Below are 144179 nucleotides of genomic sequence, written 5' to 3' on the forward strand. Positions count from 1 at the left end.
TGGTCATTATCTCTCATTAATGCTATTGTCGAATTGTCCAAGTCGTTATGTGCTGGAAACAACTTACTTAGCTGTAACCAATACCAAATCTGTGATAATTTCTATGGGCCAAAAACAAAACCAGAACTCGTGAGTTTTATGAGCCCTTGGAAAGGAAAACCACTCATAGGACTAAAACCGGGGGTCAATGCCAATTTATTGCAATTTGTATGCACTATATTGCATCGAATCAGATAAGTTCAAATCCTCTTCTTCTTTTAAATTATTATTATTTTTTGTCTGTCTTAACTAAATAGGAGTCTTTTTTTGCCATCTTAGATCCTCACTTCCCTCCTCTTTCTAAATGCATCCAATTGCCAAACATAAAATATATGTGCATGCCCACTTTTTTGCCATTTCAATAATGGAAAATGTAGCCAATGTTGCCTTCTCTCTCTTGATATTATGTAATATAAAATTGTATTATTCTATGCAAATGAATTGGACAAATTTTTTCATTGGCATTTATACAAGAAGAAAAAAAAAGTAATGAATTGAACTCTTTTTTCTAAGTTAAAATTGACTTATATAGTAGCTTTTATTAAAATTGTCTCATCCAATTTTTTTAAAAAGTAACATTTATAAGTTAATTTAAACTTGTAAAAAACTTAATTTAAACTAAGATTTAAAAAACTTATTTCTTTTTGTGTTTGTGGTGGTGAAGACTAGAATCAGAAATTGAGTTTTCGTTTATGGTGAAAATATGAGATTCACTTGCAGTTGATATTTTTTACATGACATCATTTTTTTCTGTCAGAGTAGCAATCCTTTCAGAATCTAGCTTCAATCTGATATTTTGTAGATTTTTGGGATTCTTTTTTTGTTTTTTGTTCATATCCTATTTGTAGCATTTTCTTCAGTGTTCTATTTGGATCATGTACAGACTAAATTTAGAAGAAATGGAAAAAACAGCCAAAAAAGAAAAATAGACAGGATTTTTAGTGAGACAATTACATCCTTTCATTATTTCCACTTCCATTTTCAAACCTTCTCTCTCTGAATTCCACTGCACAAAAAGTTGGATGAAGAATTTTCCTTGAGAAATCGACCACCCCATGTCCTTATCACCTTTGGTAAATAAATTTCCTTTTGAAAAGTTCTTATTTCTTAACTTTTTTCTACATTCCATGTGATGAAGAATTTGACAGTCTGTTTCTTCGGATGGGGACCATTTCACAAAACTCCAAGCTTTCCACAAGAATACAGAAAACCACCGCATAATTTGTTTTCATAATTATAGGACCTTATGATATTAGTGAATGACTATTTGATATATTTTTTTCGTACCTCTGACGTCTCTGACTATAATAAAAAATTAGTACCAAACTTAATTCTTTTATGTCTGAAGAGACCTCAACCAACCCTACAAACACAAGATAGTGTTCCACTACACACTACATTCAAAGACTATCCACAACTGGAATTCATATGAGGCTGCAAACTAGATTTAGAAACTTACATTTAGTGCAACCTGACTTGCAAGGTCATCATAGCTAGGATTTCTATTACCAGGTCGAAATAATATATATTCTCGTGGGACAGGATAAGGCACCAAGTTTATGGCAGCTTCCAAGAAAATGCAATAGCCTGTTACTCCAGGAGGGTTATTGTCATTAGAAACAAAATCCTTGTAGCTTACTCGGTTAGGAACTGCTATTATCAGTGGCTTTCCATTGTTGGGGAACACCCAACCTCTTGGTTTAGCTGCAGTTTCTCCAGGCCATATAACACCATACAGTTGCTGGCTGCTTGTTGAAGTGTTAACTGGTTTCTTATACAAAATTTCTGGAGTCACAACTGAGAGACCTGAGTAATTAGACCAATAACCAATTTTGCGCATTCCAGATCTTCCAATATTCAACATATCATATGCTGGATGATTTCTATTCCTTTCAATATCAAAGTGAGCTGTTCCAGTTAGACTAGAGAAATTGGTGCTCAAAATTGTCTCAAGAAACAAAGGGCCATCATCAAAAACACGAAGCAAATGTAAATGCAACATGCTTCCATTTGTTTCGAGCAACTTAGGGTCAAAGGAGAAAGACACAACACCACCTTTTTTGACAAAAGCATCAAGAGCCCGGGCTACTAACCAAACAGTTTCATATGCATACAATGCATAGGAATTGAAGCTTGGAGTCTCCTTGGTTTTTAGTCTCTGCATCCTTGAGAGAAAACTCTTCTTTTCATTAAGATAATTATCATAAAAAATAATAAATTTATCATGGTTAATAACATGTTATTAGATAATACAATTAAAAATCTGTTCATAGTGTATTCTAATAAAATTTATAAAGATAGAGTAAAAAAAATATTTATTCTAAGTAAACGTAGACACCAAAGAACAACTGATAAAAGAGGGGAGATAAATTACTCATAAATATGTACTAGTATAATATAGTATAAGAATGTGACAAATTAAATAAAAAATATTAGGTGGTTATATCGCAATTTGGAATATAAAGATATCAACATTCAACACTCAATCATAAAGTCTTTCATCTTTCATTTTCCAACTTTACTGTCAAAGATTGCTAGCCCTACAAAAGAAATATAAAAATTCAAAGAAAATAATGTTTTCAATGGACTAGGGATATCAATCATTCTAGGCTTACACAGAGAGACGCGGCTTACACATTATTTTCTTGGCTATCTCAACGCCCTAAAAAATAGAGATTAAAATGTGGGGACTGGAGGTAGAAAGTTGGCTACCCTTAAATCACTACAACCTTTCTTTACCTAATGAAGCTTGGCAAATATTTTGGCTGTTGAAGACATCAATAGATTAGACAAAGACATTGAATAGTTTGCTAATTTATTTCTATCCATCATTTGAATAGTTTGCATTTGAAATCATATACAAGATCAACATTGAAAAGTAAACGTAATTTCTTTCCATTTTAAAATATATTTAAATTATCCTTATTTTACTTACAATGAACCTTGTCGCAACCTACCCTTCGGCGGGAGGGCGACGCATGACTCGCGGGTGCGTGTTCCAAGAAAGGAATACGCGCGGAGTCGCCACCAACGTTTATTTGAGGAAAACGTCAAAAAAACTGGAAAAGACGTGGTCTACAAATTTTAGGTGAGAGGTTCGGGAGTTGTATTTACACACGGGGAAGGTTTTAGCACCCCACACATCCATCACAAGGGACGGTAGCCTTTAATCAAATGAGCAAATATGACTTCAATTTATGTTTTTCCCCTTTTTATGTTCTTATGTCTTTTTATGCCTTTTTATATTTTTATCTTTTTGTGGTCGACAAGGGTGTTTCCCTTTGCTCCTACGTATTCCTCAATTGCGATGAGAAAATCAGACTTACGTAGTTCTTTTGTGAACAAAGCGTTTTGGTTAAGTTATTTTTTATCCTTTTTTTGCAAGATATGTTTTTATTGAATGAAAAGGTCATTTAAGGCGTTGGACCATTAGATAATCTTTCGATTCTTTTGAAAAGTGAGAAAACATTTAGGCATTGGACCATTAATGATTTCTTTATTTCTGAAAGAGGTAACAAAGTTACATATTGGTTTTAGGCATTTTAGAAATCTATACTTAACCAATAAAAGCGGAAAAGGCCATTTCAAGGCGTTGGACCTTTGAAAATGACTTTTTTTAGGCGATGACAAAAGTTTGGTTTATGAATTGATTTTAGCCTTAGCTTCACTTTGGTTATTAGTCGATTCGATTAGGAAAGTGAAATCCCAAAGAAAAAACGTCCGATTGATTTTTTTGATTTATTTTACTAAAAGATATTTTTGATTATTATATTATTATTTTACCTCTTTTTGGTTTCCAACGTGGTTACGGCATGACCAAACGGTTAGATTTCATTTTAACGGAAATTTATTTTATTTTTTGATTAGGCGAGAAAATGACTTAAGTAAATGACTAAAGCACGTCAAAAGGGGGTACGGAAAGTAAATGAAATGAAAATAAAAGTACGCGAAAACAAATGAGGACCACTAAGGGTACATAGAATAAATTGAAAAGTTCGATTTCGAGAACTTACTGGTTGAAGACCGAAGAACGACGAAGAACGAACGAAGAACGGTTGAAAATCTTCGCGAAATCACCCACAGAAACGTTATGGAAACGTTACGGAAGCGCCTCGACATGGATTTTCTTCACGGAAACAATTTTTTTCACTAATTTCAAGTGATCTCGAATTACCAGGAGGGCTGAACATTTTTCCCTTCACCTCTCCCCTTATTTATAGGAAAATAGGGGAGAAGCTTGCCACCCAGCTCGCCCAGGCGAGCTAGGTTGCTTCCTCCAGAAGCAACCGCCTTCTGGAGGAATATTCTGGAAGGCCCAAGTGGGCCTGGTTGCTATTTGCACCCCCATTTTTACTAAATACACCCCCTTGCTATTTTTTGGTGATTTTTTTCGTAACGTTATGAAACTTTACGAATTTCGTAACGATGCTTGTTTTCTTTTCGTAATGTTACGAAACCTTACGGATTACTTAATCATCCCTTTTTTTGCCTTCCGGAACGTTACGGAACTTTACGGATTGCGCACTAACACTTCCTTTTAATTTCCGGCATGTCACGGAACTTCACGGATTGTGCTACAATGCTTTTTTTTTTACTTCTGGCATGTCACAGAACTTCATGAATTGCCTAACGATGGGTGCCAAGTACCTCGAAGTGGCCAAACGAGGGTCGCATCCCAACAACGGATGGTCCCCGGACGAAATTAGGGTATGAAAGTTGCCCCTATTTACTTGCCTTTTACTGGAGATAAAAGGGAAGTAAAGATAAGACACTAATTTCGTTCGAGCGAAACACCATTCGGCCAGTGAACCTCCCTGCCAGCGGAACCTGCAAAAATTTGAAAATGATCAGTACCGACACATCATCCTGATACTGTCGAATTTGTTCCTCTCGGTTGATACAAGACGTAGAACGACCATAATTTGTCTCTGCGTTTTGTTGGAAACGATCGAGCCTGGGCGGCGAGATACAAAATGACCATAATTTGTCTCTGCGTGCCGCCGGACACGATCACCTCTGGATGGCGAAAAGGTGCGCGGAATAACCGTAATTTGTCTCCGCCCACCTCTTGACTTACTATTTTTGAATGACAAAGGGCGCAAGATTTGTCTCTGGGTGTTTATCACCCAACTTGCGAAATCTGAATGACAAAGGGCACAAAATTTGTCTTTGCGCGTTTATCACCCGCCTCGCTGCTCCTGAATGATAAAGGGCGCAGAATCTCTCTCTGCGCGTTTACCCACTCAGCTTATTGTTCCTGAATGATAAAGGGCGCAAAATCTGTCTCTGCGCGTTTCTCTGCGTGTTTACCCACTTAGCTTGTCGTTCCTGAATGATAAAGGGCGCATAATCTGTCTCTGCGCGTTTACCCACTCAGCTTGTTGTTCCTGAATGATAAAGGGCGCAGAATCTGTCTCTGTGCGTTTACCCACTCAGCTTGTAATTCCTGAATGATAAAGGGTGCAGAATTTATCTCTGCGCGTTTACCCACTCAGCTTGCTGTTCCTGAATGATAAAAGGCGCAGAATCTGTCTCTACGCGTTTACCCACTCAGCTTGTCATTCATGAATGATAAAGGGTGCAGAATTCGTCTATGCGCGTTTACCACCCAACTTGCTATCATGCTTTGAGTGTTATAGATAGCAAAGGAAAGTTTTAATCGGATAACCACTCGGGTATCTCAGCATGTCACGTGACTCCAGTGTCAGTATGACAGAAATTGTCTGCGCGGAAGATGACATAAATCTCCGCGTGTCAATGGGCTTGTTGGCCACGATTGACAAAGGGTGCAGAAGACGACGTTAGTCTCTGCGTGCTATCATTCTTTGAGTCTTAGAGATAGCAAAATAAAGTTTAAACGGATAACCACTCGGGTATCTCTGCATGTCACGTGACTCCAGTGTCAGTATGACAGAAATTGTCTGCGCGGAAGATGACGTAAATCTCCGCGTGTCAACAGGCTTATTGGCCGCGATTGACAACGGGTGTAGAAGACAACGTTAGTCTCTGCGTGCTATCATGCTTTGAGTCTTAGAGATAGCATAAGAAAGTTTAAACGGATAACCACTCGGGTATCTCCGCATGTCACGTGACTCGAGTGTCAGCATGACAGAAATTGTCTGTGCGGAAGATGACGTAAATCTCCACGTGTCAACGGGCTTGTTGGCCGCGATTGACAAATGGTGCAGAAGATGACGTTAGTCTCCGCGTGCTATCATGCTTTGAGTCTTAGAGATAGCAAAAGAAATTTTAAACGGATAACCACTCGGGTATCTCCGCGTGTCACGTGACTCCAGTGTCAGTATGACAGAAATTGTGGGGGCGGCCGACAAAAGTGAGGCTCTTGCTCCTACGTATCCTCTATGAGGAACTCAGACCTACGTAGTTCTGGATAACTTATGAGACTAAAAATAGTCTCGGTGTTTTCTTCACTAAAATGCGAACATGCTTTAGTAAAGAGACAAAACTTCCAACTAATTAGAGCAGCATATGCTTTTCGGATGAAAAACAATGTGTCTACCGGGGAAGGGGAGTATGCTGATGAAATTTTCTCATAACCATAAATGAGACTTTGGATGTTAGCATTTCGTTTCTAAATGACCATTTAGAGGAAACACTGGGTTCAACAAAAATAGTAGAAAATCACTCAAAGTGTATCAATCTCACACAGGTAAGTGTTTCGTCCTAATTCCGAACCATAGATATGTCATAACTTGATTTTGCAAATCATTTCCTATCAAATCAAAGATTACATGCGTGATCATGGATCAATAGGACTTTTTTGGGAATGGGTTCTTTTGGTGGGAAATTTGGCTCTAAATGTTTTTGGCCTTTTCCTTTTCTGTTTTTGTTTAGTGCGGGGCGAAAAAGTCGCTGACACACAGGATTTTGGTTGGCAATCAAAGGGAGAGGGCCACTTTAGGTCATGGTTTCCTTTCTTTTCATATTTACTTTGGTGATAACTCTGTATTTGTTCAGACATTGTCTGGTCCAAAGACCTTTCTGCATATTTCTTCTGTTTTCTTCCGATCCTTGGTCGGGAATTTTCTTTCTTTTTTGCTTTCTCCCACTTTTTGATTGGGAATTTTCTTTCTTTTTTGCTTTCTCCCACTCTTCGATTGGGAATTTTCTTCCTTTTTTGCTTTCTCCCTTTCTTTGATTGGGAATTTTCTTTTTTGTTTTCTTCCGAGGGCAAGGATTGACATTCTCACCCTGGGTCAAGGTTTATGGTAAGTTGGGATTTTGGCTCAAGGTGATGGAAGCTTGCTTGTGGAGCTTCTATGGAGGCTGGATCTTTGAGCTTCAATGAGGTCCTTTAATGGTGGTTTTCCACCATGGAGATGCAGCGGAAGACAAAGGAGAAGAGGGGAGAGGAGGCGCCATCCACTAGGGAATAAGCCATGGAAGAAGGAGCTTCACCACCAAGATGAGCCTTGGATAAGAAGCTTGGAAGGATGCTTCAATGGAGGAAAAGAAAGAGGGAGAGAAAGAGAGAGGGGGGAGCACGAAATTGAAGGAATAAAGGAGGGAGAGAAGTGGAACTTTGAAAGATGTCTCACAAGACTCTCATTCATCAAAGTTACAACAAGTGTTACACATGCTTCTATTTATAGACTAGGTAGCTTCCTTGAGAAGCTTTCTTGAGAAAACTTCCTTGAGAAGCTTCTTTGAGAAAACTTCCTTGAGAAGCTAGAGCTTAGCTACACACACCCCTCTCATAACTAAGCTCACCTCCTTGAGAAGCTTCCTTAAGAAGATTCGTAAAGAAGCTAGAGCTTAGCTACACATACCTCTCTAATAGCTAAGCTCACCTCCTTGAGATGAGAAGCTAGAGCTTAGCTACACACCCCCTATAATAGCTAAGCTCACCCCCATGACAAAAAACATGAAAATAAAAAAAAAAGTCCTTATTACAAAGACAACTCAAAATGCCCCGAAATACAAGGCTAAAACCCTATACTACAAGAATGGCCAAAATACAAGGCCTTGACGAAGGAAAAACCTATTCTAATATTTACAAAGATAAGCGGGCTCATACTTAGCCCATGGGCTCGAAATCTACCCTAAGGCTCATGAGAACCCTAGGGCCTTTCCTTGGATCTCTAGCCCAATCTACTTGGAGTCTTCTAACCAATGCCGTTGCGGGGTAGGATTGCATCACAAGGCTTGTAGAACGGCTGGACATGATATATGTCAGGGTTTGGCCAGCGATTCTGGGATAAAGGGGATGCCCCACATTATTTCCATGATACACATGCAACAATGATGATTTGGAAATTGTATGCAAAACTAGTCATGCATGCACCTATGCAGACACTCAAGTGTCAAACTTTTATGGTCATGTGATGCTAGGGCTCAGGATTCATTTCCTCTATTTTAGTCAACCCAGTGTTTCCAAAATACGTTCTTTTATCAACCTGTGCATTCATCCGAGTCTACTTTGGGTGTTCGAAAAAAAATTTCACAGCATTTCTCCTTCAGGTGTATACACATTTTTTCAAAAAATGGTTATGATAAGTGAATTCTTTCAAAGAAAAGTTGGAAGTTATCTCTTTTCAAAAGCATGTTGGTTTTTCAGCTAGACAACTTATTTTTCTTTTTTCTCTTTTCCTTTTTATCATGTGTTTATTTCTTTTCCTTGTTTGTTTTTTGTTTTTTTCTTTTCATGAGGTATTTTGCTACCTAAACATGTGTATATTTTTGTGAGGCATTTTTGCTATATACATGCATATCCAAGGTATCTTGCTACCTAAACATACATATATATGTTTTGTGAGGTATTTTTGCTATATACATGCATATCCAAGGTATCTTGCTACCTAAACATACATATATATATATATATTTTGTGAGATATCTTTGCTACATACATGCATATCCAAGGTATCTTGCTACCTAAACATACATATATATATTTTGTGAAGTATTTCTGCTACATACATGTATATCCAAGGTATCTTGCTACCTAAACATACATACATATATATATATATATATATATATATATATATATATATATATTATGAAGTATTTTTGCTACACACATGCATATCTAAGGTATTTTCACTACCTAAACATACATATATATATTTTGTGAGGTATGACTACCTTTCGAGCTGGTGCTTGTTTTATTTAAATTCCTAGGATCATGAGCAACTAGGTGTGTCCTACTATGATTTGAGAAACAAAAGTGATCAAATAACAAGCAGAGATTTAAAAGGTACTAGGTTGCCTCCTAGTAGCGCTACTGTGGTGTCTCGCCCTGCGCTTGCCTGGGGGTGCAGTACTTCTTGACGAAAGCTCGATTAGTAGGGGGGCCTGATGACCTTGCTGGGGGCGACAGGCACTCCGTAGAACTGATAGAGGCTCGTAATCAGAGGTGGCAACTCCAAGACCCTGTTGGACTTCTTCGGGTCCACTGGGTGTCTTGTGGGCACGATCCCTGCAAATAGTAAATGGCATTAGAAATCAGTTGAACCATATGCATACTTACCTATGTCGCGATGACATGACCTTGCTGGGGGGGAATGGGCACCTTGTAGGACTGATAGAGGCCCGTAACCAAAGCTGGAGACCCCAGGGTCCTGTTGGACTTCTCCGGGTCCACTGGGTGTCTTGTGGGCATGATCCCTGCAAATAGTAAATGGCATTAGAAATCAGTTGAACCATATGCATACTTACCTATGTCATGATGGCGTGATCTTGCTGGGAGGAACGGACATCCTGTAGGACTAACAGGGGCCCGTTGGACTTCTTTGGGTCAACTAGGTGTCTTGTGGGTGCGACCCCTACAAATAGTAGATGACATTAGAAATCAATTGGAAATAATGCATACCTACCTGTGTCGGGATGGCACAGACCAACTGATACTTCTGCAGGGAGAGATCGGCATTACGGTCGCTGGGCAGAACGTTGCTAAGTAGCAACGTCGTCCATATCTGTGTAATAGTGGTCATGTTGGTGCGCATGATCCGCACTCGTCTCTTTGCAGCGGCATGGGTGAAATCTTGCCCCGATATGAATAGTAGCTGCGTGATAGCCTCCCTCTCTAGTTATGCTTGCACAGTTGGTCGCCCTCCAATATCAGGGGGTGGCCCAGAAACTGATAAAAGGAAACTACTGGCCCCTTAACCGGGAACGCGAGTCTCGGTTAAGCATTTAAGGGCAGAGGACCTTAAATTATCTTAAGGTGTGGATATGGAGCCCACTGAAAGTGAGGACGCGTAGCCCTCTAAAGGCGGGGGCGTGCAGCCCTCTGAAGTTCAGGACGTGTTGCCTTTTGAAGGCGAGGGAGTGTATTCCTATGATGGCGAGGACGTGTAGTCCTCTAAAGGTGAGGGCGTGTTGCCCTCTAAGGGCGAGGGAGTGTAGCCCTTTGAAAAGGGGGACATGTAGTCCTCTGAAGCCGAAGGTATATGACTCTTTAAAGGCGAGGACGCGTAGTCCTCTGAAGGTAAGGACGTGTAGTCCTCTAAAGGTGAGGGCGTGAGACCCTCTGAAGGCAAGGACGTGTAGTCCTCTGAAGGCGAGGGTACATGACCCTTTGAAGGCGAGGACGTGTAGTCCTCTGAAGGCGAAGGTACATGACCCTTTGAAGGCGAGGACGTGTAGTCCTCTGAAGGTGAGGACGTGTAGTCCTCTGAAGGCGAGGGCCTGTGGCCCTCTGAAAACGAGGACGTGTAGTCCTCTGAAGGCGAGGACATGTAGTCCTCTGGAGGCGAGGATGTGTAGTCCTCCGAAGGCGAAGGTACATGACCCTTTGAAGGCGAGGATGTGTAGTCCTCTGTAGGCGAGGACGTGTAGTCCTCTGGAGGCGAGGACGTGTAGTCCTCTGGAGGCGAGGACGTGTAGTCCTCTGGAGGAGAGGACGTGTAGTCCTCTGAAGGTGAGGACATGTAGTCCTCTGAGGGTGAGGGCGTGTAGCCCTTTGAAGGCAAGGACGTGTAGTCCTCTGAAGGAGAGAACATGTAGTCCTCTGGAGGCGAGGGCATATAGCCCTTTAAAGGCGACGACGTGCAATCCTCTGATGGCGATACGTACTAGTACCCAAGGGTCCAACCTTATGAGAAAGCAAGAGATCGACTCATCAAGAGGGCCAGTCATCCCAAATTCACAAGATTTGGGCATTAGATGTAGGAAATCTATGCAGTTAACATGATTTTTAGGGATGCAGATGCATGCAACCTTTGTCGTGAAATTTGGTAAGTGCGGACTTCATATGAAACAATGCAATGTAATGGAAAGTTGTACAATGTTCATGACATTCTTTCCCTATTTTGTGATTTTGATTTTGATTTTTTTTTTGGAAAACATAGATTGATCGTCCTTTTGAAAGAGGTGATAATTCATGCAACCTTATCCTATCTTTTGTAAATCTTTCTGGGAACTCCTTCAGAGTGTATGTTCTGTTTGATTTAGTCACTTGACCATTTTGGAGTGACGACAATGGAGCCGTTTGATGTTTAACCAATCCATTGAAATTCTCGAGTTTGTCCCCCCCCATTTTTTTTTTTGTTTAAAAACATCGACGGGTGAGAACTTTTGATCTGCCCCTAGGTTCGCTCGAGGCTCATGCATGGTGCCCCTCATTGCCCCAGTGTAAGGCTTTGAGGTACCAATTGTTATCTTTCATCATGACCTTGTAGTTGGGAACCTATTGGGTGAGAACTTCTAATCAGCCCCTAGGTTCACTTGAGGCTTATGCACGATGCCCCTCACTGCCCCAGTATAAGGCTTTGAGGTACCAATCGTTGTCTTTCGTCATGACCTTGTAGCAGGGAACCTATTGGGTTAGGACTTCTAATCTACCTCAAGGTTCACTTAAGGTTTATACATGGTGCCTTTCATTGCCCCAGTGTAGGGTTCTGAGGTATCCATCGTTGTTTTGTTTTCACAACCTTGTAGGAAGGAAGAATGAAAAAGGCGATTGATTCTCGCAAAAAAATTTTCAAGGACGAGAAATAGTATGAAGGATTTTTTCAGTTGACGGGTTAAGTCAAATGGCTCCTATTCTTGATAACTCACTTCTCTCTAAAAAAGAAAAAATTTCTGGAATGATAAGATGGGGTCACATGAATGTCTATATTTTTACTTGAAAACACAATCAATCAAATGCTTTTTTCTTTTTGAACTTTTCGGCTTTACTCGTTGTTTACGGCACCCCACCAATGTGCAGGACGAGTAATCTCTGATTGAATGGTCTTGGAAGTCAACACTCAAGAGCGCAGGTCGCTTTGAGCAAACAAACTAATGGCTTACACTCACATTCCGGTGGAAGTCGAATAAGCAAAGATGTGTTTGTGAGAGGATGAGAGAGACAAGGATGTCAAATTCATCTATTTTATCATTGTAACTGTGGTTTATAAAACTTGAAAATCCTGATGAGTCATTTAGAGACATCTAACAGCAGCTTTCAAAATTGCCCCATGTGTGGTGTTTTTTTGTCAATGTTAGGATTCACAAGCGATTCTCCTCAAATTTCAGCCAGCTCGCATCAATTTAGACTTTGCACCTTACGCTTCAGGGTCATACAATGCTCAATGGAATGCTCTGGGGCTCCTCCATTATAAGCACACATTGCGTTCAAGTCGTATCCTCGGAAAAATGGAGGTTGAGGAAACCTAGCAGGGGTTATGGCTACCATTGCAGTATCAAGTAGATAATGGAGCAAGTTAGCATAGGACACTAGAATTGGGGTGAATTCTACAGGATTTTTGCTACAAAATTCCTTCCTTGGTTGGTGTTTTGGTTTGTGCTAAAGGTGGTGTTTAGCATTGGTTGTGTGGAAGGTGGGTTTTGTGGTTGATTTAGGGATGGCCTTTGTGGATAACTGGGTGGTAGATAAGGAGAGGGTTTGTTATTGGCTGAGTAATGACATTGTTGGGCTGGTGGGAAGTTTGGCCATGTACGAATGGCAGTTGCAACATGGGTTTCTCCTTCATTCTCACCCTCTTCATTTTCCCCAGTTTTCTCATTTGTTCAAGCAGGATGATTAAATTTTCCTCTTTTTAGACCCACTTCGATCCTTTCGCTGGCGAAGACCAAATCTGTAAAACTTGAAGGTGTGTAACCCACCATCTTTTCATGGTAGAACACTGGTAATGTGTCTACTATCACGGTTATCATCTCTTTTTCCATTATTGGGGTGACACTTGGGCTGCCAGGTCTCTCCACCTTTGGGCGTATTCTTTGAAAGATTTGTGCCCCTTTTTGCACATGTTTTATAGTTGCATCCTATCCGGAGCCATAACAGAATTGTATTGATACTGCCTAATGAAGGCAACCATTAGGTCCTTCCAAGAATGGACTCGGGAAGGTTCCAAGTTAGTGTACCAAGTAGCAGCTACCCCAGTAAGACTTTGTTGGAAGAAATGTATCAGCAGTTCCTCATCTTTTGCGTATGCCCCCATCTTCTGACAACAATCTTTAGATGGTTCTTGGGGCAAGTAGCCCCCTTGTACTCGTCAAAGTCTGGCACCTTGAACTTGGGAATGACCATGTTTGGGTATTAGGAACAACTCTTCTAGGTTATCAAAGGCATAATCTTCACCTCCTTCAATGGCCCTGAGCCTTTCCTTTAGATGATCCACCTTTCCCATTTCCGCCATAGCATGAGGGTTTTTAATCGTTGTGGAATGCAAGAAGTGTGGTTGTGGGTGATACTGAGGGCCCTCCAAAGTGTTTTGCAGGGGTATACCACCAACTGCTTGCCCTTCAGTGGCATATCCGAGGCAAGGCTCAAAGTCGGCTAGATTGTGGTGGGGCATTCCATGTGTCTCTCCCATGGGAGTGGAGTTATTGACATTCTCATTGGGAGTGTACGCCACATTGGGTGGTGTATAGTTGGAAGGCAAGCCATATGGCGTGAAGGCATGCTTGTTTTGAATTTGTACATAATGGGGGCCGCTCGTACTTCCCAAATCTTTGCCCACCATATCTGAGGTTGGATGATTCATTTGGTTGAGATCAAATGGGGGCATCAGGTTCACCCTAGCAACAGCGCTGGTAGCGGCAACTGCAACTGCATTGGCTTCCATTATCTTCTTCATGCTCATCATGGCCTCCATCATTGTGGCCATTTTTCCTTTCAAGGGCTCCGTGTCAGCCTTCATTTGCTCTTGCACCTCCTTTACTTCACCCATTACTCTAGCTCTAGCACAGGTTCGGTAAGGGTGCCACAAAGCGTGTTTTTTCGGTTTGATAATAATGATTAAGTTCATTTCTTTTCAAGGAAATAATGCAATGAGCAATGCAACCAATGAAAAGGATGGATGTATGCGAATGATGCACATTTGAAGTATTACAAATTTTTACGCAAGACATGGGGTTGAATCAATTTAGATCTTCAATATGGTCCATGACATCTTTGTCAAGGTGAAAATGGAAGTAACAAGGACATCAATAGTCCTAAATGTGTTTGGCAGTAGACGAAGTAGTGATGTAACCCGATCCATCTTTTGCCCCAATTTTTTTGCAAGATGGTTACTTCCATGCTTCAACTTGACTTGATGAACCTTTTTTCATAAAAGCATGAGCTTGGTTCAACCCCATAATCCAAGGAATGACAATTCTGATCGCCAATACTTCAACAACATTTCATAGGGATGAATGACTCGGGCATACTTTAAGCTATGCATGGAAAATGTAATTATGAAATTGAGATGCCCGAGGAAACATCATTTCCTAGTTAACCATGCATTAGGTACCATGTTCAATCATTTTGTTTTTAAGTGAAACGGGTTTATGATCCCAACATGGTTGGCTTATGGTACCGAACACATGCAACTAAGAATGCTTCATGAATTTTCATGCTTCCCCCCTCTTTTTTTGTAGAGGGAAATGCAAGGATCATGCATGAGCGAACATGAAAAGAAATGGTATGCAATTTGTAGATCAAAAAAGTTTGTTGAACGCATATGCATGATGATGTAATGACTCATGCAAAATGTGAGGCTAGAATATGATAACGGACAAATGCAGGAACGATATTATGATGCCATGAAGAGATGCTTATGCGATGCATGATATGAATGCATTTACGGACACGAGAGCCTGGAAAATTATCTCTTCTTACTTGCGCATTTGGGGGCACAATGCCCTATTTGTACAGTTCAGAAGGTGATATGGACCTTCCGACTTCACGTGACAAAGGACAAGACCAACATACAATGCATGCTAGAGATAAAATGCGGGAGTGACCTGATTCACACTGATCTTTGGAGTAAAAACATGGGATAAACTCATTTTATTCAGAAGGTTTATATCTAGTTAAGATCTGAGTGACAACACAAACTTCCAAGCGGTTTCTGATTATATGCGCCATTAAGTCTATCATATGTTGACAATAGCCGAGATGTCCGTGGATTTCCTCGGGGGCAGAGTAGGTGTCCGCCATTGCTTTGGCCTTGTCTACCAATCGGGGAAGTTCTTGACTCCCGTTCAAGGTATGAGCAAGTCAGTCCATCCACATTGTTGCCTCTTGATGTAGCGAGTCGATCACCCTTCCTCTAGCCTCCTTTTCCGCGTACACTTGGGCATACTCGTCCGCCACTCTATGTTCGTGGGCCGTGGCTAGATTTAGTTCTTCTTGGTATCTACTGACGATGGCTAGCATGTTGGTCTCTGTTTCGCATAACCGCTGAGACAAGTTTCTTTTGCTGCCCCACAGAGCCCCTCGGAATTTGTTCCGGCCGTGTTCTTCCCTACGAGCCCTTTTTGTCTCAAGGCCTTGGTGGTAGCTATATTTACATCTCTCAGTTCGGCATTCTCCTTTCGGATCTTCAGAGCTGCTGATTTGAACTTTTCTTTGATTGTTTGGGCTTGCTCAAGTTCTGCCTTAAGGGCCTGCACCTCTGCGTCTTCCTCCGATGCCTCAACTTCCTCTCTTTTAGCGGTTCTCAAACTTGGAAGCCAATCCAAACCTTGCACGTGGGCTTTTAACCACTTACGGTAGCCACCGATGGGCCCATTGTTACTGCCCCTGAGTTCTTCGTCCTTCTTTTGCACAACCTCCCATGCCTTGCGTACCTTCTGAAGTGTCTCCATGTTGGTCTTATTGAAACCTCGTGAAATGACAGGTGCGAGCTCTTCCTCTAGTGGTGCCCCTCTCATAGGGTAACCAAGTTGCCTTATAGCAAGAACGAGATTGTAACTGATGCAACCTCTCGTCCCCATCAAGGGAACATTCGGAAATCCTCCACACGAAATAAGAACTCTGGTTCTTCCTTCTTTCCATCGGGGGAACCAGTTGATAGACGCTCCTTCTTTGTTTGCTAAGAGTTGATCCCAATTTGCCCCTTCTTTCTCTGTGCATGAATGGTGGCTTTCTGGCGGGCAAGCATGCCTACCTCTTGGCGAAAAAGGTGTGAAACTAACCATACATAAAGAGCTGGAGTACAACAAACAATCCTTGTATTGCTCTTTTCACATCTTCGATCGAAGGTGTCATATAGGTTGGCTAGCATAGCGACAACCGGGATTTCCTTGTGGTTATGATAGGCAAGAAAAGCGTCGATCGCTGCTAGGTCCACCAACCCATCCACATTCGGAAAGAGGACTCCTCCGGAAATCAACAATGCGAGAATATCTATGAATGGGGCCCACTCGCCTTTACCTGCCAAGATTCTTGCTTTTGCCTCCAAATATTTTCTCGGTATTCCAACCACTCCATTTTCGACTTGCTTCCTGTGGTCTAATTCCTGCGCCGAGATTTGGACTATCTTGGAAATTCTAGCTAATGAGGGATAGAACCCTGAGAAGAGGTATGGTTTACTTCCCCCTAGAGGGCATCCTAGGATCTCTTCAAATTCTTCTACCATAGGTGATAGCTGGAAGTCCCCAAAGGTGAAGCACCTCAACGGCTGATCATAATACTGGGCAAGGGAGGCAATGGCCTCTGTGGAGACTTCTACCATGGCTAGGTCCCAGATTTTACCGTAATCTTTGAGAAAAGCTTGCTGCTGGAGCTGACCCATCAACTGCCCTAACTCTCTTAGACTGGTGATCCCTAGGCTCTTGACCTTGACTTGATAGAACCTCTTTTTAAGTGAAGGCATTTGACTTGATCCCATGTTTTACTAAAGTGAACAAAAATCGGTGCGAATTAAAACTCCGACATCTATCATGGGTGGAATGGATGAATGCATGAAAAAATGCATATAACACAGAGGCAATTTATGAATACGGGAGCCCGAGAAATTTTCTCCTTCTTAGATACAACGTCTTGGGGTAGCAAAGTGCCCGATGTATGTATTTAAGAAGGTGACACGGACCCTCCGTTGGTTTGACAACGAGAGGGGATCACAACAGAATCCGTGCATGATGCATATGCGAAAGGCACAACACGGGGATGTACATAGTACGACAATATTCACAAACAAATAAGCAAAAGGGTACGTGACACTTATTCATGGCAGTGTGAAAATGGCACGCAATGTGTCCGCTTCGTGCCCCTATTCAAGGGACCTATATGGGAGAGAGCTAAAAGGGTTTTTAGTGATAATCCGCAAGGTAGTCATATCTCTCTTGATGGTCTCTAGAGGTATCATCCTCTTCGAAGAATAGACTGCAGCAGTAGGGACTACTAACAACAATATGTTTTCAAAGAGAAAAACTCTAGATGAGGGTTCACTGTAATCAAGCAAGTCGGAGACCTAGCATGATCACAGATTCACCTCCACTCCTTATGTTCCCATGAACCCGGGTATAGGGCCCTTTTTCAACTCACCGTGTGTGCAAATAGTGTTGGTGTTTGTGTGCATCAAATGAATAAATATTTACCTCATGCATACATTTTAAAATGCACTAAAGGCATCAAAGAGTTATATAAACAAGAACATAAGAAAAATAAAGGGAAACCAACAAAGGAGGATGTCATGATAAAACATTGCACAAGATTAAATGGCCTAACTCTAAAAAAAATAGTCCCCAGTGGAGTCGCCAACTATCGCAACCTACCCTTCGGCGAGAAGGTGACGCGTGACTCGCGAGTGCGTGTTCTAACAAAGGAATACGCGCGGAGTCGTCACCAACATTTATTTGAGGAAAACGTTGGAAAAACCGGAAAAGACGTGGTCTACAAATTTTAAGTGAGAGGTTCGGGAGTTGTATTTACGCACGGGGAAGGTATTAGCACCCCACACATCCGTCACAAGGGACGGTAGCCTTTAATCAAATGTGCAAATATGACTTCAATTTATGTTTTTCCCCTTTTTATGTTCTTATGTCTTTTTATGCCTTTTTATGCCTTTTATATTTTTATCTTTTTGTGGTTGACAAGGGTGTTTCCCTTTGCTCCTACGTATTCCTCAATTGCGATGAGAAAATCAGACCTACGTAGTTCTTTTGTGAACAAAGCGTTTTGGCTAAGTTATTTTTTATCCTTTTTTTGCAAGATATATTTTTATTGAATGAAAAGATCATTTAAGGCGTTGGACCATTAGATAATCTTTCAATTTTTTTGAAAAGTGAGAAAACATTAAGGCATTGGACCATTAATGATTTCTTTATTTTTGAAAGAGGTAACAAAGTTACATATTGGTTTTTGGATTTTTAGAAATCTATACTTAACCAATAAAAGCGGAAAAGGCCATTTCATGGCGTTGGACCTTTGAAAATGGCTTTTTTTAGGCGATGACAAAAGTTTGGTTTATGAATTGATTTTAGCTTTAGTTTTACTTTGGTTATTAGTCGATTCGATTAAGAAAGAGAAATCCCAAAGAAAAAACGTACGATTGATTTTTTTGATTTATTTTACTAAAAGATATTTTTTATTATTATATTATTATTTTACCTCTTTTTGGTTTCTAACGTGGTTATGGCATGACCGAACGGTCGAATTTCATTTTAACACCCACTTTTACTAAATTCACACGGGATTCCACGTGCCGCATGCTACTCGGGTCAGAGCGTAAGCTAGTGATGCTTTCGACCTGGTTGCTATTTGCACCCCCATTTTTACTAAATACACCCCTTGCTCTTTTTTGGTGATTTTTTCCGTAACGTTACGAAACTTTACAAATTTCATAACGATGCTTGTTTTCTTTCTGTAATGTTACGAAACCTTACGGATTACGTAATCATCCCTTTTTTTGCCTTTCGGAATGTTACAGAACTTTACGGATTGCGCACTAACACTTCCTTTTAATTTCCGGCTTGTCACGGAACTTCACAGATTGTGCTACAATGCTTTCTTTTGATTTCCGGCATTTCATGGAACTTCACGAATTGCCTAACGATGGGTGCCAAGTACCTCGAAGTGGCCAAACGAGGGTCGCATCCCAACAACGGATGGTCCCCGGACGAAATTAGGGTATGACAAACCTCTTTACTGGTTGTACTATTTCAAAAACCTTAAACATGATGCATTGTTATTTGAGTATCATTGATCCAGCTGATAGTTTCCCCCATTGATGGTACAGATTATATGTCATCATCACGACATTTGTATTAGTGTGTCCCATGTAACTGCATCCCCGTACTCGTTGTCGTTTACACTGAGCATCTTTCGAGGTATGTCTCTATTTTTAAAAATATTGTGATTGTAACATGTCGTTGTTCAAATATCGGTATTGTTTCATGTTACTAGTTAGTTGCATTATGAGTGAACCTTAGTTGCCCGTTCGAGATTCGATACACCGATTAATACAGATGGTTTGAATTAATCGATGTATTGATTCTTAAATTGTCCGTTTGGACAGTTTGGGATGACATGTTTTTATAGTTGAATCATACGTAGAGGTAAATCATCTTTTGAATGATTTGAACAAATTTCGGTATACTGCATTTCACATTGTTCTTCGGGTGCATATTTGACTGCGGTGATTGTTCACACATTCACCGCTTTCATCTCGTGTACCTGAAGACCAATGCGAAATGCTGCCGAAATTTCATCAAATCACTCAAAAGAGATTTTACCTGTACGTTTGATTCAACTATAAAAAATGTCATCTTGAATGGGATAGGGCCACACCTTTAATGCAAAAAAGTGAGTTTAGCATGCATGACAAATAACTTATTGATTGTCATGAATAGAAAAGACGAAACATGGATCGAAGTTGGATGAAAGCAAAACGCATCAGTGACGAGTATGAGAACGGGGTGGAACAATTTCTACAATTTACTCAACTTAATGCTGAAAGTTTGAGGGGCAATTATTTTTGCCCATGTGTTAAATGTCTTAATGGTAGATGACAGTCAGTTGATGAAATCCGATCACATCTGATATGTTACGACATTATTCAAAATTACACAAAATGGATATGGCATGGGGAATTGGCCGACATTCCAACTGTTTCTCAGTATCAGCCGGTACACGAAGACAGCGGAGAGCGTATAGAGGAAATGATCCATGATCTTGGACAAGAGACTTTTGAGCAAGCGCATGCACCTCTGTATGATACAATAGAACGTTATTCCAAGATGCCATTGTATTCGGGGTGCACATCTTTTACGCGGTTGTCAGCAGTCTTAGCTTTGGTAAACTTGAAGGCAAGATTTGGGTGGAGTGATAAAAGCTTCACTGAATTGCTGGTGTTATTGAAGAACATGCTTCCTGAACATAACACTTTGCCGAAAAATCATTACAAGGCCAAAAAGATTTTGTGTCCAGTGGGAATGGAGTAGAAGAAGATTCATGCATGCCCTAATGATTGCATATTGTATAGAAATGAGTATGCAGAACTACGGCAATGCCCCACGTGTGGGGTATCACGATACAAAGTGCAGCATGACGAATTAACTGATGATGCAAGAACAAAAAATTGTCGTTCTGCCAAGGTGTGCTGGTATCTTCCAATAATACCAAGGTTTAAGCGATTGTTTGCTAATGCACATGATGCAAAAAGCCTTTCATGGCATTTAGTTGATAGAAAATGTGATGGATTACTGCGACATCCTGCTGATTCTCCACAGTGGAAGACAATTGATCGTTTGTATCCAGAGTTTGGGGACGAGCCAAGGAACCTAAGGCTTGCACTTGCTTCTAATGGAATGAATCCTTATGGTAGCTTAAGCAGCAACCACAGTTCGTGGCCTGTTTTACTAATGATTTACAACCTTCCCCCCTGGTTGTGCATTTTGCGTAAATACATTATCCTGTGTATGATGATCGTGGGTCCAAGGAAGCCAGCGAATGATATTGATGTGTATCTTGCGCCGTTAATTGAAGACTTGAAAAAATTATGGGAAGAAGGGGTAGATGTGTGGGATGCAACTCTGCAGCAGACATTCAGGTTACGCGCAATGGTGTTTGGTACAGTTAATGATTTTCCAGCATATGGAAATTTAAGTGGATACAGTGTGAAAGGGCATCATGCATGTCCTATCTGTGAGAAAAATACAAGCTTCATCCAACTTAAGCATGGAAAGAAGACAATATACACCAGACACCGAAGATTTCTGAAAGCTTTTTACCCTTATCGACGATTGAAAAAAGCTTTTAATGGAAGTTAGGAGAATGAAGGCCCCCCGGAACCATCAACTGGAAACCAAGTTCATGATAGGGTAAAGGACATTGTAACCGTGTTTAGGAAGTCCCAGAAGAAGACATCATCTCCCAACAACATCTGGAAGAAACGGTCAATATTCTTTGATCTTCCATATTGGTCTGATCTACATGTGCGTCACTGTCTAGATGTTATGCATGTGGAGAAAAATGTTTGTGATAGTTTAATTGGTACTCTTCTTAACATTAAAGGGAAGACAAATGATGGTTTGAAATATTGTCAAGACTTAGTTGACATGGGAATACGAGAGAAGTTGCATCCCATATCACAAGGTCAGCGAACATATTTGCCCGCAGCATGCCACACAATGTCAACAGCAGAAAAAATAAGTTTTTGTCAATGTCTGCGGAATCTCAAAGTTCCACAAGGATACTCTTCAAATATCAAGAGCCTTGTCGCCCTCAATGATCTTAAGTTGGTTGGCTTGAAGTCTCATGATTGCCATGTCTTAATGCAACAATTATTGCCTGTTGCGATTCGCGGCATCTTGCCTGACAAAGTTAGGGTTGCCATAACCCGTTTGTGCTTTCTTTTTAATGCCATATGTAGCAAAGTCATTAATCCTCAACAATTGGATGACTTAGAGAATGAGGCTGCCATTGTCATTTGCCAGTTGGAGATGTATTTCCCACAATCATTTTTTGACATCATGGTTCACCTAATTGTTCATCTTGTGAGGGAAATTCGGTTGTGTGGTCCGGTTTTTTTGCGGTGGATGTATCCAGTTGAACACTACATGAAAGTGTTGAAGGGATATACCAAAAATCAATACCGACCAGAAGCTTCCATTGTAGAAAGGTATGTTGCTGAAGAAGCTATTGAGTTTTGTTCGCAGTACATGGAAACAGTTGAAGCTGTGGGGGTACCGAAAAGTCATCATGACCGGACACGAGGAGGTCAAGGGACACGAGGCTTCAATGTTGTTACCATGAGTAGAAAAGATGTGTCACAAGCGCATTTATATATCTTGAATAACATACAGGAGGTCGTTCCATACATACAAACTCACAAACAATATCTGGCATCTATTAACCCAAAATTGAACATGATGAAATTGTTGCAAGAGCATAATAGAACTTTCATAAACTGGTTTAAAGAAACAATCATGAGTGATGACAATGCTTCCAAAACATTAAGATTGTTAGCTATTGGTCCGAATCTAAATGTCCCCACTTGGAAGGGGTATGACATAAACAATTATTCATTCTATACAAAGTCTCAAGATTATAAAAGTAGTGTGCAGAATAGTGGGGTGATTGTGGAGGCTCATTCTGAGCACTTTTCTAGAGCATCTGATAACAACCCAATTGAAGCCTCAATGCCTTACTTCGGAGTTATTGAAGAAATATGGGAGCTTGATTATAATCAATTCAGAGTGCTAGTATTTAAATGTAAATGGGTTAATGTAAATACCGGTGTTCATAGAGATGAAATGGGATTCACTTTAGTAGACCTTAACAAGGTAGGTTACAAGGAGGAACCATTCATTATGGCAGAACAAGCTAGGCAAGTGTTTTACATCCAAGATCCAAATGATTGTAGATTATCAGTGGTTCTACAAGGAAGGCCAATTGGTGTTAGGGAACAAATTCATGATGCATCCCTTGACATTTGTGAGACTCCTTATTTTTGCATAAAAATGCCTTCAATATGTGAACAAGTAGAGGTGGATGACGTACATGCGATTCGTCATGATCATGCTGAAGGTTTATGGGAGAACATTGCTCCTTAACTGCGTTGTATCAATGTAATGTTACAATATTATGTTATTTGTTATTGAGTTATATGTAACGTTCATATTTATTTTGTGTTGCATGCATGCTATTTTTAATCCTACCAAATTAATCAAATTTTTTTTCATTTGGACAACATCATGGTGACACCGCGAAGGTCCCCTCCACAGTCAGATGATAATACGAAGCCACAACCTAAGAAGACAAGACAGAGCACACGTCTTAGAAGGCTGACTTTAAGAAGTTTAGATCAGCCTAGACCAACAGTTACTGTGGATCCTACAACTGGAAGAGCATCAGGCCAAGAGAAGTAAAAGTTCCACAGATTTTTAGGGGTCGTAGCTCGAGAAAAGATCCCGATTGTCCACAGCAATTGGAAAAATGTGCCGAAAACTCTAAAGGACATGGTATGGGGGGAAATTTTGGTAAGTCAACTTAACAGTTTGATGTATTGAAACATTATGTTTATTTTCGAAAAAATGTTTACATGCACTAAAATTGACCTGATGAATATTTAATGCAGGCAAAATTTGATATCCCAGAAGCCGAAAAGGCCAAGAAAAAGGTAATGTCCACAGTGGGCACTAGATGGAGGAAATTTAAGTCTTCACTAACCACTAAATATGTCTATGCTGACACACAAGGCAAACAGATAGAAAATGCTTCAGTCAAATATGGTATGGATAAACAAACTTGGGATAAATTTGTTGCAAGTCGCAAGACCCCAGATTGGCAGGTTACATGATTGTTCAATGTAGTTTAAATATGTTTAGAAATGTACATTTATAACAATTAAATACATGCAAATAATATATGGTCAATGACAGGAAATTCAAAAAAAGGCACAGGACAGTAAAAAAAACAATGACTGCCCCCATGTACTATCTCAGGGGGGGGGGGGTATGACTTGCTTGAGAAAAAATTGTTAGATGAGAAAACAAAGCAAAAACAACTGGAGGCACTGTTGACTGAGAATCCATTGTTTGATCTCGAGGAGCCGCCATCTCCCATTAAAAGGCATGTGAAGTGGAAAATGGCTCGAACCAAACGATATGGCTAGATGACATCAAAGGCGACACGAGAAATTTCGGATAGAATTGTGAGTTGCAACATCATTATAATCAATTTGAAACAAATTTTTGTTTGCTTTATAATTACTACCTCATTAACTCTTTCAATATGTCGTGCTTCTTATAGGACTCGTTAGAAGAGCAGACGACACAGGGTAGTTTTGTTCCCCATGGTCGGGATGACATCTTGAATACGGCCATTGTCAAACCGGAACATCCAAGTCGAGTTCGTGCAGCGGGATCTGGTATGACCCTTACTCAATTTTATGGTAGGGCAACACGTACCTCAAGTAGTTCCTCAGCAACACTAATGCAGCAATAGTGGGTTGACATTATTGGAAACATAAAGGAACAAGTAAGGAATGAATATGAAGAACAACACAAGAGGAGTTTGGAGGAATTTAAGAAGGAGTTGTCCAGTCAGATCTTCATTTAGATGTGTCAGATGGGATCACAATACTCTCCCCTTATTGAGGTGGATTTCCAGGCATTGGCTGCACATCTTAGCACTAAAGGAAGTAATGTTGAAACTGCTGATGTTGACCCATTAGGCGACAAAAATGTGAGTTTAAAACCCACTATGGGGTTATACGTGCAATGACAACATACTACGGTGTTGGTGGCCTTGGGGAAAATATGTGAGGGGGGGTCTTCCATTCACAATGTCACTTATGCTGATGATGTTGTAAGGGTGAGTGTTGACAAAGTTATAGAAGGTGACGCTGAAGTGCCCTTCCCGACATCAGAGATTCAATATGTCAAGCAGGCTCTTCAAACATTCATTGCATGGCCAACAAATCTTGTGAAAAAAGTGTCACATGAGGTAAATTTGGTGTTATTATATTTGCAGCAATACATGTTGACATGAATATATGTTAGTTTGTGACATTATGTAAATTGTTGTTTACATTAAACATTTAGGAGTCCCATACTAGTCCAAAGAAACTTCCTGAAATAGATGAAAGGGGGACGAATGATTTTGAAGATGATCCATTGCGTCAACTGATTAAGAGCCTATATTACATGTACGACACACCCGTTGAGTTGAAGTGGGATGGCAGGAAATTTGGGCTTCCAAATGTTGATGTGTAACACCCGTTGAGTTGAAGCAGGATACAAATGTTTGAACATATCTATACTACAGTTATGGATGTTGTAAGTAAATTTACTATAATTCATTGATAAGTAGTATTTTGTATGGTATGCATGAGTATCAATTTTTATGTATTTTTTATCAAAGCAGGCTTTTGGATGAGTGGAGCTCAACTTTGGGTCATGCTTCCGTGTATGGATTCCTTGAGCCACAATCGATACACGATGCAAAGGACCGACGTGCTGAATGTGAGCATTACTTACAGGCATGGCTCAAGGAATCTCAACGAGAGGTGTACCTAGGAGCTTACTTAAATCAATAAGTAATATTAATTCAAATGGTTATAAATAATGTTAAAGTTCTATGTACCTAATACTTGTTTCTTGTAGGGGCCATTGGCAACTGGTAGTACTGTGTCCTGTGACCAATGTTGTTGCATGGTTTTGTTCGTTACGTAAGAAGCCTGATACTCATATCAAAACTGCAATTAACAAGTAAAGTTTTGTATTGTCCCTCATATCATGCAGTGTAATATTTTTTGTCAACCATTTCTTATCTTCGTATAGACGTTGATCATGCTATTATTATAAGCAGTGCAATGAAGACAACAAACACAACTGCGAATGGTACAAATAATCAACCAACTCCTAAGTGGATTGAAGTCAAGGTTAGTGATGCAATTAATGATTATTTTCCAGTATTGATCTTCAAATGATAACCTCAATACAATTGTTAGATCGAATTGTTATTGATATTGAATGTAGAGCCATGTTCAAAGTGGAGGGTATGAGTGTGGCTACTACGTGATGCATTGGATGTGGAACATCGTCAGTGGGGGTTTAAAGAATGATTGGAGCATGGTAAGTTCGGTTTAACAACTTTAAATTACTATTTCAGTAGTATTTTGATTGATTTTACATGTTCATTAAATACACCCTTTGTATTCTTAATATTTTGTAGTGGTTTCTTGATGGAACGGCGTTAGACAATGAAACAATTACAACGATTCGGCAGAAATGGGCAGCATATTTTCTTAAAGTTCAAAGCAATCAATGTACAAAGTCTTAGTTGACATAGGAAATTTTTTGGTTATTGTGAACATTACAGAGACAAATGTCACTATATTGGCCTGTATTTATTTGGAAATATATTTATCAAACTTTGTGTTTTGTTGTCTCTACAAAATTTTTGGGCTGAGAGAATGGAACTTGTTCTTTTAATTTCTTGTGATTAAGGGAAGATGGAAGGATATCACTTAATGTTAGACCCTTAGGTTTTCATCCGACCTTTTGAAGTAAATCAGAATTATATTATTGACAGCTCTATGGATGACCCTTAGGTTTTCATGAATTACATTTTTGCTATACCGCTGATTCTTTTTTTTTTAATCGGACAACAGACATAAAATTCACACATTTGTAACTCCTGTACATGCTTATTCTATTTTTATTGTAAAGAAGCAATGCATCTTATTGGCAATGAGATGTCTTTGCCTTTATCAGATTTAGAGTGAATCATGGGGAGGACAGCTACACAAGTCTTCCAAAACCAATTGACTCTGGTCAAGAGTTGAGAGTGGGGATGTTGTTTGAGTTGTACAAAAAGTTTTTAGCTATTGTAGGGGAAATAGATGTTGACTACTTGAATGTAAATTACAATTATGGGGTAGCACTGAAGATGCTTTTTAGTTGTCTTACTGAGCTCTTCTTGTTTTTGGTAACACGGTGACAGAGCATGTTGAGAGGAAACCAGATGTGGCCTTTGATGCGGTGAGCATTTCAACTTTTACAGATTGTGACTTGTTTAAACCACTAGTGACTTGTTTAATTACGTAGCAGAAGTTCATTTTTTTTGTATGACAAATTATATATATTCAGTTGGGCTAACGTTATAATTTACTATCATTCAGGTTTCAAGTTGGGGTGCCTATAAAAAATGTGACATATAAGCAGTGTCATTTGCAGCAACACATACACATGAAGCTCAAGTTCAATTTGCTCTTCAACGACGACTTCCTGCATTGGTAGGAGTTCTTGCCTCAATTAGGCTTCCTTACCCATCAAGATCCTTTGTGTGAATGTGTATGACTAGTACGAAGGAGCTCTATGCCAATGAATTCTTACCGTTGGGGGAGGAAAGTTACTAGCGGGAAGTTCTGATATTTGTTGTGATTATCTTATTGTCACTATCTTATTGCACCCTTTCTACTGGTTCCTATTCTCTTATAAATTTGATATTTGTTGTGATTATCTTATTGTACTTCAGGTTAGGATTCATAAGTTCCTGGAAAAGACTAGAAGTCACTAGAGTAAGAAAACAAACGCTGGTGGTGACGACAGTATGGATAATGATAAATAAAAAATAAGGAAACATGTAAATGGTTTGATTAGAAGAGGAAGACTGAAACATGTCCAGATGCTACTGAAAGAGGAAGAATCTGGCCCTTGGGGTCGTGATATCCAGGCTAAGGTTGGTGTTAATGTCTGAGTGTAATTATCTTTAACTTTATTTTTTAAACTGGAATCTAATGAGTGAACTCTATGAATCTATGCAGCTGGGAAGTCGATTAATAGAATTATTAATTGAAACAGCATTTGTACACTCAACAGCTAATCAGTTTGCTGATACTCCACCTCATATTCGACCTGCATTCAGTCATGCATTTAAAGCCATATCAAAGAACCCAGAGTGAGGCTTCACCTTTTTTTAAAAAAAATAAATGAATATTATGATTGGTTCAATAGTTTAGGCCTTGATCCTTAGCAACTAAATGGCACTATCAGATTAGAGAAAGTAGTTATTGACTGCTTATCTGAATATTATGATACTAGGAATCAATAATTATTATTTTAGGGACTGCCTTGATGTGATGCTTATTTATAATTCTGCCCCCCGAGCCACCCACACACATGCATTCTGACAGACAAACAGATGCCACATGCCTTCAAAGTTCAAATGAGAAAGGTAGGGTAATTACAGATGAGAATTGCTAAGTAAGGGTTTTGTTTGTTATTCTTTTAGATCACAAAATATGGATGTTTTTAGTTTCTCTCCCCCTCAAGTAATCAAATATGATTTTCCTCTCCAGCTGCCACCTTTTGCTAGGGGAAGTACAAACTGCTCATCAGTGTTTTAATAAGAGCATGGAATCAGGTAGTGTTGTTTGTTTGGATCGAAGGGTTATAGTTGAAGCAGTTGAAGCTTTACAGAAGGCTCAGGCATTTCAATGATTTTCTTTTATGTCGATGGCAAAATTTTGATTACTGAATTTTGATGCAGTTTATTTATATACTGTCAACTTGTGTGTCAATGACCGTTTTTTTTTTTAACTTGTATTAATATCATTATCAGTCTTATATTACTACTTTAGCTATTAGTCTGTCAGGGGGCAATTAATCTTCAATTTTGCTATTCTACCTTGCTTCACTTGTGATGTGTGCATGCTTTTATAAGATGTCTAATAAATATTACTATGTTTTAACACGAAGTGGTCAAGTGTATAAATAATGCTGCTGAGCTATTAAAAGAGAGGATTTCTGATGCAGCTATTAATGCTTTAGAACTAGTTTCTAAGGCATTGTCAATAAGTTTATACTCAGAAAATTGCTTCAAATGAAAGCAGAGGCTCTATGTTTGGTATTTTCTATTCCAATTATTTGCTCCACTCATCTTTATGCATTTTTATTAATTTTTGTTGTTGTTTTTTTGCTTAATTAATTTGGATTAGGGAGAATAAAAGGTGCGTTTTATTATTGTAATGTCTTACAGCTACAAAAGTATGATGCAGCAATTCACCTTTGTGAACAGAGTCAGCATCTTGCAGAAACAAATTTTGTCTTGGCAAGCAATACAGCGAATTCTGATAGTTCCTTATGTGATAGTTACTCAAGTGTAAAATTATGGAGGTGGTCATTGAAAGTAACATGTTACTTTCATTTAGGAAGGCTTGAAGCATCACTTAATGTTCTTGAGAAATTACAGCAAGTTGTGTCTGTCACTGACAGCTAATTCAATTGATTACTAAGCAAGGATAATTTTTCATTTTCCATTTCAATCAAGATACATTTTCTTTTTTCAACTGCTAGGGATGCCTTACGATCAATTCAATTATGTAGGTGTGTGGTTGATAACATTGAAGACTTGCTAACATTAGCTTCTACAATACGGGAACTTATGAAGAACAAGGTAATTTCAAAATGCCCTAACTAGAGCGAGAAGACATGTAAAATGGAAAAAATTAGAAGCTAACCAATATTTTATTTATATAATGATTTAATTTAAATTAACAATATAAAGATTTAATTTCTTATTGTACACATTTTCCTTCACTTTAAATGAGTTAAATTCCCAACTCATAATGCTTGGTCATGTTTTAGATGATCTTTCTTTTGCCTAATTTGTCACGACAATTATTCAATGGGACAAGTATATATAAGAAAAAAAAAAGGCACGTGCCTAGTGGCTGTGTCTCTCCAGTTTTGGGAAATGTTGTTATTGATTGGATTAGATTAGATAAGGGCCTTCATATAGGACTATGTCTTCCCATAACATGTTTAAGCAATTGAGTCTACACTTAGTTATTCAACTATGCTTATAGAGTAAGATCTTAAATCCAATATAATTTATATGACGTATTTGTGAAGGGTAATAATATAATCATTTGTGAATGATTTCAATTTCATCTGAGTTTGTTTTTTTTTTATGAGAACATTATGAAAAGAATTAATCAATGTAAGCCCAGTTGGAGATTTTTCTAACAGGATTCTCTTGTAGGCTTTCTTTTGTCTTTTAATGATTTCGAAACCCAGAGAAAGTAAGTACCACCCGCAACCTATTCCTCTGCTGCTTTCTGCTCTCACTGCAACTACCCTTGTTCCCACTCTTTGTTTTTTTTCCCTTTGCTTTTCCCTATATATATATAGTTACTGTTCTCACGGAACAACTTGGCAGAAACATTTTAACAACTTCATAACATATTTGGAAGATGGACTAATTATGATGACATATAGTCCTTTTATAAGTAATTTAAAATGATAATCCATCTATAGGTGATTTACTTGGTTTATGTAAATTATGTCTTGGAAAATTCTTGTTATTTTATCTTCATCACTAACTTTATACAATGTGAGAATTTAGGCAAATAATATAGCCGAGGCCTAAGGTCAAGCTTTATAATTAGTAGTGACCATACCCGAATATAGAGGTCAGTGAAATCTCACAAGTGCATATCTTTGTTCTCATGTGAAACACACTGTTTGGTCCTAGCTAGCTTTTCCCTTGCCATTTTCTACCTAGCCTTTCAGAGATCACATGTAGTGTTCCCTTCATTTCATTTGGAAGCAATTTGAAAGATATCACTCTTTGAAAATGAGGGTCCTCTGTTTTTTCACTTTTTGCTAACAATTAGCATACATACACGAGCTACAAGCTTAGTCAACTCAACTAAGATTACGCTATGCAAAAGCTGCAATGTGTCTAATGTCTATGCTCGAGCCAAAGCTTCTTATTAGAAACTTTTGTGAGGTTTATAGATACAATACAATTTACAAACGTTTGTATAGAATAAGTTACTTAAAGTACTGACACGTATCCTAATGTGATATCAATACTCCACCAATATGAATATGAGAAGTATCCAAGCCTTTAAAAAAAATAGAATCCTTGTGCTCCTTAGATAAGAGGCAAAGTGAACAGGATGAAGCATCTTGTATAGAACTTTTGGAGTGTGTTTCTAAATCAAAGAGACATTTAGATCGTGATCTTGATAATCCTAAACCATGCAAGTCTAGAAAGTCAATTAGTTCTAGTTCATTATTTTCTTGCAAGTACAGCAAGATCTCATTTTGTGGCATTGAAGACCATCTATCAGATGACTTTTATGATGCAGGACAAGATCGGCTGTTTATGCCTGTTGAGTGTTATGAGCAAAATCATTGTCTTGCTTCTCGTGAAGTCATCCTTTTGGACAGGTTTTTTTTTTACAATTATTACTCTTAGTAGTAGAGTAGCAGACTAGTAGTAATGGTAGCATATGATACACTAATTTTCTTCCTAATGTATTTAGATTGTTTGTTATCTTCTAGAAAAATTGATGAAGAGTTGGATGCTGTTATGCTAGCTGCTCAGGCATTGGTTTATAATTTGAAGAAGTTAAATGGTTTAAACAGATATGGGAACTAGGATGGGGTTGATAACTTGCAGATGGCATCACTGCTTGCACTCTTTGTATCTGATCATTTTGGTGGCAGTGATAGAAGTGGTATTGTAGAAAGGACACGAAAATCTGTGTCCGGTTCAAACTATAATAAGCCTTTTGTCTGTACATGCTCAGCTGGAAGCAGCACCAGTATAAGTTCTCCCACTGAACCAGTTGCAAACACCATAGAAGATATCACTCTTTCGAAGATGTCGGAAAAATCTCTTGACTCTATAAAAAAAGGCGAAATATGATCATAATTCCAATTGGCTCTGTGCAGTATGGCGTATGTAGACATAGAGCTCTGCTTTTTAAGGTGATCATTTTATTTTGGTGACTTTAAGGTGATCGGTTACTATGTTCATGCTAAGTTTTGTGTTGTAGCTTTTCATTTTTTGCGCCTTATGATCTAATGCTAGTTGATTTGTTTTACAGTATTTATGTGATCACATGGCGCCACCAGTTCCTTGTGAGCTTGTCAGGGGTTACCTAGATTTTTCACCACATGCCTAGAATATCATTCTGATTAAGAGGGGTGCTACATGGGTTTGAATGCTGATTGATGCTTGTTGACCTCTTGATATAAGAGAAGAGAAAGATCCTGAATATTTTTGCAGGTATGTACGTCCTGAGTCAAAAGTGGATGTGTAACACCTTTTTCTTTTTGCAAAACACAGTTTGGCTTGGTATTTGTCGCAACGTGCCCTTTTGCAGGCGAGCGAAGGCGAGGCTCACGGGTGCGCTTTCCAAAGGAGGAAAGATGCGCAGAGTCGCCACCAACGTTTATTTGTGGAAAACGTAGGAAAAACCGAAGGAAACCGGTCAAAATGAAAATTCTAAGTTCGGGAGTTGTATTTACGCTTGAGGAAGGTATTAGCACCTCTCACGTTTGTCTCAAAGGACAACAGCCTATTTTTTAGAATCGTGGAAATTGTATTACCTTAACTTTTATTTCTATTTATTTTTTGAGGTCGACAAAAGCGGGGCTTTTGCTCCTACGTACCCTCCATCGAAGAGGAAATCAGACCTACGTAGTTCTTTGTTAAGAGTGAATGAAGCGATTCTTTTTACTTGAAGGGCGATCATTTTAAGGCGTTGGACCTTAAAAAATGATCCATTTTACTTGGTAAGCAACTGAAATGATAAACGTTCAAAACCCTATTTTTTGTGGACGAGCTTGACTAGGCGAGTTGATTTTAGCCTTAGTTTCACTTTAGTTATTAGTCAATTCAATTAAGAATGAGAAATCCCAAAGAGAAAACATCCGATTGATTTTTCGCTTTATTTTACTAAAAGGTATTTTTTGATTATTATATTATTATTCTACCTCTTTTTTTTATTTCCAACGTGGTTACGGCACGACCGAAAGGTCGGAATTCATTTTAACCGAAATTAACGGATGATACAATTCAAACGATCGGTGGAAATTTATTTTATTTTTAGATTAGGCGAGAAATGACTTAAATAAATGACTTAAGCACGTCAAAAGGGGGTATAAAAAGCGAATGAAAACGAGAATAAAAATACATAAAACAAAATGTGGACCACCACGGGTACATAGAATGAATTGAAAAGCTCGGTTCGAGGTACTTACCCGTTGAAGACTGAAGAAAACGAAGAACGAATGATGAATGTTGAAGAACGGTCGAGAATCTTCGCGTAATTACTCACGGAAATGTTACGGAAGCGCCTCGGCTTGGATTTTCTTCACGAAAATAATTTTCCTCAGCAATTTCGAGAGAATGAGAAGTGCCAAGAAGGCTGAACCCCTTCTCCCTTCACTCCTCCCCCTATTTATAGCAAAATAGGGGATGAGCTTGCCACCCAGCTCGCCCAGGCGAGCAAGGTTGCTTCCTCCAGAAGCAACAGCCTTCTGGAGGAAGAATTTGGAAGGCCCAAGTGGGCCTGATTGCTATTTGTACCCCCCTTTTTACTAAATGCACCCCCTTCTACTTTTTTTTGGTAATTCTTTTCGGTAACGTTACGAAACTTTACGAATTTTGTAACGATACTTATTTTCCTTCCGCAAGGTTACGAATCCTTACGGATTATGTATTTACTCTTTTTTAGTTTTGAAGAAGTTACGCAAACTCACGGATTGCGAAAAACACCTCCTTTCGATTTCCGTCACATTACGGAATTTTCACGGATCGCGTAAGCCTACTTCCTTTTGATTTTTGGCACATCTCGGGACTTCACATATTGTGCAACAAAGGGTGCCAAATATCTCGAAGCGGCCAATCAAAGGTTGTGTATCATCAAATTATAATCCCCGGACGAAATTAGGGTATGACAGTTGCCCCTCTTTACTTACCTCTCATCGGAGATAAGAGGAAAGCAAAGATAAGACACTGATTTCGTCCATCTTGCCCTTTCCGTGATGACGATTCTCGTCTCTACTCTTTCTTTTTTGCTGTACAACACAAAACAAAATACAAACAACAACAAGAACAACGAATATAATATACATATACACATATACACATGTTTGGCGAAGGAACCGATCCGGAAAACAACAGAAGAACATATTTCCCAGTCACCAGAGCCTCCGCGCTTGATAATGGGGGACACATGAACAGTGCTAGGCAATGACATTCATGGGGCTCTGAAAAAGGTGGAGAATGGAGGATTGCCTTGAGGGTCCGCACTTAGGCATTCATGAAACATAGCTCCAAACTCGGAGGTGGAGGACACATGAACAGCGCTAGGCAATAACATTCATGGGGCTCTGAAAATGGGGGAGAATGGAGGATTGCCTTGAGGGTCCGCACTTAGGCAATCATGAAACATAGCTCCAAACTCGAAGGTGGAGGACACATGAACAGCGCTAGGCAATAACATTCATGGGGCTTCGAAAAAAGGGGGAGAATGGAGGATTGCCTTGAGGGTCCGCACTTAGGCAATCATGAAACATAGCTCCAAACTCGAAAGTGGAGGACACATGAGCAACGCTAGGCAATAACATTCATGGGGTTTCGAAAAAGGGGGAGAATGGAGGATTGCCTTGAGGATTCGCACTTAGGCAATCATGAAGCATAGCTCCAAACTCGAAGGTGGAGGACACAGGAACAGCGCTTGGCAATAACATTCATGGGGCTCTGAAAAAAGGGGGAGAATGGAAGATTGCCTTGAGGGTCCGCACTTAGGCAATCATGAAACATAGCTCCAAACTCGAAGGTGGAGGACACATGAACAGCGCTAGGCAATAACATTCATGGGGCTCCGAAAAAAGGGGGAGAATGGAGGATTGCCTTGAGGGTCCGCACTTAGGCAATCATGAAACATAGCTCCAAACTCGAAGGTGGAGGACACATGAACAGCGCTAGGCAATAACATTCATGGGACTCCGAAAAAGGGGGAGAATGGAGGATTGCCTTGAGGGTCCGCACTTAGGCAATCATGAAACATAGCTCCAAACTCGAAGGTGGAGGACACATGAACAGCGCTAGGCAATAACATTCATGGGGCTTCGAAAAAAGGGGGAGAATGGAGGATTGCCTTGAGGGTCCGCACTTAGGCAATCATGAAACATAGCTCCAAACTCGAAAGTGGAGGACACATGAGCAACGCTAGGCAATAACATTCATGGGGTTTCGAAAAAGGGGGAGAATGGAGGATTGCCTTGAGGATTCGCACTTAGGCAATCATGAAGCATAGCTCCAAACTCGAAGGTGGAGGACACAGGAACAGCGCTTGGCAATAACATTCATGGGGCTCTGAAAAAAGGGGGAGAATGGAAGATTGCCTTGAGGGTCCGCACTTAGGCAATCATGAAACATAGCTCCAAACTCGAAGGTGGAGGACACATGAACAGCGCTAGGCAATAACATTCATGGGGCTTCGAAAAAAGGGGGAGAATGGAGGATTGCCTTGAGGGTCCGCACTTAGGCAATCATGAAACATAGCTCCAAACTCGAAGGTGGAGGACACATGAACAACGCTAGGCAATAACATTCATGGGGCTCCGAAAAAAGGGGTTGGCAGGACCGAACGGTCCACCGGGTTTTTCCACCTGAAAGGCAAACATGCTTTTTGTAAAGAAAAATAAATCATTCGCAAGAGCACCATATCTTAGAGAAACAATATACTTGTGCCAAGGGTAATCTTCCTTGTAACCGAGAATGAAGGGCAGGTTGTCAACTTTTAGCTTTTAAATGAACATGTAGGGGAAACATCGGGCTAAACGGAAAATAAATCACTCATAGTGTATAAAACTCACACAGGCAAGTGTTTTATCCTATTCCCAAACCATAACTGCACCATGACTCTATTTTGCACACGACTTCCTATCGAATCAAAGATCAAACGTACGATCACGGACCAATAGGATTTTCTCGAGGGTGGTGTTTTTGGAGAGGAAGCTGGGTGTTTCGGTCTTTTCCTCTTTGTTCAGGTGGGGTGGAATATCGCCAGTCGAGAATGACTTTGAATGGCAATTCGAAAGGAAGAGACACCAAAAATGGGTTTTCCTTTGCCGACAGTCACTTATTTTTGCCGAAAATTTATCTAGTCTGAAGATTTTCCATTCCCTTTCTTTCATTGATCGAGAATTACTCTGTTTTCCTCCGATCTCTTCCATTTTCACTTCCTTTCGATCTTCGATTGAGAATCCTTCTTTTTCTTTCTTTTTTACTGTTCTTTTTCTTTCTTTTCTTTTCATTTCTTCCTTTTATTTCCACTTCCTCCTTTCCTTTCTTTGGGAAATCAGGTTTCAGCATTCTATTTGCTCTCCCTTGAGGAGATTCCACTGTCCTTTGCTTTGGGGGAAAGGATGAGGATTCTTTTGATAGGCCAAGGTTCAAAAAAACGTCTAAGGTTGTGTTTCAATGGGGTCTTTTATCGTGGGAACCCAATCTTGATATCTGGGGCAAAACAAATTTGGGTGTCAAGGTGTCGGTCTCAGGTCAAACTCCCATATTACTCCACAAGGCACGCGTGACAATGATGATTTGAAAACAACGTGCAAAATTAGTGATGGCTACAGCCAGGTGGGCACTCAAGCATCCCGTTTATGGCATTGTGATACTACGGTTGGGAATTTACACAAACAGACCCAACGTTTCCCAATTATGTTCTTTTATCAGTTCAATGAATTCATCCATCCTTATCTCGGTTATATTCCAGAAAATAAACTCTTAGCATCAGTCCCTTGTTTCCAGAAGATACGTTTGCTCTTTACGAATGATTTATACTTCTTAACTATAACATGTCGACCTTCGCGGTCTTTCTTTCTTTTTCCTTTTTGTTTCATTTTTATATTTTCACTAAATTATACACCCATGGCCCTCTACGAGGAAAAATTTTCTTTGTACATCTACATTCTTATACATGACAAAACTTTTTCTGTATACGCATGGGAACTCTTTCTCTTTACGTCACACGGTCTATATACAAACCCTATTTACATTCAAAGATCTTTTTCGTTTTTCTCCAACGCACACCTATGGCTCATACAAAAGTTTCTTTATATACATTCGTTGCTCACACACACAAGAATTTCTCTCCACGCATCACTTACACACACAAAAACCTTCTATACACATTTTCCTTTTACATACATGTATATATACAAAAACATTTTTTCTTTTCCTTTATATATGACTTTTATTCACAACGCTTCTTTCTTTTTATTGGGATTTTTGGTTCATTTTATTTTTAGGACGACGTTCCTAAATGAAAAATTCTACGCGATTCCGGAATTTCAACAGACACTATTGACAACAACGAAGTAAGCACTAACGCAATAGTCCAAACAAAATATATGCACAAAACAAATGACAATCGCGACATCAAAAAACAAATGTTAGTCCCTCAAGTCATGTAAATGATAAAGGATGAAACATAAAAGAACATGAATCTGGGGATCCCACGGTCATGTGGCTCCGCATGCCACCGGTCTCTTGGGACACGGTAACAAAAAGTGGGGTGGTCGACAAAAGCAGGGCTTTTGCTCCTACGTATCCTCAATTTGTGATGAGGAACTCAGACCTACGCAGTTCTTGACAACTGTGAGACTAAAAATAGTCTCGGTGTTTTCTTCACCAAAATGCGAACATGCTTTAGTAAAGAGACAAAACTTCCAACTTATCAGAGCAACATATGCTTTTTGGATGAAAAACAATGTGTCTATCGGGGAAGGAGAGTATGCTGATGAAATTTTCTCATAACCTTAAATGAGATTTTGGATGTTAGCATTTCATTTCTAAATGACCATTTAGAGGAAACACTGGGTCCAACAAAGATAGGAAAAAATCACTCAAAGTGTATCAATCTCACACAGGTAAGTGTTTTATCCTAATTCCGAACCATAGATATGTCATGACTTGATTTTGCAAATCATTTCCTATCAAATCAAAGATTAAATGCGTGATCATGGATCAATAGGACTTATTTTGGGAATTGGTTTTAGGTGGGGAATTTGGCTTTGAGTGTTTTTGCCTTTTCCTTTTCTGTTTTTGTTTAGTGCGTGGCGAGAAAGTCGCTAGCGCACAGGATTTTGGTTGGCAATCAAAGGGAGAGGGCCACTTTGGGTCGAGGTTTCCTTTCTTTTTTGTTTACTTGGTGAAATTCTGTATTGTTCAGATATTGTCTGGTTCGAAGACCTTTCTGCATATTTCTTCTGTTTTCTTCTGATCCTTGATCGAGAATTTTCCTTTCTTTTTTTTTTTTTTTGCTTTCTCCCACTCTTTCATTGGGAATTTTCTTTCTGTTTTGTGTCTTCTCCCTTCCTTGGATTGGGAATTTTCCTTCTCTTTGTGTTTTCTTCCGTGGGTAAGGATTATGGTGAGTTAGAATTTTGGCTCAAGGCTTGTAGAACGGCTGGTCATGATACATGTCAGGATTTGGCCAGCGGTTCGGGGATAAAGGGGATGTCCCCACATTATTCCCATGATACACATGCAACAAATGATGATTAGGAAATTTTATGCAAAACTGGTCATGCATGCACCCATGTGGACACTCAAGCATCAAGTTTTTATGGTCATGTGACACTAGGGCTCAGGATTCATTTTCCCTATTTTAAGTCAACCCACTGTTTCCAAAATATGTTCTTTTATCAAATCATGCATTCATCCGAGTCCATTTTGGGCATTCGGAAAATTTTCACAGCATTCACTCTTCAGGTGTATACACATTTTTTTCAAAAACTGGTTAAGATCACTAAAATCTTTCAAAGAAAAGTTGGAAATTATCTTTTTCACAAGCATGTTGTTTTTTAGCTAGACAACTTTTATTTTTTTTTATTTTTTTTTCTTCCTTCTTATTCTTTTCTTGCTCACTCTCTTTTTGCTCTCTTTTTTCTCATGAGGTATTTTGCTACCTAAACATACGTATATTTTTGTGAGGTATTTTGCTATATACATGCGTGTCCAAGGTATCTTGCTACCTAAACATACATATATATGTTTTGTGAGATATTTTTGCTATATACATGCATATCCAAGGTATCTTGCTACCTAAACATACATATATATATTTTGTGAAGTATTTTTCCTACATACATGCATATCTAAACATACATATATATATTTTGTGAAGTATTTTTGTTTACATACATGCATATCTTAGGTATTTTCACTACCTAATCATACATATATATATTTTGTGAGGTATGACTACCTTCCGAGCTTGTGCTTGTTTTATTTAAATTCCTAGGATCATGAGCAACTAGGTGTGTCCTACTATGACTTGAGAAACAAAAGTGATCAAATAACAAGCAGAGATTTAAAAGGTACTAGGTTGCCTCCTAGTAGCGCTTCTTTAACGTCTTGAGCTGGACGCATGATGGCTTGTCGGTCACGGACCTAGTACTTTCCTTACCTTTGACTTTGGACTTGGTCGCCTATTGGTCGGTCATGGGTCGTAAGCAACACTCTAACCTTTTTGTGGATGAGCTGAGGTGAACTCTAGAGGTGATGGTGGTGCATCTGTTGCCTGCTGCCGGCCATCCCCAGGCTGATGTGGTGTTTCTCCCTACGCCTGCCTGGAGACGCAGTACTTCTTGATGAAAGCTCGATTAGTAGGGGGCCTGATGCCCTTGCTGGAGGTGACAGACACTCCATAGAACTGACAGAGACCCATAATTAGAGCTTGACAACTCCAAGACCCTGCTGGACTTCTTCGGGTCCACTGGGTGTCTTGTAGGCGCGATCCCTGCAAACAATAGATGAAATCAGAAATCAGTTGAGCGATGTGCATACTTACCTATGATGACGTGACCTTGCCAGGGGGAACGGGCACCCTGTAGGACTACAGAGGCCCGTAACCAGAGCTGGAAACCCCAGGGCCCTGTTGGACTTCTCCGGGTCCACTGGGTGTCTTTGTGGGTGCGATTCCTGCAAACAATAGATGGTATCAGAAATCAGTTGAACCATCTGTATACTTACCTATGTCACGATGGCATGACCTCGCTGGGGGAACGGGCACCCGGTAGGACTGACAGAGGCCCGTAACCAGAGCTGGAAACCCCAGGGCCCTGTTGGACTTCTTCGGGTCCACTGGGTGTCTTGTGGGTGCGATCCCTGCAAACAATAGATGACATCAGAAATCAATTGAGCCATGTGCATACTTACCTATGTCATGATGGCACAGACCAACTGATACATCTGCAGGGGGAGATTGGCATTGTGGTCGCTGGGCAGAATGTTGCCAAATAGCAACGTCATCCACGTAAGGGTGGTCATGTTGGTGCGCATGGTCCGCACTCGTCTTTTTGTAGCGGCACGGGGGAAATCTTGCCCCGGTATGCATAGTAGATGCGTGATAGCCTCCCTCTCTGGATGTGCTCGCACAGTTGGTCGTCGTCAAATATCAGGGGGGTAGCCCAGGAACCGTTGAAAGGAAACCGTGGCCCCCGTAACCGGGAGCGCAAGTCTCGGTTAAGCATCTAAGGGCAAAGGACCTTATATTCTTCTAAGGTGTGGATATGGAGCACACTGAAAATGAGGACGCGTAGCCCTCTAAAGGCGAGGGCGTGCAGCCCTCTGCAGGCGAGGATGTGCAGTCCTCTGATGGCGAGGACATATGGTCCTCTAAAGGTGATAGGTACTAGTACTCAAGGGTCCACCTTTATGAGAAAACAAGAGATCGGCCCATCGAGAGGGCCGGTCATCCAACAGAGGCCCATCGATAGGTACTAGTACTCAAGGGTCCATCTATGCAGTTAACATGATATTTAGGGATGCAGACGCATGCAACCTTTGTTGTGAAATTTGGTAACGCTGACCTCATATGAAACAATGCAATGCAATGGAAAGTTGTACAATGTTCATGACATTCTTTCCCTATTTTGTGATTTTGATTTTGATTTAATTTTTTTTGGAAAACACAGATTGATTGTCCTTTTGAAAAAGGTGATAATTCATGCAACCTTATCCTATCTTTTGCAAATCTTTCTGGGAACTCCCTCAGAGTGTATATTCTGTTTGATTTAGTCACTTGACCATTTTGGAGTGACGACAATGGAGCCGTTTGACGTTTAATCAATCTATTGAAATTCCAGGGCTTGTCTCCCCCCTTTTTTTCTTGTTTAAAAATATCGACGGGTGAGAACTTTTGATCTGCCCCTATGTTCACCTGAGGCTCATGCACGATGCCCCTCATTGCCCCAGTGTAAGGCTTTGAGGTACCAATTGTTATCTTTCGCCATGACCTTGTAGCTGGGAACCTATTGGGTGAAAACTTCTAATCTGCCCCTAGGTTCGCTTGAAGTTTTTGCATGGTGCCTTTCGTTGCCCTAGTGTAAGGCTTTGAGGTACAATCGTTGTCTTTCGTCATGACCTTGTAGCAAGGAACCTGTCATACCCTAATTTCGTCCGGGGACCTTTGCTTGATGACATGCGACCTTTGTTTGGTCCTGGTAAGGTGCTTGGCACCCATCATTAGGCAATTTGTGAAATTCCGGGACATGCCGGAAAACAAAAAAAATATTGATGCACAATCCGTAAGGTTCCGTGACACCCCGGAAATCAAATGGAAGCATCGTTGCATAATTAGTGAGGTTCCGTAACATTCCGTAAGTCAAAAAGGGGATGATTATGTAATCTGCAAGGTTCCGTAACATTACGGAAAGAAAACAAGTATCGTTACGAAATTCGTAAGTTTCCGTAACTTTACGAAAAAAGAATCACCAAAAAAAAGGCAGAGGGGGTGTACTTAGTAAAAATGGGGCTGCAAATAGCAACCAGGCCCACTTGGGCCCTCCAGAAGATTCCTCCAGAAGGCTGTTGCTTCTGGAGGAAGCAACCCTGCTCGCCTGGGCGAGCTGGGCGGCAAGCATCTCCCCTATTTTGCTATAAATAGGGGAGGAAGTGAGAAGGAAAGGGGTTCAGCCCCTGAGGCACTTCTCTCTCTTTCGAATTTGCTTGGAAAAATTGTTTCCGTGAAGAAAATCTAAGCCGAGGCGCTTCCGAAACGTTTCCGTAACGTTTTTCGTGAAGAATTTCGCAAAGGTTTCGACCGTTCTTCGACGTTCTTCATTCGTTCTTCATCGTTCTTCGATCTTCAACGGGTAAGTACCTCGAACCAAGCTTTTCGATTCATTCTATGTACCCGTGGTGGTCCACATTGTGTCTCGTGTATTTTTATTCTCATTTCATTTACTTTTTATACCCCCTTTTGACGTGCTTAAGCCATTTTATTTAAGTCATTTCTCGCTTAACCTAAAAATAAAATAAATTTCCACCGATCATTTGAATTGTATTATCCGTTAACTTCGGTTAAAATGAATTCCGACCGTTCGGTCGTGCCGTAACCACGTTGGAAATAAAAAAAAAGAGGTAAAATAATAATATAATAATCAAAAAAGTATCTTTTAGTAAAATAAAGCGGAAAATCAATCGGACGTTTTTCTCTTTGGGATTTCCCATTCTTAATCGAATTGACTAATAACTAAGGTGAAACTAAGGCTAAAATCAACTCGCCTAGTCAAGCTCGTCCACAAAAATAGGTTTTGAATTTTATCATCTAAATTTCTTACTAAGTAAATGGATCATTTTCAAGGTCCAACGCCTTAAAATGATCACCTCTTGAGTAAAAAAAGAATCACTTGATAAGAAAGAACTACGTAGGTCTGATTTCCTCATCCCAATTGAGGAATACGTAGGAGCAAAGGGAAACACCCTTGTCGACCACAAAAAGAGAAAAATATAAAAAGGGTATAAAGGATATAAAGACATAAAAAGGGAACATAAAAATCAAAGTCATGTTTGCACATTCGATTAAAGGCTGCTGTCCCTTGGGACGGACGTGTGGGGTGCTAATACCTTCCCCGTGCGTAAATACAACTCCCGAACCTTTCACTTAAAAGCTCGTAGATCGCGTCTTTCCCGGTTTTTCCGACGTTTTCCTCAAATAAACATTGGTGGCGACTCTGCGCATATTCCTTTCGTGGAACACGCATCCCGCGAGTCTCGCGTCGCCCTCCCGCCGAAGGGTAGGTTGCGATAGTTGGCGACTCCACTGGGGACTGTTTTTAGAGAGTTAGGCCATTTAATCTTGTGCAATGTTTTTCCGTGACTTATCCCTTTGTTGGTTTCCCTTCATTATGTTCTTGTGTATATAAACTCTTTATTGCTTTTAGTGCGTTTTAAAATGTATGCATGAGGTAAATATTTATTCATTTGATGCACACAAACACCAACACTATTTGCACGCACTGTGAGTGGAAAAGGGCCCTATACCCGGGTTCATGGGAACATAAGGAGTGGAGGTGAATCTGTGATCATGCTAGGTCTCCGACTTGCTTGATTACAGTGAACCCTCATCTAGAGCTTTTCTCTTTGAAAACTTATTGTTGCTAGTAGTCCCTACTGCTGCAATATGTTCTTCGAAGAGGATAATACCTCTAGAAACCATTAAGAGAGATATGACTACCTTGGGGGGGTTATCGCTAAATGCCTAGTTAGTTCTCTCCCTTATAGGTCCCTTAAATAGGGGCACGGAGCAAACACGCTGCGTGCCATTTTTCACACTGCCATGCATAAGTATCATATACCCTTTTGCTTATGTTCAGTGAATATTGTCATACTATGTACATTCCCGCATTGCGTCTTTTGCATATGCATCGCATATGGGTTCTGTCTTGATCCCCTCTGTAAACAAACCAACGGAGGGTCCGTGTCACCTTCTTAAAAATGTATGTTGGGGCACTTTGCTACCCCTAGACGTTGTATCTAAGAAGGAGACAATTCCTCGGGCCCCCGCATTCTTAGATTGCATCTGTGTCATATACATTCCTTCATGCATTCATCCATTCCACCCATGAGATATCGGAGTTTTGATTTGCACCAGCTTTTTGTCTCACTTTAGTAAGCATGGGGACAAATCAAACCGGCAAGAGGTTTTACCAAGTCAAGGTTAAAAGCCTAGATACCACCAGCATCAAGGAATTAGGGCAGTTGATGGAACCTCTCCAAATGCAAGCCTTCCGCAAGACTTACGGAAAGATCTTAGAGTTGACCATAGCAGAGGTATCCATAGAAGCCATTGCATCACTCACCCAATACTACGACTAGCCTTTGAGATGCTTCACATTCGGAGACTTCCAATTGGTACCAACCATTGAAGAATTTGAGGAAATTCTAGGATGTCCTCTCGGGGGAAGAAAACCATACCTTTCCTCCGGGTGTCTCCCCTCTTTGAGCAAAACTGCAACTGTGGTCAAGGATTCAGCAAGAGGTTTGGACCGCATAAAACAGAATCGGAACGGCATAGCGGGCCTACCACGGAGGTACCTAGAAGACAAGGCGAGGGGTATGGCCAATCAAGGAGATTGGGTCCCGTTTATGGATGTGTTAGCTTTGCTAATTTTTGGGGTCGTCCTCTTTCCAAACGTGGATGGTTTGGTGGACCTAGCAGCAATCGACACTTTCCTTGCATACCACCATAGCAAGGAAAGTCCGGTGGTAGCTGTCTTGGCAGATTTATTTGACACATTTGACCGAAGGTGCGAAAAGAGTAGCGCACGGATCATCTGTTGCTTGCCCGCCCTCTGTGTTTGGTTGGTTTCGCACTTGTTCCAGCAAGACACAAGGCATCCATGTCCGCTCCTGAGCCATCGCTCGTGTACTGAAAAGAGGAGAATAGATTGGGACCAGCTTTTGGCCGGGATAGGAGGTAGAACAATCAATTGGTTCCCCCGATGGAAGGAAGGAAAGGAGGGAGTTCTTTTCTCATGTGGAGGGTACCCAAACATTCCGCTGATAGGAACGAGGGGTTGTATTAACTACAATCCCGCGCTCGCGATAAGACAACTAGGGTACCCCATGAGGGGAGCACCGATGGAAGAAAGCATGTCTCCTTTCCTTGTGAGGGATTTCGGCGCACAAAATTTCAAGGCTATACAAGCAATCCATAAGGCATGGGAAACCCCGTTAAGAAAAGATCAAGAACTTAGGGGCATTCGTAATGGCATCATTGGTGGGTACCATGAATGGCTGAAAGTTCATATACGAGGTTTAGATTGGCTCGCCAAGTTAAAAGTCGTCAGCGAAGAGAGTTTTGAAGCACCGGAAGAGGACGAAGAAGTCCAAGCTCTCAAAAGTGAGTTAGGAAAGGCGAAACTTGCCAAGGAGAAGTTCAAGTTGGCCGCTACACACATCCGGAAGGAGTGTGCCGGATTACGGGAAGAGAATGCCACTACCGCAAGAGCCCTTGAACAAGAGAGCAAGAGGGCTCGCAAGGAAGAGTATGGCCGGAATAAATTTCGCGGAGCTCTGTGGGGTAGCAACAATGAACTCAAGCTGCGAAGGGAAGAGAGGGACCAGTCGCGAGCACATAGCATGGTCTTGAAAGAGGAGTTAGTTGCCTGTTCAAGGTCCAAAAGGAGCTTGTCTCAGCGTTTATGCGAGACGGAGACCAACATGCTAGCTATCATCGCCAAGTACCAAGAAGAGTTAGGTCTAGCCACGGCCCACAAACGTAGGGTCGCGGACGAGTATGCCCAAGTATACGCGGAAAAAGAGGCTAGAGGAAGGGTGATCGACTCTTTACACCAAGAGGCAACCATGTGGATGGATCGGTTTGCTCTTACCTTGAACGGGAGTCAAGAACTTCCCTGAAATTTAGCCAAGGCCAAGGCGATGGCAGACACCTACTCCGCCCCCGAAGAAATTCATGGGCTTCTAGGCTATTGTCAGCATATGATAGACTTAATGGCCCACATAATTAGAAATCGCTAGGAAACTTGTATGGTCTCTCAGACCTTGACTAGATACGACTTTCTTTTTGAAATAAAATGAGTTCGTCCCATGTTTCTACTCCAAAAAGCTTGTGCGAATCAAATCACTCCTGCATTTCATCTCTACCATGCATTCTTTCTTTCTTTACCCACTCCTCACGTTTGGTTTTTTAGGGAAAAACACCATAACTAAACGCGCCACAAGGCATCCCTATCGCACCAGATCCAAATCTAGAACGATGGGTGATCAAGAGGAGACACAGGAACAGATGAAAGCCGACATGTCGGCTCTGAAAGAACAGATGGCCTCCATGATGGAGGCCATGTTAGGAATGAGGCAGCTCATGGAGAAGAATGCGGCCACCGCTGCCGCTGTCAGTTCGGCTGCCGAAGCAGACCCAACTCTCTTGGCAACTGCGCACCATCCTCCCTCAAACATAGTAGGACGGGGAAGGGACACACTGGGGCACGATGGCAGCCCTCACCTGGGATACAACCGAGCGGCTTACCCTTATGGATTGCCACCCAACTACTCACCACCCGTCTTGCAAGACGATGCGGGCCATATTGCTTCTCCCGTCCTTGAAAGAGAGCCTCCTCAATAGCCCGAAGAAGTCCACAAAGACCCTCAAGACTATGCTCGAAGGGATGTCGAGTTCTATCCCCCGATCCCCGAAGGGCCGGCACCCAGCACGTTGCCTCAACCCAACATCGCGACACAACCAATAATTTTTTCCACGGAAGGACCGCCCCCGGCAACCGAAGAAAAGAGGAAGCTTGATCTCCTCGAGGAAAGATTGAGAGCCGTGGAAGGATTTGGGGACTATTCGTTCGCAGACATGACAGATCTTTGCTTAGTACCCGATGTTGTTATTCCCCCGAAGTTCAAAGTGCCGGACTTCGACAAGTATAAAGGGACGACTTGTCCCAAAAACCATCTCAAGATGTACTGTCGCAAGATGGGCGCACACTCTAAGGATGAGAAGCTATTAATACACTTATTTCAAGATAGCTTGGCCGGAGCCGCGGTAGTTTGGTACACTAATTTAGAAGCTTCCCGTATCCGTACTTGGAAGGATCTGATTACTGCCTTCTTAAGGCAATATCAGTATAACTCCGATATGGCTCCCGATCGCACTCAACTGCAGAATATGTTCAAGAAAGAGGGCGAAACCTTTAAAGAATACGCCCAGCGGTGGAGGGATTTGGCGGCACAAGTAGCTCCTCCGATGGTTGAGAGAGAGATGATCACCATGATGGTAGACACTCTGCCAGTGTTCTACTATGAGAAGCTAGTAGGTTATATGCTATCCAGCTTCGCGGACCTAGTGTTCGCTGGGGAAAGAATCGAGGTAGGGTTGAAAAGAGGAAAGTTCGATTACGTTTCCTCCACGAGTGCGAATGCCAAAAGAATCGGGGCAACAGGGGCAAAAAGAAAGGAAGGAGATGCCCATGCCGTCTCTTCAACGCCCGCGTGGGTCAAACCCCCGCCGACACCTCATGGTACCCATCAGTACGCGCAATATCACCCGAGCTTCTCGGCTCATACCGGGAACGCCTCTACTTCAGCACCCGTGCAGCCTAAGGCACCCACCCAGAGGGAAGCTCCCCAAGTTCCAACTCCGAACACGACTCGCCCGGCCGGTAATTCCAACGCGACAAGGAACTTCCCTCCGAGGCCATTTCAAGAATTCACCCCACTCCCAATGACGTACGAAGGCCTCGAATGGTCATCGCTTCATCCTCGTAGCAATAGATTATTTCACCAAGTGGGTCGAGGCGGCTTCCTACACCAATGTCACGAGGGGTGTAGTGGTCAGGTTCATTAAGAAAGAGATCATCTGCCGATATGGTTTGCCAAGGAAGATTATCACAGACAACGGCACCAACCTGAATAACAAGATGATGGGGGAAATGTGCGAGGAGTTTAAAATCCAGCATCACAATTCCACACCCTACCGGCCAAAGATGAATGGAGCCGTGGTAGCGGCCAATAAGAATATCAAAAAGATTATCCAAAAAATGACCGTGTCATACAGAGATTGGCACGAGATGCTCCCATTCGCGTTACACGGTTACCGAACTTCAGTACGAACGTCAACTGGGGCAACGCCGTTCTCATTGGTGTATGGGATGAAGGCTGTGTTACCGTTTCAGGTAGAAGTCCCGTCATTAAGGATCTTGGCAGAATCCGGATTAAAGGAATCAGAGTGGGCTCAAACGCACTATGACCAGCTCAACCTCATTGAGGGTAAGCGCTTAACAGCCATGAGTCATGGGCGTTTGTACCAGCAAAGAATGAAGAGTGCATTCGACAAGAAAGTACGCTTGCGCAAGTTCCATAAGGGAGACCTTGTCCTAAAGAAAATGTCCCATGCTGTCAAGGACAATCGAGGAAAATGGGCCCGAACTACGAAGGTCCTTTTGTTGTGAAGAGGGCTTTTTCCGGAGGAGCCCTGGTGCTTACCAACATGGATGGCGAAGAGCTACCTTCACCCGTGAATTCTGATGTCGTCAAGCGATATTATGCTTAGAATCTGGGGCAATTAAGGATGACGCTGCATGTTCTTTATCTTTATGCGTTTTCTGGATTTCCCCCAGGGATTTCCTGTCTGCTGTATCTCTCGTTACAATCTTTCAAAGAAATGAACGTGGATTCGAGGCTTTAGTCCTCACGTTGGTCAAACCTTGCGTTGATTTGTGATCACCTGAGCCCTTCCGCTCAGTTCATAGGATGCCCCAAGCGCTTAATTAAAATTGAACCTAAACCAACTTTCACTAAAATTTGCTGCATTTGAAAACATTCATGCATACGCATACGCATGCATATTGTTGTGGTAAAACAGGGGCAGGATCATCTTGAGCTACCTTCTGGGTGGGGACCAAACATGGACAGCAGAAACCAATCAAGGTAAGACAACGACGCGGTCAAGATTGGCCATACCTGGTTGTTTATTACTTGCAGGTACTTAGGAACGGATGCAAGTGGGGATGGGGTCACGACCAACTGATCGTTGCCCTTTCTCTGCGCTAGACAAGCAGAGAACGTTGCTGTAAGGCAGCCCCGTATCCTTTGTATTCGCAGTTTTCTTTTACTATTTGTTTGTTTTAAAAATAAGTAATCAACGCCTAATTCTAACTTAAGTAAGTTCAAGTTAGGCAAGACGCTAATCCATGAGAAAGGAGGGGACATGGTTAATGTTCCCTTCAAAAAAAAAAAGTGCAGGTTAGCTCGCTTGGGCGAGCTGAGCTCGCCTGGGCGAGCCACCTCTGCACCAAAATATAAAAGTGACGAAAGGGGGGGGGGGCGTTTTTGCATTCAAAAACTTCTTTTCCCCCCCTTTCAAAAGCCATACCCACGGGATTTACGAGTTTGCAGCCCTAGGGTCATCATTTTTCGCATTTTTTGATTTCGTTTTGCACTTTTGTTCATCACCAACAAGTAAGTATTCCATCCCTAAGCTTTCTAGCTTTTCATTGGTGTATTTTGATCTCCTTTTGGTGCTCTAAAATGTGGGAATATGCTCAAATATGTGGGGCAATTTTGGTTTGTTTTCTTGCTTGATTGGGTTGAATTGGGGGTTTGTATGGGATGGCCCTAGGCCTATAATGCATTTTGAAGCAATGGGACATGCCACATTGTCCCCGTTCTCTTGCTATTGATGCCTAAACGCGCGCCCACCAAGTGTTCGGTGAAATGCCTCGATGGCATTAGCGCGTGATTTTTGTAAGGAAACAACCCATGGGGCATTTTGGTTAGGAATTTTGCTCATCATAAATGTGTAGGTTTAGAATAGGTAGCAAAATACCTTTGGGAATTTACACTTTGGGTATGGTAGCAAAATACTTGGATGTATGTACATATAATTTTTGGTAGTCAAAATGTCTCACAAAAATATATAAATATGTTGCATGTTATGTAAAGAAAATACCTTACAAAAATACCTTTTAATTTGAATACAATTTTAGTCGGCAAAAGAAAATATACTTGAATTTGCATGCGGCTTTAGGTAGTAAAAAACACTTGAAAAAAGCATGAAATGTAGCACCTTATTGTGTAGATAGCCAAGATTCATCACAAAGTTTGTATATGCACAGGTATTAGAAATACCAGAATGTGCACGTGTGCAATTTTTGGTAGCCAGAATGCTTTGAGTATGCATGTATGTAAATTTAGCCAAGGAAATGCATGTGATGTAGGTAGCAAATACACCTTGGAAGTACATACAAATAATCTAGGTAACGAAGGTGCCTTGATTGTGCATGGGTGCATTTTTCTTAGTTAGAAGAATATCTTGTGCGAGTGAATGTTCGTAAGGAAATATGTGCATGAGTTTGCTCTAAATTTACATTGATGTTTGTGTTTATTGAAGGAGGTTGTACGCCTTTTTGTCTTAAGAGTAGCATTCCTTGGTAAAACTAACTTTCCAAATGTTTGCCTTCGCAGGAAATGGCCCCGAGGAAGCTTGCCTCAAAGAGGTCCAGGAAGGATAAGGTGGCCGAAGGGACTAGTTCCGCTCCTGAGTATGACAGTCACCGCTTTAGGAGCGCTGTACACCAGCAGCGCTTCGAGGCCATCAAGGGATGGTCGTTTCTCCAGGAGCGACGCATCCAGCTCAGGGACGACGAGTATACTAATTTCCAGGAGGAGATAGGGCGCCGGCGGTGGACATCACTGGTTACTCCCATGGCCAAGTTCGATCCGGAAATAGTCCTCGAATTTTATGCCAATGCTTGGCCAACAGAGGAGGGCGTGCGTGACATGAGGTCCTGGGTAAGGGGTCAGTGGATCCCGTTCGATGCAGATGCTATCGGCCAGCTCCTGGGATATCCGTTAGTGCTGGAAGAGGGCCAGGAGTGCGAGTATGGCCAGAGGAGGAACCGGTCTGATGGGTTCGATGAGGAGGCCATCGCTCAGCTGCTATGTATACCGGGGCAGGGTTTTGCCCGGACTGCTACGGGGAGGCGAGTGCGAATCATGTGCACCAACATGACCACCCTGACTCAGATATGGATGACTTTGCTGCTCAGCAACATCCTGCCCACCGATCATAATTCTGACCTCCCCCTGCCGAAGTGTCAGCTGGTGTACGCCATCCTGACGCGGATGAGCATCCATGTGGCTCAGTTAATCGCTGATGCCATCTATATTTTTGCAGGTATGGCGCCTACTAGGCACCCTTTGGACCCAGATAAGTCCAACAGGGCCCTGGGATTTCCCGCACTGATCACAGGACTCTGCCAGTCGTTCGGAGTCCCCGTGCCACCTACCAAGGTGATTCGGCCGCCCATCACCCGGGCTTTTATTGAGAAGTACTGCACCCAGAGACAGGCTCAGGGGGATGCTCCACAGGCGCGGGCGCGCCACCACCACCTCATCAGGCTGGCCTGGCTGGGTCATTCGACATGGAGCAGTATTTACGGCATTTGGTTCGCCAGCAGGCAGCCAACCACCGGGCACATGTGCAGACCCATGATTGTCTATACCAGATGAGCCTCAGCATGCAGAGCCAGGGCTTCACTTCTTTTTCATGCCCTACTCCAGACCAGTTTAGGGCAGAGGTCGCATGGCCCGGGGATTGGCCTGAGGCCCAAGCAGGAGAGGCGCCCCCGGAAGTTCCCGGCGATGGAGAGGAGGCCCACGAGGACGAGGAGATGACCGATTTGCTTGACTTCTTGGGAGGGAGTGGAGCTTCATGGCTGGGAGATCCCCGGATTCATGTTTTTCTTTCATATTTCTTTTATCATTTTTATGTTATGACTTGAAAGACTAATGTTTGTTTTTGTTGTTTCGATTGTCATTTGTACAACGCATACATTTTTGTTTGGATTGTTGCGTTAGTGTTTATATCATTACTATTAATGATGTTTGAAATTCTGGAACCGTGTAGAGTTTTTCGTTTAGGAACATCGTCCAAAAATAAATAAATAAATAATAATAAAACAAACAAAAATCATGATAAAAATAAAAATAAAAAAAAAAGAAAAGAAGAGAGCAAGTAAGGGAAAAAAGAGAACAAGTAGGAAAAAGAGAGGAAAAAGGAAAAGGAAAATAAGTTGTTTAGCTGAAAAACCAACATGCTTTTGAAAAGAGATGACTTCCAACTTTTCTTTGAAAAAAAATCACTGATCACAACTAGATTTTGAAAAAAATGTTCGTCACACCCGAAGGGTAAACGCTGTGAAGTTTCCCCGGACGCCCAAAATGGACTCGGATGAATGCACAAATGGATAAAAGAACATATTTTGGAAACATTGGGTTGACTAAAATAGAGGAAATGAATCCTGAGCCCTAGCATCACATGACCATAAAAATTTGACACTTGAGTGTCCACATAGGTGCATGCATGACCAGTTTTGCATAAAATTTCCAAATCATCATTTTTGCATTTGTGTCATGGAAATAATGTGGGGCATCCCTTTTTATCCTTGAACCAAACCAAACCCTGACATGTATCATGTCTAGCCATTCTACGAGCCTTGAGCCAAAATCCTAACTCACCATAAACCTTGACCCAAGGTGAGAATGTCAATCCTTACCTTCGGAAGCAAAAAAGAAGGAAAGGAAATTTCCAATCAAAGAGAAAGAAAAAAAGAGAGGAAAGGAAATTCCCAATCAAAGAGTGGGAGAAAGAAAAAAGAAAAGAAAGAAAAGTCCCAACCAAAGAATGGGAGAAAGTAAAAAGGAAGGAAAGAAAGTTCCTCATCAAAGAAACTAGAAGAAATGTGCAGAAAGGTCTTTTTGACCAGACAATATCTAAACAATACAGAATTGTCACCAAATGAACAAAAGAAAGAAAAGGAAACCATGACCTAAAGTGGTCTTCTCCCTTTGATTACCAACCAAAATCCTGTGCGTCAGTGACTTGTTCGCCTCGCGCAAAACCAAAACAAAAAAGGAAAAGGCCAAAAACACGCAAAAGCCGAAAAACCCACCAAAAGAACCCATTCCCAAGGGAAGTCCTATTGATCCATGATCACGCATGTAATTTTTGATTTGATAGGAAATAATTTGCAAAGTTAAGTCATGACATATCTATGGTTCGGAATTAGGATAAAACACTTACCTGTGCGAGATTGATACACTTTGAGTGGATTTCTTCTATTTTTGTCGAACCCAGTGTTTCCTCTAAATGGTCATTTAGAAACGAAATGCTAACATCCAAAATCTCATTTATGGTTATGGGGGGTTTTCATCAGCAGACTCTCCTTCCCTGGTAGACGCATTGTTTTTCACTCAAAAAAGCATATGCTGCTCTAATCGGTTGGAATATTTGTCTCTTTGCTAAAGCATGTTTGCATTTTAGTGGAGACAACACCGAGACTTTTTCAAGTCTCACAAGTTATCCAGAACTACGTAGGTCTGAGTTCCTCGTTGGAGGATACGTAGGAGCAAGAGCCTCGCTTTTGTCGACCATACCGCTTTTTGTTACCATGACCCAAGAGCTGGTAACCCGCGGAGACACCTTACAGTTATCCGCACCTCGTCATTCAGTGACCCCAAGTGTGATTGATGAGCAGAGGCCAATGTGGTCATCTGCGCCCTTTCCGGAGATGTCAGCATCTTCCGGTGGAGACTTTTTCAAGTCTCACAAGTTATCTAGAACTACGTAGGTCTGAGTTCCTCATTGGAGGATACGTAGGAGCAAGAGCCTTGCTTTTGTCGGCCGCCCCACAATCTCTATCATACTGACCCTGAGGTCATGTAACATGCGGAGACAAAATTTGGTCATTTCGCACCCCTTTGCCATTCAGACACAGTCGTGTCCGATGGCACGCAGAGAGAAAATTTGGTCATTCTGCACCCTTTTGTCATCCAGAGGCGGCGGGCCCGATGACATGCGGAGACAAAATTTGGTCATTCCGCACCCCTTTGCCATTCAGACACAGTCGTGTTCGATGGCACGCAGAGACAAAATTTGGTCATTCTGCACCCTTTTGTCATCCAGAGGCGGCGGGCCCGATGACATGCGGAGACAAAATTTGGTCATTCCACACCCCTTTTCCATTCAGACACAGTCGTGTCCGATGGCACGTAGAGACAAAATTTGGTCATTCTGCACCCTTTTGTCATCCAGAGGCGGCGGGCCCGATGACATGCGGAGACAAAATTTGGTCATTCCGCACCCCTTTGCCATTCAGACACAGTCGTGTCCGATGGCACGCAGAGACAAAATTTGGTCATTCTGCACCCTTTTGTCATCTAGAGGCGGCGGGCCCGATGACATGCGGAGACAAGATTTGGTCATTTCGCACCCCTTTGCCATTCAGACACAGTCGTGTCCGATGGCATGCAGAGACAAAATTTGGTCATTCTGCACCTTTTGTCATCCAGAGGCGGCGGGCCCGATGACATGCGGAGACAAGATTTGGTCATTCCGCACCCCTTTGCCATTCAGACACAGTCGTGTCCGATGGCACGCAAAGACAAAATTTGGTCATTCTGCACCCTTCGTCAATCGCGGCCGACAAGCCCGTTGACACGCGGAGATTTACATCATCTTCCGCACTCACAAGATCTGTCATACTGACTTTTGAGTCACGCTGACGGGCGGAAATACCCGAGTGGTTATCCGTATAAACATTCTTTTGCTATCTGTAAGACAGAACGCTTGATAGCATGCAGAGACTGACATCGTCTTCTGCACCTTTTGTTCCCTCGGGAACGACAAGTCATTTGCATGCGGAGATTTTATGGTCACCCGCGACTCTCGTCAATCGAGAGGAACGAAATTAGTGTCTTATCTTTACTTTCCTTTTATCTCCAATAAAAGACAAGTAAAGAGGGGCAATTGTCATACCCTAATTTCGTCCGGGGACCTTTGCTTGATGACATGCGACCTTTGTTTGGTCCTGGTAAGGTGCTTGGCACCCATCATTAGGCAATTTGTGAAATTCCGGGACATGCCGGAAAACAAAAAAAATATTGATGCACAATCCGTAAGGTTCCGTGACACCCCGAAAATCAAATGGAAGCATCGTTGCATAATTAGTGAGGTTCCATAACATTCCGTAAGTCAAAAAGGGGATGATTATGTAATCTGCAAGGTTCCGTAACATTACGGAAAGAAAACAAGTATCGTTACGAAATTCGTAAGTTTCCGTAACTTTACGAAAAAAGAATCACCAAAAAAAGGCAGAGGGGGTGTACTTAGTAAAAATGGGGGTGCAAATAGCAACCAGGCCCACTTGGGCCCTCCAGAAGATTCCTCCAGAAGGCTGTTGCTTCTGGAGGAAGCAACCCTGCTCGCCTGGGCGAGCTGGGCGGCAAGCATCTCCCCTATTTTGCTATAAATAGGGGAGGAAGTGAGAAGGAAAGGGGTTCAGCCCCTGAGGCACTTCTCTCTCTTTCGAATTTGCTTGGAAAAATTGTTTCCGTGAAGAAAATCTAAGCCGAGGCGCTTCCGAAACGTTTCCGTAACGTTTTCCGTGAAGAATTTCGCAAAGGTTTCGACCGTTCTTCGACGTTCTTCATTCGTTCTTCATCGTTCTTCGATCTTCAACGGGTAAGTACCTCGAACCAAGCTTTTCGATCATTCTATGTACCCATGGTGGTCCACATTGTGTCTCGTGTATTTTTATTCTCATTTCATTTACTTTTTATACCCCCTTTTGACGTGCTTAAGCCATTTTATTTAAGTCATTTCTCGCTTAACCTAAAAATAAAATAAATTTCCACCGATCATTTGATTTGCATTATCCGTTAACTTCGGTTAAAATGAATTCCGACCGTTCGGTCGTGCCGTAACCACGTTGGAATTCAAAAAAAAGAGGTAAAATAATAATATAATAATCAAAAAAATATCTTTTAGTAAAATAAAGCGGAAAATCAATCGGACGTTTTTCTCTTTGGGATTTCCCATTCTTAATCGAATTGACTAATAACTAAGGTGAAACTAAGGCTAAAATCAACTCGCCTAGTCAAGCTCGTCCACAAAAATAGGTTTTGAATTTTATCATCTAAATTTCTTACTAAGTAAATGGATCATTTTCAAGGTCCAACGCCTTAAAATGATCACCTCTTGAGTAAAAAAAGAATCACTTGATAAGAAAGAACTACGTAGGTCTGATTTCCTCATCGCAATTGAGGAATACGTAGGAGCAAAGGGAAACACCCTTGTCGACCACAAAAAGAGAAAAATATAAAAAGGGTATAAAGGATATAAAGACATAAAAAGGGAACATAAAAATCAAAGTCATGTTTGCACATTCGATTAAAGGCTGTCGTCCCTTGGGACGGACGTGTGGGGTGCTAATACCTTCCCCGTGCGTAAATACAACTCCCGAACCTTTCACTTAAAAGCTCATAGATCGCGTCTTTCCCGGTTTTTCCGATGTTTTCCTCAAATAAACGTTGGTGGTGACTCCGTGCGTATTCCTTTCGTGGAACACGCATCCCGCGAGTCTCGCGTCGCCCTCCCGCGGAAGGGTAGGTTGCGACAGAACCTATTAGGTGAGAACTTCTAATCTGCCCCTAGGTTCGTTTGAGGTTTATGCATGGGGCCTTTCATTGCCCCAGTGTAGGGCTTTGAGGTACAATCGTTGTCTTTCGTCATGACCTTGTAGCAAGGAACCTATTAGGTGAGAACTTCTAATCTGCCCCTAGGTTCGTTTGAGGTTTATGCATAGGGCCTTTCATTGCCCTAGTGTAGGGCTTAGAGGTACCAATTGTTGTCTTGTTTTCACAACCTCGTAGTGAGGAAGAATGAAAGAAGCAGTTGATTCTTGCAAAAAGAATTTTCCAAGGACGAGAAATATTTGAAGGATTTTTCAGTTGATGGATTAAGTCAAATGACTCCTATGTAGAAGCAAGATGTTTTGATGTCTTGATGATGCTAAAGGATCAAGTGCTTCTAAGTTTTATTCAAGACAAGAATCCAAGAAAATGTATGATCAAGTTGATCTCTAGAATCTTTAGGAAGAAGTTTCCAAATTGAAAACAAACAAAAGGTTTGACCAAAGAATTCTATCATTTCAAATTGAGATTTGCTCTCTGGTAATCGATTACCAGCAGTTGAAAATGTTTATAACAGTCACTAGAAATTTGAATTCAAAATTTATAACGTGTAATTGATTACACATGGATGGTAATTGATTACCAGCAGCTTATTGAACGTTTTAATTCAAATTTTTAAAACCAGTAATCGATTACATAAGTCTTGTAATTGATTACCAGAGGGGATTTTCAGAAAATAATTGCCAAGAGTCACACTTATTCAAATGTTTTATGAATGACCATCAAAGGTGACTTGGAAACACGAACTTAAAGGGAGTTTTCATTGCCCAAACAGTTTTATCCTCTCAAAAGATTAAGAGTTTTTCTGAACTAAAATGTTTTACCCTCTCAAAAAGATTCCTTGGTCAACCACTTACATATTCAATAAGGAATTTTGATCGATCTTCATTGTATAATCTATCTCTTTTAAGAGAGATTTCTTCTTCTCTTCTTATTTCTAAAAAGGGATTAAGAGACCGTGGGTCTCTTGTTGTAGGGGATTCTTGAACAAAAGGAAAGGGTTGTCCCTGTGTGGTTCAGACTTTGTAGAAGGAATTTTTACAAAGAGAGTGGAAAATCTCAAGTGGGTTGCTTGAGGACTGGACGTAGGCACGGAAGTGGCCGAACCAGTATAAATCAAGTTTGCATTCCTCTCTTCCCTTAAACTTCTTTTATTTATTGCTATTTATCTTTTTCTTTAAAGAAGTTTATTTTGAATTGTCTTTTGAGTAATTCATGTTAAGGGTGCATTGTTAATCCAAAAAGAGAGAGTGAAAGTTTAATTGAGGAATAGTCTTCGTATCTTAATTCAAACCCTTTTTTTTCTTAAGGTAACTGAGGTCATTTGTCCAACATCCTATTCTTGATAACTCACTTCTCTCTAAAAGACAAACTTTCCGGAATGATAAAATGAGGTCACATGAATGTCTTGAAAACACAGTCAATCAAATGCTTTTTATTTTGAAACTTATTTGTTTTGAACTTTACTCGTTGTTTTACGGCACCCCCACCAACGTGCAGGACGAGTAATCTCTGATTGAACGGTCTTGGAAGTCCAAACTCAGGAGCACAGGTCGATTGAGCAAACAGACCAATGGCTTGCACCCACATTCCGGTGAAAGTTGAATAAGCAAAGATGTGTTTGTGAGAGGATGAGGGACAAAGATATCAACTTTATCCATTTTAACATTGTAACTGTGGTTTACAATAATGGTACAAACTTGAAAATCCTGATGAGTCATTTAGAGACATCTAACAACAACTTTCAAAATTGCCTCATGTGTGGCATCTCTTGTCAATGTCAGGATTTACACACGATTCTCCTCAAATTTCAGCCAGCATCAATTAGACCTTGCTCCTTACGCTTCAGAGCCCTACAATGCTCAATGGAACGCCCTGGGGCTTCTCCGTGACAAGCACGCGTTGCGTTCGAGTCGTATTCTCGGAGAAATGGAGGTTGATGAACCTTGGCTAGAGTTATGGCTACCATTGAATTATCAAGTAGATATGGGAGCAAGTCAGCATAGGACACTGGAATTGGGGTGAATTCTACAGGCTTTCTCGCTGCAAAATTCATTTCTTGGTTGGTGCTCTTGGTTTGTGCTAAAGGTGGTGTTCGTCATTGGAAGTGCGGTAGACAGACTTTGTGGTTGATTTAGGGATGGCCTTTGTGGATAACTGGGCGGTGGGTAAGGAGAAGGTTTGTTATTGGCTGAGTAATGACATTGTTGGGTTGGTGGGAAACTTGGTCGTATAAGAATGGCAGTCACAGCATAGGTTTCTCCCTCCTTCTCATCCTCTTCACTTGCCCCAGTTTTTTTTGCATTTATCAAAGCAAAATGATCAGATTTGCCTCTTTTTAGACCCACTTCGATCATTTCGCCGACGAACACCAAATCCGCAAAGCTTGAAGAAGTGTAACCCACCATTTTCCATAGTAGAATACTGGTAATGTGTCTACTATCATTGTCATCATTTTTTCGTCATTGAGGTGCCACTGGAGCTGCCAGGTTCTCCACCTTTAGGCGTATTCTTTGAAAGATTCGTGCCTGTCATACCCTAATTTCGTCCGGGAACCTTTGCTCGATGACATGCGACCATTCTTTGGTCCTCGTGAGGTGCTTGGCACCCATCATTAGGCAATTTGTGAAATTTCAGGACATGCCAGAAAACCAAAAAAAATATTGATGCACAATCCGTAAGTTTCCGTGACACACCGGAAATCAAAAGGAAGCGTCGTTGCATAATTAAGTGAGGTTCCGTAACATTCCGTAAGTCAAAAAAGGGGATGATTATGTAATCCGCAAGGTTCCGTAACAATTACGGAAAGAAAACAAGTATCGTTACGAAATTCGTAAGTTTCCGTAACTTTACGAAAAAAGAATCACCAAAAAACAGCAGAGGGGGTGAACTTGGTAAAAATGGGGGTGCAAATAGCAACCAGGCCCATTTGGGCCCTCCAGAAGATTCCTCCAGAAGGCGGTTGCTTCTGGAGGAAGCAACCCTGCTCGCCTGGGCGAGCTGAGCTCGCCTGGGCGAGCTGAGCTCGCCTGGGCGAGCTGGGCGGCAAGCATCTCCCCTATTTTGCTATAAATAGGGGAGAAAATGAAGAAGAAAAGGATCCCAGCCCTTTAGGCACTTCTCTCTCTTTGGAATTTGCTTGAAAAAATTGTTTCCGTGAAGAAAATCTAAGCCGAGGCGCTTCCGAAACGTTTCCGTAACGTTTTCCGTGAGGAATCTCGCAAAGGTTTGAACCGTTCTTCGACGTTCTTCATTCGTTCTTCATCGTTCTTCGATCTTCAACGGGTAAGTACCTCGAACCAAGCTTTTCGATTCATTCTATGCACCCGTAGTGGTCCACATTGTGTTTCGTGCATTTTTATTCTCATTTTGTTTACTTTTTATACCCCCTGTTGACATGCTTAAGCCATTTTACTTAAGTCGTTTCTCGCTTAACTTAAAAATAAAATAAATTTCCACCGAACGTTTGAATTGTATTATCCATTAACTTTGGTTAAAATAAATTCCGACCGTTCGGTCGTGCCGTAACCACGTTGGAAATCAAAAAGAGGTAAAAAATAATATAATAATCAAAAAGACATCTTTTAGTAGAATAAAGCGGAAAATCAATCGGACGTTTTCTCTTTGGGATTTCTCATTCTTAATCGAATTGATTAATAACTAAAGTGAAACTAAGGCTAAAATCAACTCGCCTAGTCAAGCTCGTCCACAAAAATAGGCTTTTGAAGTTCGTCATTTCATTTTCTCACTAAGTAAAATGGATCATTTTTAAGGTCCAACGCCTTAAAATGATCACCACTTGAGCAAAAAAGAATCACTTGATAAGAAAGAACTACGTAGGTCTGAGTTCCTCATTAAGGATACGTAGGAGCAAAAGCCCCGCTTTTGTCGACCACCCCAAGAGATCGTTAATGGTCCAATGCCTTAACGTTTCTCTTCTTTCAAAAAAAACAAAGAGATCGTTAATGGTCCAACACCTTAACATTTCTCTCCTTTCAAAATCAAAAGACCGTTTAATGGTTCAACACCTTAAATGACCTTTTGTTCAATAAAAACATATTTTGCAAAAAAAGACAAAAACAACTTAACAAAACACTTTGTTCCGAAAGAACTACGTAGGTCTGATTTCCTCATCACAAATTGAGGAATACGTAGGAGCAAAGGGAAACACCCTTGTCGACCACAAAAAAGAAAAAATATAAAGGGTATAAAGGATATAAGAACATAAAAGGGAACATAAAAATCAAAGTCATGTTTGCACATTCGATTAAAGGCTGCCGTCCCTTGGGACGGACGTGTGGGGTGCTAATACCTTCCCCGTGCGTAAATACAACTCCCGAACCTTTCACTAAAAAGTTCGTAGATCGCGTCTTTTCCGGTTTTTCCGACGTTTTCCTCAAATAAACGTTGGTGGCGACTCCGCGCGTATTCCTTTCGTGGAACACGCATCCCGCGAGTCACGCGTCGCCCTCCCGCCGAAGGGTAGGTTGCGACAGTTGGCGACTCCACTGGGGACTGTTTTTTAGAGAGTTAGGCCATTTAATCTTGTGCAATGTTTTACCGTGACTTACCCCTTTGTTGGTTTCCTTTCATTATGTTCTTGTATATATAAACTCTTTGTGGCTTTTAGTGCGTTTTAAATGTATGCATGAAGTAAATATTTATTCATTTGATGCACACAAACACCAACACTATTTGCACACACTGTGAGTGAAAAAGGGCCCTATACCCGGGTTCATGGGAGCATAAGGAGTGGAGGTGAATCTGTGATCATGCTAGGTCTCCGACTTGCTTGATTACAGTGAACCCTCATCTAGAGCTTTTCTCTTTGAAAAAACCTATTGTTGCTAGTAGTCCCTACTGCTACAATATGTTCTTCAAAGGGGATGATACCTCTAGAAACCATCAAGAGAGATATAACTACCTTGGGGATTATTGCTAAAAGCCTTGTTAGTTCTCTCCCTTATAGGTCCCTTAAATAGGGGCACGAAGCAAGCACGCTGCGTGCCATTTTTCACACTGCCATGCATGAGTATCATGTACCCTTTTGCTTATGTTCAGTAAATATTGTCATACTGTGTACATTCCCGCATTGTGTCTTTTGCATAGGCATTGCATATGGGTTCTTCTTGATCCCTACTGTAAACAAACCAACGGAGGGTCCGTGTTGCCTTCTTAAAAACGTGCGTTGGGGCATTTTGCTACCCCTAGACGTCGTATCTAAGAAGGGGACAAATTCCCCGGACCCCCCCGCATTCCTAGATTACATCTGTGTCATATGCATTCCATCATGCATTCATCCATCCCACCCATGAGATATCGGAGTTTTGATTTGCACCAGCATTTGTCTCACTTTAGTAAGCATGGGAACAAATCAAACCGGCAAGAGGTTCTACCAAGTCAAGGTCAAAAGCCTAGATACCACCAGCATCAAGGAATTAGGGCGGTTGATGGAACCTCTCCAAATGCAAGCTTTCCGCAAGACTTACGGAAAGATCTTAGAGTCGACCTTAGCAGAGGTATCCATAGAAGTCATTGCATCACTCACCCAATACTACGACCAGCCTTTGAGGTGCTTCACATTCGCAGACTTCCAATTAGTACCAACCATTGAAGAATTTGAGGAAATTCTAGGATGTCCTCTCGGGGGAAGAAAACCATATCTTTCCTCCGGGTGTCTCCCCTCTTTGAGCAGAATTGCAACTGTGGTCAAGGATTCAGCAAGAGGTTTGGACCGCATAAAACAGACTCGGAACGGCATAGCGGGCCTACCACAGAAGTACCTAGAAGACAAGGCGAGGGGTATGGCCAATCAAGGAGACTGGGTCCCGTTTATGGATGTGTTAGCTTTAATAATTTTTGGGGTCGTCCTCTTTCCAAACGTGGATGGTTTGATAGACCTAGCAGCAATCGACGCTTTCCTTGCCTACCACCATAGTAAGGAAAGTCCGGTGGTAGCTGTCTTGGCAGATCTATTTGACACATTTGACCGAAGGTGCGAGAAGAGTAGCGCACGGATCATCTGTTGCTTACCCGCCCTCTGTGTTTGGTTGGTTTCACACTTGCTCCAACAAGACACAAGACATCCATGTCCGCTCCTGAGCCATCGCTCGGGTACTGAAAAGAGGAGAATGGATTGGGACCAGCTCTTGGCCGGGATAGGAGGTAGAACAATCAGTTGGTTCCCCCGATGGAAGGAAGGAAAAGAAGGAGTCCTTTTCTCATGTGGAAGATACCCAAACATTCCGCTGGTAGGAACGAGGGGTTGTATTAACTACAATCCCGCGCTCGCTATAAGACAACTAGGGTACCCCATGAGGGGAGCACCGACGGAAGAAAGCATGTCTCCTTTCCTTGTGAGGGATTTCGGCGCACAAAATTCCAAGACTATACCAAGAATCCATAAGGCATGGGAAACCCCGTTAAGGAAAGATCAAGAGCTTAGAGGCATTCGTAATGGCATCATTGGTGGGTACCACGAATGGCTGAAAGTTCGCATACGAGGTTTAGATTGGCTCGCCAAGTTAAAAGTCGTCAGCGAAGAGAATTTTGAAGCACCAGAAGAGGACGAAGAAGTCCGAGCTCTCAAAAGCGAGTTAGGAAAGGCAAAACTCACCAAGGAGAAGTTTAGGAGTGCGCCGGGTTACGGGAAGAGAATGCAATTACCGCAAGAGCCCTTGAACAAGAGACCAAGAGGGCTCGCAAGGAAGAGTATGGCCGGAACAAATTTCGCGGAGCTCTATGGGGTAGCAATAATGAACTCAAGTTGCGAAGGGAAGAAAGGGACCAGTCGCGAGCATATAGCATGGTTCTAAAAGAGGAGTTGATTGCTTGTTCAAGGTCCAAAAGAAGCTTGTCTCAGCGTCTATGCGAGACAGAAACCAACATGTTAGCTATCATCGCCAAGTACCAAGAAGAGTTGGGTCTAGCCACGGCCCACGAGCATAGAAACGCGGATGAGTATGCCCAAGTATATGCGGAAAAAGAGGCTAGAGGAAGGGTGATCGACTCTTTACACCAAGAGGCAACCATGTGGATGGATCAGTTTGCTCTTACCTTGAACGGGAGTCAAGAACTTCCCCGATTGTTAGCCAAGGCCAAGGCGATGGCAGACACCTACTCCGCCCCCGAAGAGATTCATGGGCTTCTCGGCTATTGTCAGCATATGATAGACTTAATGGCCCACATAATTAGAAATCGTTAGGAAACTTGTATGGTCTCTCAGACCTTGACTAGATACGACTTCCTTTTTGAAATAAAATGAGTTGGTCCCATGTTTCTACTCCAAAAAGCTTGTGCAAATCAAATCACTCCTACATTTTATCTCTAGCATGCATTGTATGTTGGTCTCGTCCTTTGTCACGGGAAGCCGGAAGGTCCATCTCACCTTCTTAATTGTACACATGGGGCACTGCGCCCCCAAATGCGCAAGTAAGAAGAGATAATTTTCCGGGCTCTCGTGTCCGTAAAATGCATTCATGTCATGCATCGCATAAGCATCTCTTCATAACATCATAATGGACATATCCTGCATTTGTCCGTTATCATATTCCAGCCTCACATTTTGCATGGTCATGGCATCATCATGCATATGCGTTCAACAAACTTTTTGGTCTGCAAAATTGCATACCATTTGTTTTCATGTTTGCTCATCCTTGCGTTTTCCTCTACAAAACGAAAACAAAAAAAGGGGGAGCGTGAAACTTCACACTACTTTCTTAGTTTCATGTGTTAGGCACCACAAGCCAACCATGTTGGGATCATAAACCCGTTTCACTTAAAAACAAGATATTTGAACATGGTACCTAATGCATGGTTAACTAGGAAATGGTGTTTCTTCGGGCATGTCAATTTCATAATTACATTTTCCGTGCATAAGCTTAAAGTATGCCCGAGTCATTCATCCCTATGAGATGTTGTTGAAGTATTGGCAATCAGAATTGCCATTCCTTGGATTATAGGGTTGAACCGAGCTCATGCTTTTACAAAAAGGTTCATCAAGTCAGGTTGAAATATGGAAGTAACCATCCTGCAAACTTGGGGCAAAAGATGAATCGAGTCACATCACTGCTTCGTCTACTGCCAAACATATTTAGGATTATTGATGTCCTTGTTACTTCCAGTTTCACCTTGACAAAGATGTCATGGACCATGTTGAAAATCTAAATTGATTCAACCCCATATCCTGCGTAAAAATTCGCAATACTTCTACATCATTCGCATGCATCCATGCTTTTCATTGGTTGCATTGCTCATTGCATTCTTTCCTTGAAAAATAAAATAAAATGAACTTATCAAAAAAAAAAAAAAAAAAAAAAAAAAAAAAAAAAAAGGAAACGCTTTACGGCGCCCTTACCGAACTCGTGCTAGAGCTAGAGTAATGGGTGAAGCAGAGAAGGTGCAAGAGAAGATGAAGGCCAAAAATGGAGGCCATAAAAGAGCAAATGGCCACAATGATAAAGGCCATGATGAGCATGAAGAAGATAATGGAAGCCAATGCAGTTATAGTTGCCACTATTAGCGCTGTCGTTAAGGTGAACCCGATGCTCCCATCTGGCCTCAAGCAAATGAATCGTCCAACGTCAAATATGGTAGGCAAAGATTTAGGAAGTACGGGCGGACCCCATGATGTGCAAATTCAAAACGAGCACGCCTTCCCATCATATGGCTTGCCTCCCAACTATACATCACCCAATGTGGCATACACTCTCAATGAAAATCTCGATAACTCCACTCCGATACTCATTGAGAACCAATAACCTCATCAGGCACATATCTCTCAAACCACGGGGGAGACACATGAAATTCCCCACCACAATCTAGCTAACTTCGAGCCTTGGCTCGGATATGCCACTGAAGGGCAAGCAGTTGGTGGTATACCCTTTGAAAACACTTTGGAGAGCCCTCAGTTTCGCCCACAACCATAACCATTGCGTTTTGCGGTGGGAAGAGCCCCTCATGACTATGGCAGGAATGGGAAAGTTGGAAAGGTTCAGGGCCATTGAAGGAGGTGAAGATTATGCCTTTGCTAACCTAGAAGAGTTGTTCCTAATACCCAAACGTGGTCATTCCCAAGTTCAAGGTGCCGGACTTTGGCAAGTACAAGGGGACTACTCGCTCCAAGAACCATCTAAAGATGTACTGTCGGAAGATGGGGGCATACGCAAAAGATGAGAAACTGCTGATACATTTTTCCTGAGAAAGTCTTACTAGGACAACTGTCGCCTGGTATGCTAACTTAGGAACCTTCTTGAGTCCATTCTTGGAAGGACCTAATGGTTGCCTTCATTAAGCAGTGTCAGTACAATTCTGATATGGCTCCGGATAGGATGCAACTACAAAAACTGTGCAAAAAGGGAGACGATAATCGTGATGGTAGACACATTATCGGTACTCTACTATGAAAAGATGGTGGGCTTCGCACCCTCAAAAGCTTTGCGGATTTGGTCTTTGCCAGTGAAAGGATCGATGTGGGTCCGAAAAAAGGCAAATTTGATCATCCTACTAGGACGACTGAGAAAACTGGGGCAAATAAAGAGAGTGAGGATAAGGGAGAAACCCATGTTGTGACTGCCATTCCTGTACGACCAAGTTTCCCACAAACCCAACAATGTCATTACTCAGTCAATAACAAACCTCCTCCTTACCCACCACCCAGTTATCCACAAAGGCCATCCCTAAATCAACCACAAAGTCTGTCTACCGCACTTCCAATGACGAACACCACCTTTAGCACAAACCAAAAACACCAACCAAGAAGTGAATTTTGCAGCAAGAAAGCCTGTAGAATTCACCCCAATTCCAGTGTCCTATGCTGACTTGCTCCCCTATCTACTTGATAATTCAATGGTAGCCATAACCCTAGCCAAGGTTCATCAACCTCCACTTTTCTGAGGATACGACTCGAACGCAACGTGTGCTTATCGTGGAGGAGCCCTGGGGCATTCCATTGAGCATTGTATGACCCCGAAGCATAAAGTGTGAAGTCTAATTGATACGGGCTGGCTGAAATTTGAGGAGAATTGCGTGTAAATCCTGACATTGACAAGAAATGCCACACATGGGGCAATTTTGAAAGCTGTTGTTAGGTGTCCCTAATGACTCATCAGGGTTTCCAAGTTTATGCCATTATTGTAAACCACAGCTACAATGTTAATGGATAAAGTTGATATCTTTGTCCCTCATCCTCTCACAAACGCATGTTTGCTTATTCAACTTTCACCGGAATGTGGGTGTAAGCCATTGGTCTGTTTGCTCAAGCAACCTGCGCTCCTGAGTGTTGACTTCCAAGACCGTTCAATCAGAGATTACTCATCTTGCACGTTGGTGGGGGTGCCGTAAAACAACGAGCAAAGTTCAAAACAAATAAGTTTCAAAGTAAAAAAAAATAATAATAAAAAATAAAAAGGCATTTGATTGACTGTGTTTTCAAGTAAAAATATAGACGTTCATGTGACCTCATTTTGTCTTTTTAGAGAGAAGTGAGTTATCAAGAATAGGATGTTGGGCAAATGGCCTCAGTTACCTTAAGAAAAAGGGGGGTTGAATTAAGATGCAAAGACTATTCCCCGATTGAACTATCACTCTCTCTTTTCGGATTAACAATGCACACAGGGATAACCCTTCCCTTGTGTTCAGGAATCCTCTACAACAAGAGACCCACGGTCTCTTAATCCCTTTTCAGAAATAAGAAGAAGAGAAGAAGAGGTCTCTCGTAAAAGAGGTAGATTGTAAAATGAAGATCAATCAAAATTCCTTATTGAATAAGCAAGTGGTTGACCAAGGAGTCTTTTTTTGAGAGGATAAGACATTTCAGTTCAGAAAAACTCTTGATCTTTCGAGAGGATAAAACTGTTTGGGCAATGAAAACTCTCTTTAAAACATTTGAACGGCCATTCATAAAACATTTGAATAGATATGTCTCTTGGAAATTATTTTCTGAAAATCCCCTCTGGTAATCAATTACAAGACTTATGTAATCGATTACAGGTTTTAAAAATTTGAATTAAAACATTTTCAAACTGCTAGTAATCGATTACCAGAGAGCAAATCTCAATTTGAAAGGATAGAATTCTTTGGTCAAACCTTTGTTTGTTTCAATTTGGAAACTTCTTCCTAAAGATTCTAAAGAGATCAAACTTGATCATATATCTTGATTTCCTTGGATAGAACTTAGAAGCACTTGATCCTTTAGCATCATCAAGACATCAAAACATTTTGCTTCTACATAGGAGTCATTTGACTTAATCCATCAGCTGAAAAATCCTTCAACTATTTCTCGTCCTTGGAAAATTCTTTTTGCAAGAATCAATTGCGTCTTTCATTCTTCCTCACTACGAGGTTGTGAAAACAAGACAACAATTGGTACCTCTAAGCCCTACACTGGGGCAATGAAAGGCCCCATGCATAAACCTCAAACGAACCTAGGGGCAGATTAGAAGTTCTCACTCAATAGGTTCCCAGCTACAAGGTCATGACGAAAGACAATGATTGGTACCTCAAAGCCTTACACTGGGGCAATGAAGGGCATCGTGCATGAGCCTCAAGTGAACATAGGGGCAGATCAAAAGTTCTCGCCTGTCGATGTTTTTAAACAAGAAAAAGAAAAGGGGGGATAAACCCTAGGTTTTCAATGGATTGATCAAACATCAAACGACTCCATTGCCGTCACTCCAAAATAGTCAAGTGACTAAATCAAAAAGAACATACACTCTGAGGGAGTTCCCGGAGAGATTTGCAAAAAGCTAGGATGAGGTTGCATGAATTATCACCTCTTTCAAAAAGACAGTCAATCTGTGTTTTCCAAAAAAAAATTAAATCAAAATCAAAATCACAAAATAGGGAAAGAATGTCATGAACATTGTACAACTTTCCATTACATTGCATTGTTTCATATGAAGTCTGCATTTACCAAAATTTCACGACAAAGGTTGCATGCATCTGCATCCCCAAAAATTATGTTAACTGCATAGATTTCCTACATCTAATGTCCAAATCTTGTGGATTTGGGATGACCGGCCCTCTCGCTGAGTCGATCTCTTGCTTTCTCATAAGGGTGGACCCTTGGGTACTTGTACCTATCACCTTTAGAGGACTACATGTCCTCGCCTTTAGAGGACTACATGTCCTCGCCTTGAGAGGACTACATGTCCTCGCCATCAGAGGACTACACGTCCTCGCCTTGAGAGGACTACACGTCCTCACCATCAGAGGGCTGCATGCCCTCACCTCCAGAGGACTACATGTCCTCGCCTTGAGAGGGCTACACGCCCTCACCTTGGGTACTAGTTACCCTCACCGTCAGAGGACTACACGTCCTCGCCTTGAGAGGACTACACGTCCTCACCATCAGAGGGCTGCACGCCCTTACCTCCAGAGGACTACATGTCCTCGCCTTGAGAGGGCTACACGCCCTCACCTTGGGTACTAGTTACCCTCACCGTTGAGAGGACTACACGTCCTCGCCTTGAGAGGACTACACGTCCTCACCATCAGAGGGCTGCATGCCCTCACCTCCAGAGGACTACATGTCCTCGCCTTGAGAGGGCTACACGCCCTCACCTTGGGTACTAGTTACCCTCACCGTCAGAGGACTACACGTCCTCGCCTTGAGAGGACTACGCGTCCTCACCATCAGAGGGCTGCACGCCCTCGCCATCAGAGGGCTGCACGCCCTCACCTCTAGAGGACTACATGTCCTTGCCTTGAGAGGGCTACACGCCCTCACCTTGGGTACTAGTTACCCTCACCGTTGAGAGGACTACACGTCCTCGCCTTGAGAGGACTACACGTCCTCACCATCAGAGGGCGGCACGCCCTCACCTCTAGAGGACTACATGTCCTTGCCTTGAGAGGGCTACACGCCCTCACCTTGGGTACTAGTTACCCTCACCGTTGAGAGGACTACACGTCCTCGCCTTGAGAGGACAACACGTCCTCACCATCAGAGGGCTGCACGCCCTTACCTCCAGAGGACTACAAGTCCTCGCCTTGAGAGGGCTACACGCCCTCACCTTGGGTACTAGTTACCCTCACCGTCAGAGGACTACACGTCCTCGCCTTGAGAGGACTACACGTCCTCACCACCAGAGGGCTGCACGCCCTCACCTCCAGAGGACTATAAGTCCTCGCCTTGAGAGGGCTACACGCCCTCTCCTTGGGTACTAGTTACCTTCACCTTCAGAGGACTACACGTCCTCGCCTTCAAAGGGTCATGTACTTTCAACTTCAGAGGACTACACGTCCTCGCCGTCAAAGGGTCATGTGCCTTCACCTTTGTAGGGCTACACGCCCTCACCTTCAGAGGACTACACGTCCTCACCTTTAGAGGACTACACGTCCTCGCCATCAGAGGACTACATGTTCCCCATTTTCAAAGGGGGGCATGCCCTCACCTTTAGAGGATTGCACGTCCTTGCCATCATAGGACTACACTCCCTCGCCTTCGAAAGGCGACACGTCCTGAACTTCAGAGGGCTACACGCCCTCGCCTTTAGAGGACTGCGCGTCCTCACTGTCAGTGGGCTCCATATCCACACCTTAAGATAATTTAAGGTCCTCTGTCCTTAAATGCTTAACCGAGACTTGCACTCCCGGTTAAGGGACCAGTAGTTTCCTTTTAACGGTTCCTGGGCCACCCCCTGATATTGGAGGAGGGCCAACTGTGCGAGCACAACTAGAGAGGGAGGCTATCACACTGCTACTATGCATACTGGGGCAAGATTTCACCCGTGCCGCTGCAAAGAGACGAGTGCGGATCATGCACACCAACATGACCACTCTTACACAGATATAGATGACATTGCTACTTAGCAACATTCTGCCCAGCGACCGCAACGCCAATCTCCCCCTGCAAAAGTATCAGTTGGTCTGTGTCGTCCCGACATGGGTAAGTATGCATATAGTTCAACTGATTTCTGATACCATCTATTGTTTGCAGGGATCGCACCCACAAGACACCCAGTGGACCCGGAAAAGTCCAACAGGGCCCTGGGGTTTCCAGCTCTGGTTACGGGCCTCTATCAGTCCTACAGGATGCCCGTACCCCCCCGACAAGGTTATGTCATCATAGGTAAGTATGCACATCGCTCAACTGATTTCTGATTTCATCAATTGTTTGCAGGGATCGCACCTGCAAGACACCCAATGGACCCGAAGAAGTCCAACAGGGTCTTGGAGTTGTCAAGCTCTAATTACGGGTCTCTGTCAGTTCTACAGAGTACCTGTAACCTCCAGCAAGGGCATCAGGCCCCCTACTGATCGAGCTTTCATCAAGAAGTACTGCGTCCCTAGGCAGGCGCAGGGCGAAACACCACAGCAGCCTGGGGATGGTCGGTAGCGGGCAATAGACGCACCGCCACCACCTTTAGAGTTCACCTCTGCTCATCCACAAAAGGGTTTGAGTATGCCTACGACACATGGCCGACCAATAGGCAACCAAGTCCAAAGCCAAAGGTAAGGAAAGTACTAGGTCAGTGACCGACAAGGCATAAGGCGTCCAGCTAAAGACGTTAAAGAAGCGCTACTAGGAGGCAACCTAGTACCTTTTGAATCTATGCTTGTTATTTGATCACTTTTTATAGTAGGACGCACCTAGTTGCTCATGATCCTGGGGATTTAAATAAAACAAGCGCAAGCTCGAAAGGTAGTCATACCTCACAAAATATATATATGTATGTTTAGGTAGTGAAAATACCTTAGATATGCATGTATGTAAACAAAAAACACTTCACAAAATATATATATGTATGTTTAGGTAGAAAGATACCTTAGATATGCATGTATGTAAACAAAAAAACACTTCACAAAATATATATATGTATGTTTAGGTAGAAAGATACCTTAGATATGCATGTATGTAAACAAAAAAACACTTCATATGTATGTTTAGGTAGAAAGATACCTTAGATATGCATGTATGTAAACAAAAAAATACTTCACAAAATATATATGTATGTTTAGGTAGAAAGATACCTTAGATATGCATGTATGTAAACAAAAAAATACTTCACAAAATATATATGTGTATGTTTAGGTAGAGAGATACCTTAGATGTGCGTGTATACAGCAAAAATACCTTACAAAACATATATATGTATGTTTAGGTAGCAAGATACCTTGGATATGCATGTATATAGCAAAAATACCTCGCAAAAATATACACATGTTTAGGTAGCAAAATACCTCATGAAAAAAAAAAAAGGGGGAAAAAAGAAAACAAACAAGAAAAAGAAATAAACAAATGATAATGATAAAAAAAAAAGAAGAAGGAGAAAAAAGAAAAATAAGTTTTCAAACTGAAAAACCAACATGCTTTTGAAAAGAGATGACTTCCAACTTTTCTTTGGAAAAATTCACTGATCATAACTAATTTTTGGAAAATGTGTCTACATCTGAAGGGTGAATGCTGTGAAATTTCCCGGACGCCCGAAATGGACTTGGATGAATGCACAAATTGATAAAAGAACATATTTTGGAAACATTGGGTTGATTAAAAATAGAAGGAATGAATCCTGAGCCCTAGCATCACATGACCATAAAAAGTTGACATTTGAGTGTCCGCGTAGATGCATGCATGACCAGTTTTGCATAAAGTTTCCAAATCATCATTTTTGCATTTGTGTCATGGAAATAATGTGGGGCATCCCTTTTATCCTTGAGCCAAACCAAACCCCGACATGTATCATGTCTAGCCATTCTACAAACCTTGAGCCAAAATCCTGACTCACCGTAATCCTTACCCTCGGAAGCAAAAAGGAAAAGAAGGAAAATTTCCAATCAAAGAGAAAGCTAAAAGGAAGAGAAGGAAAATTTCCAATCAAAGAGAAAGCAAAAAAGAAAAGAAAGGGAATTCCCAATCAAAGAGTGGGAGCAAGCAAAAAGGAAAGGAAGGAAAATTTCCAATCAAAGAGAAAACTAAAAGGAAGAGAAGGGAAATTTCCAATCAAAGAGAAAGCAAAAAAGAAAAGAAAGGAAATTCCCAATCAAAGAGTGGGAGAAAGCAAAAAGAAGAGAAAGAAAATTCCCAATCAAAGAATGGGAGAAAGAAAAAGGAAAAGAAAAGAAGGAAAGAAAGCTCCTGATCAAGGATCGAAAGAAAACAGAAGAAATGTGCAGAGAGGTCTTTGGACCGGACAATATCTGAACAATACAGAATTGTCACCAAATGAAACAAAAAAGAAAGGAAACCACGACCTAAAATGGTCTTCTCCCTTTAATTACCAACCAAAATCTTGTGCGTCGGTGACTTGTTCGCCTCGCGCAAAACCAAAACAGAAAAGGAAAAGGCAAAAAATAATCAAAAGCCGAAAAACTCCCCAAAAGAACCCATTCCCAAGGGAAGTCCTATTTGATCCATGATCACACATGTAATTTTTGATTTGATAGGAAATAATTTGCAAAGTCAAGTCATGACATATCTATGGTTCGGAATTAGGATGAAACACTTACCTGTGCGAGATTGATACGATTTGAGTGGATTTCTTCTATTTTTGTCGAACCCAGTGTTTCCTCTAAATGGTCATTTAGAAACGAAATGCTAACATCCAAAATCTCATTTATGGTTATGGGAGATTTCATCAGCAGACTCTCCTTCCCCGGTAGACGCATTGTTTTTCACTCAAAAAAGCATATGCTGCTCTAGATCAGTTGGAATATTTGTCTCTTTGCTAAAGCATGTTTGCATTTTAGTGGAGAAAACACCGAGACTTTTTCAAGTCTCACAAGTTATCCAGAACTACGTAGGTCTGAGTTCCTCATTGGAGGATACGTAGGAGCAAGAGCCTCGCTTTTGTCGACCACACCGCCTTTTGTTGCCATGACTCAAGAGCTGGTAGCCCGCGGAGATACCTTACGGTTATCCGCACCCCTTTGCTATTTAGACACAGTTGTTGTCCGATGGCAAGCAGAGACCAAGTTTGGTCATTCTGCACCCAAGATACGCGGAGATACCTTACGGTTATCCGCACCCCTTTGCTATTTAGACACAGTTGTTGTCCGATGGCAAGCAGAGACCAAGTTTGGTCATTCTGCACCTAAGATACGCGGAGATACCTTACGGTTATCCGCACCCCTTTGCTATTTAGACACAGTTGTTGTCCGATGGCAAGCAGAGACTAAGTTTGGTCATTCTGCACCCAAGATACGCGGAGATACCTTACGGTTATCCGCACCCCTTTGCTATTTAGACACAGTTGTTGTCCGATGGCACGCAGAGACTAAGTTTGGTCATTCTGCACCCAAGATACGCGGAGATACCTTACGGTTATCCGCACCCCTTTGCTATTTAGACACAGTTGTTGTCCGATGGCACGCAGAGACTAAGTTTGGTCATTCTGCACCCAAGATACGCGGAGATACCTTACGGTTATCCGCACCCCTTTGCTATTTAGACACAGTTGTTGTCCGATGGCACGCAGAGACTAAGTTTGGTCATTCTGCACCCAAGATACGCGGAGATACCTTACGGTTATCCGCACCCCTTTGCTATTTAGACACAGTTGTTGTCCGATGGCAAGCAGAGACCAAGTTTGGTCATTCTGCACCCAAGATACGCGGAGATACCTTACGGTTATCCGCACCCCTTTGCTATTTAGACACAGTTGTTGTCCGATGGCAAGCAGAGACTAAGTTTGGTCATTCTGCACCCAAGATACGCGGAGATACCTTACGGTTATCCGCACCCCTTTGCTATTTAGACACAGTTGTTGTCCGATGGCACGCAGAGACTAAGTTTGGTCATTCTGCACCCAAGATACGCGGAGATACCTTACGGTTATCCGCACCCCTTTGCTATTTAGACACAGTTGTTGTCCGATGGCACGCAGAGACTAAGTTTGGTCATTCTGCACCCAAGATACGCGGAGATACCTTACGGTTATCCGCACCCCTTTGCTATTTAGACACAGTTGTTGTCCGATGGCACGCAGAGACTAAGTTTGGTCATTCTGCACCCAAGATACGCGGAGATACCTTACGGTTATCCGCACCCCTTTGCTATTTAGACACAGTTGTGTCCGATGGCAAGCAGAGACCAAGTTTGGTCATTCTGCACCCAAGATACGCGGAGATACCTTACGGTTATCTGCACCCCTTTGCTAGGCAGACACAGTTGTGTCCGATGGCAAGCAGAGACCAAGTTTGGTCATTCTGCACCCAAGATACGCGGAGATACCTTACGGTTATCCGCACCCCTTTTGCTATTTAGACACAGTTGTTGTCCGATGGCACGCAGAGACTGAGTTTGGTCATTCTGCACCCAAGATACGCGGAGATACCTTACGGTTATCCGCACCCCTTTGCTATTTAGACACAGTTGTTGTCCGATGGCAAGCAGAGACCAAGTTTGGTCATTCTGCACCCAAGATACGCGGAGATACCTTACGGTTATCTGCACCCCTTTGCTATTTAGACACAGTTGTTGTCCGATGGCACGCAGAGACTAAGTTTGGTCATTCTGCACCCAAGATACGCGGAGATACCTTACGGTTATCCGCACCCCTTTGCTAGGCAGACACAGTTGTGTCCAATGGCAAGCAGAGACCAAGTTTGGTCATTCTGCACCCAAGATACGCGGAGATACCTTACGGTTATCTGCACCCCTTTGCTAGGCAGACACAGTTGTGTCCGATGGCAAGCAGAGACCAAGTTTGGTCATTCTGCACCCAAGATACGCGGAGATACCTTACGGTTATCTGCACCCCTTTGCTAGGCAGACACAGTTGTGTCCGATGGCAAGCAGAGACCAAGTTTGGTCATTCTGCACCCAAGATACGCGGAGATACCTTATGGTTATTCGCACCCATTCTTTTGCTATCTGTAAGACAGAACGCTTGATAGCATGCAGAGGCTGACACAGTCTTCTGCACCTTTTGTTCCTCCGGGGACAACAAAGTCATTTACATGTGGAAATTTCATGGTCACCCGCGACTCTCGTCAGCCGAGAGAGCGAAATTAGTGTCATACACTGATTTTCGGGGACCTTTGCTTGATGACATGCGACCATTCTTTGGTCCTTGTGAGGTGCTTGGCATCCATCATCAAGCAATTTGTGAAATCCTAGGAACGACAAGTCACGGTCACCCGCGACTCTCGTCAACCGAGAGGAGCGAAATTAGTGTCATACACTGATTTTCGGGTACCTTTGCTTGATGACATGCGACCATTCTTTGGTCCTTGTGAGGTGCTTGGCGCCCGTCATTAGGAAATTTGTGAAATTTTGAGGGACAACAAGTCATTGGCATGTGGAGATTTTTATGGTCACCCGCGACTCTCGCCAAGTCGAGAGGAGCGAAATTAGTGTCTTATCTTTACTTTTCTTTTATCTCCAATAAAAGACAAGTAAAGAGGGGCAACTGTCATACCCTAATTTCGTCCGGGAACCTTTGCTCGATGACATGCGACCATTCTTTGGTCCTCGTGAGGTGCTTGGCACCCATCATTAGGCAATTTGTGAAATTTCAGGACATGCCAGAAAACCAAAAAAAATATTGATGCACAATCCGTAAGTTTCCGTGACACACCGGAAATCAAAAGGAAGCGTCGTTGCATAATTAAGTGAGGTTCCGTAACATTCCGTAAGTCAAAAAAGGGGATGATTATGTAATCCGCAAGGTTCCGTAACAATTACGGAAAGAAAACAAGTATCGTTACGAAATTCGTAAGTTTCCGTAACTTTACGAAAAAAGAATCACCAAAAAACAGCAGAGGGGGTGAACTTGGTAAAAATGGGGGTGCAAATAGCAACCAGGCCCATTTGGGCCCTCCAGAAGATTCCTCCAGAAGGCGGTTGCTTCTGGAGGAAGCAACCCTGCTCGCCTGGGCGAGCTGAGCTCGCCTGGGCGAGCTGAGCTCGCCTGGGCGAGCTGGGCGGCAAGCATCTCCCCTATTTTGCTATAAATAGGGGAGAAAATGAAGAAGAAAAGGATCCCAGCCCTTTAGGCACTTCTCTCTCTTTGGAATTTGCTTGAAAAAATTGTTTCCGTGAAGCCGAGGCGCTTCCGAAACGTTTCCGTAACGTTTTCCGTGAGGAATCTCGCAAAGGTTTGAACCGTTCTTCGACGTTCTTCATTCGTTCTTCATCGTTCTTCGATCTTCAACGGGTAAGTACCTCGAACCAAGCTTTTCGATTCATTCTATGCACCCGTAGTGGTCCACATTGTGTTTCGTGCATTTTTATTCTCATTTTGTTTACTTTTTATACCCCCTGTTGACATGCTTAAGCCATTTTACTTAAGTCGTTTCTCGCTTAACTTAAAAATAAAATAAATTTCCACCGAACGTTTGAATTGTATTATCCATTAACTTTGGTTAAAATAAATTCCGACCGTTCGGTCGTGCCGTAACCACGTTGGAAATCAAAAAGAGGTAAAAAATAATATAATAATCAAAAAGACATCTTTTAGTAGAATAAAGCGGAAAATCAATCGGACGTTTTCTCTTTGGGATTTCTCATTCTTAATCGAATTGATTAATAACTAAAGTGAAACTAAGGCTAAAATCAACTCGCCTAGTCAAGCTCGTCCACAAAAATAGGCTTTTGAAGTTCGTCATTTCATTTTCTCACTAAGTAAAATGGATCATTTTTAAGGTCCAACGCCTTAAAATGATCACCACTTGAGCAAAAAAGAATCACTTGATAAGAAAGAACTACGTAGGTCTGAGTTCCTCATTAAGGATACGTAGGAGCAAAAGCCCCGCTTTTGTCGACCACCCCAAGAGATCGTTAATGGTCCAATGCCTTAACGTTTCTCTTCTTTCAAAAAAAACAAAGAGATCGTTAATGGTCCAACACCTTAACATTTCTCTCCTTTCAAAATCAAAAGACCGTTTAATGGTTCAACACCTTAAATGACCTTTTGTTCAATAAAAACATATTTTGCAAAAAAAGACAAAAACAACTTAACAAAACACTTTGTTCCGAAAGAACTACGTAGGTCTGATTTCCTCATCACAAATTGAGGAATACGTAGGAGCAAAGGGAAACACCCTTGTCGACCACAAAAAAGAAAAAATATAAAGGGTATAAAGGATATAAGAACATAAAAGGGAACATAAAAATCAAAGTCATGTTTGCACATTCGATTAAAGGCTGCCGTCCCTTGGGACGGACGTGTGGGGTGCTAATACCTTCCCCGTGCGTAAATACAACTCCCGAACCTTTCACTAAAAAGTTCGTAGATCGCGTCTTTTCCGGTTTTTCCGACGTTTTCCTCAAATAAACGTTGGTGGCGACTCCGCGCGTATTCCTTTCGTGGAACACGCATCCCGCGAGTCACGCGTCGCCCTCCCGCCGAAGGGTAGGTTGCGACAGTGCCCCCTTTTTGCACATGTTCTGTAGTTGCTTCCTATCCGAAGACATTATACTGACACTGCCTAACGAAGGCAACCACTAGGTCCTTCCAAGAATGGACTCGGGAAGGTTCCAAGTTAGTGTACCAGGTAACAGCTACAGCAACAAGACTTTCTTGGAAGGAATGTATCAGTAATTCCTCATCTTTTGCGCATGCCCCCATCTTCCGATAATACATCTTTAGATGGTTCTTGGGGCAAGTAGTCCCCTTGTACTTGTCAAAGTCCAGCACCTTGAACTTGGGAGGGGTGATGATATTGGGTTCTAGGAACAACTTTTTTAGGTTAGCAAAGGCATAATCTTCACCTCTTTCAATGGCCCTGAGCCTTTCCTCTAGATGATCCAACTTTCCCATTTCTGCCATAGCATGAGGGTTTTTACTTGTTGTGGAATGCAAGAGGTGTAGCTGGGGGTGATACTGAGGGCCTTCCGAAGTGTTTTCAAGGGGTATACCACCAACTGCTTGCCCTTCAGTGGCATATCCGAGCCAAGGCTCAAAGTCGGCTAGATTGTGATGGGGAATTTCATATGTCTCCCCCACGGTTTAAGAGACATGTGCATGATCAGCTTGGGGTTGCTGGCTCTCAATGGGTATAGGAGTGGAGTTATTGAGATTCTTATTGGGAGTGTACGCCACATTGGGTGGCGTATAGTTGAGAGGAAAGCCACATGGCGGGAAGGCGTGCTCGTTTTGAATTTGCACATCATGGGGGCTGCCCATACTTCCCAAATCTTTGCCTACCATAGCTGAGGTTGGATGATTCATTTGGTTGAGGCCAGATGGGGGCATCAGATTCACCTTAGCAACAGTGCTGGTAGCGGTAACTGCAACTGCACTGGCTTCCATTATCTTCTTCATGATCATCATGGCCTCCATCATCATGGCCATTTGCTCTTTCATGGCCTCCATGTCGGCTTTCATCTTCTCTTGTACCTCCTCTACTTCACCCATTACTCTAGCTCTATCACAGGTTCGGTGAGGGTGCCGTAAAGCGCGTTCTTTTTCTTTTTTATAACAATGACTAAGTTCTTTTTTTTTCTTTTCAAGGAAAGAATGCAATGAACAATGCAACCAATGAAAAGCATGGATGTATGCGAATGATGCACAGTTGAAGTATTATGAATTTTTACACAGGATATGAGGTTGAATCAATTTAGATTTTCAACATGGTCCATGACATCTTCGTCAAGGTGAAACTGGAAGTAACAAGGACATCGACAGCCCTAAATGTGTTTGGCAGTAGACGAAGCAGCGATGTATCACGATCCATATTTTGCTCCAAATTTTTGCAAGATGGTTACTTCCATACTTCAACTTGACTCGATGAACCTTTCCGTAAAAGCAAGAGCTTGGTTCAACCCCATAACCCAGGGAATGACAATTTTGATCGCCAATACTTCATCAACATTTCATAGGGATGAAAGACTCAAGAATACGCATGCTATGCATGGAAAATGTAATTATGAGATTGAGATGCCCGAAGAAACATCCTTTCTTAGTTAACCATGCATTAGGTACCATGTTCAATCATTTTGTTTTTTAAGTGAAATGGGTTTACGATCCCAACACAGTTGGCTCATGGTACCAAATATATGCAACTAAGAATGCAGCGTGAATTTTCGCGCTTTCTTTTTTGTTTTTGTCTTGCAGGGGAAAACGCAAGGGTCACGCATGAGCAAACATGAAAACAATTAGTATGCAATTTGTAGATCAAAAAGTTTGTTGAACACATATGCATGATGATGCAATGACTCATGCAAAATGCGATGCTGGACTATGATAACGAACAAATGTAGGAATGATATGTTCATTATGATGCTGAAGAGATGTTTATGCGATGCATGATATGAATGCATTTACGGACACGAGAGCCCGAAAAATCATCTCTCCTTACTTGCGCATTTGGGGGCACAGTGCCCCATGTGTGCAGTTAAGAAGACGATATGGATCTTCCGACTTCCTACGACAAAAGACGAGACCCACATACAATGCCTATGTGACAACATGATGCAGATGCGTAAAAGCGCAACAGGGGGATTTACACAACATGGCAATATCCACAAATAATTACAAGCAAAGGTGTACATGACATTTAGGACTATATGCATGGCAGTGTTTAAAATGGCACACAGCGTGTTTCCTCCGTGCCCCTATTTGGGAACCTATAGGACAATATCTAGGGGTCTCTAATAACTACTCCCCAACAATTCATAACTCACACGGCTGTTTTCTAGAGGTATCATCACTCAAGATAATAACATTGTGGCGGTATGGAATACCAGCGACAACATATTATAAAGAGAGAAAACTCTAGACGAGGTTTCACTATTATCAAGCAAGTCGGAGACCTAGCATGATCATAGATTCACCTCCACTCCTTAAATTCCCATGAACCCGAGTATAGGGCCCCTTTTTTCACTCAAACCCGTGGGTGCTTAGAATGCAGTGTAAAAAATGCGAAATAGACAACAGTTATTTACATTTTACACAGTTCAACCAATGCACACATGAAGTTTCACAAATCCACAATTCCTTAAAATAGGCCTAACTCACATAATAGTCCCCAGTGGAGTCGCCAACTGTCGCAACGTGCCCTTTTGCGGGCGAGCGAAGGCGAGGCTCACGGGTGTGCTTTCCAAAGGAGGAAAGATGCGCGGAGTCGCCACCAACGTTTATTTGTGGAAAACGTCGGAAAAACCGAAGGAAACGGGTCAAAATGAAAATTCTAAGTTCGGGAGTCGTATTTACGCTTGAGGAAGGTATTAGCACCTCTCACATTTGTCTCAAAGGACAACAGCCTATTTTTTAGAATCGAGGAAATTGTATTACCTTAACTTTTATTTCTTTTTATTTTTTGAGGTCAACAAAAGCAGGGCTTTTGCTCCTACATACCCTCCATCGAAGAGGAAATCAGACCTACGTAGTTCTTTGTTAAGAGTGAATCAAGCGATTCTTTTTACTTGAAGGGCGATCATTTTAAGGCGTTGGACCTTAAAAAATGATCCATTTTACTTGGTAAGCAACTGAAATGATAAACTTTCAAAACCCTATTTTTTGTGGACGAGCTTGACTAGGCGAGTTGATTTTAGCCTTAGTTTCACTTTAGTTATTAGTCAATTCAATTAAGAATGAGAAATCCCAAAGAGAAAACGTCCGATTGATTTTTCGCTTTATTTTACTAAAAGGTATTTTTTGATTATTATATTATTATTTTACCTCTTTTTTGATTTCCAACGTGGTTACGGCACGACCGAACGGTCGAAATTCATTTTAACCGAAATTAACGGATGATACAATTCAAACGATCGGTGGAAATTTATTTTATTTTTAGATTAGGCAAGAAATGACTTAAATAAATGACTTAAGCACGTCAAAAGGGGGTATAAAAAGCGAATGAAAACGAGAATAAAAATACATAAAACAAAATGTGGACCACCATGGGTACATAGAATGAATTGAAAAGCTCGGTTCGAGGTACTTACCCGTTGAAGACTGAAGAAAACGAAGAATGAACGATGAATGCTGAAGAACGGTCGAGAATCTTCGTGTAATTACTCACGGAAACGTTACGGAAGCGCCTCGGCTTGGATTTTCTTCACGGAAATAATTTTCCTCAGCAATTTCGAGAGAATGAGAAGTGCCAAGAAGGCTGAACCCCTTCTCCCTTCACTCCTCCACCTATTTATAGCAAAATAGGGGAGGAGCTTGCCACCCAGCTCGCCCAGGCGAGCAAGGTTGCTTCCTCCAGAAGCAACAACCTTTTGGAGGAAGAATCTGGAAGGCCCAAGTGGGCCTGATTGCTATTTGTACCCCCCCTTTTACTAAATGCACCCCCCTTTCTACTTTTTTTGGTAATTCTTTTCCGTAACGTTACGAAACTTTACGATTTTCGTAACGATACTTATTTTCCTTCCGCAAGGTTACGAATCCTTACGGATTATGTATTTACTCTTTTTTAGCTTTTGAAGAAGTTACGAAAACTCACGGATTGCGAAAAACACCTCCTTTCGATATCCGTCACATTACGAAATTTTCACGGATCGCGTAAGCCTGCTTCCTTTTGATTTTTGGCACGTCTCGGGACTTCACATATTGTGCAACAAAGGGTGCCAAATATCTCGAAGCGGCCAATCAAAGGTTGTGTACCATCAAATTATAATCCCCGGACGAAATTAGGGTATTATAGTATTGTATAATGTTGTCATATTTATATAGCTTTCACTTGAGTTGGCTATATTTAAGATTAATTTTATTTGTCAATTAAGTTTAGTTATTGTTGGTTCATGTTGAAAGATAACTTTTGGTATTAGTTCTATTCACAATCCTGTTATAAATTTAGTATATGTTAAATAATCATCAATCATTTGGCATTTTAAAACTTCAATTGATTTTGAAATTAAATTTTATATCATAATGTAGCATGTAAAGAATATTGGTTATGGTTAAAATTAGCAAACTGAAACCAGCAAACCTGGATCCAATTTTAGTTAAAATATTTATATAGTATCTTCATGGAGCCTAATCTTGTATAAATTAATGAATATCATAGATTTCTCCAAACTCATTCTTAGCCTCGGTGCATGTTTGGATAAGGTTTCAAGCATATTTATGAAAGTTGGCATCACATTTTGTAATTATTTTGAAAATATCTTTATGGAACCCTGTCTAGTATGAAACTAAATGAATATTAGTGACTTTGAATATCATAGTTTTGTACTGTTGGATAAGGTGTTTAGTCAACATTACAATTGCAATGATTAATAAAATTTGGACCCAAATGTTTATCTTTGGTACTTGGTTGGCAGTGGCAGAATTCTTCATGTTAATTAAAATTTCTTACTATGGATTTATTCATCGTTTGAGAACTTTATTTAAATTTGACTTCTGTGAAGTTATATGGGGTTATTGAGTGTCTGACGACTTGGATTCCAGGTACATACCTCTTAATCGAACCACAATTCCTATATCATCTATAGGAAGTCCAGGTCCTGATTATTCTTTTCCATCTCTCACTACATGTGATGAACTTGAGACAAAGGCTTCAACTACTTTAGTTAAATGCAAATTTGGATCAGTTGAGGCTGCAGCAAAGGTTTGTAATTAAGCATTATGGTCATGACTTGTTCCACTTTCCTTTTGTTATTTAAATTGTTGTGATTATTTGGATATAATATAAATATAATATGGTGCACTTTACACATATCTTGTGTGGTATTGTAGGTGCGTACTTTGGAAGAGCAGGGGAGTTTGGCAGACAAAATTAAAAACTTCGAATATAATTGTTTGAGAGAAATTAGAATTCTTGGTGCTTTAAAACACCCTTGCATAGTGGAAATGTACGGACACCAAATTTCATGTCAATGGTTTGTCTCAGCTGATGGTAATCCTAAACACCGTGTATTAAGATCTGCAATTTTTATGGAGTATGTGGAAGGGGGCTCCTTAAAAGTAAGATTTTCTCTACATTTCTTTGTTATTATTAACACATTTTTGGTTGATTTTATTTAAATTCACACTCTATTTTCTTGCAGAATTATCTGGAGAAGTTGTTAGAAGCTGGTGAAAAGCATGTTCCTGTGGAGTTGGCTTTGCATATCGCCAAAGATGTCTCATTTTCTTTGTCAGAGCTGCACTCAAAGCACATAATTCATCGCGACATAAAAAGTGAAAACATATTGTTTGATTTGGGTAGGAAGAGAGATGATGGAACTCCCACTGTGAAGCTCTATGATTTTGATAGTGCAGTGCCACTAAGATCAACTTTACATGTGTGTTGTATTGCTCATGCGGGAACACATCCTCCTTGTATATGTGTTGGAACACCTCGGTGGATGGCTCCAAAGGTTATGCGGACTATGTATAAAAAAAATCCTATGGATTGGTAAGATCCTCTTTCTACTAATCAGCCATTTATTTTGAGTTTGAAATATATGAACAATGTCACTAATGGTGTTACTGACATTTAATTTTCAAAAGTTAAACTATAGGTCCTGGTCCTTTGATTTTGAAAACATCTGTGATGTTGGAAAAAGGTATTGTGTCTATGCATGCAAAATAATGGGAGGTAGTTCTCTATGATAAAGTCAAATATATATTGGAATAATGACTTCTCCCTTTCTTTCAGCAATTTCCTAGCTTTCTTCAACACTTTTCTTTTTCACTGTCCCTATTATTGTATTTCTCCATTTATCTCCCACCTATTCATGCACATAGTTGTGTACCCATTTTATGTAGTTATATTACATGCTGAGAAAAAAAAATGTAGGTATATTACATATGCTAATGGGTAGTGAACATAAACTTTGGCAAAATTAGAGGGAATGAAAGTGGGGACCCAGTCTTAGATTAGGAGGCGTTTAGTCTACAAAATCTTTTTTCTTCCCAGGAATAATGTTTCTTGGGAATGTCATATATATGTTTGGTATGTCTAAAATATTCCCTGGAATGAGAGACATAATTATTATAAAAAAAATTCCCCCTTCATGATGGTAATTTGGAATTTCTATCCCCTCTCATGGGAAAGTCGTAGTGAAAAACATAATTAAAAAATGATTCCGGGGGAATGTTAGATTTTTATGAATGGTTTTTAAAATTATCATACAAAACATAGAAATTAACATTTTCAACTCAAGATTCCTTGGAAACTTAAAAGAATCCCTCTACCAAACACCTCCTTAGTTTCAAAATTGTTTTACAGTAATTTAGGTAAATTCATTATTCATTAAAGTACATGGCTGAAGTTGGATTATTTTGATTGTGCTTTTTAGATATTTTAATTTATGTGTTTGAGAAATTATTATGAGATTATCGGAGAGTAGATTAGTTTTATAAATAATTCATTTTGATGTTACCAGCAGTGCATTCTTGAGTGTATTATTGATATATAATAATATCCTTGAAAGAGATACCTCAAAAGCAAATGATGTATATCTAACAGTATTCTTCACATGGATAACCAGTAAAACAAACTGATATTAATGGGGTTATAATTTGAAAAGTTGTCTTCTATTTTATTGATGTTACTATACTAGTATGTAAGCTGGTGCAATGCATGGGCCAATTTTTTGAAGAGAGTAACTAATTACTATTTTATTTTAGAACTGAATCATGTTCACAAAATGAAGACATAGTATTAGGAAATTTAAATGTTTTGTATATTCTATTGTTGAATAAAAACTATTTAAAAGAGAAAAAAACTAAAAATTTAGTTTTACATAATGTGAAAAGTTGTGTTTTAGGTTATTATACTGGGAAAGATTAAGAGAACTGAGTTCATAAGATTTTCATTGTATGATACTATGATTTATGTGCTTTCCTGAGGATCTTGTGTGGGGCTAGCTTTGCTTCTCATTTGAACTTTATAGATAAATTTATTGTGTAATGTCTTCTTTTTGGATTCCCCTTTTATTCTAGTGTTCCAATCGCATCATGTGTTCCTTAGGACACTAAGTCACTAATTTGGATGGACATGTCATGTAATCCATAATTTGGAAGAGACCACAATTGCATTAGCTAAAATAATAAAAACATCAGTAATAATAAAATTATTTTAGGAATTTTGTTGTTTTGCTGCCTCTTAAAATTTAGCTAGTTTATCTGTGTAGTTAGTTCAAATTGCTGATGCATCCCCCCCCCCCCCCGGTTCTTGTTTTGGTTAGAGGTGCAAGTGCATATGTTGCTTCATGACTTTGGTCAATAATAGTTGTATAATTCGCCCCGAAACCAGATATAGTATCTTGGGTTGTAATTTATCTATCTTTATCTTGTGACAGGAAGCTAACATTTGGTTGTTTGGATGCTTGCTTTTGGAGATGCTGACTCTACAAATTTCATATTCTGGACTTTGAGATTCACACTTCCTTGATAGTCTGCTAGTATGGTCATCTTTTGTACCACTTTAGGTGTGCTTGTACTATTTGGGTTCATGTGCAACTCTAACCTACCTATTTTAATTAATTTTATTACAATGACCAATACAGATGGGTAAACGACCACAATTGACTGATGAACTGAGAGTATTGAGTTCAATGAATGGACCCACTATGATTCCATCCGGTGAAGAGCTGGAAAAATCATATGCTGGGGTAGACATGCTGAAATTCCTTGTTGATTTGTTTCATAAGTGCGTGGAACAAAATCTAAGCAAATATGTGTTCAGTTCAATCATAGTGCATGGACCCACTATGATTCCATTCATAATTTTTTTCCTTATCTATTTTAATTTAGAAATTTGTTTCAGCTCAATCGTGCTCCGTGGGTTGTATGATAAAATTGGGCTCTAATTGGTCGCTGAAAGTTGTGAGAAAGTGAATATTTCAAACTAATATGTGTTCCATACTTTAACTACGTTTGTCCTAAAATGAAACTCTGGTGGTTAGGATTTTGTTGTAAGAGTAATGATTGATCCAAAGGTGCTGGTTTAGTTCTGTTTTCTAGATTTTATTCTCTTAGATAAACAAAACTCTATGTTTTCCATGCCTCTTTGGTGGCTAATTTATTATAGATTATTCATTGGTCTTTTCTGGGGACCATTTGCTTGTGGTTTTTGCATGATTAATTTTGAAATTCTGTTGATCTATGATTTGGCTCTTGGTAGTGGTGGCCACTTTAAAGGCTCCATACCTTCTTAGAAAGATAGTGTTTGAATATTTTCACATATGTGAATCTAGGCACCATGGTTTCTAAAATTGGATATGTGCTAAATTTTGCCGAGCCAGAGACTTTGCTTTCAGCTACTCTGATACATGTGGTTTGTAATATATAATTATATATAGGGATGCATGAGAGGCAATACGTGGCATGTCATGGGAGTGCCCAATGCTGTTGCTTCAAAGTTATCTTTGCTTACAAAGACAATCCCGGTTATAGCATGTGGCCTGTTGAAACATGAGTCCAAAGTATCTGTCCTTCATTGTAGGTGATTTTGTGTTTTATCATTTTACTATTTTCATTTTGTGCCTAGTGCGATTCTTATTATAACTTGTGAACCATTCCAAAAGTGTGTCATGAACTGAAGTCACATGTGTTGTGTAGTGTGAAGAAGCATGAAGCATATGATGCACCCATCTAATCCAAGGAAGAGTTAATTTTCCATGTTGGGTTTCGACAATTTGTTGGCTGGTACGATATTCAATCTGCAAGACTTTTTGGCATATAATGGATCTCTTTAGGGAAAAATATTTGGTAATTGCAATTTTTTTTTTTGCAGGCCAATTTTCTCTAGCGAGTTCATAAATACAGACAAGAACAAGATGGAGAGGTTTCTCCATGTTGGGCATTTTTCAGTTGCTTCAATCTATGCACCAATTTTATTTCCTCCTCTTCCTATGATAATCCTAAAGAGAGATGGAGACAATGCTGCCCCTGCAGTGGCTACTGTTGGCTCACTGAAAACTTTTGATAATCCTTAAGCGAGTTATTTTGACAGGGTATGTTTATTATTAACATTTTATGGTCTTTTTAATTGACATTTTTCAAATACCATTTCTGGGAAGAAATTCCAACATTTTATGATTGTTTATGAACATTGATGATTGAATTTATGTTTTGCTTATTTTAAGATTTTAAAATTATGTTGCGGTTATCCCCAAAGAGTGTTGAAACATAAAGCTTCTGGGAGACACATGTTTTATAATCCAGAGGATGTTAAATGGTTTGAGGTGAAAATACATTACCCACTGTCTAGATTCTTTAAATTATACTTGTTGGATGGTATAGTGAAGTTTACTCCCTAAAAATTGTTTCACCCCTAATGAGATTTGTAATGTGGGTGGTGATTGCAGCCTGTTGAGCTTTTTTAAATAAATACAGTGAAAGATTCAGATCACATACATAACACATTTGAATGCCTGGAAACAAAGTACTCAAACAAAACATTTTGCAAATATTAGACTTTCAATGTTAAATCAGACGTAGCATTATAAGACGGTTATTATCAAATAACCAACCGTCTTTGAATGTCAAATCAGAAGGAGCATTCAAAGATGGTTATTATCAAATAACCGTCTTTGAATGTCGAATCAGACAAAACATTCAAAGACGGTTATTATCAAATAATCGTCTTTGATTGTCAAATCCGAAGGAGGATTCAAAGACGGTTATTACAAAATAACCGTCTTTGAATGTCAAATCATAAGGAGGATTCAACGATGGTTATTATTAAATAACCGTCTTTGAATGTCGAAGCAGATGCAACATTCAAAGATGGTTATTAGCAAATAACCGTCTTTGAATGTCGAAGCAGACGTCGCATTCAAAGATGGTTTTCAACTAATAACCGTCTTTGAATGATTATACTTTTCAAAGATGGTTATTAAAATAACCGTCTTTAACGACACAATATACAACGACGGTTGTAAACCGTCGTTAAAAGCCCTTATTAACCATCGTAAAAAGCCCATATTCTAGTAGTGTGGCTTAGCTCCATCCTCTAAAAGTATCTTATGCATGCAGGTAGGTGGGATAATACCAGGAATGGCTGCTAAAGTCCATCCAATGGCCTTCTTGTGCTTCTTGAGCACTAGCAACAACTTCTCCTCTTGCTCAGCAGCAAGGGAGGCAGAGATGATCACTGGAAATTTTTCCTTGTCTTCCAAGTAAGCATACTTGAGGTTTGCTGGTAAGGGCATCAACTCTAGTGTGGGTGGTGGCTGAACAGTGGGAGGAACCATGGTAAGAGAAGAAGAAGGTTCCTCAGCCTGTACCTTATAAAGCAAGTCAGAAGTATATGTACTTCCTGCAACATGGTTAGTGCATTCTGACTCTAAAAAATCAACATCAAGAGGTACAACACCCATAAAATCAGAACCAGACTCAAATTCAGATTTATTCTCAACATAAAAATCAGATACAAGATCAAATTCGAACTCAGATTCAGATTCAATGCATAAGGAATGACAAGTATGTAGATCAGATAAAAATGGATATTTCCTACCATGAAGAACAGAATCGAAATCAAACATATAATCATCAACAATCTGATCAATTATCTCAGCACGAAAAACAGAATGATCCTCAGATGGATGTTTCATGGCATTAAGAATGTTAAAATGAACAACAATATCACCCAAATTCCATAGACAATGTGCCAGCATAAACATCTATCTTGGTTCAGGCTGTTTTCATAAATGGCCTGCCTAAAATAATTTGAACTGAACCATGGGAAAATCCCTCTTCCATATTAAGAACATAAAAATCAACAGGAAAAATAAGTTCACCAACCCGAACCAGCACATCCTCTATGAAACCCGCGGGGTAAGCAACACTTCTATTTGCCAAATGAATCACCACATTTGTAGATTGCAAAGGTCCAAGGGATAAAGAATTGAAAATGGACAGGGGCATGACACTAACTGATGCTCCTAGATCTAGCATGGCATTCTCAAATTTACTGTTCCCAATAATGCAAGGTATACAGAAAGTACCTGGGTCCTTACATTTCTCAGGAATGTGAGGAACAAATTTACCTATCAATGCTAACACATTACTGCCCATGCTAATCCTTTCATTTCCTTTTAGCTTCCTTTTGTGGGTGCACTACTCCTTTAGAAACTTGGCATATCTTGGAATCTGCTTGATAGCATCTAGCAGAGGTATGTTCACCTCGACTTTTCTGAAGGTCTCCAAGATCTCCTTTTCTGCTTCTTCCATCTTTTTGTTTGGAATGCTCTGGGTGGGAATAAAAGAGGGATATAAGGCTACGGTAAGTCATAATTACTAGAAGAAGGTCCACTTGCATGAAAATTTTTGTTACGAAGCTGTCTCTTTTGTGCAACTATCTCATCCTTTTTTTCAGGTGTAGAATGAAGCTTGACAAGTTCAGGTGCAGGTGCTGCTACTGGTGGAGACACTTGAATTTGGTTGCCAGACCTCAAGGTGATGGCACTCACATTTTTCGGATTATGCACAGTTTATGAAGGCAATTTGTCAGAATTTTGGGACTAAGCGTGATTCATCTGAGTAGCCATCTACCCCATCTAATTTGTCAGACTCTAAATGGAGGCTCTTGTCTCTTGTTGAAATTGCATATTATGGATGGTCATTTGCCTCACTAACTTTTCTAAGGAAGGTTGAGGAGGAGCCTCAGTTGCTTGTTGTCTTTGTTGTGACTGCTGTTGTTGTTGTTGCTATATTGGAGGAGGAACATATGGCTTGCTTGGACCAGCAACATTCTGAAAAGGAGGGACAGGCTGTTGTTGTTGTGGAGGACTTGTCCATCTCAGATTTGGATGATTCCTCCAACCTGAATTGTATCTATTGCTTGAAATGTCATAATTATTCTCTTGTTGTTGGTTTTGCTGCTGAGGAGGTCTATTATAAATGTTTGCAGCATAAGCTTCAGGTTGCTCATTGATTCCAGATTGCTGCAAAGAAGGACAGAGTATGGTGATCTGTAGAAGAACATAGACCACAGACTCTTGCAACAGGTATAGATTTCTGATTCATGGCAAGCTGAGTTACTAGGTTGACCAAGGCATCAAGTTTTCCTTCAAGCTTTTTATTTTTAGTAGATGAAGATGAATCCGTGGCCACCTCATGGAATCCTCTAAGAACAATAGCATCATTTCTTGCACTGAATTGTTGGGAGTTGGAAGTCATCTTCCCAATCAAATTCCTAGCTTCAGTAGGGGTCATATCACCTAGAGCTCCACCACTGGCAGCATCAATCATACTCCTCTCCATGTTGCTAAGTCCCTCATAGAAATATTGAAGAAGGAGTTGCTCAGAAATCTGGTGGCGAGGACAGCTTGCACACAATTCTTGAATCTTTCCCAATACTCATACAAGCTTTCTCCACTAAGTTGCTTGATGCCTGAAATGTCTTTTCTGGTGGTAGTGGTCCTAGATGCAGGGAAGAATTTCTCCAGGAACACCCTCTTAAGGTCATCCCAGCTGAAAATGGACTTGGGAGCAAGGTGGTATAGCCAATCTTTTGCCACTCCCTCTAGAGAATGAGGAAAAGCCTTTAGAAAGATATGATCTTCTTGGACATCAGGGGGCTTCATGGTGGAACAAACAATATGGAACTCCTTAAGATGCTTATGAGGATCTTCACCTGCAAGACCATGAAACTTGGATAGCAAATGTATTAGTCCAGTCTTGAGAACATATGGAACACCCTCATCAGGATATTGAATGCACAAGCTTTCATAAGTGAAATTAGGTGCAGCCATCTCCCTAAGAGTTCTCTCACGAGGTGGAGGTTGAGCCATGTTCTCAGTATGAAAATTAGTAGTGGAATGCTCAAAATCAGAATATTCAGAATCACCCTCAACAGAATGCTCAGAATGACCAGGATGCACACTATGCCTAACTAATCTATGAAAGGTTCTATCTATTTCAGGATCAAAGGGTTGTAAATCACCTGGATTGCCCCTAGTCTTGCACTATATGCAGCAAATCATGTATTTCTCAAACAAGCACCAGGGGTAAAAACGGGGTAAAACTAGGGGTAAAACTACAACTATACTCAAACGATATCCAAATGAGCTAAAAATTTGTGAGCAACACCCTAAAACATGTTGCTTCCCCTTGATTCACAAGCAAGTCTCTTATCCTAGGTTACGAGAATTTATCCTAAAACATGTTGTTTCCCCTTATTGAATTGAATTGCCAGAATCACTGCCACCCATGCTGACGACGAAGTCACACAGAAATGAAGGCATGATCAGAAAAAGAATACCTTGAAGGATCAAAGAAGGTGAATGAAGAAAAAAGGAATCATAAGCACACAAGGAAAGAAGATTTAAGAGGTAGGAAATCATAGTAACGGTGATCGAGGCCGTACCCGAATCAAATAAACATTAAAAATGTAGTATCTAGGAAGTGATCCCAGGTCGTCTCCCAACGCGCAATGGTCAACCAATCGTTCATAACAGATAGTAATATAACAGTAACGAATTAGGGGGGGTTTTTATTTTTGTAATTTAATTAGTGAGCAAATTTTAATTAGAAATTAACAAAATTAAAACATGTTGTTTCCCCTTGATTCACAAGCAAGTCTCTTATCCTAGGTTACGAGAATTTATCCTTAATTAGTTCTACCACTTAATCCAACCTTAAATTAAATTACTAAGTGAAAATTAACATAAGGCTATCATTATGTGATTAAGCAACACATACACGAATTAATCATGAACGAAACTGATCATTAAACATGAACGTAAATTAAGCACAAAGACAATTAATCAAGCACTAAGCATGCATGGATTAATAGCAACAAATACAAAGTAATTGGTGAAGAGGAAAAACTGAGCAAAATTCAATAGTAATAAAAAAAACCTCAAAGAGAGTTGTGCTTGATCCTCAAGAGAAAACAACGATGGAGACTTAGCCTTCCATTAATCAGTAGAAAATGAAATTGCAGATTGTAGCAGAAAACAAAATTTTATTGCTATGTGAATAGTAAAAATTGGAATTGCAAAACCTAAAATTATTCTTTCTCCCAAAACAAAAAAGACTCCTAAAACTAAAACCTTGGTGCTGTTATATAGGTTCTCAGCACCAAAGCTTACAAATCTGTTTTAAGTCCAAGCTCATTAATAAAATAAAATATGGACAAGATAAGATAAGATTTGATAAAATAAAATCTAGATGAAATAAAATCTAGATAAGATAAGATAAGATAAAATCTAGATGAAATAATATCTAGATTAGATAAAATATAGATAAGATAAGATTTGGAAGAATAAAATTGTTTGCTCTCTTCAAGTCCAAGCCCAATTTCGGATTCAAGCCCAATTGCTTATAATTCTCCTGAAATTAAATTAAAAACACAAAATTAGTCCAGTAGGCCCAAATGATAAAATTGCATAATTAATTTGACAATTAAGGCTAATCAGTAATTAAAATGGTGACAAAAAGGGTTAAGAAATAGGAGAAAATGATGACACATCAAACAGTGACCTGAAATCAAGAAGATTTAAAGAGAAGGCGAACTCTTCGATAATTGATGCGAGCTAAAGTGGTGCCCTAAAATTTTACCCCACAACCCACTCACCCATGCATCATGACTCTAGTACGTGCCCACTCCATGAGTGACACGATGCAAGAGTATTGCGCGTGCATCACACATGCCTACAACAACAGACAAAATGTAGCATCTTTCTTCAATGCAGCCTCCAACGATCAAAAAATGGCAGAGTTGTCAAATCCAAACTTCCCTCACTTGACACGTCAGACCTCGCCTGCAAACCCAAAAACATGTCCAACCCAGATAACCTGACAAAAGCATCTAGGACAATATTTATCCAGGCTCGGGGGCTCGACAAACTCGTCACCCTCCTACTTGTCAAGGCTACTACCTTGGACATCAGACAATCTTCAACACTAGATAACCTCTTTCGCACGCAAATTAGCCTAGAGCTTGAGGGGCTTATGTACTGTCCAGAGTCCACAAAATAAACAGATTATCTCTAACCTCTTAATTATTTGAATATACTGTAACCACTTTATCTCTTGGCAGGTATTCGATTATATACAAGCTACACATTATCTGCAAGTACTAAATTATCTACTAGCATTTAACGCTAAGCTATATATTATCTCTAATTTTATCTATAAGCTACCGACTATTGTCTATAAGCCGATCATTATTTGCAAGGGCTATAACGGCCCCTACAAAAAAGGTCACACAGCTCCATTCCACTTCTATAAGTACCAGGTTCCTTCGAACCCTCTACAAACATCTCTAACACACATGCACACCTGCTTGCATACTCATGTATACATACTTTCTATCTTATTCTCCCAACTTATATAGTTACTCGAGCGTCGAAGTCCTTTATTTTGTAGGTTCCCCCTCTTTTTCTCCAACCAAAGGTCATTCTCAGCTGACATGCGAAGTCCAGGAGTCCACCTTAGCCACGTCCACCCTGCTGTGTGCTAACTCTGAATTTTGATAAGTACACCTTGCTTCACATAATAGCTCAAGGATATGAAAGATATATTCAAGTCAACCCCCTTCTCCAACTAACCTAAGTTGTGGGATAATAGCCTTTTCTCAATGCAGCATTCGTATTTAAAAAAAAATAATCTGGTGTAAAGTTTGTTTCCTCCAAACTCTTCAAATTATGAGTTGTGAAATGGTTTCTTTGGTCCTTTTACCAAAAAATCATCTTTGATTATTAGTTCATGTTGATCTTTTTATGGATTGATCTTGATTTTCTTTAGTTGGATGGTTGATTGGTGTTGATAAATCTTGATTTTCTTAAGTAGGATGTGACTTTGATGATGGTTTGTAAATCTCCAAATCTGATTTTGGATAGTCACTACTAGAAAAACAGGCTTCTACGATGCACATACGACATCGGTCGCTAGAAATTGTCTTAGAATGATAGGAGGTGGCATTTTTGTAATTATCATTTTGTAAACAATGAAAGTGGAACAAAAATCCTCTTAAATTAGAACATACAACGACAATGCTCAGTATCACCATCATAGAAATGATAAATCCACAATGTTTTCTACTAGCACCATCGTGGAATTCAAAGCCAATTAAATTAATGAAATCATGCCTCTAGCTTAAGTCAGTTAGACAATGTCCCTATCGCCACACCATAGCTAACACATACATTCACAAACTTCCATTCCTTCCCGAAACTAACCTCACGTCTCCAGCACTCACTCTCTGTCGTATACCTCTATTTCAAAATCAGGCTGTCGAACAACGTCTTATGCCGCCATTTAGTTCAACATGACTATTGAAGGTTTGTTTTTAGGATCTCTTTATCGGGTCTAAGTTTAAATATTTATGGGGTTTTATGGGTTATGAAATGCTGAGGGCTGAATACACCATTTGAATGGGCTTGTTTAATGTACTTCCATTTCTTAATTTTAACTAATTCATGGTATTTCAGCCCTAGGTTTGCAAAACATGTAGTTGGTGTTGCAGTTTATACTCTGTTCATTCGTAACTAGAGCTCTTATTGTTCATTCCCTGGACAGGTAACATTATGAATTTGGATAGCACTATGTTCTTGTTCCTATTGGTGCATAAGACTGCTTCACTAAGACTTGATTTATACTCTGTTAAGCAGTCTTAGTTGTTTTTTTGCGACTAGCGTTAATGCCTCAACAACCCGTGTCTCTTAATTTGATAATAGTCAACGTCCTTGGAGAATTATATATGAGTGCCTCTAATCACATTGCTAGTAGTAGTGCTTTATTCTTCTCCACATCTTCTCCAAAATGTACACCTAATAAAATGAATGCTACCTTAATCTATTGATGATCAAGTTCCCTATTCCATTTTGTAAAGAACCATTGTCTCATGTTGCCTATGGTTTAGGATGCACTTGTTTGGTTCATGAGGTTTCTCCAATTTTAGATAAGCTTATTGTTGAAATGTATTCTTGGATATTCTAGACTTCAAAAAGGATATAGTTGTAATTCTCTAGCCAATAAACGTACATGTTTGCAGATCTCACATTCTTGAAAACACTATATTTTTTCTCTTCTTTGAACAAGTCCCAATCTTATCGTCCAGTATTGTTTCTTGTATAGGGATAATCTAGGATGGCAACAAGTCATAATTTACTAGTTCAATTAAGGGAGAATAACACATATGATAGGTTCAAAAAATGTTTGTCACACATTTGATCATGTATCATGGCAACAAGTCATAATTGATATGTTAAACAATAGGGAAGAAAAACAACAGATGTTAATTAGGACCATTTCCATAAAATTGACTCATTACACCAATGACTTTAACAATGATGATTATAAAAGGTGCATGCATCTTGCATGTGAATCTAGTTTCCTGCTAATGCAATAATGCAAACAAGTATACATTTCGACTAAAGTGCTACCATGAAATGTTTATAAGGCAATTAAGAAAATGCAAGCTCACCAATTGCATCAAAAGTGGTTTTCCCATTGGAAAACCTTCCTAAAGGTCCACCAGGGAAGTCAATCCCATAAGTCAAGTAATCAGCCCTACCCAAAGATTGGAGCTGGTTGTTGTTCCCATTATCAACCAAAGAATCACCAAAAACGAAGTAGCATGGAGCTTGAGCCGCACCTTGAACACCACTCCACAAGCCAAGAGAAAAAACAACAACTATGAGTGCCAACATGCTTATTGTGAGATCCAAAGCTACCATTGGAGCAAGAAACAATGTGGCTTATTAGGGAGGGAGTGAATAATCTAGGTAGCTATGGAATATAGGGGCATGTGTGTGTGATTGAATGTGGAGGGTGTGACATGAGTAACAACATATATATAGCAGAGAGATAAGGCTCTATAGTACTCTATAGTGTAACTTTTACGGTCGGAAGTGTTGGTTAGGTGCATTAAATGGACGCGGATATAATATATGTGAGATTGAATGAAATGGCTCCATTACCAATTCCACCGTGCTACCCCTACCTCATTGATGAAATCTGATGACTGATGTGATCCAACTTTAATGTTGAGTTGTATGTTGCAGGGACAGAAATTTGAAGATTACACCGACTCATTAATTAAACACTTAGGCATGGAATGACACTTTTATGTTTTTGTTTTGAGTTTAGATTAGGAATGTTAAATTTTCATGTTTAATTAGTACAAAAAAAAATTAAATTATTTTCAGGAATTTAACAATTGTGGAATGTAGGCGTAGTGGTACTTAGGAGTTCTTTCCCTTCTCGAGAAGAAAAATGTTGGTTGGCGATTGATTTATGTTATTAATATTGATCCAAAAGGAGAAGTTAATCTTCTTTATGTTAGACTAGTTTCCATAGGTTATACCCAAATCTATGGTCTTGACTATGGTGATAGTTTTTGTGTTGTGGCAAAAAAATGCTTTAGTAAGTCTTTTTGTTGCCATGTTGTCAATAAGTCATTGGCCACTACATTAGTTTGGCATAACAAATTGTATTTCTTCAACAAGAAGTTTAAGAATTTTATATAGAACTATCAACTGACTTTGTTGTTTAGGGGGACTTTGGATTGGTTTGCAAACTTTGATGTTCTCTTTATGGGGTCAAATAGTCCCCACGAGTTTGGTTTGGGAAGTTCAATTTTGTTGTTCAAAATGTTGGACTAAAACACTATGAAGCATGTAATTGAATCTTCTATTTCCTTACATCTCCCTTGCAAATGTGTTTGTCTTGTAGTTTATGTTGATGAGTGATGATATAGTTATCACGTGTAATGACCATATAGAAAATTCTTAGCAGAAAGAACACTTATTCAACCACTTGCAAACCAAATATCTTAGAAAATTAAGCACATTTCCATGGTATTAAGTGACTCAAACAAAGGATGGAATCGTCATTTCACAAAAGGATGTAAGCATTAGACATACTTAAAGAAGCGACTATCTTAAGAAATTAACATTGTTTACCCATTGATAGTCCCATGGATCCAAATCATAATTGTTGTCTAATCAAGAGCCTTATTCAAATCTTGAGATATCCAACATTGATTGGAAAATATAAGACCGACAAGAACCACTTGTGAGCTTATTTGGATCAAAGAATTCCTTTAAGGATTCAAGTTTTGTGACATCTAGCAGAGGAAGCAATATTGTGATTATGAAGCAGTCCTTCATAGTGCATGTAAAGTATCATGAAAGAAGCAAATATAAAAATTCATCATCTTTTTCTTTGAGAAAAAGGTTCTGTTTGAAGAAATAATTATTGAATCTGCTAATTGTAATGGCCAAATTTTAGACATGTCGACAATCTTTAGGGACCTCAAACTCAATGTATTTCTTCTAAGCTTTCAAACATGCTAATTTTATTTTTTTTTGGGGGGGGGGGGGGGAGTGTTGGAAACTGCAAAAAACCTATTGGAACTTGCTTTAGTTAAAGCTTAGCTTCATGTATAGTGCTTTAATTCATGTACTTAGTTCAAATCTACTGAGTCTCAGTGCTAAAATCTCAAGTATCTTAGTTCAAATTTTTAACTCCTAAAATCTCAATGTCTCTATCATTATGACTTTTGTATTGCCCAATTACATCAATAGTTTTGACTACACTTAAGCTTTTATTTATATCTACATATGTTATAAAGGATTAAATGCTCTGCTGTAAGATACCATATTATTTTACAAACCACACTGCCGAAGACTTTGAGGTTTACAATTTTTTTCCTTATTTCTAGTTTTCAATTCTTAATAATTAGTTTTGGTTGTAGGTCTAAGTTTTGAAACTCAAACCTTAGGAAGTTAAGTCTTCATTAACGACCGATGTACTTCAGTGGATAGTTTTGTGTACAAATAAAACTTCCCTAATCGCACTCCTTGTTATTGTTTGTCAATATCTTTCCAGGTATGTATTTGTATGTTCAACATTTGTGATTAATACATGCTTGTTCATATATGCCTATTATTTTATATAACTAGTTATCATTGGGCATTGCTAGTAAACCTTAGTTTTCCATTTGAGATTCAATACAATGATTAATACATACAGTTTGCATTAATCGATGTATTGAATCTTGAATTGTTCGTTTGGAATGTTTGGGAAGACTCATTTTTTATAGTTGATTCATACATATGAGTTAATTGTCTTTTGTAAAATTTGAAAAAAATTTGGTATATTGCATTTTAATTTGTTTTCCGAGTGGATACTTGAATGTGGTGGATGATGACATGGCACCACTTTCATCTCGTGTACTTGGATACCTATGCGAAATGCTGCCGAAATTTCGTCAAATTTAACAAAAGGAAAAAAACTCATATGTATTAATCAATTATAAAAAATGTCTTCTTGAATGGTGTTGAAGAGTTCGTGCAATTTACTGAATGTAATGCACAATCTTTGTGTGGGAAATTCTTTTGTCCATATGTTAAATTTGAAAATGGGAGACGACAATCAGTAAATGACATAAGAGCTCATCTTATATGTAAGGGTATCATTCCGAATTACAAAAAATGGATATGGCATGGGGAACTACTAACCATGCCAACTGTCTCCGATGCTGACCTGGTTAATGTAGACATTGGACATGGTATAGAAGACATGATTCGTGATCTTGGGCAACACAATTTTCAACAAGCACATGCACCATTGTATGAAAAAATACAAAATGATTCAAACTAGCCTTTGTATTCGAGGTGCACAACTTTTACAAGGTTGTCATCAGCGTTAGCTTTTGTGAACATGAAGGCATGATTTGGGTGGAGTGACAAGAGCTTCACTGAATTGCTTGTGTTACTGGAAAAAAAATGTTTCTTGAAGATAACATGTTGCCAAAGAATAACTACGAGGAAAAGATTTTATGCCCAGTTGGAATGGAGTACCAAGAAATCCATGCATGCCTTAATGATTGCATTTTGTTCAGAAATGTGTAAGTGCCCCACATATGGGGTATCACGGTACAAAGTTAAGGAAGGCGAATGTAGTGATGAAGCAAGCACAAACACCAGTCGTCCAAAAAAGATCTGCTGGTATCTTCCAATAATACCAAGGTTTAAGCAATTGTTTGCTAATGCAGATGACCCAAAAAACCTTACATGGCATGCATATGGCAGAAAAACTAATGGAATTCTCTGACATCCAGCTGATTCTCCATAGTGGAAGACAATCGATCATTTGTATCCTAATTTTGGTGGCGAGCCAAGAAACCTTAGGCTTGGTCTTGCTTTGGATGGAATGAATCCATTTGGTAGCTTAAGCACTAACCACAGTTCATGGCCTATTTTGCTGATGATTTACAACCTCCCTCATTTGTTGTGCATAAAGCGAAAGTACATTATGCTTTGTATGATGATAGCTGGTCCAAGGCAGCCAGTGAATGATATTGATGTCTATCTTGCTCCCTTGATTGAAGACTTGAGAAAATTATGGGAATATGGGGTTGATGTGTGGGATGTGAATGTGCAGCAGACTTTCACCACCTTATGTGCTTTTGTTTTTTGTACCATTAATGACTTTCTAGCTTATGAAAATTTGAGTGGATATTGTGTAAAAGGACATCACGCATGTTCTATCTATTAGAAAATACAAGCATCATCCAACTTAAACATGGAAAGAAGACACTATATACGAGGCACCAAAGATTTCTCAAACCTTATCACCTGTATCGCTGATTAAAGAAAGCTTTTAATGGGAGTCAGGAAAATGAGACTGTGCCAAAACCATTGACAGGAAAAGAAGTTTATGATCGGGTGAATGACATCACAGCTGTCTTTGGGAAGACCCAAAAGAAAGCATCGTCTGAGCCAAACATATGGAAGAAAAGGTAAATATTCTTTGATCTTCCTTACTAGTCCAATCTTGATGTTAGACATTGTATTGATGTGATGCATGTGGAGAAAAATGTCTGTGATAGTTCAATTGGGACCCTTCTTAACATTAAAGGCAAGACAAAGGATGGTTTGAAGTGTCGTCAAGACCTGGTTGAAATGGGCATATGAGAGCAATTGCATCCAATATCACACGATCGGTGAACGTATATGCCCTCAGCCTGCCACACAATGTCCACAAAAGAAAAGAGAAGCTTTTGTGAATGTCTACGGAGTCTAAAAGTCCCACAAGGATACTCTTCAAATATCAAGAGCCTTGTATCCGTCAATCATTTGAAATTGGTTGACTTGAAGTCTCATGATTGTCATGTGTTAATGCAACAACTATTGCATGTAGCCATTCACAATATCTTGCCTGACAAAGTTAGGGTCGCAATAACTCGTTTGTGCTTTGTTTTTAATGCTATCTCTAGCAAAGCCATTGACTCTTGACAATTGGATGATTTGGAGAATGAGGCTGCCATTGTCCTTTGTCAATTGGAGATGTATTTTCCTCCATCATTTTCTGACATTATGGTTCACTTAATTGTTCATTTGGTGAGGGAGATTCGATTGTGTGGTCCTATTTTTTTATGGTGGATGTATCCAGTTGAGTGATACATGAAGGTCTTAAAGGGTTATACCAAGAATCAATACCGACCAGAAGCTTCGATTGTTGAAAGGTACGTTGCTAAAGAATGTATTGAGTTTTGTTTGCAGTACATTGACACAGTTAAATCTGTCGGGATTCTTGAAAGTCATTATGACAAGACAGGTGGAGGTAAGGGTACACGAGGATACAATGTTGTCACAATGACTCGACAGGAGGTCTCACAAGTGCATCTATATGTATTAAACAACATAGCAGACATGATTCCGTACATAGAAGCTCACAAACAAATCCTCAGAGTTAGTCAACAAAAAATGAACATGATGAGGATGTTGCAAGAGCACAATAGAACTTTCTTTAACAGGTTTAGAGAATCAATCTTTGTTGATCAGAGTGCTTCGAGAACATTAAGATTGTTAGTTGTTGGCCCATATCTCAATGTGCCGACATGAAAGGGATATGATATCAACAATTATTCCTTCTACACCAAGTCACAGGATGATAAAAGTAGCATGCAGAACAGTGGGGTGAGTGTTCATGCTGATTCGGATCACTTTTGTAGTACATCATACAACAACCCGATTCAAGCGTCGATGCCTATTCGCATCTTGGTACTACTTGTTTTTGTGGATGTAAAATTTAACCAGCAAGTGCATCGGGTCGTCAAGTAAATAATTAAAACGGTGTGAACCGAGTATCGAACTCAAAGAACTTGTTTTACTTGGCAAAGCATCATTCAATAAATAGGCATTTGCGTAAAGAATTGATTATCATGAAGTAAAAAAAAGTAATTCTATTCTAAGTAAAAGCAGTAATTATGAGCAAGTGGGTGTGAAAACAGATATGTAAAAGCGTTGGGTCCTTCTACTAAGATACTTGATGCAATTAGGGTTTTTCTCTACTTGAAATTATTTTTGTGTTCTATGCTAAAGGCACAAATACCAAACACCGATGTCTCACGAGTTTGGCCTAATTCAAATTAATCTTCGTTCTCAGATGTCTCTTGTTGAACTTAGCCTAACAGAACAACATTACAATTACAGCATGATAAAAACTAAATTACTGCATTTCGTGTCCGACAGTTCGATAACCTAGCCCTGCCCTATACAGTTCTAAGGATGCAGTACATTTTCCAATGCTAAAGCTCCTAACCTTACACACAAATGGGTGATCAAGCCACAAGCATGCATAAGATAAGCACAGATAGAAACATTGAACACATAAAAACAACTTAAAATAGATAGTAATAATATTTACATCGAGCACTCAGCAGAATTTCCCAACAAAGGATTCTAGCCCTCCATTACAAGGGAGTACCTTTCACAAATAGGAGAAGGGTTTAAGAGAAAATACCAGATTACAAAGCAGTAGAGATGTCTCCTCCACCTCTAAGAACCTAGGAATCACTCCTAAAACTAAAATCTACCTAAAAGTTAGGGCCTTTTTCTTCCTTGCTCAACTTTTCCTCAGTCTATTCAGACCTCATCTCTTCATTCTCTACAATTCAAGCTTAAAAAGGGATTTTTGTCCGCGAAGGCGCCATCTTCGCGCCATCTTCGCACTTAGCGCAAGTAAGTGAAATTTGGCTTAGCGACATTCTCGCGCTAAGCGCAGAAGAGACAATCTTCTCGCTAAACGAGCTGATGACGCGCTGAGCACGTGATGACATGGCAGATTCTCTTCAATATTCATCTCACTCGCTAAGCGGCTGATGTCTCGCTTAGTGGTTGAGTCTCGCTAAGCGCACGGTCCAAGCTTAGCGAGACAACAACTTTTGCACCATCTAACTCTTCAATACAAGCCTGCACTTCATCTTCCTCCTTCTTGGTCAAACATTCTACATGATTATTCAGTGCTTTTTCCAAAGGAGACTGTAGTACCATGGCAAGCTGCTAATTCTATCTCCCGTTCTACCTTCTTCACATCAAAATAGGCCTTCTGATCACTTGAGTGCTTCATTGCTTCAAATAAGTTGAATGAAATTTTCTGATCCTCCACACTCAGTTCTAACTTACCTTTCCCCATATCTATTACACAACTGGCGGTTGACATGAAAGGACGTTCCAAAATTATGGGGATTTCAATATCCCTCTCTATATCCATAACCACAAAATCTGTAGGGAAAGTAATATGTTTAACTCTGACCAAAACATCTTCTATCACTCCATACGGTCTGATGATGGAGCGATCAGCTAACTGCAGAGTCATTCTGGTTGGCATTATCTCTAGCTCTCCCATCCTTTGACACATAGTGAGCGGCATCAAATTTATGCTGGCTCCAAAATCAATAAGAGCCTTACCAACTGAGACTGCACCGATCGAGCAAGGTATAGTGACACTACTTGGATCTTTGTGCTTGGGTTGAAGGATGCGTTGAATCACAGCACTACAGTTTCCCTCCACTACAATTGTGTCACTGTGGATATACTTGCTCTTTCGGGTTAGCATATCCTTCAAAAATTTAGAGTAAAGTGGCATCTGTTGTAAGGCCTCTCTGAAGGGCATGGTGATCTCTAGCTTCTTAAAGATGTCAAGAAAATGTGCAAGATGTCTTTCTTTGTCCTTCCTAGAAGGTACCAATGGATATAGCACTTCTTTCCCCTTAGATGGAGCTACCTCTTTCTTCTTTTCTCTGGACTGCTCACTCTTACTCTTTTTCTTTTCATCTTTTTTAGTTTTTTTCATTGTTTTCTTTTTCTTCTACTTTTTCTTTTTTTTTCTCATCATTTATTTCATTCTCATTCTTGCTTATTGTATTCTCATTCTCCTGGTCATCCTCTTCATCTTCAATCTCCTCAAGTTCACAAAAATTGTCCTTCGGTTCATATGCTAGTTCAGTTACCAGCTATTGTTTATCTCCATCCATTATCTTGTCCTTCTCTTCTTCAGCCATGGTTGCCATTTTTCCATGGGTCATCACAGCTTTACACTCTTCCTTTGGATTGTTTTATGTGTTGGCTCCAAATTTTGAGGAAGAGTGGTCAGTTATTTGTTTAGGTAACTGTCCCACCTGGATCTCCAAATTTTTAATGGCTGACTCAGTACTCTTGTGATTTGACATTGAAACCTGCATGAATTGAGCAAGAGTCTCCTCCAGCTTTGTTGTTCTCTCATAGAGGTTAGGTCCTTGCTGTGGCGGCCTATTTGATGGTCCACCCTGATCTTTGTTGAATTGATTACCAGGGTAAGTCCTCCACTGATTTTGCTGCTAGTTGTAATGCTGGCCCTATTGGAATCCAGAAAATTCACCTGCATTAAAATTATGCCTTGGCTGGTTCCCCATATAATTAACTTCATGTGTTGATTCTTCAGTGGGAATACAACAGCCTAATTCATGAGCTCCATCATAAAGTGTGCAACCTGCAAAACAGAAGAAGGCGAAGGCTGACTAACATGTAATTGAGTTGCCAGCTTACTTAGTGTTTCTGTTAAAGTTTTGAGTTGCTTGGACAACAACTTATTCTACGCCAACAGAGCATCTTGTGATGAAAGCTGTAATAAACTCTTCTTGGTGGGATAGTGTGTTCTATCACGCAAGATAGCATGATCACTAGCAACCATATTCTCAATTAGTTCCATAGCTTCTTCAGGAGCTTTAAGCTTTAATGTACCCCCTGCAGAAGCATCTAAGAGCTGCTTAGATTATGGCCACAACCTGTCAATAAAAATATTCAGCTGCATGGGCTTAGAGAATCCATGAGTAGGAGTTTTCCGTAGCAAGCTACGGAATCTTTCTAGTGCTTCACTCAAAGATTCATCCGGGAATTGGTGAAAGGAAGAGATGGCCAGCCTTTCCCTCTGCAGTCTTGGACTCTGGGAAATATTTCCTCAGAAACTTTTCCACATCTTCATCCCAAGTCCTCAAGCTATTACCTTTGAATGAATGCAGCCACCTCTTGGCTTCTCCAGATAGTGAAAATGAAAATAAGCTGAGCCTAACAACATCTTCTGGCACTCTAGCAATTCTGATTGTGTTACAAATTTCAATGTAAGTTGCTAGATGTGCATAAGGATCTTCATTGGGCAAACCATGAAATTGATTGCCCTGTACAAGCAGAATCAAAAAATATGGATATGTGATATTCTGAGCTTGAACCTCCGGCCGCGCAATACTAGTGAAAAATTACGGCACACTTGTACTTGAGTAGTCTTCAAGGGTTACTTGTCTAGGTTGCTCGTCAGACATTGTGTTGGCTTCAAGGAATGTTGTATCTGGAAAACTAGAAGATGACTCTGAAGACTGAGGTTCTTCAAGATTTGTTGTTGTTTCTATATCTTGTAAAAATTTCCTATGCCTTTATGCTCTGATCCTTCTACAAGTTGCTTCGATTTCCAAGTCTATTGGAATCAAATTGCCTGCAGAGGACTTTCTATGCATACACAACTAATCATAAACAACAGTTAACCAATTCCGAAGAAAAATAAATTTTGTAGTAAACAAATATTCACAAAAACAAAACAACGAATTAATGAATAAAGAATAAACACCTACAAATTGAACTAAACTTTTCCAAATAAAGAGAAGTTCCCCAGCAACGGTGCCAAAATACTTGTTCGCATCCTGGTACTACTTGTTTTTGTGGATGTGAAATCTAACCGGCAAGTGCACCTTCAAATTTTTCTCCTTTTTACATGGAACTGAAGTGAAATTTACATTAAATTCATATGGAAAGCTTCTACTGAGTAAATATAAAAACTAAACAAGAAATATTTACAATCCTACCAAAAAGAACCATAGATTGGGAGAAATATATACATTTTTGAAAACTTTTCTATACAAAAGTTAGTCATAAAAGATGACTAACAATGCCTTACTTTGGAGTAACTGAACAAATCTAGGAGCTTGATTATAGTGAATTTAGAGTGCCTGTTGTTAGTCGTCTTATACGTCTAACTTTTGTATAGAAAACTTTTACAAAATGTATATATTTTCTCCAATTTATGGTTCTTTTCCTAGGATTGTAAATTAATTTTTCTTTGTTTTTATTTGTACTCAGTAGAAGCCTTGTGTATGGAATTAATGTCAATTTCTCTTCAATTTCAGGCAAAAATGAGTTTTTTTGAAGAAGTGCTAAAGTTGATGTCTCGCCAAGCGAGCTCAATGCGCTTAGCGAGTGTCATCTGCTAAGTGAGGCATCAACGCGCTTAGCGGATAGGAGGAATCTGGAAGGGAATCTGTCACGCAGGCACGCGCTTAGCGCGTCATCAGCTCGCTCAGCGAGTCTTTTGTCACCTTCCAGGCTTAGCGCGAGTTTGGCGCTGAGCAAAAATTCACTTACTCGCGCTATGCGCGTCATCGAGGTCAGTGAGCCCTTTTTAAGTCTGGAATAGTTGGGCCGGAAAAAAGGGCGTTGAATAGCCGTCAGAGCTTGAAGAGTGAAATACACAGAGGCAAAGAACAGAGCAAAAAAACCAAGTTTTGATCTTTTAGGAAGATTTGTGAGTTTTTGCGTGATTGTGAGATTCTTAGAGGTGGAGGAGACATCCCCACTCCTTTGTAAGCAAGCAATTTCTCTTAATTCCTCTTTTTCATTGTAAAAGGAGCTTCCATGCTATGGAAGGCTAAATCCTCAGTTGGGGATTCTTGCTGAGTAATCGATGAAAATTCTTTCCCTATCTAATTAAGCTTGTTTTATGTGTTCATTGTTTCTATCAGTACTTTATTATTGCATGTTGATGTGTCATTATTTTCTCCTATTTCTTACCCCTTTCTGTCACCATTTTAATTACTGATTACCCTTAATTGTCAAATTAATTACGCAGTTTAATCATTTGGGCCTACTTAACTAATTATGTGTTTTAATTTAATTTCAGAAGAATTATAAGCAAATGAGCTTGGATCCGGAATTGGGCTGAACCGGCTTGGACTTGAAGAAAGCATACAATTTTATTTGTCATCCAGTTTTATTTTATTTCATTTTTGGGCTGTATTTTTGTAATTGGGCCACCAGACCTTATTGGGCCCGATAATCAGATTTGTAAGCTTTGGGGCCTAATGACCTTTAGTGAGCCCAGTTGCTAGGGTTTTAGGTGGCCGATTACTGTTCACGTAGAGGGAGATATTGTAGGGTTTAATTTTTTAGTTTTCCGTGTTATTGTTCACGCGCATGGTATTGTTCATGTAGCAACTCCATTTTTGTTTTCTGCTTCAAATTCCAGTTTCGTTTTCTACTTTTAATGCTAGTTTCGTTTTCATTTCTGTCTTCTAATTTCAGTTCTTTTTTTGCGTTTGATTTCTTATTTGTTTCTGCATTTCGTTTCCAATTGCAATTTCATTTTTGGTTTCTATTGTAGATTCATTTTCATTTATGTGTTGCAATTAGTTTCCAGTTGTTGTGTTTCATTTCTGCTGTTAATGGAAGGTTGAATCTCTAGTGTTGTTTTCTCTTAAGGATTAAGCATAGCTCTCTTTGAGGTTGTTATTAATATTATATTCTGGTCATTTTTCCCCTTCACCAATTATTCTGTATTTGTTGCTGATATTAATCCATGCATGCTTACTGCTTGATTAATTGCTCTATGCTTAATTAACATTCATGCTTAATGGATATGTGAGAGGAATTAATTGGTGTATGTTGCTCAATCACATGATGACAGCCTTGTGTTAATTTTCGCTTAGTAAATTAATTTCAGGTTGGATTAAGTGGTTGAACTAATTAGGGATAAATTGTCGTAACATAGGATAAGAGACTTGCTTTTGAATCAAGGGAAAACAACATGTTTTAGTTCTGTTATTTTTTTAATTCAAGTTTGCTGCTGTTTAAATTACAAAAACAAACAACCCCCCCCCCCATTTCGTTACTCTTTTATTATTATATGTTATGATCCATATTTTGGCTGGTTTTTTGTGTGGTAGTTTTTTTTGATCCATATTTTGTGTGAAAAATACCAGAAGCACCTGGTGTGGCTGAATTTGTGAGATACAAAAAATTTGGGAACTTGTTTTTAGCAAAACTCAAAACGACCATAACTTTTGTTCCGGTTATCAGAATGACTATTATATATGCATTTAGGATAGAAAAAAATTTCCCATGCAGCCCCAATCGGCTAGTGCCGGTTACAGTACTCAGCGCTTAAGAAATCAGCTGTTTACTAAGTTTTTTTTTTAAAAGTATTATTGTCCTATTTTTCTAAACTTTTCTTAGGCAGTTTTTATAGTTATACTTTGAATTTTTGTCTGAAAATTTTTGTGCTATCTTTTCATGATTTTAGGGTATTGCTCACAAATTTTTAGCTGATTTGGATATCGTTTGAGTATAGTTGTAGTTTTACCCCATTTTTACCCCTGGTGCATCTTGATCATTTTGAGCATTCTGAGCATTCCATGCATTTAGTGCATTCCGAGCATTCTGTTGCTGGTGATTCTGAACATTCTAATTTTGAGCATTCGGCTGCTAATTTTCATACTGAGAACATGGCTCAATCTCCACCTCGTGAGAGGACTCTTAGGGAGATGGTTGCACCTGACTTCACTTATGAAAGCTTGTGCATTCAATATCTTGATGAGAATGTTCCAAATGTTCTCAAGACTGGACTAATACATTTGCTGCCCAAGTTTCATGGTCTTGCAGGTGAAGATCCTCATAAGCATCTTAAGGAGTTCCATATTGTCTGTTCCACCATAAAGCCCCCTGATGTCCAGGAAGATCATATCTTTCTAAAGGCTTTTCCTCATGCTCTGGAGGGAGTGGCGAAAGATTGGTTGTACTACCTTGCTCCCAGGTCCATTACCAGCTGGGATGACCTTAAGAGAGTGTTCTTGGAGAAATTCTTCCCTTTATACTGCCATCAGAAAAGACATTTCAGGCATCAGGCAACTTAGTGGAGAAAGCTTGTATGAGTACTGGGAAAGATTCAAGAAATTATGTGCAAGCTGTCCTCACCACCAGATTTCTGAGCAACTCCTTCTGCAATATTTCTATGAGGGACTTAGCAACCTAGAGAGGAGTATGATTGATGCTGCCAGTGGTGGAGCTCTTGGTGATATGACTCTAGTTGAGGCTAGGAATCTGATTGAGAAGATGGCTTCCAACTCCCAACAATTCAGTGCAAAAAATGATGCTATTGTCCTTAGAGGAGTCCATGATGGCCACGGATTCATCGTCATCTGCTGAAAATAAGAAGCTTGAGGGAAAACTTGATGCCTTGGTCAACCTAGTAACTCAGCTTGCCATAAATTAGAAATCTGCATCTGCACCTATTACTGTTGCAAGAGTCTGTGGTCTATGTTCTTCTGCTAATCACCATGCAGATCTCTGTCCTTCTTTGCAGCAATTTGGAGTCAATGAGCAACCTGAAGCCTATGCTGCAAACATTTATAATAGACCCCCTCAACAACAAAACCAACAACAGCAGAATAATTATGATCTTTCAAGCAATAGATACAATCCAGGTTGGAGGAATCATCCAAATTTGAGATGGGCAAATCCTCCACAACAACAATAGCAGCAACAATAGCCTGTCCCTCCTTTCCAGAATGTTGTTGGTCCAAGCATGCCATATGTTCCTCCTCCAATGCAAAAACAACAACAAAGACAACAAGCAACTGAGGCCCCTTCTCAACCTTCCTTAGAGGAGTTAGTGAGGAAAATGACCATCCAGAATATGCAATTTCAGCAAGAGACAAGAGCCTTCATTCGGAGTCTGACAAATCAAATGGGGCAAATGGCTACTCAGTTGAACCAAGCTTAGTCCCAAAATTCTGACAAATTGCCTTCACAAACGGTGCAGAATCTGAAAAATGTGAGTGCCATCACCTTGAGGTTTGGAAAGCAAATTGAAGTGCCTCCATTAGTAGCAGCACCTGCACCTGAACCAATCAAGCTTCATTCCACACCTGAAAAAGAGGATGAGCTAGCTGCACAAAAGAGAAAGCTTCCTGATCATGAGGGAGCTAACAAAAATTTTCATGCAGGTGGACCTTCTTCTAGTAGTTCTGACTTGCAGCAGCCTCTTATCCCTCTTCCATTTCCACCTAGAGCAATTCCAAACAAAAAGATGGAAGAAGTGGATAAGGAGATCTTGGAGACCTTTAGGAAAGTAGAGGTGAACATACCTCTGCTAGATGCCATCAAGCAAATTCCAAGATATGCCAAGTTTCTAAAGGAGTTGTCCACCCACAAAAGGAGGCTCAAGGGAAATGAAAGGATTAGCATGGGTGTTGTAAATTTGAATTTGAGTCTGGTTCTGATTTTCTGGGTGTTGTAAATTTGAATTTGAGTCTGGTTCTGATTTTCTAGGTGTTGTACCTCTTGATGTTGATTTTTTAGAGTCAGAATGCACTAACCATGTTGCAGGAAGTACATATACTTCTGACTTACTTTATGAGGTACAGGCTGAGGAACCCTCCTTTTCTTTTACTACCCTAGTTCCTTCCACTGTTCAGCCACCACCCACACCAGAGTTGAAGCCCTTACCAGTAAACCTCAAGTATGCTTACTTGGAGGACAAGGAAAAATTTCCATTGATCATCTTTGCCTCCCTTGCTGCTGAGCAAGAGGAGAAGTTGTTGCTAGTGCTCAAGAAGCACAAGAAAGCCATTGGATGGACTTTAGCAGACATTCCTGGTATTAGCCCATCTACCTTCATGCATAGGATACTTTTAGAGGATAGAGTTAAGCCAGTGAGGCAGCCACAGCGGTAACTCAACCCCATCATTCTAGATGTGGTGAAAAAGAAGGTGACTAAGCTTTGGCAAGCTAGAATCATTTACCCCATTTCTGACAGCCAGTGGGTGAGTCCAGTCCAAGTGGTTCCTAAGAAGACAGGCCTCTCAGTGATCAAGAATGAGAGGGATGAGCTTATCCCCACAAGAGTGCAGAATAGTTGGCGAGTCTGCATTGATTATAGGAGGCTGAACCAGACAACCAGAAAAAATCATTTTCCCCTGCCATTCATTGATCAAATGCTTGAGCGCTTGGCAGGTAAGTCTCATTACTATTTTCTTGATGGTTTTTCTGGTTATTTACAAATTCATATTGCTCCTGAGGATCAAGAAAAGACCACATTCACCTGTCCCTTTGGCACTTTTGCCTATAGGAGGATGCCCTTTGGCCTATGCAACGCCCTTGGTACCTTCCAGTGGTGTATACTTAGCATTTTCAGTGACTTTTTAGAGAGTTGCATAGAGGTGTTTATGGATGATTTTACTGTTTATGGATCCTCTTTTGATGCATGTTTGGATAGTCTAGATAGAGTTCTTAATAGATGCATTGAAACTAACCTTGTTCTGAATTTTGAAAAATGTCACTTCATGGTAGAACAAGGTATAGTTTTAGGGCATATCATTTCCAGTAGGGGCATAGAGGTAGACCCTGCAAAGATAGTTATTCTTTCACAATTGCCTTACCCCTTTTGCGTGCAAGAGGTTAATTTTTTTCTTGGACATGCAGGGTTTTATAGGCGCTTTATCAAGGACTTTAGTAAAGTGGCCCTTCCACTATCCAATCTGCTACAAAAAGAGGTGGAGTTTGATTTTGATGACTGGTGCAAAAAGGCTTTTGATTTCCTCAAGCGTGTGTTGACTACCACCCCTATCATTCAGGCACCTGATTGGACAGCCCTATTTGAGCTGATGTGCGATGCATCCAATTATGCATTGGGGGTTGTCCTTGCTCAAAAGATTGACAAGCTGCCTCAGGTGATCTACTATGCCACCAGAACTTTGGATGCTGCCCAAGCAAATTACACTACCACAGAGAAGGAGCTATTAGTGATAGTTTTTGCTCTTGAGAAATTTTGTTCATATTTGCTTGGTACTCGTGTTATTGTTTATACTGACCATGCAGCTCTGAGGTACCTGTTGAAGAAGGCTGAATCAAACCCTAGATTGATCAGCTGGATGCTTTGGCTCCAAGAGTTCTATTTGGAGATCCGTGATCGGAGTGCTGTGCAGAACCTCGTGGCTGACCACCTGAGTAGGATTGAGCGTGCGTCTGAGGACTCACTCATTCAGGATGATTTTTCGGATGACCATTTGTACATTCTGTATAATATTTTTGATTTCTTCCTCACTCCTTGGTTTGCTAATATTTTGAATTATTTGGTTGCTTTTGTTTTTCCTCCCTTAGCATCTAAAGCTCAAACTGATAAAATTAAAAGTGATTCTAAGCATTATATTTGGGATGACCCATATTTGTGGAAGTTGTGCAGTGACCAAGTTATTAGGAGATGCATTCCAGACCATGAGATTGACTCGGTCCTGCATTTCTGTCATTCTTCCGCACCAAGTGGACATCTTGGCATACAGAGGACAACTTGCAAGGTGCTTGACTGCGGTTTCTATTGGCCCACCATCTTCAAGGATGCATGGAGAATCTGTAGCACTTGTGAGCCTTGTCAGAGAACAGGCGGCTCACTTTCATGGAGACAGCAAATGCCTCAACAACCCATGTTGTTCTTTGAGGTTGTTAGTGCTTAGCTCTACTGAGAAGGATTGCTTTAGAAAGAGAATTGGGAAGAAATGCCTTGGATTGCAAGGAGATCATGGACCTCATCAAGGCTGCTGGACTGCTGAAAACTGTCTCCAAGTTGGGAGATTGCTATGAAAGTCAAGTAAGGGAATTCATTGTCAACATTCCCTCTGACATAACAAACAGAAAAAGTGATGATTATCAAAAAGTGTTTGTCAGAGGAAAATGTGTTAGATTCTCCCCTGCTGTGATCAACAAATACTTGGGCAGATCAACTGAAGGAGTGGTAGATATTGCTGTTTCTGAGCATCAAATTGCCAAGGAAATCACTGCCAAACGAGTCCAGCATTGGCCAAAGAAAGGGAAGCTTTCTGCAGGGAAGCTAAGTGTGAAGTATGCAATCCTGCACAGGATTGGGGCTGCAAACTGGGTACCCACCAATCACACGTCCACTGTTGCCACAGGTTTGGGTAAATTTCTGTATGCTGTTGGAACCAAGTCCAAATTTAATTTTGGAAACTATATTTTTGATCAAACTGTTAAGCATTCAGAATCTTTTGCTGTCAAATTACCCATTGCCTTCCCTACTGTATTGTGTGGCATTATGTTGAGTCAACATCCCAATATTTTAAACAACATTGACTCTGTGATGAAGAGAGAATCTGCTCTGTCCCTGCATTACAAACTGTTTGAGGGGACACATGTCCCAGACATTGTCTCGACATCAGGGAAAGCTGCTGCTTCAGGTGCTGTGTCCAAGGATGCCTTGATTGCTGAACTCAAGGACACATGCAAGGTGCTGGACGCCACCATCAAAGCCACCACAGAGAAGAAAATGGAGCTGGAACGCCTGATCAAGAGGCTCTCAGACAGTGGCATTGAAGATGGAGAAGCAGCTGAGGAAGAAGAAGAAGAAGCAGCTGAGGAAGAGGAAGATGCAGCAGAAGATACAGAATCCGATGATGATGATTCTGAAGCCACCCCATGACCATCAGATCTTTATTTTTGCTTTTTACTCCTACTAGCTATAGGGGCATGTCCCTTTGAACAATTAATTGATATTGGTCTGTAATATTTGCATGCATTCTACTTTTGTCAAATTCTGTCTAAAAAGGGGGAGTAATAGTAGTATTATGCATGATTTATGATTTTGAGTAGTAGGATACGATCATGATTTTGAGGGGGAGTTGTAGGATACGATGTATGCATGATTCATGAGGGGGAGTTGTATGATACGATGTATGCATGATTCATGACTTTGAGGGGGAGACTGCTGCTGCTAATGATGACTGATGTAAGCTACTGTAACTACGAGTAGCTGATAGAAGATGCTGCAGCTAGAGCATGGAGACAGGGGGAGCAGAAAGCTGATGTCACGTGAGATGTCTTGACATCCTGGAAAAGACTAGTAGCTGATAGAAGTTGCTGCAGTAAGAGCATGGAGACAGGGGGAGCAGAAAGCTGATGTCACGTGAGATGTCTTGACATCCTGGAAACGACTTGCAACTTGCAGAATTTTGCTGTCGCCATTACCAATTCCGCTGTGCTTGATTACTCTAATAATGAAAGTTGCTGATCCCACTTACATAACTGCTCGTACCTGCTCAGGAAGTGTCTAAGTATGTTTTAGACAAAATTTGCCAAAGGGGGAGATTGTTAGTGCTTAGCTCTACTGAGTGTTTAAAAGATTGGCTAAGATTTTGTTAAAACATAAGCACTTAGACAATGAAGGAAAGCTGGAGTTGCTGCACATGATGTCCAACGTTATGTCAAGGAATCAGATCGGGCTGCACAATGCACAAGGCAAGATAAAATGTCAAATGAAGAATTGAAGCTGCAGGATCCACGATGTCGGATACAATGTCCAGGACATCCTGCCCGAAAATACTGGACACATAAATCTGTTATATCTTTAACAGAGTGTGCAGGATCCACGATGTCGGACACGATGTCCTGACATCCGGCCCGAAAATACTAGACACATAAATCTGTTATATCTTTAACAGATTAATGTGCAGTTAGCAACAGATTTGGCGATCTATCTTTAGGAACGAATTAAAAGATAATTAAAGTTCGAATTACAAACTTGAATAGTTCGTTCAGGGATTAAAGATTAAAGATAAAAACTAAAAGATCAAACTGTATCTTTTAGATCTTTAAGTGCAGATTTTCAGGAAAATGATAGATCTCATCCAGCACAAGTAGTTGCAGCCCAGACACGCACACTGCTATATAAACATGAAGGCTGCACGAGTTTTGTACCAAGTCCGGGATTGAAGAGTTATTTTGTGAGTTTTGGGACTTGAGTGTTTTGTGAGCCACCTTGATGTCACCCTAACATCAAGTGTTGGACCTGAGTGTGTAGAGTTGATCTCTATAGTGTGTGGAGTTGATCTCTATTGTTCAGAGAGCAATCTCTGGTGTGTATTCGATTTAATTGTAAACACGGGAGAGTGATTGAGAGGGAGTGAGAGGGGTTCTCATATCTAAGAGTGGCTCTTAGGTAGAGATTGCACGGGTAGTGGTTAGGTGAGAAGGTTGTAAACAGTGGCTGTTAGATCTTCGAACTAACACTATTTTAGTGGATTTCCTCCCTGGCTTGGTAGCCCCCAGATGTAGGTGACGTTGCACCGAACTGGGTTAACAATTCTCTTGTGTTATTTACCTGTTCATACAGTCAAATACAATCTGCATGTTCTGAAGCATGATGTCGTGACATCCTGTACGACATCTGTCCCCAGTATCAGAATTTCAATTGGTATCAGAGCAGGCACTCGAAATCACTGAGTGAGATCTAGGGAGATAAATTCTGATGAACATGGAGAAAGAAGGAGGACCAGTGAACAGACCACCAATTCTGGATGGAACCAACTATGAATACTGGAAAGGAAGGATGGTGGCCTTCCTCAAATCACTGGATAGCAGAACCTGGAAAGCTGTCATCAAAGGCTGGGAACATCCCAAGATGCTGGACACAGAAGGAAAGCCCACTAATGAATTGAAGCCAGAAGAAGACTGGACAAAAGAAGAAGACGAATTGGCACTTGGAAACTCCAAAGCCTTGAATGCTCTATTCAATGGAGTTGACAAGAATATCTTCAGACTGATCAACACATGCACAGTGGCCAAGGATGCATGGGAGATCCTGAAAACCACTCATGAAGGAACCTCCAAAGTGAAGATGTCCAGATTGCAACTATTGGCTACAAAATTCGAAAATCTGAAGATGAAGGAGGAAGAGTGTATTCATGACTTCCACATGAACATTCTTGAAATTGCCAATGCTTGCACTGCCTTGGGAGAAAGGATGACAGATGAAAAGCTGGTGAGAAAGATCCTCAGATCCTTGCCTAAGAGATTTGACATGAAAGTCACTGCAATAGAGGAGGCCCAAGACATTTGCAATATGAGAGTAGATGAACTCATTGGTTCCCTTCAAACCTTTGAGCTAGGACTCTCGGATAGGACTGAAAAGAAGAGCAAGAACTTGGCGTTCGTGTCCAATGATGAAGGAGAAGAAGATGAGTATGACCTGAATACTGATGAAGGTCTGACTAATGCAGTTGTGCTCCTTGGAAAACAGTTCAACAAAGTGCTGAACAGAATGGACAGGAGGCAGAAACCACATGTCCGGAACATCCCTTTCGACATCAGGAAAGGTAGTGAAAACCAGAAAAGGTCAGATGAAAAACCCAGTCACAGCAAAGGAGTTCAATGCCATGGGTGTGAAGGCTATGGACACATCAAAGCTGAATGTCCCACTCATCTCAAGAAGCAGAGGAAAGGACTTTCTGTATGTCGGTCTGATGATACAGAGAGTGAACAAGAAAGTGATTCTGACGGAGATGTAAATGCACTCACTGGGAGATTTGAATGTGCTGAAGATTCAAGTGATACAGATAGTGAAATCACTTTTGATGAGCTTGCTATATCCTATAGAGAACTATGCATCAAAAGTGAAAAGATTCTTCAGCAAGAAGCACAACTAAAGAAGGTCATTGCAAATCTGGAGGCTGAGAAGGAGGCACATGAAGAGGAGATCTCTGAGCTTAAAGGAGAAGTTGGTTTTCTGAACTCTAAACTGGAAAACATGACAAAATCAATAAAGATGCTGAATAAAGGCTCAGATATGCTTGATGAGGTGCTACAGCTTGGGAAGAATGTTGGAAACCAGAGAGGACTTGGGTTTAATCATAAATCTGCTGGCAGAATAACCATGACAGAATTTGTTCCTGCCAAAAACAGCACTGGAGCCATGATGTCACAACATCGGTCTCGACATCATGGAACGCAGCAGAAAAAGAGCAAAAGAAAGAAGTGGAGGTGTCACTACTGTGGCAAGTATGGTCACATAAAGCCCTTTTGCTATCATTTACATGGCCATCCACATCATGGAACTCAAGGTCGCAGCAGCGGAAGGAAGATGATGTGGGTTCCAAAACACAAGACTGTTAGTCTTGTTGTTCATACTTCACTTAGAGCATCAGCTAAGGAAGATTGGTACCTAGATAGCGGCTGTTCCAGACACATGACAGGAGTTAAAGAATTCCTGGTGAACATTGAACCTTGCCCCACTAGCTATGTGACATTTGGAGATGGCTCTAAAGGAAAGATCATTGGAATGGGAAAGCTAGTCCATGATGGACTTCCTAGTCTGAACAGAGTACTGCTGGTGAAGGGACTGACTGCAAACCTGATCAGCATCAGTCAGTTGTGTGATGAAGGATTCAATGTAAACTTCACAAAGTCAGAATGCTTGGTGACAAATGAGAAGAGTGAAGTTCTAATGAAGGGCAGCAGATCAAAGGACAATTGTTACCTATGGACACCTCAAGACACTAGTTACTCCTCCACATGTCTATTCTCCAAAGAAGATAAAGTCAGAATATGGCATCAAAGATTTGGACATCTGCACTTAAGAGGCATGAAGAAAATCATTGACAAAGGTGCTGTTAGAGGCATTCCCAATCTGAAAATAGAAGAAGGCAGAATCTGTGGTGAATGTCAGATTGGAAAGCAAGTCAAGATGTCCCACCAGAAGCTTCAACATCAGACCACTTCCAGGGTGCTGGAACTACTTCACATGGACTTGATGGGGCCTATGCAAGTTGAAAGCCTTGGAGGAAAGAGGTATGCCTATGTTGTTGTGGATGATTTCTCCAGATTTACCTGGGTCAACTTTATCAGAGAGAAATCAGACACCTTTGAAGTATTCAAGGAGTTGAGTCTAAGACTTCAAAGAGAAAAAGACTGTGTTATCAAGAGAATCAGGAGTGACCATGGCAGAGAGTTTGAAAACAGCAAGTTTACTGAATTCTACGCGTCTGAAGGCATCATTCATGAGTTCTCTGCAGCCATTACACCACAACAAAATGGCATAGTTGAAAGGAAAAACAGGACTTTGCAAGAAGCTGCTAGGGTCATGCTTCATGCCAAAGAACTTCCCCATAATCTCTGGGCTGAAGCCATGAACACAGCATGCTACATCCACAACAAAGTCACACTTAGAAGAGGGACTCCAACCACACTGTATGAAATCTGGAAAGGGAGGAAGCCAACTGTCAAGCACTTCCACATCTTTGGAAGTCCATGTTACATTTTAGCAGATAGAGAGCAAAGGAGAAAGATGGATCCCAAGAGTGATGCAGGGATATTCTTGGGATACTCTACAAACAGCAGAGCTTATAGAGTATTCAATTCCAGAACCAGAACTGTGATGGAATCCATCAATGTGGTTGTTGATGATCTAACTCCAGCAAGAAAGAAGAATGTCGAAGAAGATGTCAGAACATCGGGAGACAATGTAGCAGATACAGCTAAAAGTGCAGAAAATGCAGAAAACTCTGATTCTGCTACAGATGAACCAAACATCAATCAACCTGACAAGAGACCCTCCATTAGAATCCAGAAGATGCACCCCAAGGAGCTGATTATAGGAGATCCAAACAGAGGGGTCACTACAAGATCAAGGGAGATTGAGATTGTCTCCAATTCATGCTTTGTCTCCAAAATTGAGCCCAAGAATGTAAAAGAGGCACTGACTGATGAGTTCTGGATCAATGCTATGCAAGAAGAATTGGGGCAATTCAAAAGGAATGAAGTTTGGGAGCTAGTTCCTAGACCCGAGGGAACTAATGTGATTGGCACCAAGTGGATCTTCAAGAACAAAACCAATGAAGAAGGTGTTATAACCAGAAACAAGGCCAGACTTGTTGCTCAAGGCTACACTCAGATTGAAGGTGTAGACTTTGATGAAACTTTCACCCCCGTTGCTAGACTCGAGTCCATCAGATTGTTGCTTGGTGTAGCTTGCATCCTCAAATTCAAGCTGTACCAGATGGATGTGAAGAGCGCGTTTCTGAATGGATACCTGAATGAAGAAGTCTATGTGGAGCAGCCAAAGGGATTTGTAGATCCAACTCATCCAGATCATGTATACAGGCTCAAGAAGGCTCTCTATGGATTGAAGCAAGCTCCAAGAGCTTGGTATGAAAGGCTAACAGAGTTCCTTACTCAGCAAGGGTATAGGAAGGGAGGAATTGACAAGACTCTCTTTGTCAAACAAGATGCTGAAAACTTGATGATAGCACAGATATATGTTGATGACATTGTGTTTGGAGGGATGTCGAATGAGATGCTTCGACATTTTGTCCAACAGATGCAATCTGAATTTGAGATGAGTCTTGTTGGAGAGCTGACTTATTTTCTGGGACTCCAAGTGAAGCAGATGGAAGACACCATATTCCTCTCACAAAGCAAGTATGCAAAGAACATTGTCAAGAAGTTTGGGATGGAAAATGCCAGCCATAAAAGAACACCTGCACCTACTCACTTGAAGCTGACAAAAGATGAAGCTGGCACCAGTGTTGATCAAAGTCTGTACAGAAGCATGATTGGGAGCTTACTATATTTAACAGCAAGCAGACCTGACATCACCTATGCAGTAGGTGTTTGTGCAAGATATCAAGCCAATCCTAAGATAAGTCACTTGAATCAAGTAAAGAGAATTCTGAAATATGTAAATGGCACCAGTGACTATGGGATTATGTACTGTCATTGTTCAGATTCAATGCTGGTTGGGTATTGTGATGCTGATTGGGCTGGAAGTGCAGATGACAGAAAAAGCACTTCTGGTGGATGCTTCTATCTGGGCAACAATCTTATTTCATGGTTCAGCAAGAAGCAGAACTGTGTGTCCCTATCTACTGCAGAAGCAGAGTATATTGCAGCAGGAAGCAGCTGTTCACAACTAGTTTGGATGAAGCAGATGCTCAAGGAGTACAATGTCGAACAAGATGTCATGACATTGTACTGTGACAACATGAGTGCTATTAATATTTCAAAAAATCCTGTTCAACACAGCAGAACCAAGCACATTGACATTAGACATCACTATATTAGAGATCTTGTTGATGATAAAGTGATCACACTGAAGCATGTTGACACTGAGGAACAAATAGCAGATATTTTCACAAAGGCATTGGATGCAAATCAGTTTGAAAAACTGAGGGGCAAGCTGGGCATTTGTCTGCTAGAGGATTTATAGCAATTACTGTTATCTGAACGTGCTCAAACGTTAATAGCGCGTTCTCTACTGGGCCAAGAAAAATTCGACCGTTGCTTCACACGGCCCTTTACATTCCTCATTCAAACTTATATTGTCGTGGTAATCCCGTCTTCAGCATTTCCCAACAGCTCTCAGAAATTCACGAAACCATTCCAAAGGCTCTGCTTCTCCATGGCTACCGCACCAAAAGAAACCTCAGCTCCTGGTTCACCCTCTGTACCGTCATCTCCAGCATCCACCAAAGCACCATCAAACCAGGAACAACCTGAATTCCATATCCAACCCATACAAATGATTCCTGGTCAAGCTCTTGTCCCTGAGAAACTGGTTCCCAAACGACAACAGGGAGTGAAGACTTCTGAAAACCCTAGCCTTGCAACAAGTCCTAGGGAAGCAGACACGGAGATGGACAAGAAAATCCGCAGTATTGTGAGTAGCATTTTGAAAAATGCTTCTGTCCCTGAAGCTGATGAAGATGTCCCAACATCTTCCACCCCAAATGTTTCTGTGCCTGATGCTGATAAAGATGTTCCAACATCTTCCACTCCAAATGCTGAAGCCCTCCCTTCACCCAGTGAAGAGGAATCAACAGAAGAAGAAGATCAAGCCACAGAAGAGACCCCTGCACCACGGGCACCAGAACCTGCTCCAGGTGACCTCATTGATCTAGAAGAAGTAGAATCTGATGAGGAACCCATTGCCAACAAGTTGGCACCCGGCATTGCAGAAAGACTTCAAAACAGAAAGGGAAAAACCCCCATCACTAGGTCTGGACGAATCAAAACTATGGCACAGAAGAAGAGCACTCCAATCACTCCTACCACATCCAGATGGAGCAAAGTTGCAATCCCTTCCAAGAAGAGGAAAGAAATTTCCTCATCTGATTCTGATTATGATGTCGAACTAGATGTTCCCGACATCAAGCGGGCCAAGAAATCAGGGAAAAAGGTGCCTGAAAATGTCCCTGATGCACCATTGGACAACATCTCATTTCACTCCATTGGCAATGTTGAAAGGTGGAAATTTGTATATCAACGAAGGATTGCTTTAGAAAGAGAATTGGGAAGAAATGCCTTGGATTGCAAGGAGATCATGGACCTCATCAAGGCTGCTGGACTGCTGAAAACTGTCTCCAAGTTGGGAGATTGCTATGAAAGTCTAGTAAGGGAATTCATTGTCAACATTCCCTCTGACATAACAAACAGAAAAAGTGATGATTATCAAAAAGTGTTTGTCAGAGGAAAATGTGTTAGATTCTCCCCTGCTGTGATCAACAAATACTTGGGCAGATCAACTGAAGGAGTGGTAGATATTGCTGTTTCTGAGCATCAAATTGCCAAGGAAATCACTGCCAAACGAGTCCAGCATTGGCCAAAGAAAGGGAAGCTTTCTGCAGGGAAGCTAAGTGTGAAGTATGCAATCCTGCACAGGATTGGGGCTGCAAACTGGGTACCCACCAATCACACGTCCACTGTTGCCACAGGTTTGGGTAAATTTCTGTATGCTGTTGGAACCAAGTCCAAATTTAATTTTGGAAACTATATTTTTGATCAAACTGTTAAGCATTCAGAATCTTTTGCTGTCAAATTACCCATTGCCTTCCCTACTGTATTGTGTGGCATTATGTTGAGTCAACATCCCAATATTTTAAACAACATTGACTCTGTGATGAAGAGAGAATCTGCTCTGTCCCTGCATTACAAACTGTTTGAGGGGACACATGTCCCAGACATTGTCTCGACATCAGGGAAAGCTGCTGCTTCAGGTGCTGTGTCCAAGGATGCCTTGATTGCTGAACTCAAGGACACATGCAAGGTGCTGGACGCCACCATCAAAGCCACCACAGAGAAGAAAATGGAGCTGGAACGCCTGATCAAGAGGCTCTCAGACAGTGGCATTGAAGATGGAGAAGCAGCTGAGGAAGAAGAAGAAGAAGCAGCTGAGGAAGAGGAAGATGCAGCAGAAGATACAGAATCCGATGATGATGATTCTGAAGCCACCCCATGACCATCAGATCTTTATTTTTGCTTTTTACTCCTACTAGCTATAGGGGCATGTCCCTTTGAACAATTAATTGATATTGGTCTGTAATATTTGCATGCATTCTACTTTTGTCAAATTCTGTCTAAAAAGGGGGAGTAATAGTAGTATTATGCATGATTTATGATTTTGAGTAGTAGGATACGATCATGATTTTGAGGGGGAGTTGTAGGATACGATGTATGCATGATTCATGAGGGGGAGTTGTATGATACGATGTATGCATGATTCATGACTTTGAGGGGGAGACTGCTGCTGCTAATGATGACTGATGTAAGCTACTGTAACTACGAGTAGCTGATAGAAGATGCTGCAGCTAGAGCATGGAGACAGGGGGAGCAGAAAGCTGATGTCACGTGAGATGTCTTGACATCCTGGAAAAGACTAGTAGCTGATAGAAGTTGCTGCAGTAAGAGCATGGAGACAGGGGGAGCAGAAAGCTGATGTCACGTGAGATGTCTTGACATCCTGGAAACGACTTGCAACTTGCAGAATTTTGCTGTCGCCATTACCAATTCCGCTGTGCTTGATTACTCTAATAATGAAAGTTGCTGATCCCACTTACATAACTGCTCGTACCTGCTCAGGAAGTGTCTAAGTATGTTTTAGACAAAATTTGCCAAAGGGGGAGATTGTTAGTGCTTAGCTCTACTGAGTGTTTAAAAGATTGGCTAAGATTTTGTTAAAACATAAGCACTTAGACAATGAAGGAAAGCTGGAGTTGCTGCACATGATGTCCAACGTTATGTCAAGGAATCAGATCGGGCTGCACAATGCACAAGGCAAGATAAAATGTCAAATGAAGAATTGAAGCTGCAGGATCCACGATGTCGGATACAATGTCCAGGACATCCTGCCCGAAAATACTGGACACATAAATCTGTTATATCTTTAACAGAGTGTGCAGGATCCACGATGTCGGACACGATGTCCTGACATCCGGCCCGAAAATACTAGACACATAAATCTGTTATATCTTTAACAGATTAATGTGCAGTTAGCAACAGATTTGGCGATCTATCTTTAGGAACGAATTAAAAGATAATTAAAGTTCGAATTACAAACTTGAATAGTTCGTTCAGGGATTAAAGATTAAAGATAAAAACTAAAAGATCAAACTGTATCTTTTAGATCTTTAAGTGCAGATTTTCAGGAAAATGATAGATCTCATCCAGCACAAGTAGTTGCAGCCCAGACACGCACACTGCTATATAAACATGAAGGCTGCACGAGTTTTGTACCAAGTCCGGGATTGAAGAGTTATTTTGTGAGTTTTGGGACTTGAGTGTTTTGTGAGCCACCTTGATGTCACCCTAACATCAAGTGTTGGACCTGAGTGTGTAGAGTTGATCTCTATAGTGTGTGGAGTTGATCTCTATTGTTCAGAGAGCAATCTCTGGTGTGTATTCGATTTAATTGTAAACACGGGAGAGTGATTGAGAGGGAGTGAGAGGGGTTCTCATATCTAAGAGTGGCTCTTAGGTAGAGATTGCACGGGTAGTGGTTAGGTGAGAAGGTTGTAAACAGTGGCTGTTAGATCTTCGAACTAACACTATTTTAGTGGATTTCCTCCCTGGCTTGGTAGCCCCCAGATGTAGGTGACGTTGCACCGAACTGGGTTAACAATTCTCTTGTGTTATTTACCTGTTCATACAGTCAAATACAATCTGCATGTTCTGAAGCATGATGTCGTGACATCCTGTACGACATCTGTCCCCAGTATCAGAATTTCAGAGGTGTTTGATGTCTGGGGTATAGACTTTATGGGGCCTTTCCCTGTCTCTTTTGGTTTTGTTTATATTCTCCTTGTTGTTGATTATGTTTCAAAATGGGTGGAAGCCAAAGCCACCAGAACTAACGATGCTAAGGTTGTTGTGGATTTTCTTAAATCTAATCTGTTTTGTTGGTTTGGAGTCCCTAGAGCCATCATTAGTGATCAAGGCACCAATTTTTGTAACAGATCCATGTATGCCTTGCTCAAAAAGTATGGGGTCGTGCACATAATTTCCACACCTTACCACCCCCAAACTAATGGGCAGGCTGAGATTTCAAACAGGGAGATAAAAAGGATCTTGGAAAAGATTGTGCAACCGAACAGAAAGGATTGGAGCACCAGGCTGGATTATGCTCTTTGGGTGCATAGGACTGCCTACAGAGCACCCATAGGAATGTCTCCTTATCGGGTTTTCTTTGGCAAGGCATGTCATCTTCCTGTAGAGATAGAGCACATAGCCTACTGGGCTGTAAAGACCTACAACTTCTCTATTGATCAGACTAGAGAGGAAAGGAAGTTGCAACTAAGTGAGCTAGATGAGATCCGTTTAGAAGCCTATGAGAATTCCAAATTTTACAAGGAGAAGACCAAGAAGTTCCATGACAGCTTGATAGCTAAGAAGGACTTTGTGGATGGACAAAAAGTTTTATTGTATAACTCTAGACTCGGACTCATGAGTGGTAAGTTGAGGTCAAAGTGGATTGGTCCTTTTGTGGTGACTAATGTATTTCCTTATGGTACAGTTGAGATCAAAAGTGAATCCACAAATAAGAGCTTCAAGGTCAATGGACACCGGCTGAATCCATTCCTCACAAATCCTTCCTTGGTGGATGTAGTGGTGGAGGATACCTCCTTACTTCACCCTACTTCTCTTCTGCCATGACTTAGGGACTTTTCTTTTTCTGTCTCCTTCTTTACTTTTATTGCACTTGTCCAAATTTATTGATTGTTCTGATTGCTCTTGATCTTATAATTGTGCTACATTGAGGACAATGTGTTGTTTAAGTGTGGGGGGGAGATTGTTCTTTGTTTGGGGTTTTCTAGGTTAATTTTGTTATTTTGGTTTTATGTTTAGTGTACAACATTGCATGTTTCTCTTTGAATTCTAGGTTATGTACAGGTAATGGGTAATTGTTTTTGAAATAGGAGTTTCGTGGCATTTTGTGAATTGAAATCCTTGTTTTTCTCTACATGTCAAGTTAGTTTTGAAAGGTTGAATTGAAAGTGATAGATTTACCATTGGTGAGATTTGAGCCATCATCATCTATTTTATTCGGTGTGTTTTGCCCCATTGATTGCCTGCACAATAGCCTTGGCTTGACTCTTGTTCATACTTTTTGGTTCACATGCATGTTGGGATATGATTTAGGCATTTTGTTCTTATAAGCCTCTAGCCAAATGAGCCTACCTTGAATTAATTCCTTTGATAGCCCCTTTAAGTCTATGTTCCCCTTTCCTTGTTTTGAAGCTCATTACAAGCCTTAAGTGAAAAACCATGATCTCACCCTACCCTTAAGGAATTTTGGAGCTTTGGAATTATTTTGGGAATAAGTGTGGGGGGGTATGTTTCATTGGAAGATGTTTTTTTTGGCCATGCTTGATGATGTATTTTTGCCATGCTTGATGTATATACATATATTGCCTAATTGTTGCTTTATTTTTCAAATATTCAAAATGCTTTTGTCGCAATGTGCCCTTTTGCGGGCGGGCGACGCGTGACTCGCGGGATGCGTGTTCCACGAAAGGAATACGCGCGGAGTCGCCACCAACGTTTATTTGAGGAAAACGTCGGAAAAACCGAAGGAAAACCGGTCAAAAATGAAAATTCTAAGTTCGGGAGTTGTATTTACGCTTGAGGAAGGTATTAGCACCTCTCACGTTTGTCTCAAAGGACAACAGCCTTTAATCGGATGTGCAAACATGACTTTGATTTTTATGTTCCCTTTTATGTCCTTATATCCTTTATATTTTTTTTCTCTTTTTGTGGTCGACAAGGGTGTTCCCCTTTGCTCCTACGTATTCCTCAATTGTGATGGGGAAATCAGACCTACGTAGTTCTTGTCTATGCGTGAATCAAGTGATTCTTTTTTACTTGAAAGGTGATCATTTTAAGGCGTTGGACCTTGAAAAATGATCCATTTTACTTAGTAAGAAACAGAAATGATAAACTTTCAAAATCCTATTTTTGTGGACGAGCTTGACTAGGTGAATCGGTTTTAGCCTTAGTTTCACTTTAGTTATTTAGTCAATTCAATTAAGAATGAGAAATCCCAAAGAGAAATCGTCCGATTGATTTTTCGCTTTATTTTACTAAAAGGTATTTTTTTGATTATTATATTATTATTTACCTCTTTTTTTGATTTCCAACGTGGTTGCGGCACGACCGATCGGTCGGAATTCATTTCAACCAAAATTAACGGATGATACAATTCAAACGATCGGTGGAAATTTATTTTATTTTTAAATTAAGCGAGAAATGACTTAAATAAATGGCTTAAGCACGTCAAAAGGGGTATAAAAAGTAAATGAAAACGAGAATAAAAATACATGAAACCAAATGTGGACCATCACGGGTACATAGAATGAATTAAAAAGCTTGGTTTGAAGTACTTACCCGTTGAAGACTGAAGAACGAATGAAGAACATCGAAGAACGGTCGAAAACCTTCGCGAAATCACTCACGGAAACGTTACGGAAACGTTACGGAAGCGCCTCGGCTTGGATTTTCTTCACGGAACTAATTTTCCTCAGCTATTTCGAGAAAGAGAGAAGTGCCTAAGGGGCTGAACCCTTTTCTACTTCACTTCTCCCCCTATTTATAGAAAATTGGGGGAGAAGCTTGCCACCCAGCTCGCCCAGGCGAGCAAGGTTGCTTCCTCCAGAAGCAACAGCCTTCTGGAGGAATCTTCTGGAGGGCCCAAGTGGGCCTGGTTGCTATTTGCACCCCCATTTTTACTAAACACACCCCCTACCCTTTTTTTGGTGGTTCTTTTTTCGTAAAGTTACGGAAACTTACGACTTTCGTAACGATACTTGTTTTCTTTCCGTAATGTTATGGAACCTTGCGGATTACATAATCATCCCCTTTTTGACTTACGGAATGTTACGGAACCTTACTATTTGTGCAACGATGCTTCCTTTTGATTTCCGGTGTGTCACGGAACCTTACGGATTGTGCATCAATATTTTCTTTTGATTTTCGGCACGTCACGGAATTTTCACAAATCGCCTAATGATGGGTGCCAAGCACCTCAAAATGACCAAACACAAGTTGCATGCCACCAAGCAAAGGTCCCCGAACGAAATTAGGGTATGACAGTTGCCCCTCTTTACTTGTCTTTTATTGGAGATAAAAGGGAAGTAAAGATAAGACACTAATTTCATTCCTCTCGGTTGACGAGAGTCGCGGGTGACCATAAAATCCCCGAATGCAAATGACTTGTTGTCCCCGGGGGAACAAAGGGTGCAGAAGATGATGTCAGTCTCTGCATGCTATCAGGCTTTTCGTCTTACAGATAGCGAAAAGGAATGTTTATATGGATAACCACTCGGGTATTTCCGCCCGTCAGCATGACTCAAAAGTCAGTATGACAGATCTTGTGAGCACGGAAGATGACGTAAATCTCCGCGTGTCAATGGGTTTGTCGGCCTCGATTGACGAACGGCGCAGAAGACGATGTTAGTCTCTGCGTGTTGTCAGGCTTTTCGTCTTACAGACAACAAAAAAGAATGTTTATACGGATAACCACTCGGGTATTTCCGCCCGTCAGCGTGACTCAAATGTCAGTATGACAGATCTTGTGAGCGCGGAAGATGACGTAAATCTCCGTGTGTCAATGGGCTTGTCGGCCGCGATTGACGAAGGGCGCAGAAGACGACGTTAGTCTCTGCATGCTGTCAGGCTTTTCGTCTTACAGATAGCAAAAAAGAATGTTTATACGGATAACCACTCGGGTATTTCCGCCCGTCAGCGTGACTCAAATGTCAGTATGACAGATCTTGTGAGCGCGGAAGATGACGTAAATCTCCGCGTGTCAATGGGCTTGTCGGCCGTGATTGACGAAGGGCGCAGAAGACGACGTTAGTCTCTGCGTGCTATCAGGCTTTTCGTCTTACAGATAGCACAAAAAGTTTTGAAAGTGCGGACAACCACTTGGGTATCTCCGCATGTCACGTGACTCTAGTGTCAGCATGACAGAACTTGTGAAAGTGGCCGACAAAAGCGAGGCTCTTGCTCCTACGTATCCTCCAATGAGGAACACAGACCTATGTAGTTCTTGATAACTTGTGAGACTTGAAAAAGTCTCCACCGGAAGATGCTGACATCTCCGGAAAGGGCGCAGATGACCACATTGGCCTCTGCTCGTCAATCACACTTGGGGTCACTGAATGACGAGGTGCGGATAACCGTAAGGTGTCTCCGCGGGCTACCAGCTCTTGGGTCATGGTAACAAAAAGCGGTGTGGTCGACAAAAGCAAGGCTTTTGCTCCTACGTATCCTCAAATGAGGAACTCAGACCTACGTAGTTCTGGATAACTTGTGAGACTTGAAAAAGTCTCGGTGTTTTCTCCACTAAAATGCAAACATGCTTTAGCAAAGAGACAAATATTCCAACTGATTAGAGCAGCATATGCCTTTTTGAGTGAAAAACAATGCGTCTACCGGGGAAGGAGAGTCTGCTGATGAAACCCCCCCATAACCATAAATGAGATTTTGGATGTTAGCATTTCATTTCTAAATGACCATTTAGAGGAAACCCTGGGTTCAACAAAAAAATAGAAGAAAATCACTCAGAGTGTATCAACCTCGCACAGGTAAGTGTTTCATCCTAATTCCGAACCATAGATATGCCACGACTTGACTTTGTGAATTATTTCCTATCAAATCAAAGATTACATGTGTGATCATGGATCAATAGGACTTCCCTTGGAAATGGGTTCTTTTGGTGGGTTTTTTCGGCTTTTGATTGATTTGATTTTTTCTTTTTTGGCCCCTTTTTTTTGGCTTTTTTCCTTTTCTGTTTTGGTTTAGTGCGGGGCGAAAAAGTCGCTAGCGCATAAGATTTTGGTTGGCAATTAAAGGGAGAAGACCACTTTAGGTCGTGGTTTCCTTTCCTTCTTTTTGTTCATTTGGTGACAATTCTGTATTGTTCAGATATTGTCCGGTCCAAAGACCTTTCTGCACATTTCTTCTGTTTTCTTTCGATCCTTGATCAGGAGCTTTCTTTCCTTCTTCTTCTTTTTTTTTTTTTACTTTCTCCCATTCTTTGATTGGGAATTTTCTTTCTTTTCTTTTTGATTTCTCTTTGATTGGAAATCTTCCTTCTTTTCTTTTTTGCTTTCTCTTTGATTGGAAATTTTCCTTCTTTTCTTTTTTTGCTTCCGAGGGTAAGGATTGACATTCTCACCCTGGGTCAAGGTTTATGGTGAGTCAGGATTTTGGCTCACGGTTTTTATAATGGCTAGACATGATACATGTCAGGGTTTGGTTTGGTTCAAGGATAAAAAGGGATGCCCCACATTATTTCCATGACACAAATGCAAAAATGATGATTTGGAAACTTTATGCAAAACTGGTCATGCATGCACCTATGCGGACACTCAAGCGTCAAACTTTTATGGTCATGTGATGCTAGGGCTCAGGATTCATTTCCTCTATTTTAGTCAACCCAATGTTTCCAAAATATGTTCTTTTATCAATTTGTGCATTCATCCGAGTCCATTTTGGGTACTCGGGAAAATTTCACAGCATTCACCCTTCAGGTGTACACACATTTTTTTTTTCAAAAAACTAGCTATGATCAGCGAATTTGTTTTCAAAGAAAAGTTGGAAGTCATCTCTTTTCAAAAGCATGTTGGTTTTTCAGCTAGACAACTTTTTTTTCTTTTTTTCTTTTTCCCCTTTTTTTTTCTTACTTGCTCTCTCTTTTTTTTTATTTTTATCATGATTTTTGTTTGTTTTATTTTTTGGACGATGTTCCTAAACGAAGAACTCTACACGGTTCCAGAACTTCAAATAAAAATCATCGATAATAATGATATAAGCATTAACGCAACAATCCAAACAAAAATGTATGCGCTGTACAAAAGACAATCGAAACAACAAAAACAAACATTAGTCTCTCAAGTCAAAAAAAAAAATAACATAACATAAAAATGATAAAAGAAATATGAAAGAAAACATGAATCTGGGGATCTCCCAGTCATGTAGCTCCACTCCCTCCCAAGAAGTCAAGCAAATCGGCCATCTCCTCGTCCTCGTGGGCCTCCTCTCCACCGTCGGGAGCCTCTGGGGGTGCCTCTCCTGCTTGGGCCTCGGGCCAATCCCCGGGCCATGCGACCTCTACCCTGAAGTGGTCTGGAGTAGGGCATGAAAAAGAAGCAAAGCCCTGGCCCTGCATGCTGAGGCTCAGCTGGTACAGACAATCATGGGTTTGTACATGTGCCCGGTGGTTGGCCGCCTGCTGGCGAACCAAATGCCGTAAATACTGCTCCATGTCAAACGACCCAGCCGGGCCAGCCTGATGAGGTGGTGCTGGCGCGCCTGTGGCCTGTGGAGCATCACCCTGAGCCTGTCTCTGGGTGCAGTACTTCTCAATAAAAGCCCGGGTGATGGGCGGCCGAATCACCTTGGTAGGTGCCACGGGGACTCCGAACGACTGGCAGAGTCCTGTGATCAGTGCGGGAAATCCCAAGGCCCTGTTGGACTTATCTGGGTCCAAAGGGTGCCTGGTCGGCGCCATACCTGCAAATAGATAAATGGCATCAGCGATCAACTGAGCCACGTGAATACTCATCCGTGTCAGGATGGCGTACACTAGCTGACACTTCGGCAGAGGGAGGTCGGAATTATGATCGCTGGGCAAGATGTTGCTGAGGAGCAACGTCATCCATATCTGGGTCAGGGTGGTCATGTTGGTGCGCATGATTCGCACTCGCCTCCCTGCAGCAGTCCGGGCAAAATCCTGCCCCGGTATACACAGCAACTAGGCGATGGCCTCCTCATCAAAACAATCGGACTGGTTCCTCCTCTGGCCATACTCGCACTCCTGGCCCTCTTCCAGCACTAAAGGATATCCCAGGAACTGGTTGATAACATCCGCATCGAACGGGATCCACTGACCCCTCACCCAGGATCTCATATCGCGCACGCCCTCCTCCATAGGCCAAGCATTGGCATAAAATTCGAGGACTATGTCTTGGTCGAATTTGGCCATGGGGGTAACCAGTGATGCCCACCGCCGGCGAACTATCTCCTCCTGGAAATCGGTATACTCATCGTCCCTGAGCTGGACGCGTCGCTCCCGGAGAAATGACCAACCCCTGATGGCCTCGAAGCGCTGCTGGTGTTCAGCACTCCTAAAGCAGTGGCTGTCATACTCGGGAGCGGAACTGGTTCCTTCGGCCGCTTTATCCTTCCTGGACCTGTTTGAGGCAAGCTTCCTCGGGGCCATTTCCTGCGAAGGCAAACATTTGGAAAGTTAGTTTTACCAAGAAATGCTACTCTTAAAACGAAAATGGCATACAACCTCCTCCAATAACACAAACATCAATGTAAATTTAGAGCAAACTCATGCACATACTTCCTGACGAACATTCACTCGCACAAGATATTCTTCTAACTAAGAAAAAAAATGCACCCAGGCACAATCAAGGCACCTTCGTTACCTAGATCACTTATATGTACTTCCAAGGTGTATTTGCTACCTACATCACATGCATTTCCTTTGCTAAATTTACATACATGCATACTCAAAGCACTTTGGCTACCAAAAATTGCATACGTGCACATTCTGGTATTTCTAATACCTATACATACACCAACTTCGTGATGAATCTTGGCTACCTACACAATAAGGTGCTACATTTCATGTTTTATTCAAGTGTTTTTGCTACCTAAAGCCGCATGCAAATTCAAGTATATTCTCTTTTGCTGACTAAAATTGCATTCAAATTGAAAGGTATCTTTGTAAGGTATTTTCTTTACATAACATGCAACATATATATATTTTTTGTGAGCCATTTTGGCTACCAAAAATTACATGTACATACATCCAAGTATTTTGCTACCATACCCAAAGTGTAAATTGCCAAAGGTATTTTGCTACTTATTCTACACCTACGCGTTTATGATGAACAAAATTCCTAAACATCTAGGCGTAGGGAAACTATTATAGCGTGGCTCATAGCTGATTGCTGGCCAAAAGGGTAGCTTCACCCAATATGCATCCACTCTTGTGTTCTCTTGCATAAAAACTTTGGTTCCTAGGCCTAGGATATATGTGGGACAATTACTCTAGCCCTTACGAAACTGAATGCATGTCCCAAAAAATAGAAAACATGTGCAAACCAAATTGTCCCGTAGGTTGTTTCCCTACGAAAATCACGCGCTAATGCCATTGAGGCATTTCACCGAACACTTGGTGGGTGCGCGTTTAGGCATCAATAGCAAGAGAACGGGGACAATGTGGCATGCCCCATCACTTCAAAATACATTATAGGGATAGGGCCATCTCATACAAACCCCCAATTCAACCCAACCAAGCAAGAAAACAAACCAAAATTGCTCCACATATTTGAGCACATCCCCACAATTTAGAGCACCAAAAGGAAATCAAAATACACCAATGAAAAGCTAGAAAGCTTAAGGGTGGAATACTTACTTGTTGGTGATGAATAAAAGCGCAAAACAGAATCGAAAAATGTGAAAAGTAGAGATCCTAGGGCTGCAAACTCGTAAATTCCGTGGGTATGGCTTTTGAATGGGGGGGAAAGAAGTTTTTGAATGCAAAAACGTCCCCCTTTCTTCGTTTTTTATATTTTGGTGCAGGGGTTGCTCGCCCAGGCGAGCTAACCTGCATTTTTTTTTTTTTTTAGTGGAAACATAACCATGGCCCCCCTCTCTTTATAGGTTAACGTTCGCCTACTCGAACTTACTTAAGTTAGAATTAGGCATCGGTTTACTTATTTAAAACAAAAAATAGTAATAATCACTGTGAATTCAAAGGATACTGGGCTGCCTTGCAGCGACGTTCTCTGCTTGTCCAGCGCCGGGAAGAGACGACGATCGGTCAATCATGACCCTATCCTCCATTTGCGTCCGTTCCTAAGTACCTACAAGTAGGAAACAAACAATGTGCGGCCAATCATGATCGGGTTATTGTCTTACCTTGGTTGGTTTTCTGCTGCTTTAACTTTGTCTCTACCCCAGAAGCCCTCCGGAAAAAGCACCGGGGCTCCTCCGGAAAAAGCCCTCTTCACAACAAAAGGCCCTCTTCACAACAAAAGGCCCTTTGTAGTTTGGGGCCCATTTTCCTCGATTGTCCTTGACAGTATGGGACATTTTCTTTAACACAAGGTCTCCCTCATGGAACTTGCGCAAGCGTACCTTCTTGTCGAATGCATTCTTCATTCTTTGCTGGTACAAGCGCCCATGACTCATGGCCGTTAAGCGCTTTCCTTCAATGAGGTTGAGCTGGTCATAGCGCGTTTGAGCCCACTCTGATTCCTTTAATCCGGATTCCGCCAAGATCCTTAATGACGGGACTTCTACCTCAAACGGTAGCACAGCCTCCATTCCATATACCAATGAGAACGGCGTTGCCCCAGTTAACGTTCGTACTGAAGTTCGGTAACCGTGTAACGCGAATGGGAGACTCTCGTGCCAATCTTTGTACGACACGGTCATCTTTTGGATAATCTTTTTGATATTTTTATTGGCCACTTCCACGGCTCCGTTCATCTTTGGTCGGTAGGGCGTGGAATTGTGATGCTGGATTTTAAACTCCTCGCACATTTCCCCCATCATCTTGTTATTCAAGTTGGTGCCATTGTTCGTGATAATCTTCCTTGGCAAAACATACCGGCAGATGATCTCCCTCTTAATGAACCTGACCACTACACCCCTCGTGACATTGGTGTAGGAAGCCGCCTCGACCCACTTGGTGAAATAATCTATCGCTACGAGGATGAAGCGATGACCATTCGAGGCCTTGGGCTCAATGGCCCCGATGACATCTATTCCCCACATGGAGAAAGGCGAAGGGGCGGACATGACATTTAGAGGATGCGGTGGGGCATTGACATTGTCTGCGAATGCTTGACATTTGTGGCATTTCCTTACGTGGACACAACAATCACTTTCCATGGTAAGCCAGTAATAACCTGCCCTTAGGATCTTTCTGGCCATAGCATGTCCGTTGGCGTGCATTCCAAACGAGCCCTCATGGACTTCCTCGATCATGTGGTTCGCCTCTTTGGCATCCACGCACCGCAGGAGTGTCATGTCATGGTTTCTCTTATATAGTATGCTTCTGCTCATGAAGAAACCGGCCGCCAATCTTCTCAATGTCCTTTTATCATTGTCGGCAATCTCTGGTGGGTATTCTTTGCTTACGACATATTGCTTGATGTCGAAATACCAAGGCTTACCATCCCGTTCCTCTTCTACTTGGCAACAATGCGCGGGTTTGCCACGACACCAAAATTCAATGTATGGTAGGTCCCCGTGCGGCGTTAGCTGGAACATAGACGCCAAAGTAGCAAGCGCATCCGCCATTTGATTTTCCTTGCGGGGAACATGATGGAAGGAGATGTCATCAAAGGTCTTAGCCAATTCCTTGATATAGGCTTTGTAGGGTATCAGCTTGGGATCTCTAGTTTCCCATTCCCCTCTCAGCTGATGGATTACCAACGCTGAGTCGCCGTACAGCTTGAGTAGTTTGACATTGGAGTCAATCGCTGCCTGGACGGCCAGGGCACATGCTTCATATTCGGCCATGTTGTTGGTGCAGTCGAATCCTAACCTGGCTGTGAAAGGTACGCATTGATTGTCCGGAGAGACCAATACTGCTCCAACGCCATGGCCTAGAACATTCGACGCTCCGTCAAACCATACGGTCCATTTGTCCCGATCTTCGTCCAATTTTTCCTCAAACAAGGCCATGATGTCCTCATCCGGGAATTCGGGATGCATGGGCTGATAGTCGTTAAGAGGCTGCTGAGCCAAATAATCTGCCAAGGCGCTTCCTTTTATCGCCTTTTGGGTGACGTAAACTATATCAAACTCGGATAGCAGGACTTGCCACCGGGCGATTCGTCCTGTGAGAGCTGGCTTTTCAAAGATGTACTTGACCGGGTCCATCTTGGATATCAACCAGGTAGTATGGCTCAGCATGTACTGCCTTAGGCGATGGGATGCCCATACTAAAGCACAACACGTTCTTTTGAGCAAAGAGTAATTCATTTCGCAGGCCGTGAACTTCTTACTCAGGTAATAGACAGCGCGTTCTTTCTTTCCGGATTCGTCATGTTGCCCCAGCATACACCCCATGGACTCGTCCAAGATTGTCATGTACAAGATGAGAGGCCTTCCAAGTACTGGTGGCATAAGCACAGGGGGATTCATGAGGCACTTCTTGATCCTTCCGAAACTCTTGGCAACCCTCATTCCAGCGGTCAGTTTGGTTTTTGCGTAAGAGTTTGAACAACGGCTCACAAATGGCGGTGAGCTGCGATATGAATCTGGCAATATAATTCAAGCGTCCCAGGAAACCTCGGACTTGCCTCTCTGTACGGGGTTCTGGCATCTCAAGGATAGCCTTCACCTTTTTGGGGTCTACTTCTATCCCTTTCTGGCTTACAATGAAACCAAGCAATTTCCCTTATTTGACCCCAAAGGTACACTTGGCAGGGTTCAACCTTAATTGATATTTCTTAAGCCTTTCAAACAACCTCCGCAGGTTGACAAGGTGTTCTTCCTCGGATTTAGATTTGGCAATTATGTCATCCACGTAGACCTCGATCTCTTGGTGCATCATATCATGGAACAAAGCTACCATGGCCCGTTGATAAGTTGCCCCAGCATTCTTGAGTCCAAAGGACATCACCTTGTAACAGAATGTCCCCCACAGGGTGACGAAGGTAGTCTTTTCCATATTCTCTGGCGCCATCTTTATCTGATTGTAATCGGAGAAACCATCCATGAAGGAAAATAAAGCGAAATTGGCTGTATTATCTACGAGGATGTCAATGTGTGGTAAAGGAAAATTGTCCTTGGGACTAGCCTGATTCAGGTCCCGATAATCCACACACATTCGTACTTTCCCATCCTTCTTAGGGACCGGTACAATATTGGCGACCCATTTTGGGTACCGAGCGACGGCCAGAAAACCAACGTCAAATTGCTTCTTCACTTCTTCTTTTATCTTCAAAGATGTTTCGGGCTTCATCCTTCTCAGTTTCTGCTTTACCGGGGAACACTCGGGATTTAGAGGTAATCGGTGCTGTACAATGTTAGATGTCAAACCAGGCATATCTTGGTACGACCAAGCAAAGATGTCTTGGTAGTCTCTCAGCAGGGTTATTAATTCTTCACGGATAGGTGCGGTAATACCTGTGCCTATCTTTACTTCCCTTTTTCCACTGCCAATTCCCAAGTCTACTAGTTCTGTTTCTTCTTGATGAGGCCCCATTTCTTGGTCCTCATGGGCGACTATCCTTTCTAATTCTGGGAGAAGTCTCACATCCTCGTTCCCTTCATCTTCCGTTTGATTCGTTTCTTGCTCGAAGTTGACAGGCGGGTCCCAGGTATTAGTACCTTCGAGGGACTCGTCATCGGATCTGCCGTTTCAAAAATAAAGAAGTAAACATGCAAATGGATGAGAATGGGTAGAGACGTAGGAACAGATGAAGAAAGATCCTTGTATTATAAATTCAAAAACAAAAGGCACAAAGCCTTAACAAAAGAAAAACTCTAAAGCCTAGGCCCAACTATAGAGCTTTTAAAACCGTAAAGGTTTACATTATGCTCGTCGCGTAAATGCTGGGGCGTTCTTCCACTCGCCAATTTCCCAGCTGGAAATCAGGAGGGCATGGTCGTACCAAATCCAATGTACTCGGAACATCATCTTCGTATATCGCGACCACTTGACCTTCGTCCCCCAGACCCGCGCTTATAAAGCTCCTACTTATGTGGCAGGGTGGGCTTCCTTCACCTTCTTGTCTCAACCGCGAGCTTTGACTACCGCTCTTCCTTCCCGCGATGCTTCTCTTTATATCTGCCTGAGTGGGCTTATAGCCTAACCCATACTTCCCACGATTTCCTTTGGCATTTATCAGGCTAGTTATGCCGTCGTTGTCTTTGCCTAAACCCATTCCGGGTTCGTAACCGTTCCCCAACATAACTCGGGTCATCATTACTACTGCATCGGACAGGCAAGCTTGCCCAGAGAAGGAATCCACGGAGGAAATGCTTACCACCTCGAAAAACTGGAAAGCGGTTTCTAATGACTCCTCTGCGGCCTCCACATAAGGCATAGAGGATGGCCAGCTCACCAAGATGTCTTCCTCGCCTGATACGATGACCAGATGCCCTTCCACTACGAATTTCAACTTTTGGTGGAGTGTAGAGGGAACAACTCCCACTGAGTGGATCCACGGACGCCCCAACAGACAGCTGTAGGGGGGGTTAATATCCATTATTTGGAAGGTAACTTGGCATGTGTGAGGGCCTATCTGTACTGGAAGGTCGATCTCTCCCCTAACCTCCCGGCGAGTGCCGTCGAAGGCACGAACCACCATTGAACTCGGCTTTAGGTGGGAGGCATTGAATGGTAATTTCTCCAAAGTGCTCTTAGGCATCACGTTTAAACTGGAACCATTATCGATGAGCACCTTGGCTACGATATGGTCCATACACTTGACTGATACATGCAAAGCTTTGTTATGCCCTCTCCCCTCGGCGGGGATTTCTTCTTCGGCAAAGGCGAGATAGTTGTTGGCAGTGATATTATTGACCAGCCCCCCGAAACCTTCTACCGAGATGTCTTGGGCCACGTGGGCCTCGTTCAAAACCTTCACTAGCAGAGCCCGATGAGGCTCGGAGCTCATGAGTAACTCCAACAGCGAGACCCTGGCCGGGGTTTTGTTGAGCTGTTCGATAACCTTGAATTCGCTCTGCTGAATTATACGGAGGAACTCGCTGGCTTCCTCTAGTGACACCTCATTTTTACCATCCTTTTTCTCCGGAAGACCTTTCGCAGGAATATCTTTATTCGAAGTGAGGGGTGCTTCGTCATCTTGTTCCTCCACCACTTTTGCTTTCCCTTTGACATTCGCGGGTTGGACTGGTAGGTCCGGGGGTGCAAACACACGACCGCTACGGGTCACACCACTCAGTCCCGTGATATTTGTTACCTTAGCCGACAACGAGCTGACGTCGGTGGCTTCTTCTTCCTTCCCCCTCGGAGGTGTATATCTCCATGGGACTGCGTGGCTATTTTGGTACGGGAAAGGGACAGGTTTAGCTGCCAATGGGGTGTTCGGGCTTTTGCGAAGCTGTGCCCTTGGTGAAGTATATCACCAAGGGTTTGGGCTTTACAACAGTGCTCCCATCCGTGGACTGCATGCATATGTGCTGCTCCTCTCTTCCTTCACTGCCAACTTCCAGTCGACCTTGATCTATCATCCGCTGTAACAATTCCTCTACTCCCAAACACGTTTCCATGTCATGCAGCTCGCCGGAATGCATCAAACAGGAATCCTCCTTACGCCCATTATGGGGAATCACTCCTCCCTTTTGTAGGGCCTCAAAGATAAACCTCCTAGGGGTTGCCACATCCCTTAAAGGTTTAGACCTGCGCGGCCTATCGGACTCAACGGCATTAACCGCTCCCCTTCCATGATTGGCGAGCGGGTTGGTTTTCACATTGGGCCGATCCTCTTGGAAAGTCAGCCATCCAGCATCTATCAAATGTTGGACCTTGTGTTTAAAGGCCAAGCATTTTTCAATGGAATGCCCCGGGGCACCCCCATGGTACTTGCAAGTCGCGTTAGGGTCATACCACTTTGGGAAAGGGGGTTGGAAGACCTTTCCGGGAGTTACCACAGCCAATTGGTTGGCGATGAGGGACGGCAAGAGGTCTTCATACGTCATTGGGAGTGGGGTGAATTCTTGAAATGGCCTCGGAGGGAAGTTCCTCATTGCGTTGGAATTGCCGGCCGGGCAAGTCGTGTTCGGAGTTGGAACTTAGGGAGCTTCCCTCTAGGTGGGTGCCTTAGGCTGCACAGGTACTGAACTAGAGGCGTTCCCGGCGTGAGCCGAGAAGCTCGGGTGATGTTGCGTGTACTGATGGGTACCATGAGGTGGCTGCGGGGGTTTGACCCACACGGGCGTTGAAGAGACAGCATGGGCATCTCCTTCCTTCCTTTTTGCCCCCGTTGTCCCGATTCTTTTGGCATTCGCACTCGTGGAGGAAACGTAATCGAACTTTCCTCTTTTCAATCCTACCTCGATTCTTTCCCTGGCGAACACTAGGTTCGCGAAGCTGGACGGCATGTAACCTACTAGCTTCTCATAGTAGAACACTGGCAAAGTGTCTACCATCATAGTGATCATCTCTCTCTCGACCATGGGAGGAGCCACTTGTGCTGCCAGGTCTCTCCACCGCTGTGCGTATTCTTTAAAGGTTTCGCCCTCTTTCTTGAACATATTCTGCAGCTGGGTGCAATCGGGAGCCATATCAGAATTATACTGATATTGCCTTAGGAAGGCAGTAATCAGATCCTTCCAAGTACGGATACGGGAAGCTTCCAAATTAGTGTACCAAACTACTGCGGCTCCGGCCAAGCTATCTTGGAAAAAGTGTATTAATAGCTTCTCATCCTTAGAGTGTGCGCCCATCTTGCGACAGTACATCTTGAGATGGTTCTTGGGACAAGTTGTCCCTTTATACTTGTCGAAGTCCGGTACTTTGAACTTCGGGGGGATAACAACATCGGGTACTAAACAGAGATCCGTCATGTCTGCAAACGGATAGTCACCAAATCCTTCTACGGCCCTCAATCTCTCCTCGAGGAGATCGAGCTTCCTCCTTTCCTCAGTTGCCGGGGGCGGTCCTTCCATGGACAAAACTATTGGTTGTGCTGTGAGGTTGGGTTGAGGCAACGCGTTGGGTGCCGGCCCTTCGGGGATCGGGGGATAGAACTCGACATCCCTCCGGGCATAGTCTTGAGGGTTTTCATGGACCTCGTCGGGTTGTTGAGGAGGCTCCCCTTCAAGGACGGGGGAAGCAAAATGGCCCGCATCGTCTTGCAGGATGGGTGGTGAGTAGTTGGGTGGCAATCCATAAGGGTAAGCCGCTCGGTTGTATCCCAGATGAGGGTTGCCGTCATGCCCCAGCGTGTTCCTTCCCCGTCCTACTGTGTTTGAGGGAGGATGGCACGCGGTAGCCAAGAGAGTTGGGTCTGCTTCGGCAGCCGAACTGACAGCGGCAGCGGTGGCCACGTTTTTCTCCATGAGCTGCCTCATTCCTAACATGGCCTCCATCATGGAAGCCATCTGTTCTTTCAGAGCCGACATGTCGGCTTTCATCTGTTCCTGTATCTCCTCTTGATCACCCATCGTTCCAGATTTGGATCTGCTGCGATAGGGATGCCTTGTGGCGCGTTTAGTTATGGTGTTTTTCCCTAAAAAAACCAAACGTGAGGAGTGGGTAAAGAAAGAAAAAATGCATGCTAAAGATAAAATGCAGGAGTGATTTGATTTGCACAAGCTTTTTTGGAATAGAAACATGGGACCAACTCATTTTATTTCAAAAAGTCGTATCTAGTCAAGATCTGAGAGACCATACAAGTTTCCTAGCGGTTTCTAATAATATGGGCCATTAAGTCTATCATATGCTGACAATAGCCGAGAAGCCCATGAATTTCTTCAGGGGCGGAGTAGGTGTCCGCCATTGCCTTGGCCTTGGCTAACAATCGGGGAAGTTCCTGACTCCCGTTCAAGGTAAGAGCAAACTGATCCATCCACATGGTTGCCTCTTGGTGTAAAGAGTCGATCACCCTTCCTCTAGCCTCTTTTTCTGCGTATACTTGGGCATACTCGTCCGCGACCCTATGCTCGTGGGCCGTGGCTAGACTTAACTCTTCTTGGTACTTGGCGATGATAGCTAGCATGTTGGTCTCTGTCTCGCATAAATGCTGAGACAAACTCCTTTTGGACCTTGAACAGGCAACTAACTCCTCTTTCAAGACCATGCTATGTGCTCGCGAGTCGTCCCTCTCTTCCCTTCGCAGCTTGAGTTCACTGTTGCTACTCCACAGAGCTCCGCGAAATTTGTTACGGCCATACTCTTCCTAGCGAGCCCTCTTGGTCTCTTGTTCAAGGGCTCTTGCAGTAGTTGCATTCTCTTCCCGTAATTCGGCATACTCCTTCCGGATGTGTGTAGCGGCTAACTTGAACTTCTCCTTGGCAAGTTTCGCTTTTCCTAACTTGTTTTTGAGAGCTTGGACTTCTTTGTCTTCTTCCGGTGCTTCGAAACTGTCTTTGCTGAGGACTTTTAACTTGGCGAGCCAATCTAAACCTCGTATATGAACTTTCAGCCATTCATGATAACCACCAATGATGCCATTACGAATGCCCCTAAGTTCTTGATCTTTCCTTAACGGGGTTTCCCATGCCTTATGGATTCTTTGTATAGCCTTGAAATTTTGCGTGCCGAAATCTCTCACAAGGAAAGGAGACATGCTTTCTTCCATTGGTGCTCCCCTCATGGGGTACCCTAGTTGTCTTATAGCGAGCGCGGGATTGTAGTTGATACAACCCCTCGTTCCTATCAGCGGAATGTTTGGGTACCCTCCACATGAGAAAAGGACTCCCTCCTTTCCTTCCTTCCATCGGGGGAACCAACTAATTGTTCTACCTCCTATCCCGGACAAGAGTTGGTCCCAATCTATTCCTCTCTTTTCAGCACACGAACGATGGCTTTGGAGCGGACATGGATGCCTCGTGTTTTGCTGGAACAGGTGTGAAACCAACCAAACACAGAGAGCGGGCAAGCAACAGATGATCCGTGCGCTACTCTTCTCGCACCTTCGGTCAAATGTGTCAAATAAATCTGCCAAGTTAGCTACCACTGGGCTTTCCTTGCTATGGTGGTATGCAAGGAAAGCGTCGATGGCGACTAGGTCCACCAAACCATCCACGTTTGGAAAGAGGACGACCCCAAAGATTAGCAATGCTAACACATCCATAAACGGGACCCAATCTTCTTGATTTGCCATATCCCTCGCCTTGTCTTCTAGGTACTTCCGTGGTAGGCCCGCTATGCCGTTTCGAGTTTGTTTTACGCGGTCCAAACCTCTTGCTGAATCTTTGACCACGGTCGCAATTCTGCTCTAAGAGGGGAGACACCCGGAGAAAAGATATGGTTTTCTTCCCCCGAGAGGACATCCTAGAATCTCCTCAAATTCTTCAATGGTCGGTACCAATTGGAAGTCTTCGAACGTGAAGCATCTCAAAGGTTGGTCGTAGTATTGGGTGAGTGACGCAATGGCCTCTATGGATACCTCTGCTATGGTCAAATCTAAGATCTTTCCGTAAGTCTTGCGGAAGGCTTGCATTTGGAGAGGTTCCATCAACCGCCCTAATTCCTTGATGCTGGTGGTATCTAGGCCTTTAACCTTGACTTGGTAAAACCTCTTGCTGGTTTGATTTGTCCCCATGCTTACTAAAGTGAGACAAAAAGCTGGTGCAAATCAAAACTCCGACATCTCATGGGTGGAATGGATGAATGCATGAAGGAATGCATATGACACAGATGTATTTTAGGAATGCGGGAGCCCGGGGAACTGTCTCCTTCTTAGACACAACGTCTAGGGGTAGCAAAGTGCCCCAACGTATGTATTTAAGACGGTGACCCAGACCCTCGGTTGATTTGTCTATAGAGGGGATCAAGACAGAACCCGTGTGCGATGCATATGCAAAAGGTGCAATACGGGAATGTACACAGTATGACAATACTTACTGAATATAAGCAAAAGGGTATATGATACTTATGCATGGCAGTGTGAAAAAATGGCACGCAGCGTGTTTGCTCTGTGCCCCTATTTAAGGGACCTATAAGGGAGAGAGCTAACTAGGCTTTTAGTGATAACCCCCAAAGTAGTCATATCTCTCTTGATGGTTTCTAGAGGTATCATCCCCTTCGAAGAACATACAGCAGCAGTAGGGACTACTAGCAACAGTATGTTTTCAAAGACAAAAACTCTAGATGAGGGTTCACTGTAATCAAGCAAGTCGGAGACCTAGCATGATCACAGATTCACCTCCACTCCTTATGTTCCCATGAACCCGGGTATAGGGCCCCTTTTTTTTAACTCATAGTGTGTGCAAATAGTGTTGGTGTTTGTGTGCATCAAATGAATAAATATTTACCTCATGCATACATTTTAAAAAATGCACTAAAAGCAACAAAGAGTTTATATACACAAGAACATAAGACAAATAAAGGGAAACCAACAAAGGATAAAGTCATGATAAAACATTGCACAAGATTAAATGGCCTAACTCTCTAAAAATGGTCCCCAGTGGAGTCGCCAACTGTCGCAACGTGCCCTTTTGCGGGCGGGCGACGCGTGACTCGCGGGATGCGTGTTCCATGAAAGGAATACGTGCGGAGTCGCCACCAACGTTTATTTGAGGAAAACGTCGGAAAAACCGAAGGAAAACCGGTCAAAAATGAAAATTCTAAGTTCGGGAGTTGTATTTACGCTTGAGTAAGGTATTAGCACCTCTCACGTTTGCCTCAAAGGACAACAGCCTTTAATCGAATGTGCAAACATGACTTTGATTTTTATGTTCCCTTTTATGTCCTTATATCCTTTATATTTTTTTTCTCTTTTTGTGGTCGACAAGGGTGTTCCCCTTTGCTCCTACGTATTCCTCAATTGTGATGGGGAAATCAGACCTACGTAGTTCTTGCCTATGCGTGAATCAAGTGATTCTTTTTTACTTGAAAGGTGATCATTTTAAGGCGTTGGACCTTGAAAAATGATCCATTTTACTTAGTAAGAAACAGAAATGATAAACTTTCAAAATCCTATTTTTGTGGACGAGCTTGACTAGGCGAATCGGTTTTAGCCTTAGTTTCACTTTAGTTATTTAGTCAATTCAATTAAGAATGAGAAATCCCAAAGAGAAATCGTCCGATTGATTTTTCGCTTTATTTTACTAAAAGGTATTTTTTTTATTATTATATTATTATTTACCTCTTTTTTTGATTTCCAACGTGGTCGCGGCACGACCGATCGGTCGGAATTCATTTCAACCAAAATTAACGAATGATACAATTCAAACGATCGGTGGAAATTTATTTTATTTTTAGATTAAGCGAGAAATGACTTAAATAAATGGCTTAAGCACGTCAAAAGGGGGTATAAAAAGTAAATGAAAACGAGAATAAAAATACATGAAACCAAATGTGGACCACCACGGGTACATAGAATGAATTAAAAAGCTTGGTTTGAGGTACTTACCCACTGAAGACTGAAGAACGATGAAGAACGAATGAAGAAGGTCAAAGAACGGTCGAAAACCTTCGCGAAATCACTCACGGAAACGTTACGGAAGCGCTTTGGCTTGGATTTTTTTCACGGAATTAATTTTCCTCAGCTATTTTGAGAAAGAGAGAAGTGCCTAAGGGGCTGAACCCTTTTCTACTTCACTTCTCCCCCTATTTATAGAAAATTGGGGGAGAAGCTTGCCCCCCAGCTCACCCAGGCGAGCTCAGCTCGCCCAGGCGAGCAAGGTTGCTTCCTCCAGAAGCAACAGCCTTCTGGAGGAATCTTCTGGAGGGCCCAAGTGGGCCTGGTTGCTATTTGCACCCCCATTTTTACTAAACACACCCCCTTGCCCTTTTTTTGGTGATTCTTTTTTCGTAAAGTTATGGAAACTTACGACTTTCGTAACAATACTTGTTTTCTTTCCGTAATGTTACGGAACCTTGCGGATTACATAATCATCCCCTTTTTGACTTACGAAATGTTACGGAACCTCACTATTTGTGCAACGATGCTTCCTTTTGATTTCCGGTGTGTCACG

At 41.4% G+C, this 144179-nt stretch overlaps 2 non-coding genes and 1 pseudogene across 2 annotated transcripts; 2 read left to right on the plus strand and 1 right to left on the minus strand.

Annotated features, from left to right (window-relative positions):
• Positions 1-28581: 28581 nt before the first annotated feature.
• On the plus strand, positions 28582-87089 carry LOC114371586 (annotated as a pseudogene).
• Positions 87090-90406: 3317 nt separating this feature from the next.
• Positions 90407-90512, plus strand: LOC114372746. Its single transcript, XR_003658313.1, has one exon. It is a non-coding gene; the product is annotated as a small nucleolar RNA R71 (small nucleolar RNA).
• Positions 90513-108290: 17778 nt separating this feature from the next.
• On the minus strand, positions 108291-108397 carry LOC114372706. The gene has a single exon (XR_003658276.1). It is a non-coding gene; the product is annotated as a small nucleolar RNA R71 (small nucleolar RNA).
• Positions 108398-144179: the final 35782 nt, after the last annotated feature.

This window comes from Glycine soja, chromosome 10, assembly GCF_004193775.1.
Source record: "Glycine soja cultivar W05 chromosome 10, ASM419377v2, whole genome shotgun sequence".
Lineage (NCBI taxonomy): Eukaryota > Viridiplantae > Streptophyta > Magnoliopsida > Fabales > Fabaceae > Glycine > Glycine soja.